General features: G+C 38.6%; 8 protein-coding genes, 2 long non-coding RNA genes and 1 pseudogene across 18 annotated transcripts; 5 read left to right on the forward strand and 6 right to left on the reverse strand.

Moving 5' to 3' along the window:
- Window positions 1–12320: 12320 nt before the first annotated feature.
- On the forward strand, window positions 12321–42327 carry LOC113051456 (PHD finger protein 21A-like). 6 transcript variants are annotated; one of them, XM_026215219.1, is made up of 17 exons: window positions 12321–12594; window positions 24068–24122; window positions 24643–24732; window positions 25903–25935; window positions 26042–26107; window positions 28743–28892; window positions 32028–32273; window positions 32545–32616; window positions 33722–33979; window positions 34351–34509; window positions 34613–34664; window positions 34747–34826; window positions 34936–34993; window positions 36852–36874; window positions 37921–37996; window positions 38779–38882; window positions 39065–42327. In XM_026215219.1, exons 2-17 carry the CDS (start codon window positions 24093–24095, stop codon window positions 39632–39634), a joined length of 2067 nt encoding a protein of 688 aa, XP_026071004.1. In that variant the 5' UTR covers window positions 12321–12594; window positions 24068–24092; the 3' UTR covers window positions 39635–42327. The 6 variants fall into 6 exon arrangements, with proteins under 6 accessions (XP_026071004.1, XP_026071007.1, XP_026071006.1 ...); XM_026215222.1 differs by lacking the exon at window positions 32545–32616; XM_026215221.1 differs by lacking the exon at window positions 26042–26107.
- On the reverse strand, window positions 40826–46057 carry LOC113051463 (ras-related and estrogen-regulated growth inhibitor-like). The gene is made up of 7 exons (XM_026215236.1): window positions 45581–46057; window positions 45263–45340; window positions 45114–45170; window positions 44911–44984; window positions 44068–44215; window positions 43590–43683; window positions 40826–43334 (listed from the first exon to the last, which is right to left on the reverse strand). Coding segments are annotated over exons 1-7 (642 nt in total). The 5' UTR covers window positions 45582–46057; the 3' UTR covers window positions 40826–43144.
- Window positions 46058–46140: 83 nt separating this feature from the next.
- On the reverse strand, window positions 46141–48527 carry LOC113051462 (putative nuclease HARBI1). 2 transcript variants are annotated; one of them, XM_026215234.1, is made up of 3 exons: window positions 48387–48527; window positions 47102–47790; window positions 46141–47005 (listed from the first exon to the last, which is right to left on the reverse strand). In XM_026215234.1, the coding sequence occupies exons 2-3, from the start codon at window positions 47769–47771 to the stop codon at window positions 46629–46631; spliced, it is 1047 nt and encodes a 348-aa protein (XP_026071019.1). In that variant the 5' UTR covers window positions 47772–47790; window positions 48387–48527; the 3' UTR covers window positions 46141–46628. The 2 variants fall into 2 exon arrangements, with proteins under 2 accessions (XP_026071019.1, XP_026071020.1); XM_026215235.1 differs by having other exon boundaries at window positions 48305–48387.
- Window positions 48528–48639: 112 nt separating this feature from the next.
- LOC113051458 (autophagy-related protein 13-like) lies at window positions 48640–58213 on the forward strand. 2 transcript variants are annotated; one of them, XM_026215227.1, is made up of 18 exons: window positions 48640–48844; window positions 49588–49668; window positions 49777–49857; window positions 49960–50079; window positions 50174–50220; window positions 50332–50472; window positions 50596–50636; window positions 50728–50824; window positions 50933–51031; window positions 52497–52590; window positions 53270–53368; window positions 53759–53854; window positions 54047–54186; window positions 54282–54366; window positions 54747–54824; window positions 54959–55072; window positions 56987–57115; window positions 57384–58213. In XM_026215227.1, exons 2-18 carry the CDS (start codon window positions 49600–49602, stop codon window positions 57459–57461), a joined length of 1608 nt encoding a protein of 535 aa, XP_026071012.1. In that variant the 5' UTR covers window positions 48640–48844; window positions 49588–49599; the 3' UTR covers window positions 57462–58213. The 2 variants fall into 2 exon arrangements, with proteins under 2 accessions (XP_026071012.1, XP_026071013.1); XM_026215228.1 differs by lacking the exon at window positions 53270–53368 and having other exon boundaries at window positions 48641–48844.
- A 3903-nt stretch (window positions 58214–62116) lies between these two features.
- On the reverse strand, window positions 62117–71434 carry LOC113051460 (rho GTPase-activating protein 1-like). Its single transcript, XM_026215230.1, has 13 exons — window positions 71293–71434; window positions 68218–68362; window positions 66900–66992; window positions 66728–66815; window positions 65502–65633; window positions 65319–65405; window positions 65086–65184; window positions 64856–64966; window positions 64556–64632; window positions 64265–64342; window positions 64026–64154; window positions 62979–63082; window positions 62117–62633 (listed from the first exon to the last, which is right to left on the reverse strand). The coding sequence occupies exons 2-13, from the start codon at window positions 68351–68353 to the stop codon at window positions 62463–62465; spliced, it is 1305 nt and encodes a 434-aa protein (XP_026071015.1). The 5' UTR covers window positions 68354–68362; window positions 71293–71434; the 3' UTR covers window positions 62117–62462.
- An 815-nt stretch (window positions 71435–72249) lies between these two features.
- Window positions 72250–76798, reverse strand: LOC113051457 (prothrombin-like). Its single transcript, XM_026215226.1, is given in 15 exon segments — window positions 72250–72511; window positions 72623–72693; window positions 72795–72973; window positions 73372–73545; window positions 73702–73869; window positions 73955–74081; window positions 74189–74299; window positions 74660–74974; window positions 75272–75402; window positions 75588–75693; window positions 75805–75876; window positions 76187–76211; window positions 76395–76484; window positions 76486–76553; window positions 76631–76798. Coding segments are annotated over 15 exon segments (1869 nt in total). The 5' UTR covers window positions 76707–76798; the 3' UTR covers window positions 72250–72355.
- Window positions 76799–76902: 104 nt separating this feature from the next.
- Window positions 76903–81500, reverse strand: LOC113051464 (zinc finger protein 408-like; annotated as a pseudogene).
- Window positions 80422–91326, forward strand: LOC113051465 (uncharacterized). Its single transcript, XR_003276897.1, has 3 exons — window positions 80422–80536; window positions 90613–90834; window positions 91202–91326. It is a non-coding gene; the product is annotated as an uncharacterized LOC113051465 (long non-coding RNA).
- Window positions 89303–100691, reverse strand: LOC113051461 (synaptotagmin-13-like). Of its 2 annotated transcripts, none has more exons than XM_026215233.1 (6): window positions 100205–100691; window positions 97597–97801; window positions 96602–96739; window positions 93663–93979; window positions 91186–91309; window positions 89303–90853 (listed from the first exon to the last, which is right to left on the reverse strand). In XM_026215233.1, exons 1-6 carry the CDS (start codon window positions 100376–100378, stop codon window positions 90549–90551), a joined length of 1263 nt encoding a protein of 420 aa, XP_026071018.1. In that variant the 5' UTR covers window positions 100379–100691; the 3' UTR covers window positions 89303–90548. The 2 variants fall into 2 exon arrangements, with proteins under 2 accessions (XP_026071018.1, XP_026071016.1); XM_026215231.1 differs by having other exon boundaries at window positions 91186–91312.
- A 2600-nt stretch (window positions 100692–103291) lies between these two features.
- Window positions 103292–113122, forward strand: LOC113051459 (F-box only protein 3-like). The gene is made up of 11 exons (XM_026215229.1): window positions 103292–103422; window positions 105567–105656; window positions 105812–105975; window positions 106087–106201; window positions 107637–107841; window positions 108868–108913; window positions 108999–109083; window positions 109180–109302; window positions 110874–110989; window positions 111169–111359; window positions 111478–113122. The coding sequence occupies exons 1-11, from the start codon at window positions 103331–103333 to the stop codon at window positions 111604–111606; spliced, it is 1356 nt and encodes a 451-aa protein (XP_026071014.1). The 5' UTR covers window positions 103292–103330; the 3' UTR covers window positions 111607–113122.
- Window positions 113123–114387: 1265 nt separating this feature from the next.
- On the forward strand, window positions 114388–116009 carry LOC113052478 (uncharacterized). The gene is made up of 3 exons (XR_003277036.1): window positions 114388–114474; window positions 115735–115810; window positions 115920–116009. It is a non-coding gene; the product is annotated as an uncharacterized LOC113052478 (long non-coding RNA).
- Window positions 116010–119077: the final 3068 nt, after the last annotated feature.

Here is a 119077-nt window from a genome sequence, read left to right on the forward strand (position 1 = left end):
GAAGAGCGTCAGAAGACAGACGAATGTGGAATCATCAACAGTACAGAATCATCTTTCAAGATTTACAATTTGGTCAATGTGTTCATGTGTTTGTTTGTACATAATGTAGGTGTATTTATAATTAAGCAAAACATTGGAAGAATACAGCAAGATTTCTATTTTGCTTTCAATAGATTGAGAGAAAAATGCATTTGACAGAAAATGCATGCTTGCTGAAATGTCACCATATATTAGTGGTTTTCATAGTGTGCATACATCTGGTTGTCTAATATGATGTCGATTCATGGTGTATGGTGTGGTTTTGTGTGTTTGGTACATATATCATACTGTATATGTCATGTAATATGTAGTGATATATAGTTTTTTTATGGTGTGTGTTTGTGTGTGTGTTCAGTATGATAATTTAAAAGTAGTCATCAGCAGGACAGAACCAGATCAGACTCAGAGGTCACAGGATGCGCTGTAAGGGGTGACCTTTTCATGTGTGTGGATGTGTGTGATCCTGACATTTTCCTATGACGTCTGTGAGAACAGTGAAGTTTGATAAACACACACACCACCTGAGGCAGATCTGAATGATTCTCACATAAACATGAAATATTCTAATGTGACACTGTTATTGAAGGGGGTGGGATGTATCCCAGAAACAAAGGGTCAGGTGACTCATCTTACAGACCTCAGGGACAGAAACATCATATGTTAAAAATATTCTAATCGCCTGATATTCCTTTATTTATTACATTTAAAATTAAACATGTGTACATAAAATGTCATTTCATTTTGTATTTATATTATTTTGCAAGTGACATATATATATATATATATATTATTTTTTTATTATTTTTTTTTGTCAACAAAAATTTAAATTATTCATGTACATATACATATACATACACATATATATATATATATATATATATATATATGTATGTATATGTATATATATATATATATATATGCTTTACCAGGACATGAATAAGTAACATTTTTAGAGAGATAGATTGTCTTCAGTGTATTATGTTTGTGTGCTTTCAGCTGTAGTGAATTCCCTCGTCTGTCCCTATTCTTCTGTCTCAGACGCACACCTTTCATAGCCTCTCCTTCTCTCACTCGCTCTCTGTGTCTTTTATTCTCTGAGGTTTACTGGTTATTTCGGTCAAAATACAAAATGAGACGCTTTGGGCAGCAACCCCAGAAGTAGCCAGCAATAAGAGGGATATTTATATCAATCCATGGGGTCAGCGTGTCTGCTAGTCTGAGAGAAAGAGAGAAGGGTGTGTCTGTTCCCACAGTCCTGTTCAGCAGCAGCACACACTTCTGAGGCTGGAGAGCGGAGCACATGGCTGCATGGTTCTGATGTGGTGATGGTGTGGGGGGGTTGTAATAGCAGAAGACTGGGGGTCTGGTCTGCATGAGGAGGCTGAAACCCCCACTAAAGCAGCAATGCACACTGACCCAGAAGCAGTCCACTACACTCTAACCTCTCTCATCTTCCTGAGTGATTCACGAACCACACTGTCCACCAAACCATGAGAATAATCCATAAAATAATAAAGCTACGGCTACCTTTGCGATCATGGCATTGTGTTCCATTCCTCTTTTAGTTCAATGATAGTTTTTTCCCCTTCATTTCTCAGCGTAAGGAAAGTGATGTCTGGATTCTGGTAACTTAAATTATGTTTCTGTCTAGTTTTACTGGACATGACTTACAGTATGGCATAATATTGACAGAGTTTAACTGCTGTCAAATTATATATTAATCTCTTCCAAAAATGTCTGCAGTAACATAACATTATCTGCACGTGATACAGCATATGAGCGTAACAAACTCAATTACTGGTCATAAGCATAAAAACTAGATTTGGAGTCTTTGTAAATGTGCATAGTTACAAACTGATTATAACTGATGTGATTATTGTAATTACAAGTGTTTTGAGTAACAAGAGTTACAATAAATTTGTTGCCATGACAAAGCCAACATACCACTATTATACAAACTTCAAATCTCTCAATAAAATGTAATAATTATTCAAACCACATAAGACCTAAGTTACTTTCAACATAGATGTATTTTTTTACTTTTATTCAAGGCTGCTTTCCAATTCTTAAAATGGTAAAAAATTGGTTTATACCTCTTTTCCCTGCACACCAAATTGGACCACATAATGACCAGCAGCTAATGCTATTTATCCTTCCGGAAACATTCAGTAGCATGTAAAATTGCAGTGTGCTTTGAGGAAACACTCCAATTTATCAATTCATAATCACAAATAAACTCCTCTGCAAATGGTGTGTGGGGTCTGGAGTTTTTTATTTGAAGTCTGGCGTTGTCTGATCTGGTTTCTTCATCAGTGTGCTACAAACAAATGTAGATGAACTCAGCACGAGTCTATGGAGCCAAAAGAGTCTCAATAAAGATAAATGCACACACTACATTCACATATGCACACATAGGATTCATACATGCACACACATAATTCATAAATACACACACAGGATACACAAATGAGCACAAAATTCACAAATGCACACACAAAATTTAAAAAGCACAGAAGATTCACAAATGCATACAAAATTCAGAAATGCACACACAATTTAAATTTTGTGTGTGCATTTGTAAATTTTGTGCACATTTGTGTATCCTGTGTGTGTATTTATGAATCATGTGTGTGCATGTATGAATCCTGTGTGTGCATATGTGAATTTAGTGTGTGCATTTATCTTTATTGAGACTCTTTTGGCTCCATACGAGTCGGGGCAACATTTAGCAACAGATGGAGAGATGACTAGTAATAAAGCTATCACGCACACACAAACTGCACAGATGTACCTGATCATTCTGCAATGTTATGATTCTGACTTTCCCTCTTCTTTTCAGGACGGTATGCTACAGTGCCATTTGTGTGAGGCTGCATATGATTACTCCCAGGATAGACGAACATCACTCAAAAACTGTGCCTGTAAAGTGCTGTTCAATAACACACATCCTGCACACACAATCTATACCAGCAGCCCCTACTGTATGTTAGCACACACTGACATGATTCAGTGTGTCAACACTGTTAAATGAGTCACAAATGAACCCCACAAGAGAGATCCCTGGCCTTACTGAGGAAGTCAGTATTTTCCTAAGGGATGCCTAGAGCTCTGTCCAAGTCATCAGGACTGCTTCACTGTTCTTATTATGGTCATTTTATTCATAAATTAGAACAACTGGAAACATTCATTATTTCTAGAAATACTGCAAAGCAATTATAGGTTTATTTTCTATTGCAGAATGCATGCAGAAAAGTAAGGATCAACAAAGGCACAGTTTAGGCCGAGACTAGTGCCAAAATATCTGTACTAAGCAAACTACAAACACACACAGACACCTAGACATGAACATACAAGCACAAATGGAAAAAAGAATGGACCTAATAAGTGAATGTGAAGAAGGGATACCATTTGTTCTAGCAGAAACATGCATGTAATGTTTCTGTTTTCATGTAAATTCAAACAACTTAATATTCCTGTGGCTCAGTGGTAGAGCATTGTGTTAGCAGTGAAAAAGGTTGTGGGTTCAATTCCCAGGGAACACACATAATAACAATGTGTAGCCTGAATGCACTGTAAGTTGCTTTGGATAAAAGTGTCTGCTAAATGCATAAATGTAAATATTGTGGGGGTTTTGTGTGTTTTATTAAAAAAACACTTCACAGCAGCCTTTTCTATTCGAGTTTCAAACATACAGCTTGTGAAGTGTTCTGTTATTGGGATATTTACTCTTCATCAAGTCTGCTGCAAACATTGAAAATGAAATATGAGCAATTTAATTCTGCTCTAATTCACACAATTTACACTGGAAAGCCTCTGGGGAATTGCTGGCACCTGCGCTGCTAAGAATCCTGTCAGCTACAGTTTTAAAACTGTTCTGTGGGAGGCAAATTCATGCATTGGCATAGAAGAGTTTATGCAGAACTATTTCCATTGTCCAACCATTTAGTGTAATAATCTACAGGCTAGTCTACTGTAAAAAAAAAAAAAAAAAAAAAAAAATATATATATATATATATATATATACGTAGATATATATTTTTGGGGTGAAATCTGTTAAAAATATAACAAAAGGTTTACTTAATTAGTATAGTTCTTCTATTCAGAAGTAGTTTTATTTATTAAACAGCACACACTTCAGTCTCCATGTATATTTTTAAAGAAAAGGTGGCGAAGCGCATCATGAGTCATTAAAACTACACGAGTAATAAAAGTAAGTTGTATAAAATTCTTGACAACTTAAAATATTTTGAGCTTTCTGTATAACATTTATGGTTTATGAAAAATAAATTATACTTAATAATAATAATAATAATAATAATAATAATAATAATAATAATTAATAAAGTTAATAAGAATATTTAAGTACAGTTATTATAGAAAAGAATCACCCCCAATAAAAAAATTATAATCACATTTTGTCGCTTTGCAGCCGGAAAATGACTTGTAAACTCAGTCAGGTGAGGCTTATCACTTTCTCAATGGCACACAAGGCCATTTGATTTTCATTTGTGTTAAGATGTGGCCATTTTGATCAGCTCAGCATGAATGGAGCTTTCCTGGAGCATTTCAGTCCTTGGTAGTGCAACTGAAGCAAACAATCAGTGAATGGAAAGGCACTGTGAAAAGATCTCCAGGATAAAGTTGTGTATGGACAACAAATCAAAAAAATTCAAAGGTTTTATCAATGCCTAGAAGCACAGTGAAGTCTATTGTTAAGATTGGAAGGTATCTGGCACAACACAGACCCTCCCTGGATCAGGACGTCGCTCCTAACTGGATGAAAGAGTCAGAAGGAAACTGATCAGAGAGGCGACCAAGAGGCCTACAGCAACTCTGAAGCAGCTGCAGGAATTTATGACAAAGAGTGGTGATTGTGTGCATATTACAACAATATCACAAATTCTCCACAGATGTGGCTTGTGTATGGGAAGGTTGGAAGAAAAAAGCCCCTCCTCAAAAAAAAGGCCACATGCAGTCACGAGTCACGGCTGAGCTTTGCAAAACACAACTTGAAGATTCTGAGGCAGATGAGACTAAAATGGGATTATTTGGCCTCAACAAAATATATTTCTGGCAGAAATCCAATATAGCTCACCATCCAAATATCAGCATTCCTCCAGTAAAGTATGGAGGTGGTAATGTCCTGTTATGAGGGTGTTTCTCTGCAGCAGGGACTGGAGAACTTGTCAGGATAGAAGGAAGAATGGATGGGGCAAAACACCATCAAGTTTTTGAGGACGTTTTGCTGCCCTCTGCCAGAAAGTTATCAATGGGAAGAAGGTTTACCTTCCAACATGACAATGACCCAAAACACACAGCAAAACTGAGCACACAGTGGCTGAAGGAGAACAATGTATTACATTGAATGCACACAGACTGAAGTAGTTTAAGACTTTGGTTCTGTTAATTGTGATGATTTTGGCTCATATTTAACAAAAACCCACCAATTCACAACAATCTCAACAAATTAAAATACTTCATAATATATATATATATATATATATATATATATATATATATATTTATATATTTTAGTCAAATGTTGGCCTTCTGGAAAGTATGTTAATTTACTGTACATTCAATTCAATTCAAGTTCACTTTTTTCGATACAAATCATTGCAAAGCAAAGCAAGTACATGTACTCAATACTTGGTAGGGGCTCCTTTTGCTTTAATTACTTCCTCACTTCGGTGTGGCGTCAATGTGATCAGTTTGTGGCACTGCTGAGGTGGTCTGGAAGCCCAGGTTTCTTTGACAGTTGCCTTCAGCTCATCTGCATTTTTTGGTCTCTTGTTTCTCTTTTTCCTCTTGAAAATAGTCCACAGATTCTCTATGGGGTTCAGGTCTGGTGAGTTTGCTTGCCAGACAAGCACACCAACACCATGGTTATTTAAAGGGATAGTTCACATTCGAATTAATTTTTGGTATGTTTTAGCTTACCCCAAGGACATCCAAGATGAAGGTGTCTTTGTTTCTGCAGTAGTTTCCATTTTGATATTTTTAGGTCAAACTGTTCTTGTCTGTGACTCATAAAATGGAGGTCTATGGTCACCACCTCAAAGAGCATGCACAGAGGAGTCCAAATTAAACAATTCCCCATCGTAAGTACACATTGATGACCTAAGACACGAAACGAGCGGTCTTTGTAAGAAAACGAACAGTATTTATACTGTTTTCACCTCTTGTACACAACCACGTCCAACTAATCTGAAGGCGTGCGCTCAAAAACACAATTTGAGTTGAATTACTGAAATAAATGAACTTTTCCACATTTATTGAGATGCGCCTGTACATCCCAAGACTGAAAGCTGAAATTAAAGCAAAAGGTGGTTCAACAAAATACTGACATAAGTGTTTTTCTTTTTTTCAACCTTCAGTTCTGTTTTTTTTTCTGTTTTTCAGACGTTTCAGACATCTTTCATGTTATAAGTTGCACTGAGTAAATAAAGCTGGCAAAAACAAAACCTCTGTCCATCTTCATTTCAGACGGCAAAGCAAACACAGCAAACACATCCCTTTATTTTAAAGAGGGGCATTTATTTTCTATACCCATTGTAGATTACTGTAATTCAACTCTATAAAGCTATGCAAGCTGTTTCCTTAATATTTTACAGTGTAACAGTGAAAACATTCATTCTTTTCTCTTTTTTTTTACTTTCTTAACTGTTACAGCTTTATTTCTTATCCAACAATCATGACAGAACTTCAACATACTTCAATTAAAAAAGAGAGCATATAAAAGCAGGCAAACAGGCAGACAGTGATTACTGGGTATATAAAAGGCAGAAACATACAGTATGCAAAAAGGGCTCTGTGGTAAGGAAGATGGAAGGAAACCATCTCTTTTCCTAATTCTATCTCTCCTTTTCATCTGTGTGTAGTAAGGTCAGAAGGTTTGTGTCAGCGAGTGGAGTTCAGAGTGAAGGATGTGGTCATCCTGATGAGAGGTTTAAGGCAGCAGTGGTTCAGCTATAGCTTCAGCATAGATGTCAGATCACAGCACCCTCAGCAGCTGAACATAGTTTGCTTACTCTGTGCCACTCAAACTAACACCACACACAGTGGTAGTGGTAAAGCATAGCTTTATTGAGTTTGCCTGTCATGATGTTGTGTTTATTGAGTTGAATTAACAATAGGGCCCATCTGTAGCGCCAATCATTAAGGCCCCACCACGTCAAGTCATTAGTGGACCTTTTCTGTAAATTCCATGCATTACCATTAGAAATTGAAATGTCACTTTTGAATCTGCATTTTGAATTTTAGTCATTCAGCTTAAGTGGACTGGGCACATGGAGCAAATAAAAACACAGCGTCATCATCCCCACAGATTTTTGGGTTAGTTTAGTTTGATTATTAACTTGATGGATGTATATTGCTTTTTTTTGTGTGTGATTGAATAAACTATATAATCGCTTAAGGGTTGGGACGTAGCCCAGTAGAAATATGTCAATCTTTTTGCGCGTCATGATGTATGCTTATCATTTAAACGCGTTCTAAGCATTGTGGTTTAAAATAAACAAATGTAAATGTTCAGGAACATAAAGCAGTGGGACAGAATTCATTTTGGTAAATCATAGCTAGCGTTACCGTTTCAGCCTGATATGCGCGGCATGCACCTGCACATACAGCGCCTAAGTAAACTTGAGTTCTTTAAAGTCATCTGTGTTTTACATGAATGTTAATATTTAAAAGATAAAACAGTAGTAGGCTTCTGCTATATGAGATCCTGGCATTATGATGATTTCTTGAAAGGATAGTTCACCCAAACGTTTTAATACTGTCATCATTTATACTCAGCCTCAAGTTGTTCTAAACCTGTATGAATTTCTTCGTTTTCCTTAACATACAAAAAAACATTTTGAGGAATGCTCGTAAGCAGAAAGTTTCTGGTCCCCATTGACTCCAATAGTGTATGTTTTTCATTTTTTCCATTTATTTTACTTTTATTTCTTTCATACTATGCATTCTTTCATGCTAAGTCGTGGAGGCCCAAAAACTGTTTGGTTACCAGTATTGTTCCGACTATGTTCTTTTGCATTCAACAGCAGAATGAATCTCATGCGGGTTTAGTACAACAACAGAATTTTCATTTTTGTGTGAACTATTCCTATATGGTAACCATAAAGTTTACTACTTTAGTTAACATGAACTAAGCATGAACCACACTTCTACAGCATTTATATATATATATATACACTGTATATATATAAACTATTGTGATGGGTGGGCCCTTCAATAAGCTATAGCCTCGGGCCCAGTGACATTATATCTCACTATTGCAGTTCAGCTGTCAGAGGAAAATATGTATCTGCTTGCTAAGTCAAATGTTGAATACTGTTGCTCTGTTTCAAGTGAGAATACTATCTCAAGAGCCATTTATGAGCACTATTCATTTACAGCAAAGCTTTAAGCTAATAAGTGTACACTATCTCCAGGCTCACAGTGTCTTAGACACAAATATTTTAACAATTATGGAAAGATGAACCTCTGTCTGACCAACTGAGATCTGCTGTGTGCTTTTTTGTTGTATTACAGCACACAGTGTATAGAGCACTGTTTATATGAGCACTGTTTTCTGTTTGCTTTTCGGCTCTAGAAATGGTGACACTACATGAGACCTAAGTCAGATAAATAGAAATGAAGAAAATAAAATAAAATAGAACAGAAAAAGGAGAATATATATTGTTTTAGAAGAAGTCTCTTATGCTCACCGAGGTTGCTTTTTTAAAATTTAAGAATACAAATTAAAAACAATCATATTTTGAGATGAAATTAATAATAATTTAATCATTATAACCATTTTCCATTTGAATATGATTTATTCCTGTGATAACAAAGATGAACTTTTAGCAGCTACACATTGTAAAAAATGTTTTGTTGACACAACTTGACTTGGTCAAGTCATCTTAGTTAAGTTTAGCCAACATTAGGAGTTAAGTTCACTCAACTTATTTGTATTTGTTGAAATAACTTGCAGTAAATTGAGCCAAAGTACTGTATCAATTTTATTCGTAATGGTAAACACAAATATGGACTGGCAGCGGTGCTTCAGATATTAATGTCATTCTGTGTTGCTAACGATAATGAGATCACACTAAAAAGTAACTTATATGTACACTTTTTTTTAAATCTATTTACCAACATTAACTTATCTTTCTGCTCACGTCTCGACAGCTCGGTGTCTAACACACTGTATAGTTAGCAAAAATGTGCCTGGCAGTGCGTGTGGCTCCTGATTACTAATCAAGTTTGTCAAATTTGATAGCCTGAAATCAATATGCCGTTGGTGAGCGCAAACGAAACAATCCTAATTTTTACATGAAAGAAAGCACAAATCAGGGTATACTTATTATTTGCGGTCCATAAAAATCCACCTTTAGTCATTCAAATAAGAGCTCCTTTGTCTTTTTCCTCGCATCAGAAACTCGTTTGTCTGTGTTTTTGGGTGCAATGCATCTGTTAAAAAAAAAAAAATGCTGAGAGTTTCAATTTTGCAGTTGTGTTGATTTCATAAAAAAATCTGGTTCCAGGTACATCTCTTCTTGTCAAAGCAAGCAATCGAGTCTAGGAAACTCAAAAAGTTAAGTTGTGATGTTGAGGAAAAATTACTTTCTTATGTCAATTGGACTTGATTAATGGTTGTGAAAACATGAAAATTTTAGTTTAACCACTATGTTTTAAAGTTGACTTAACAAAAAAAACGTATTATTTTTTGCTTATTAATTGATTAGATTAGATTAAATTAGATTAGATTCAAATTTATTGTCACTGCACCGAAATGCAGTTAGCATCTAACCAAAAGTGCAATAAGCAGTAAGTACAGAATATACAAGGTCTACAATATTTACAATAACTAAATCATGACGTAGAGTTTCTGGCACATGCACATTATGCAGAAAATTTATAGAAACTATGTTTTGTAGTTATATGTACAGATATGGTGCTCAAGTAACATTTCTTATTATTATCACTGTTAAAAACAGTTTTTGTGGAAACTTTATTTTTTTTTGGATTCTTTGATTACTATAAATATAAATCCTTTGTAACATTATAAATGTCTTCACTGTTACTTTTGATCTGTTTAATGCACCTTTGCTGAAGAAAGGAACTAATTAAATCTTTCTGACCTCAAACGTTTCACTGGTAAAGCGTTTTATACTGTACAACGCAATACAAAATACTCTACAATTTTAATACTCTGTATAAAACAGCAAACTATAGCTATAGATATAGATTATAGATAGATGCAACATGACAGCTGTTAGAAAGAAGCTGGTTGTGACTGACCTTTACTGATCATGTGTTTCAGTATTTTGTTTGTTAGGGTGTCATGCATCTACTACATAATGACAGTGTAAATTACACTGTCTGTGAATGAGATGCTAAGCACCTTATCATGTGTCCTTTCATTAACTCTGAGAGTCTCCTTTGCTCTTTACTTTATGTAAACACATGTTGACAAAAAGAATGTCTGACTCAGTCTCTGGCAGCGTGGGACTTCTGGACAAATGAAGTCTTGATTAGTTCAGTCACCCCGGATTAGTCTGGAGTGCAGAAATCCATTTTTATACTATATCAATGTTTTTTTCACAAAGATCTCAGACGCAGCAGCCAATCACAATCAGCAATGAGGTCCAATGACACAAGAGCTGAAGAGGATGAGTCACTGACTTCCAGCTGATATTTCATTGTGTTGGATGAAATAAAAAAAGATAAACAGCAGAAGCTACTGAGGATTCTGAAGGCTGCCATCATGCACTGCTGTGCGATGGATAGTAGGGTCGAGGACCTTAGCAAGCATTGCGTATTCCTAGCTACTTGTGCACTTTGGTAAGAAAGAGTCTCCTAGGAATGTCTATGTTAAGTAAATGCAATCAAACAGTAGATATTCATGCATATCCCAAAACTGAAAACAACTAATTTCACTGACCTCACTCCCGGAAATGTTGTATTGTATATAAGACCGATTGCACACAGGCCTCCTCAACTCACTGGGCCTCCAAACAAAGAGTGCAAATAAAATGAACAGGGAAACATCAGATAATGCCTCTGAAATTAAACACAAATAAAGAGCTGATACAGTTCTATTCATTAGAACATCAATAGCTTGTTTTCCATTATTGGCTGGTCTTTTTGTTTACATTTACAACCATAAAAAAAAACGTAATTTCATCTGGTATATACATTTCAATTGCTTTAGCATGTTATGCGTGTAGTGAATCGACAGTGATGTCATTCTCCTGTTCTGTATTTCATTATTAAATGGATTTAAAAATGTTGAGGCTTGTACTTCTTGATCTTTTCATGCGGAGTGATAATTCAAAGCGAACTGCGATGACTCAGTGGTGCTGAAGACAGAGAGTGTGGACCAGTTTAGGAGGCAAAGGCCTAGAAAAGAGAACGGTGTTGAGAGAGCAGGCTCGACCGCTCACAAACACAGCGCTCTGTCTCCCCCCACCGTTCACTGCACGCGACGGGTGCCACTTAAAAAATACAAAAAATGGTCACAACATATCTGGCAGTGTTGACAAATAAATAAATAAAAGTAACTGTGGGTAAATTGGTTTGCATTCACTAAACACTGATTATATAAGATTACAGCATACAGAACTATTTCACAATATACAGGAAAAGTATTACCTGAAGGAAGTAACTTTAATGCATATCAGAGCATTTGTACAAGACGTCACTTAAGCTACATCAACCAGGAAAATACATGACGTACATGCAAAATTATTAGAAATTAAAATGCTTTTGAAATAAATGATTAAAACACTTTTGTGTTTATTGCAATGTGAAAGCTGTGTTTGAATATGTCTTAACAACTCGGTTTACCTAAATTATCATGGATACGACATAACAAATAAAAATAGCGTAAAGTACCGTCATATTACTGAATACTTCAGTGATCTCTTTTCTGTTGTGCTAACAATATCTCTGGCACACACTGGATGCACATTATGGTAACTTCACTCAACATGAGTTTCGCTGAGTTTACATCCGGGACTTTTCCCTAGGCAATGGGGGGCGCACTACAACCGTTCCTTAGGCAAAGTGAAATAAATTCGCCGCACCGTTACATAAACTAGTTCTCTTCTCCTGAGTGTTCTTTCGCGCTTGCCAATCATTCTTTCGCCCCGGTTTGCGACAATATTAAATTAATTTCCAACGTGACGAATAATGTGCTCTGTTTGACGAGTTATTTTGTGCGTTATACGGCCTGGTTTTGCTGTCCCATTATCTCTCCCCGGCGCGCATTGATACACCGAGCGCACAAGCAGGGGGGTGAATGGGATGGAAGAAGAGTTCTTGTTTTGTATATCAGTTTCTGTCTTTTTATGTATTTTTGGTTAAAAAATCAAGCGAACAAAGCGAAGATTCCTTCTTTTATACTGTTCAAAACTTTAAGGCGCTAAAGGGGGCAAATTCATCCGCGGGATAGGGTTGTAGTGGTGAAATGCTCGGCTGTTTGTAGATATATATTTAAATAATTGGTGAGTGTGTGTGTAAGTGTTTGAAGATCGGGGTTTGACTGCTGGAGGAGTGTGTACAAGGGTAAGTGCCCCTCGGTTTTTCCATCTTTATTTTGTGAACTTTTGGGAGCGGTATCTTTGAACTGTTTTCGTGTTCTTTTTGTGATTGTGTTGGTAGTGATTTGAGTGGATGTGAAAGCGCAGAACCAGCGCAGGGGGGTTTTGTTCATTTCTCTTTATTGTAGGAGTTGCGGGAGAGAGAGAGAGAGTGCGGCTGCAGTCAACGAAACCTTATAACTTACACCCGTTACACAATGCCGCGAAACGCCATATAAACGACACTTGGTCAGCAGAACTGCGCTAATATGGATGAAAATGTGATTCCAGCGCGTGCTGTAGTTTTCACACCATGCCGTGAAACACTCATAGGATGCCATTATAAATGCACTTTCCGGTTATATCTCCATTCACGAGAGCAAGGGACGAGATCTCGAGCAATAAACCTGATAAAGTGTGTGTGTCTGTGTAGTGTTGATGTGTTGATCTCGAGCAGCTTGTGCAGTGTTGAGCTAACGTTACTGTTATTGTTAAGAGCCGCTAGGCGTCAAGACGTGTGATTAGGAAAGATCTTCTTCCCCAGTTCTTGTTCTCGGCACCACGCCTTGACATATCGGCACAAACGCGAGCTCGCTGCAATAAAGTCTCCTTAAATCAATTCTCTGATCAGGTGGAGGAAGTTGTAGGCCCTGTGTAGTGAGTTTGATGTGTGATTGTGTGAGTATATAAAGTAATGGAGCTGTTTCCGGTGTGGATGCGCTGGAACGCTAATGATGCTGATGCTGATGATGCTGATGACCTTTCTCAAGCTTTCAGATGGAGAGCAGGCCGTCAAGAGCTCCTGTCTCACTCTCTCAGTGTGTTTCACAAGGCTGTGTGTCTTTTTTTTTTTTTTTTTTTTTTTTTTGTATTAGTACTGTTTTGCTTATTGGGCCTGGTGCTGTATAGCCGTCAAACAGTTTGGTTGTTCCTCATCACAATATAACCCTTTTTTTTTTTACGCTTGAAATTGCTACATGTGACACGATATTAAAGAACTCTTTTCGGTTATGTCATGTTTTATTCATGTGTAGCTATGCTCTTTCATTATCAACTATGTTGACTTAAGCCATTTCTTCTCTCCACCTGCTTTTGCGATATTTTTTTTCCACCCATATTCAACCGGTTCAACTTGTGTTAATTAACGTTTCGGTCTATGATGTGTAATGAATTCATTGAGTTATATTTTCCCAATGCGTTATCTAATAATTCAATTTCATAATTTTGTTTGAAATAATACTTTTAGTTTTACAGTTATTTGTACACAGTTGTATTGTATGTAAATAAAATGTAAAAGATTTCCGTGTTCACCTCGAGGTCAGTGCTGTTCTCTAGTGGTCGACCGATATGTGTTTTTTTGACAGCAGATGCCAATATCGTGGAAAGAATGGGGGTCGATAGCCGATATAAAGCTAATATGATTTGTAAAAAAATTATTAATATTTAAGAAACTTCAAATCATTTGACAATGGATTAAAAAATAAATGTGTAAAATAAACATACTTAGACTTTAGATGACAGTATTTTTCACAAATAAATAAATATTTAATAAAAAAAATATAATAAAAAGGAAGTAAACATTTTAATCAACAGGGCACTCATTGGGGAATGCATTGAGAACATTGCATTGACAACGCAATCACGTTGGAAACACACTTCACAAGATCTCACAGCTGAACTGGACTAAGTTTGCAAGGTTTCTAAAATTACATTTTCATTTTGTAAATTATATAAATTCATATTCGGTTAATGCTGACGGCAAACGAGAAAGTATTTTAATGTTTGCCTTTCTATTACTAATAATATAAAAGCAATCGTTATAATACTTTTTGTATACATGAATTCCTTTGTTTAACCATTCTATCTGATTATCAGACAGACTTCTATCCGTATTTGACAGAACAATTAACAACGTCAGTAAACAAGAGAGAGAGTGTGAGCACTGTGTGCGCTCAGGCACTGCTGCTCTCAGCGCGGCCAAAATAAAAGTCCCACCTCCAACACATCAGCCAAGCAGAAAAACGTATCGGCCGATGCCGATATTTGAAATATTCCAAATATCGTACCAATACTGTTCTCACTGTACCAATACTGTTCACGCTGCCATCGTGTTACTTTAACATAAAGATGGTGAGTGGATGTGGTGGATGAGTTTTATTTTTTATTCCAAGTCACTTGACCTGGGTGGTTTCAGGGCCCCCTTTTCAGTGTTTTTCTGAGACATTAGGCCCACATATTTACAGCCCTTCCTCCAACCTCTCAAATGTCTGTTTCCCCCAGGAAACAAAAACCATTTAAGGTTTACACATGTTATAGATACTCAGAAGGTGTGTTCATATGCATGAAATCTGTTCATGCTCTTAGCAATGAGGTGACCATGTCCAATATAGTACAAATATGACTTTTTTTTCTCAGCTAAAATGATGCCTTAAGTTTGTTATTAATAACTGTCTCAAGACGCTGGGATAGGCTCCAGCAAACATGGACAGTGGAGCTTCTGAAGAGTTGGCTTATAAACAGATAGACTAATTGATGAAGTGATGCATTGCTAAGGGAACAAAGAATTCATTAAAATGAGTCCTGAATGAAAGTTGAGGAGGAGCATGTTCTTCTAAACCTGTACGACGTGAGGCATCTGAGAAGCCATTTACCTGTCAATTTGGTGAATCCAGCATCCCTCTTTTTGCCCCATCTAGATTTTGATTCTAATATTTCTTCCCTATATTGATAGAGTCCTGCAGTGATAATGTATTTTTGAAGGCCAATAGGATTTTTCCACTGGCTTCTGGGTTATTGCAGAAAATTTTGTTTTTGTTTAAAACATTTTGTTTATCATGATAATCATCACAAATGAAGGCTGAAGTAGCTAAACATAGGCTATAAACTAGGGGTGCACGATCTTATACTCTGTATCGGTATCGCTCCTATTCTGGCGTTTTAATCCGCATCAGAAAGCGGTCAGACGAGACAGATCCAAACCGATATATTCTGTGTATAATATTTCCTGTTATTGTTAAGCACCACAAAAAGCACAAACACATTATAAAGCATCATACATTTTTCGTGAATATTCCAAGTGAATACCAAGCTGTTTAATAGTTTAATGTCAGTTGTTAAATTCAGGTTCACGTAAACTCTTCTCTCCACTGTGGCGGTTCAAAACTGAGGTTACAACAGTCAAGATGATGACACTCTTTTCAAGATAATTCAATGTTCCTATTATTATAATTGATCTGTAGATAAAGATCAAATGTTTAGCATAAAAGGACTTTATCCTGCTGGAGTTTAGTGCTATTTCTAAAGCATTTTACTCTCTCCTGGGTGTCTGTTAGATCACTATACTGGAGTAGAGAGCACTATGAATTGTTCTTTATGTGTGCAGTAACTGAAATTTAAAACTGTTAAAAGGATAGGGTCACTAAACTATTGCACATATAATACATTCCACATCAGTATCTCTTCCCTTTGTGCTTTGAACTTTTCTATGCGGAGAACTGTGCAGTGTGACTAGTGGTCGAACGATGTTGTTGTTTTTTTTTTACATGGAAAGCAGGGTGGCCAAAATAAAGCCGATATTATTTAAATTGAATGTTTAATAAATTTGAAATAATTTGACAATGGATTAAAACAAATTAATGTGTAAAATAAATATACTTTATCCATATCAGACAGAACTGTTAACAACGAACAAGAGTGAGAGTGTGAGCACTGTGCTCTGCTTTCAGCACCGTCAAAATAAAGGCCTCGAACGCATCGGCCAAACAGAAAAACTTATCGGCAGATGCTGATATTTGAAAAATGCTCATTAATAAGTATATTAATGAATATATAAATTCATGTATTTTACATCAATAGAAAGAGCAACATGAAAAGTCTGAGTTATAGTACAGTTATAATTTATCGGCTTTATATACCAACATATGATCTTATGTAATGAAACATATAAAGAGTTTGGTTTCAAAACGCAATAAATCCATTTTGATTAATTTGAGTAAAAATGTGTTTTCTTTAATTCTATGAATTACAGCAATAAAATAAAATTTCATCATGAACAATAACATGAACAACAATATTAAATTAGACCACAGAAATTCCAAAAATGACATTTTACTTCCAAACTTCCAAAAGTGCATTAATCTTTGTCATGTTACTTTCATTTAGTTGATTAGTGCTATGTGCGTTATTAACACAAATAAATGTATACCCTTTGCAGTTACGAATGATGTATTACTCTTATGATCAAAAATGTTGGCATATCCACTGAAAAAAAAAATGCAAGTGATCACGCTGTTGCCTTAATGTCCTGAGGCGTTTTATGCTTGAATTGTTTTATATCTATAGATTTTATTTTAGGCAAGTGGTGATGATTTGAGAAGGCTAAATTGATCAAACATAGGCTCATTGTCTGCTGCGGGCAGCTTGGTCGTTACAAAAAAAAAACTAAAAATAATATTTAACAAACGAAAAAATGCTCCAAATGTTTTTCTAAATTAACTTAATAATGAACTATTTTAATAGCTGAAACAGTGGTATAAGCTGTTTAGGGACTGTTTAGCTGTTCAAATCAGACACTAGCAGCCCTTCCTTCAGACACTGTCAAGATCTGATCAGAATCAGTTTAGAGGGACCAAGTCTGGAAGATTGTGAAGCTAGAGAGAGTCCAGCTGCTTTAGCCAAGGCCAAAGATCAAAAAGGCCAAACTACAGGAGTTGGCCATCCGAGGGGCATGTGATTGCAATTGAGGATAAGACATAAAGCCATGATATATTCAATTTGAAGCCCTTAAAACACTTAATTTAGATATTGTTAATCTTGAGATGTTTTAAGTTTAAATTTCAGCTCATTTTAAGCACCAACACTTTTTCAGTAAGTTACCTTTCTTGTAGAATTGTGCTTCAAATAAATAACTTTTTGTTGAGCAGATTGTTAGTTAATAATTTACAAGTCAATATTGCCTATATGGATAGTAATAAAAAAAAGAAAAGAAAAAAGGAGTGAACTTGCAAAACTGCAGTGTAAAATGTGATGTGAAAAAAAGTTAGGCGCAACAAGCGCAAAAAGTTAATCTAGAGCCCTGGTGGAGTCAACCACGCCCTCCTAAAAAGGCTCGTTCTAACACACCCACATGTCTACGTCACAATGTGGGAAGATTTGCATAATGCCACCCAAATGTTCATGCAAAGAAAGAAGGCGCAATTTTTATTCTCGCTGTTGCCGCCACTGCCATGTTATGTAGAAGCACTGTGTTTTGTTGTGAAAGCAAACTACTTTGTTTTCACTATGATACGCGATGCGCAACTCATAAAAACACAGTACAAGTCATTGTAATCAACAATTATGTCCCCACTGGATGCAACAAATGGCTCGTTTCTAATGTTTTTTTTTTTTGGTTTTGTCTCCTCGTGCAGAGACATGGCATCACAGTATGTTAAGGGACATAACATTTCTGTCACACGCTTGAGGCATTCGGTCAATCACATCGCACTGGATAGCTGGCCAATCACAGGACACCTCGCTTTACAGAACGATGAACTTTGTAAAAATCGACGCATTTCAGTAAGGCGGGAATTAGGGAATCAACAATAATGTACATTATGTGAAAAAGAGTGTGTTTTTTTAATCTTAAACCACATAAACCTATTCCATTACACCAAATACACAAAATAATGTTCATTTTAGCAATGTCATATGACCCCTTTAAAGAATGTTTACTTAGAGTTTACTCCTGCGTCCACTTCTCAGATGTGTGACAATCATATGTTCCTTTTCTCTAAAGAGTAGATCTGAATTAATTTTGCTTCAGACTGTTTACTGAGCCAACAGGTGAGGGTTTTGCATGCCAGTCTGATCAGGCAGGTGTAGTGTGTTTGTGATGATCACTTTGGCTGTTTGCCCTTACTGAATACAGAAGTCCCAGAAAATTCCCCATTTTCTCTACTGTGGGCAATAATAATGCAGGATTTGATGTTTTTAATAGGCAAAAGTTAATCTGCTTCCTGTAGGTTTGTAAATATAAAAATATATATATATATATATATATTCCTTTGGCTACCGTATTTTTCGGACTATAAGTTGCACCTGAGTATAAGTCGCATCAGACCAAAAATACATCATGACGAGGAAAAAAACATATATAAGTCGCACTGGACTATAAGTCGCATTAATTTAGAAGCAAGAACCAAGACGAAACATTACTGTCTGTACTGCTCAGTGCTCCTGTAGCCTCTCACTGAAAACATAGAGCACCCTCTCGCGTCTGGAGATGGTAATGTTTTCTCGGTTCATTTCTCTTGGTTCTTGTCAAATTAATTTTGATAAATTCGCACCTGACTATAAGTCGCAGGACCAGCCAAACTATGAAAAAAAGTGTGACTTATAGTCCGGAAAATACGGTAAATACTTTCCTGAGGCAGATACATCACAGTGACTGGTGCAACTACAGACAGAGGACGCCACTCTGTAGATGAGTGAGAAGCTCTTAGTGTATGGAGTGCCCATCTGGCAGTCTCTGCTTTCATTCCGATGAGAAGAAAGGGATGATCTATGGCAGAGACAGAGACTGATACTATGGCACAAGTACAGAGAACAGCTTAAACAAACTAGACAAAGCAGGGACTGAATTTGCGCTGACATCATCTAATACAACTCTGAAGACATATAAGATAGAGACAGTCCACTTGTAACAGTATGTTACACAGGGTTTTAACTCATAGCAGGTGAGGGCTTTTTCAAACGTGTCTGGCCAAACAATGTATAATTACATCATGGGTAGTTCCAGTTGTGCTGGTTAGACCCTATTCCGGTGTAGGAGCTAATTTGGTTCTCAAAAAAGGCAGTCCAGTACTAAAATCGCACCTAGTTCCTGTGTTGGGAAGACGCCATAAAGTGGGTAGTTCCACAATTAGTTCAGGTACTATGAAAATGTCCCTGCAGTGCGAAAGGCCCTGTAGTGCCTGGCTATAGTCCCACCTTACAATTTTTGATGGAGGCATTGCAACTCTCAACATGGTGGTTATTAAATGAGGTAATTGCTGTTTGTTTAGTGTAGAATGTGCTTGTTATTAGCCTGGATAGGTCTGAAAAATACCCTTTTGTGTGAGTTGACCTTAAAGGGGGGGTGAAATGCTATTTCATGCATACTTGTCACGATAGGTATTGGGGAAAAACACAAAGAGAGGGTAGATCCAAATGCAGGTAAGGGTTTTATTTAAACAGAGGGGTAAATACAAAATAAACAGTCATGAGAGACAAATCAAACAAAAAGGGAACCGGATGAAACGGGGAACTCGGAAGAACGGAAAGGTAGAGGAAGTCAGGTGGAACGAGAGAATGAGACACATAGGGTAAGACAAAGCAAGACTGATGGACCTGAAACACAATGACATCAGACAAGGACTCCGTGACATAGACTAAGACAGACTGGGTATTTATACACAGAAGGATAATTGGGAAACAGGAGACAGGTGGGGTGAACAATCAATCAGGTAACAAGGAGGAAGGTGACCATATAAGGGAACAGGAAGTGATCTGGGACAGGCACCGTGAGAAGGAGGACATCTAGTGGAACCCCGGGGAACAACAACCCAGACACTGTGACAGTACCCCCCCTCTACGGAGCGGCTACCAGACGCTTAAAGACAAAACATGACACAGAGACCAGGAGGGAGGCGGACAGGTGGAGGCTCAGGGGGAGGGACGGAGGGCCAGAAAAGGAACACATGGGGGACAAACACCAGAAATGATACATAAAACCGGGAGATCAGGAGGGAGGAGGACCGGAGGAGGTACAGGGGGAGGGACGGAGGGCCAGACTAAACTAAAGAGAACAGACAGAAACAGAACTCAAAAAACACAAAACATAAGTCCATGAAGGACATGTTGAGGCGTCCACTAGGACGGAGCAGATGACCACCACAGCCGTGTGGTCAAGGCCAGAGCCCTCCAGGGCGGAGCGGAAGACCACCACGTCTCTGTGGTCGAGGCCGGAGTCCACCAGGTCGGAGCAGAAGACCCCCACGTCCTCATGGTCATCACCAGAGTCCCCCAGGGTGGAGCGGACGACCACCACGTCCTCGTGGTCACCGCCAGAGTCCCCCAGGGCGGAGCAGATGACCACCACGTCCTCGTGGTCACCGCCAGAGTCTCCCAGGGCGGAGCCGAAGACCACCACGGCCTTGTGGTCACCGCCTCGGGAACTGTAACGGACACCGCCTCGGGAACAACATCGGGCACCGCCTCGGGAACAACCTCGGGCACCGCCTCGGGAACAGCATCGGGCACCGCCTCGGGAACAGCATCGGGCTCCGCCTCGGGAACAGCATCGGGCTCCGCCTCGGGAACGACCTCGGCCTCGGGAACAGCATCGGGCACCGCCTCGGGAACTGCATCGGGCACCGCCTCGGGAACTGCATCGGGCTCCGCCTCGGGAACAGCATCGGGCTCCGCCTCGGGAACAGCATCGGGCTCCGCCTCGGGAACTGCATCGAGCACCGCCTCGGGAACTGCATCGGGCTCCGCCTCGGGAACTGCATCGGGCTCCGCCTCGGAAACAGCATCGGGCTCCGCCTCGGAAACAGCATCGGGCTCCGCCTCGGGAACTGCATCGGGCACCGCCTCGGAAACAGCATCGGGCACCGCCTCGGGAACTGCATCGGGCTCCGCCTCGGGAACTGCATCGGGCTCCGCCTCGGGAACTGCATCGGGCTCCGCCTCGGAAACAGCATCGGGCACCGCCTCGGGAACAGCATCGGGCACCGCCTCGGGAACAGCATCGGGCACCGCCTCGGGAACAGCATCGGGCTCCGCCTCGGGAACAGCATCGGGCTCCGCCTCGGGAACAGCATCGGGCTCCGCCTCGGGCACCGCCTCGGGAACTGCATCGGGCACCGCCTCGGGAACTGCATCGGGCACCGCCTCGGGAACTGCATCGGGCACCGCCTCGGGAACTGCATCGAGCACCGCCTCGGGAACTGCATCGGGCTCCGCCTCGGGAACTGCATCGGGCTCCGCCTCGGGAACTGCATAGGGCACCGCCTCGGAAACAGCATCGGGCACCGCCTCGGGAACTGCATCGGGAACTGCATCAGGCTTCGCCTCGGGAACTGCATCGGGCTTCGCCTCGGGAACAGCATCGGGCTCCGCCTCGGGAACAGCATCGGGCTCCGCCTCGGGAACAGCATCGGGCACCGCCTCGGAAACTGCATCGGGCACCGCCTCGGAAACTGCATCGAGCACCGCCTCGGGAACTGCATCGAGCACCGCCTCGGGAACTGCATCGGGCTCCGCCTCGGGAACTGCATAGGGCACCGCCTCGGAAACAGCATCGGGCACCGCCTCGGGAACTGCATCGGGAACTGCATCGGGCTTCGCCTCGGGAACTGCATCGGGATTCGCCTCGGGAACTGCATCGGGCACCGCCTCGGGAACAGCCTCGGGTACCGCCTCGGGAACTGCCTCGGGCTCCGCCTCGGGAACAGCAGCTGCCTGTCTCCTCCTCCGCCCTCTACGATGGGGAGTCGGTGGCGTTGAGTCGGCCATCTTGTGCTGTGGTGCTGGGCTGGCGGCCATCTTGGGCTGTGACGCTAGGTTGGCGGCCATCTTGGGCTGTGGGGCTGGGCTGGTGGCCATCTTGGGTTGTGGGGCTGGGTTGGCGGCCATCCTGTGCTGTGGGGTTGGGCTGGCGCCCATCTTGTGCTGTGGGGCTGAGCTGGCAGCCTTGTCTGGACACTCTGGTGTGGTTGTTGCATCCCACTGGGCACGATGGTGCAGGTAATTGGTAAACCCCCAAAAGTCCAGTATCTCTAACCCCTTCATCTCCCATGAAGGTAAAGGATCATCCAGGCAATTATTAAATAAATCCTTTAGTGCTGCATCATTGTAACCTAGCCCGACTGCCATAGTCCAAAACAATTGCGCCAGGCCACCCACCTCACTTCCCTCTTGATGAAGGGTGATTAAGTTCTGGTATCTCCCCCTCCGTTCCTCCATGGTGGCTGGGGAACCGATTCGAAATCCCACACCGCTGGATCTAGGCATGACGGAGTCCTTCTGTCACGATAGGTATTGGGGAAAAACACAAAGAGAGGGTAGATCCAAATGCAGGTAAGGGTTTTATTTAAACAGAGGGGTAAATACAAAATAAACAGTCATGAGAGACAAATCAAACAAAAAGGGAACCGGATGAAACGGGGAACTCGGAAGAACGGAAAGGTAGAGGAAGTCAGGTGGAACGAGAGAATGAGACACATAGGGTAAGACAAAGCAAGACTGATGGACCTGAAACACAATGACATCAGACAAGGACTCCGTGACATAGACTAAGACAGACTGGGTATTTATACACAGAAGGATAATTGGGAAACAGGAGACAGGTGGGGTGAACAATCAATCAGGTAACAAGGAGGAAGGTGACCATATAAGGGAACAGGAAGTGATCTGGGACAGGCACCGTGAGAAGGAGGACATCTAGTGGAACCCCGGGGAACAACAACCCAGACACTGTGACAATACTGAGTTTTTTACACTGTTAAAGAGTTGGATTCCCATGCTAAACATGGACAAAGTTTTAAAAATGAAGTTGTAAGTTTGAAGGAGTATTTCTGTTCCAAAAATACTCCACCGGTTTGTCACAAGTTTCGGAAAGTTTTTTTCGAGTATGGCTCTGTGTGACGTTAGATGGAGCGGAATGTCCTTATATGGGTCCTAAGGGCACGTCTGCCGGAAGAGTTTTATTATGAATATAATAAAACTAAAGACTTTTTGGAGTTATGAAGGATGCAGTACTACTCTATAGGTACTCAAGATTAACAGGATATTGAGTGAAAACGAGCATTTCACCCCCCCCCCCCCTTTAATGAGCACAATTTATGATTTTCTTTCCTGATTTATGTCATTGTAAAATAGATTTCAGTCTTTCCCAATACAAGGGAAAAGAGCTGGATATAGCTGTTAAGGGCCAATATGGCCACCAAGTGAACTAACTTGTCTGCAATCTGTCTCTGTAAATGATGTTCCAGGACATTGTACTAGCTACTTAGATTCACACTGTTTTGGAGACAGTTTTTCAGAGAAGCAATTTGTAGTTCTTCCATTCCAGGAACTTTGATCGTAAAGAATAGTTCACCCAAAAGTAAAAACTCAGTACAAAAAAAAAAAATGTAACACAGGTTTTGGAACAACATGAAGGTAGTGATGACAGAATTTAAATAATTTTTTGGGCTGAACTATCCTTTTAAGTAACTTCACCAAATAAAGAAGAATTGTTTTCTTTTCCAGTAAGCCTCCAGTTTCTGTGTCCTCTAAATTTGAGATTAAATCAGCGACCTTTGCATGCAGCCCAAATCTGTTTTTCACAAAGCTTCTACTTTCTTCTATGTTGTCTGATGTAGATTTGTCAGTCACCGGAGCGCTGCTGTGTGTAAATGTGTGTGCTCCTTACCATCCTCTCTTGTCTATTCCAGCTCCACCCCCCACTCTGCCAGTTGGATGGTGTTCAAGACGGCAGACGCTGGGAAGGTATAGAATAAACCATTGTCCTAAGTGGGGTGCACACATTCTGACACAACCGTAATGGTCACAACTTTATGGTGTTTCATTGGATAGCTAATTAATTGAAGGGTTTTTTTGGACTACAAAGTTTTAGTTTGAAGACGTTTCTTTACAAAAGACTCTCAGAGGCTGGGAAAATAGGAAATGGTTAATGCATGCATCAGCATCATTTGCCCCCAAAGAAGAGTGACAGAGGGAAAAGAACAGGAATGTGTATGTGCAAAAGAGTGCTGTTCAGTTTGATCCATGGTGTTGAGGCAGGATTTGATGAGAGTAGTTCTGATTGAATCAGTACACAGAGATATATCCTACTCACACTGAGCAGATTTACATACACACTTCTACTAGAACACTAACAGATCTGTCATGGCATAGTAATGCACAGTGTGAGACCTCAAAAAGCTCTCTTCTTTTTTTAAAATTTGTAGTTATTCAATAACATCACAATTAATGAAAGAATATCTGCTCTCTTCCTCTTATTCTCCAGGCAGCTGTGTTGGGTTTTGGGAAGAAGAGATCGATGATGGAATTGCAGAATTTACAGGAAGCACTCAAAGTGGAAATCCAGATCCATCAGGTATCCTCTCCACCCTCCCCGCACACCAGATGGATGGAGTGTTTAAAGGGGTCATATTATGCTTTTGTAAAGATCATTATTTGGTGTAACAGACTATGTTGACATGCTTTAATGTTAAAAAAAAAACACATTATTTTTCAAATACTGTACATTATTGTAGGTTCTCTATGCCCCGCCTCTCTCAAATTCATCAATTTCTACAAAGTCCCTCCTTCAGACAAGCACAGTCGGCTCTGATTGGCCAACTGACCCAGTGCATTGTGATTGGCCGAACACCGCAAGCACTCGTCAGAAATGTAACACCCCTTTCCATCATTTCTAAATAAATGTAAAGACAGTTAATAATCTCCTGAGTTTTACCATCAGTTCAAGCCTGAAAGGGGAACAGAGTCACATGACAGACACAGTGATGAAGCTTGTATGTGTTTGCAGTAAACAAGCCACAGACTGTTAAAACAGATGACTCCACTGTGATCATCTCTCTCTCTCTCTCTCTCTCTTTTTCTCTCACACACACGCAACGTGCAAAACTCCGCATTTGAACAGTCAATAGCAAATACTTAAACTAATAACAAAAAATACTTACAGCTGATTCAGAAGCGGCATATTATCGTAGCAAAGTCAGACTGACCTCCTCTCCTAGTGTCCAAAACAGTTGTCCATAAAATGTGTTGCTGTTCTGTTGTAAGTAATCTTATAGATTCCTAAATGTGTGCCTTCTGGAAGGCCAAATAAAGTGCTTTTGCCTAGATACACACATCATCTCCCTGACATGACTGCTTCAACACTAACTGCAGTTACTGAAACCACGCCTTCTTTCTTTGCATGAAAATTTAGGTGGCATTACGCAAATATTTCCACATAGTGACATAGATATGTGGGGTGTGTTTGAACGAGCTGTTTTAGGGGGGCGTGGCGGAGTCTTAACTTTGTTAAAGAATATCTCTTTGGATTTGAGACTTCAGTATTTGCAACTTTGCAACTTTACAGATCTTCTTCATGCACCAAGAGCTTGTAACACTCCAAAGAGAAAGGAAAACTTGAAATCGCATCAAATGACCCCTTTAATTGTTGCAGCTGTAGTACCTTCTTTGTCCTCTAGATGTCACTGCATCGGGCTGTTTTTTTCTACTCATGACAATGCTAAAACTTGCTCTCTCTTTCTTGCAGAAACTCGTGAGCCAGATGAAGCAAGATCCACAGGTGCGTCTCCCTCACTGAATGTGTCTGTTACTGTTTGATCGATACGCTCTCATATACCGGCCGCTGGACTAGTGTATCAGGGAGGAGTGTGTGTGTTTTTGTACAGAATGCAGATCTGAAGCTGCAGCTCCGTGACCTGCAGGCCAAGATCACAGCGCTGAGTGAGCGGCAGGTGAGAGCTGCTCTCTGAGAGAACCCCTGCTGCCGTATCAGTGTTCTCTACGAGCTACACGTGTGTCTTGATCAGTTCAATTACCTGGGGTCTGAAAGTCTTTATCCCGTCGTGTGTCTCAAGAAAACGAGCCGATCTTCTTAGGTTCTGCATCATGCCGTTGTTCTGTGTTGTATTGTGCTGAACATTTGTGGTGTGATTTGTGTGCTGTGGTTTTGTGTTGCCAAATGAACAATTTGCCAACACACACACACGCTCAAATCTATTCTCTCCCCTTTCATTTGACATTTCAATAACTGATGATTAATGTCTGGGGATGATTACATGGCGTACTGTCCTTCGCCTGAGCTTACTGTACAGAACCCGAAGTTCTGTGGAGGAGATGGAGAAAAGATGCGTTGTAGACTGCAAGCGGCAATTTTAATTAGTGTCTCAAAGCTTTTTAAAGGAACAGAGCAGCTGCCATCAATAGGAGAAAAACACACACCTGAGGTCTTTCTGCAGAAAAACACAAGGTCAGCCCTATAATCGCTGTGACCGTCTTAAAGCTTCAGCATTCAGAAATGTACCAACCAGCAGACTTATTTTAACAAAATGCGCTGCCTTCCTCGCTCGCACACATTCTGTGTCAGGTGGAGTTCTCTCAGATCTAAGAGCGTGTGAGTTTAACAGATGGTGGAGGAAGCCTATTAAAGCTGTAATCAGTGAGAGGACTGTGCTGGGCTTGTGTTCATATTCATTAATGTAACTGTCACTCTGTCTTCACTGGTTACAGAATCAGCTCACACTCAGCTGAACACAAACAAGGAAGCTGCATTGAGTAAAGCCAGGCACTCTTACAGCCATCTGAAACTTTTGATATCTCCGTCCTTCTGTCCTCTATTTATGAGTGTTATGGATCCATACTTTTTTAATGTTGCTTTGTGTACACATGCTCATGTGTGTGAATGTATGTGCAAGTTTTTTGAAGCCTGTAACAAGGACAGTGAATGGCTTCAAATAAATTGCATTCGAGGTATGTGAGGAATGATCGTGTCCGCCATTTAGAATCACAGTCTTTTTTCTCAGAAGAGGTTCTTATTTGCACAGTTATAAGGGACTTCAATAAGTGTGCAATATGCAAATTGTTTGTTTATTTTTCATTCCTCTACAAGCAACTTCCATTTCTGTCCCATTCATCTTAATATGATTGTTAATTTGTAAAGAAGCTACTACACGTCATTAAAACATGTCTGTTTTGAAAATGTTTTTCATAACTCTTTTGAGCTTATTATGCAAATTTAAGTGTGTTCTTGTAAATGCTAATGGTCTAGTTCTTTTGTGGGAACCTTTCTAAAATAGAAAATACATTTTGATTGTATTGTAAATGGGAACAGATGAACATTTTAACCGTAGGTGAATTACTGTGCTACTGGCAGCACCAAATAGAATTGTATAATTAATGGTGTTTCCTCACGACTTATCCATCTGCCATTGACTCTTAAAGGGAAAGCGCACCAAAAAATAAAAATTCATATAAATATTTGATATATTGAACAAGATATATTGGAAGAATGCTTAACTGTTTTCGTTCATACAATTAATAGATTCAAACAGACACAAAACACTGAAACAATCTAAATAAGATTTGATTGGGGATGTAACGATTAACCGTGAGCCAGTTGAAAATCGATTCAAATATGTGACGATTCAAATCGGTTGAGTTGACAAACACGGTTCATTTAAGGGTAGGTGTTTATATGAATGCATGTCTGAGGGGAACTGTCTTTATAAAAGTTTAGATGGTTGTTTTTTCTTTTCATCTTGCCTCTGTATAATGCATATTAAAGTTCATAAGTGCAGCGCTGCTTTGTTTACAGCGAAACAAGGAAACGCTTTAAGCGCCACCTGCTGTCAGAGAGTGAATCTGCATCTCATTCAGCTCGTCTGCTGTTGCATGCAAATATTTTTATGTATAGTTTTTTAAAAAGTCAAACCATTCTGTTTTTGCTTCAAATTTCTTAATTATACAACCTAATTTAGATTAAAAACTGCTCATGTTGAATGTATACAGCATCTTTGTTTGGATCTTCATTAAAATGCAGTGGTTGTCTCTCATTTTAAATGGAAAGAGAAATGGAGATTTATTTTATTTGTGTTATTTATTTATTTGATTTGGGGCTTGTTTTAAATTTAGTTTTATTTACATTTAAATTCTATTCTGGCAATTTTATTAATTTTGTTAATTACTGAGGATACGCTTGATTTGAAGAAGCAAACGTAGTGACATACCTTTCCTTTCAGTAGTAACAAACATTGTTCATAGTCACAGCTGATGCTAATGGTAATATATTACTGATAAATGTTCCTGTTATGCCATAATGCTTTTTTTTGACACTTAAGATGTTTTAGAAAGCAGGATACTGTCGGCCCCCTGCCTGAGACAGAAAGTGACAAAGACAGAGTGATGTTCAGCTGTAAGGGACTCCATGTTCCCTCTTGCTGTCAGTGCAAATGAGGCCAAATCCAACATCACAAACTCGCTTATCAACAGCAGACAGAAAGAGAGGGTGTGAGTTAGGGAGATTTCATTGCAGGTTCAAGTGACAGAACACACAATAAATGAACATGCCTTTGTTCTCTCTCTCTCCCTCAGAAAAAGGTGGTGGAGCAGTTAAGGAGAGATCTACTGGTCAAACAGGAAGATATGAAGCTGCAGACACTACAAGCCGATGGGCAAACATCTACCTTGCTCATCACGCAGACACAGACGCCTCTGCCTGCTGCCAGCCTCACTGCTCCACAGGTACACACACAACACACAAGAAGCAGTACAGCAGGACTTCACACAGGACCTCTCTAAAAAGTCATTACCTTGTTTTTGCTGAACATTTAAAGGTTTACTTCACACAAAACTAAAAATAGCTTGTTTGCAGTAATGTGTTTCTGATGACTCAGATGGAGGGCAGGAAGTGAAAAGCACAACTGATGTAATGGAGGTCCGTACTGTACTGGTTTAGACACTATTACAAGACAAAGGTATAAACAGAAAATCACAACATATGTTGGATATGATCCTTAGACATGATCCAACTAACCTTGATTGCAAACAACTATTTCGAAAGTGAATCCTAATTTATATGCTTCTATATAATCACTAAAAAGCTGTCACTCACTCAGTTTTTCACAATCTCCCAATGTTCTGTTCTTATCAACGGAGCTCTCTAAACTGCACAATGAAACTCTTATTTACATTGTGTCTGTGGCATTTAGCAGTGAGTGAATGAGTGAGTGACAGTTGGCAGAGTTAATGTATAGATTTAAATATATCTTTATTATATCTTAATATTTTATTAATAGCTTAACCATTTTCACAAATGAGCATTATCTCACTCTGCTCCCGATTGCAGACGCAGGTTTACAAGCCACTTTTCCTGCGTTTTTTTCCTACTTGTGAACAACACCTTTTGGTACACTATAAAAGCTCCTTGTGGTTTCTCTGTTTGATCGATTTGAGCAACCATAAACGACACAAAACATGCATTTTGAGTTTGTGATTGTGCTTCCTATGTAGAAAATCACTTGCTGCCCTCCATCTGCACAGCAACGCAGTGACGTCAAGCTATGTTGTTCCACACCCGTTTGACAGACTTTCTTTCTGGGATCACAAAAGGAATGAAGACCTGGGCTGTCAAGCTCCAAAATGATAAGCACACACTAAAAGTCTAATAAAAATGGTTCATAGAAATATTATGAGAAATTTTGGAATATCGTTTTGGTTATGCTTTTCTATGTAGTTAGGCTAAGCATGGAAGCTTTCAAGCTTCAAACAGGGGCACCATAAAAGTGGTCCATATGACTCCTGAAGCCATATTATACATTGTGTGAAGAAGTTTAATTTTTGTTATCCACTTGAGATCTACCCTAACTCTCTTTGGCATATTCATGAAAGTCAATGAGAGAAGTCGTTTTTTGAATTGGCTGTTTTGAGTCAGCGGTCTGAATTATTCATTTATGAATCAAACTGATCTTGTGAGACTTGATAGCTACATTTACACACATCCGAGAAATCAAATTGATTTGGCTTAATTGGACTGAAAAACCTTTATGTAAACATCCGAACTCCATCCAAATAACCCAAATCCAAATTAAATTGGAGTGGTGTAGACTTAAAATAATTCAATCAATAGTCAGACATCAGATTCAAAAATACTTTGTGCACATGCACAGTTTACATCTTAGGGATGTGTATATGCTTATTTACGTCTTACTAAATGGTAACTAGAGGAGACTGAGTATTTATGTATTTAAGTATTTGCTAAAAAATACTGAAAGTTCTGACATATGTCAACTTTCTTTTTAGATACAGTGTCATGCGAAAGTTTGGAAACCCCTTGCGGAATCTGTGAAAATGTGAATAATTTTAACAAAATAACAGAGATCATACTAAATGCATGTTATTTTTGATTTAGTACTGTCCTGAGTTAGATGTTTACATTTAGTCCACAAGACCCTTTTTCTTAATACTGTGTGTGGTTACCTGGATGATCCACGACTGGTTGTTTGTTTTGGTCATGAGTCCCTTGTTTGTTCTGAAGTTAAACTGAGCACTGTTCTTCAGAAAAATCTGCAGTCCTGCAGAATCTTCAGTTTTCCAGCATCTTTTGGATATTTGCACTCTTTCTAGCAGTGACTTTATGATGTTGAGATCCATCTTTTCACACAGAGGACAACTGAGGGACTCAAACACAAATGTTAAAAAAGGTTCAAACATTCACTAATGCTCCAGAAGGAAACAAGATGCATTAAAGCTGCGGTAGGGAACTTTTGACGCTTTAGCGGTTAATAAACAGAACTGCTTGCGTCTTGCGGAAGAACATTGTAGCCGGAACTACTTCTCTCTGTTTATGTCTATGAAGAATCACAAAGGTACTGGGTTACTCCACCGCGGTACCCCCGAAGCAATCTAAAATAGTCCGAATATAAACATTTATTATAGGTGCACCCTAGTGATTCAGGACAAGCTAAAAACACGGTTTGGAAAATTGATTCATTGTGTACTCTCTTATTATATATATTTTTCTACATTTTGAACACAAACAAAGTTGGAGTTTGTGCAAATGGCAATAGGACCATTGGGAGGAGCCAGAGGAGCTTGATTTTTTCACAGATTATCTGTCTCATATTCTACTGTCAGGACATAATGACAGGTTTAATAAATATGTAAAAAATATTTTTTTTACAAAAGTTCCCTACAGCACCTTTAAGAACCGGGGGTGAAAACTTTTGGAAATTAAAAATCAAGGTAAATTGTACTTTATTTGTGTTTGTATTTGCTGGAAACATACAAGTATCTTCTGTTGCTTCTGAAGGGCAGTACTAAATGGGAAAAATATATATTTCAACAAAATAAGAAAAATGGCCATCTTCATCCTGTTCAAAAGTTTTCACCCCCCAGCTCTTAATGCATCTTGTTTCCTTCTGGAGCATCAGTGAATGTTTAAACGTTTTTTAATATTTGTGTTTGAATCCCCCAATTGTCCTCCGTGTGGAAAGATGTATCTCAAAATCATACAGTCACTGCTGGAAAGGGTTCAAATATGCAAAAGAAGATGGAAAACGGAACAATCTGCAGGACCTGAAGGATTTTTCTGAAGAACAGTGTTCAGTTTAACTGTTCAGAACAAACAAGGGTTCCCAAACTTTTGAATGTTTTTTTTTTTTTTTTTTTTTTTTTCTTGTGTATCATTAAGTCAAAATAGAGCAGTTATACTCATGGTAGCTTCAGTGACATTATCTCAGTGGCTTTTTTTTTTTTGTCTTTCATTATAAGAAGAGTGGCCAGAATAGTCTGCAGAGCCTTAGGTTCAGTAAGAAGACCTAACCTATAAAAGAAAGAAGAAACCTCTTTACAGCAGTGTATGTGTTTGTGACCCTGTAGAGCTCTGTGGCTCCTGTCATTGCTTCAAAGACTCTACCTCTGGTGCTGAGAGCTGCCACACACACCTCACCTATCATCATGACACCAGCACCTACTTTCACCGTGGTCACAACCCTCGGCAGCACACTCCTGGCAAGCCCTCCTAGCTCAGACCCTCAGAAGTCCCCAGTAAACTTCCAGCCGGTCATCCAAACGACCAATCAGGGAGCAGAGCCACTGCGAGTCATACCCAACAGCACTGTTGTTGTAAGTATTTCTCAAGCTGTTTTGGCCCTCTTGTTGTAGAACAAGAAGAGATTTGTTTTCTAATTCCCACTTGTTTTGCAAACGGCATGTGAATTGGGAGGCAAAATCGGTTTTAATATAGATCCCAAGAGCTCACGGCTGCTTCCTTTAGATTTTAGATTGCATTGCATCTTTCTCTATTTGTGGTTAAATAGCTAAAGGTCTTTGTTGTAGGATGTGTGTTGGACAGGTTAGTGAAGTAAGGGTGTCTAAATGGGCGGTCTTGTCACAGGTGCAAGCTGCCTCCCAACCAATCAAAGTCCCTCAGTTTGTTCCTCCAGCCAGACAGACAACTCTACCACAGGTTTGTTTCCACACAAACCCTTCACACCCTACTGCCTGGCTGGACTAGTCAAAACCCCTCACTGCTGAGTGTTAGTGTGTGCATCTATGTGTCTTATGTTTTTTTTTTTTTTCAGCTGCAGGTGTTACTTTTCTGTGTGATATTTTCTTCATGCTCCACCCTGTCTTCTTGCTCTGCAATTAATTTCTTTGTGCTTACATAGTGGTGATGTTTGCAATCCTTGCTTTGGCTGTTGCTTTTGACCCTACAGTAAACTGAACCTTAACCCTGATCTCTCTCCAGCAGTATTCTGTGCTGTTGTGTGCATGCATATATGCAAGGGTTGGATGATATAAATCGTGCATCACATAGTAATTTTTAAAGTCTGGGGTTGATAAGATTTTTAACAAATGTTTTTTAAATTGTTTTCTACATATTACAATTTAGTTTTTTCTTTCAATGGTAAAGCTGAATTCTCAGCAGCCATTACTCCAGTCTTCAGTGTCACATTAGTCCATTTAGTTTATTTTATAAATGGTTCAAAAGAACAGTGTTTATTTAAAATGAGAATCGTTTTAACATTCTAAATATCTTTAAAAGTATTTTTTTTTTATCTTACTGACCTCAAACTTTAGTGTATATCACATAAAAACCATAGTCACATAGTAATTTATATAATATTATAATTTTAGTTGGAAATTTATTGAAAAATGTTTCATATATTAAATGATGCAAAGTGTTTTTATTTTATTTTTTATAATTTAATAAATTACATACTTAAAGTACTTCATGTTTTATTTTCTATCTTTATTCAGAACTTGATGGATGCAAACTAAAAGATAAGGTTATCCATAACAAATAATTAAACATTTTATTGAAATATTTATAATATAAAATAATAGTTAATACATAGGCAACTTTATATTGGAGTGGAGCTGGTGTTAGTAGTAATGTGTCGTAGTAATGTAGGGAACCTCTTTCTGTGCTGCTGTGTTAAACTGCTGGGTAAAGCATCACTTTTCTGATACAGTACCTCAGTCATTTTTTCACTGCTCAGGTCCACCTTTTAATTTCTCCAGTCATTCCACAAATAATTCTTCTCTTTTTCCTGTGTATATGTGAGCAGGTCAGACCAAAACCTCCAGCGTCTTTGTCTCCTGCTGCTGGTCAGGTTTCTGTGCACACCTTACAGTCACCGGTGTTACTGAGCACTGCCCTCCCTTCCTCTGGTCACGTCCAGCAGATGCGGATCCTCAATGGCCTGCCCTGCCCCAACAGCTCTAACAACACAAGCGTCCCGATCTCCCCATCTACACAAACACAGCCATCTGCACAGAGACACACACAGCACTTACCTCACAACAGCCCCAGCTCTGACAACACGGTGAGGGGAATTCACATGAAATGTGTTTAGGTTTACTCTAAAACATTCATTAGCTCATAAAACATTTCTTTAAGGAAAGTCGGTTCACTCAGCAGCCACCTTTGTCCATCTCCTTCTAATATTGCCTCCTTCTAATTCAGCATGGACACGTTAAATTAAAATGTGACCTTAAAGACAAACTATTTCTATTTTATTATTTCTAAAAATATATCATGGTTTCCATAAAAATATTAAGCACCATTGATTTCGATAATTGATGATAATATGAGATGTTTCTTGTGCACCAAATCAGAATATTAGACTGATTTCTGAAGTGTTATGTCCACAAACTTGAATTTATGTGTATTAAAACATCTTTGTTTCTGCTTCAGATACCCGCAGTGGAATATGGGACAGAGCCAAAGACTTCATTGCTCATCTCTCCAGACACTCCTACACACACTTCACCTCCACAGTCTTTAGATACGCCATCTTCACCTGCCCCCTCCAACACACACACTCCTGCCTCCAAACATCAGGAGAGCCCTCTGGTAAAATACATTTACGTTTATATCACAGTTTATAATGACGATAATGATAAGTGTGGTAATGTAGATTATGTTGATTAGATAATAGCATGCATTCTTTCCACAGAAACTGGCCTTCATGTTGTCTCTGGGACTGGTCACCCGCGACTATTTAGAAGGTCAGGAGAAAGAAATGTGTCTGTGTGTGGGTTTGTTTGTGTGCATGCATGTCTATTGACCTTTCCCGCTTTGCTTGGGTAGAGATTCAAAGCAGGCGTCAGGAACGCAAGAGACGAACAACAGCAAATCCAATATACAGTGGAGCCATGTTTGAACCAGAGGTAACAAACATACACACCCATCAATCAAGAGCAGTTCAGTGCAGACAGATTGAAAATATCCAAAGGAATGAGCCATGCTTACATGTACATGCATGCTTCTGTGTTTCAGCGGAAGAAGAGCTCAGTGTCGTATCTGAGTTCAATAAACCAGTCCAGCAGGAAGAGAGGTGAGTTTTATATTAGATACTCTAGTGGAAAAAATACAAGCATTGATATAACAGGTTGTTAAAGGTTTTTGCTTAAGCAAGCATCATCACTGTTGCTTTCGTTCTTCAGGGAATTTAACTTGTCCTCCACCATTTCTCCTACTGACATTAATGTTGTGATGTAACTGATGTAGCGACAGATAGATCTTTTCCTGCCAATTGTAACACATATCCGAGTGTAATAGATTATCAAAATAAAAACAATCTAAATAGGGGGGAGACTTGGTTCATGCATTGGTTGTTGTTTGGAGTCAGATCTGAATGGGAGTTTGCAGTGGATTGCATGAAAGGGACGGGGTTATAGTGAAAGAAGTCTTGTTGTTTCACTGAAATTATGGCATTTTGCTTGAATTTTTCAAGGTAACAAAAATAAACATTTTGTTATTTTGACAATGAGTTGTCTAGTTTTATTGCTCTAAAAATCACAAGCCAGTTATCATTCAGTTCTCTAAGCCCTGTTTTTTACACCTCTCCTCGTGAACTGGTCCACTCTGCTTTATTTCCATCAGTCAGTCTCCCTCTGTCTCACACAAGCACACATTCAGCAGTAATGACTGTTTGATTATGTAATGTGCTTACAGGCTCTCTGGAGTGCATGTGTGAGGCAGAAAGAAATGACCCTGCAGTGTGTTAAGTGGGATAATGACTGTCTTCAGGCTGCTGTAAAAGTGTGTACATTAGTAAAAGACTCAGACAATGTACACAGCCTGCTTTATAGATTTACCATCAGGCGAGTTGTGCACATCCTAAAGGTGCGACAATACAGCATCAATAGTGTGCCACTAATACTTGTATTGACTTAATTACACACCCTAATGTTATTCCAAACTTTATAACTGACTGACTTTCTATAAGATATTTCGTTTTTATTGTTCTTGTCTGTATAATAAAAACCTAGAGTATTAACACTGACTTCCATAAGGGTGAGCAAATTAGTTTTCATCTTACAGTAAACTATCCCTGCAAGTTAAATCCTGAAAGAACTGAAGCTGTGTGCACAAAAGTTAAAGATGTGGCTTGCTTGAGTCAATTATCTGTCGTAGAGTAAAGTGAGTATCAATTTGAATGAGGACAGAATCAGAATAACTTGCAGTATAGCCAAAATTAAGCTTTTTGATTAAAATTCAAAATTATGCTTTTTGATATTTTTGGATTCAGAAGTCCCCGTCTCATTTAAAACCTGTTGTTAATATATTTGTTTGAAGGCTGATTAAAAGCCTCCTTCACCAGTAGTAGTGTTTGTTGAGAAGCTATTTCTTAAATAGATCTGTAACACATTTAGGACCAGGTCATGTTTATTGCCTATATTGTTTAGTTGAATTTAGCTCTTGACTTGGCTCTATGTGTAAAATGAATAGAGCTCATTTAAAACAATAACACATTATTTATTTGTTTTATTTGACATTGAAACAAAGATAATGTAATGTAACAGTGCTATGAGTAGTTGATGATAAAGGACTTGTTCTGTTAATGCTCAGTGCACACATGAACGTGACATTTCTGTTGATATGTGATGCTGCATATTCACTTACAGACTCGTCGTAACATTTGACAGCATCTGTGTTAGCTGTGGATGAAATAAGCTTCTTGATGCCTGATAAGCTTCTTTGAATCATTGCCCTCTGATCGTTGTTTGTTATTGGCATTTCTTATCCCCATCTGCCTAAAAATAATGCCTTCTGCCTTTATCAACTGATCTGAGGCCAGCTTTTGCAGAATGTGTTGTTACCCAGCATGCAATGCTTCCTTTTGTGATCTAACGTTGCTCTCTCCCTCCCAACCACCATCACACCACCCCCGCCTGCTCCTGCTACTCTAGCCAATGAGGACAGCTTGTCAGAGGTACGCTACACCAAAGTTTCGTCTTCCTTTTCCTTTTCTTTTCTTTTTCTTTCCTTTTGTGTTTTGTTTGTCCTTTGTTTCATCTCACCCAGGTCGCCTTTCTAAAAACTGCAGTATTGTGGAGCGGGGGCCCCTCCCCCCAACCACCAGCAGCCATCATTCTGCCTCCCCAGACCTCCAGCGGCCCACCGCGGGCAGCCCATTCTCCCCTGCCCTTTCACTCACCCTTCCATCTCATTCACCCTCACCCAGCCCCAGCTCAGCAGGGGATGTAAGTAGCTGTGATGGTCCACTACAGTTACTAAGATAAATTCAGACTTCCCTATCCCAGTGTTCGCCGTGCTCACCAGCGACATCTAGTGGTAGAAGAGGTGCATTAAGACTTTCATTGTCGTTCACTCTCACTGTCATTCATTTCATTTTTCGTACCATGCCATGTCACATTTCACTTTTGTCACTAGTCTTACTTAACTTATGTTCATTCAATATAGACTTTTAATATGAATAGCATTGTTATTTCAGGGCATCATTTGATGAAATTGAAGACAAAGATGCCGCTATTTTACTCAAACCAACCAAAAACGTTCTATTTACATATAAGCTAAGTTTAGATGGAATGGAGACTACAAGCATGAGGTTTTGACTGAGGAGTCAGATTTAGTGGCTGCAGTGGGCAGCGTCTCGTGTGTGATGCTTGCTAATAATCTGGGCGTCATGCAGCTCTGCCTAAAACGCCAAAGCCAGAGGCGTGAGCCCACAGTTCTGCTGCTTAAGACCCCTCAAGTTGGAAGAAATTGATGCAGGACCTAATATTTATTCCAAATATTAATAGCCAGAAATTTCCATCAAGATTTTTTGCAAGTTTAGCTAGCCTCATTTCTTTCCACTTCATTTAATTTCACTATTATAAATTAATTTCCACATTAAAGTTTATGTTTTTGTGTGTTTATGTACGTTTATGTTTTTGTGTGTTTAACTTTGAATGCAATGCAGACTGTGACGAATTGTGTATTTCAGTATCATTGAGTTGTTCTCGTTTTCTTCAGATTCTGCAGAAGGAAGATGCCATTGAGTGGCCAGGGACTCTGGCTATTGTCCATTCCTACATCTCCTATAAAGCAGGTAAGGAGTTTCACATATAACTAATGATGCTGTCTAGAGGTCTCTTGTTATGAGTTTCTTATGAAGTGCATCAGTAAATCTCTGATCTTTGGAAAAACTTAACTCTTGCCATGAACCAAACCAACCAGCTCTGAGATGAACCACGACATTGCACACTTTAAGAACAGCAGAGAAGTATATGAAAATCAGGAGAAAAGATGCAAGTTGTAGCCTGTGCACTTAACATCTCTTTATGAACTACACCAGCTACAGCTTTCAAAGTGTTGCAAATGATGTAATCAAATAAATAATGGTAGTACAATGTACTTTTCTGAAATACAGTACAACAAGACACACAAGGACAGAAGTATAATATGCTATTTGCTTATCAAGATGATAATGTTATTAGATTTTATTAATATTATTATATTTGTCTCGTGATTTGCTTCGACTTTCACAACTACCTTTAATGATATTCAAAATGTTGGAATAAAAACTCAAATAAGGCTCCGTAGAAAGCAGCCTACTTTTAAATATGAAGAGATTGAAGCACTTGAAGTAAATATGCTATAAAACCTAGCTCTTTCAAGAACATGTATCTTAAATGTGTCAAAAGTTCCTCAAACAAAAGCCTCCACAATTGATTAATAACCTCGGCTCTCATGCTAGATCTGTTTCAAAAGGGTTCTACAGAATTATTAAAAATCGATTTCTCTGTGGGGGAAAAATGAATGAGATTTTGACTTCCAGAGCACAACCTGTTCTTTCTGTAGTTATTTAAACATACACTCGTTTCCCTGCAGCTAAAGAGGGAGAGAAAGATCGCCTGAAGACATGGAGCACCGAGCTGCGGCAGGAGAGAGAGACGCTGGAGCACAGAATCGGACAACTCAGCAACTCTATAACAGTGAGAGAACTCTTACATTCATATCCACTTTTGTCTGCGCGATGATGAGTCATACCACTGAAATTACAAATCCAACTGATGCATTCATTTCTTGTTCCGTACCTCCAGAAGGCCACTAACTATATAGTGATGAGATTTTGGTTGCATGAGTCAGCAGCACTGTGTCCTCTCTCCCTGCACAGAGCTGCGCGGACAGCAAGACCAGCGTACTGGCCCAGCAGAGAGAGATGGAGGCTTCGCTTGAGAAGATGAGAGGGCTGGTGCATCTGATCAGAGGGATCCAGTTGTCTCCCTTCATCTGTCCCGGGGTCATGGCGAATGGAGAAACCTCCCACAACGGAGCTTCCAAACCCAGCAGCTTCAGCGCGGTCACCACAGACACAAACAACAACACAAATACCCTAACAAGCTCCTCAGAAGCGACGGTGATCGTTAACACCCTCACAAACACGAGCGATACCTTTAAGCAGATCGCCACGAATAACAACCCAGAGGCTGCAGGTGCGAATAGCGATGAGGGCAGCGAGGAGAGCGCACAAATCAACAGCACGTCCAGAATCAAGAGCCAACCCAACAATATAAACGCCACAGCCTTCAGCAATAACAGCAGCGACCAGACGCTTCTCAGTACCAACGGAGCCGTGGCCACAGGGGAGGAGAATACGAAAAAACACAACGAGCTCAGCGTCATCCCGCAGGTTCTCCTCGGCTCAATCCTACCCCTTACAGAAGTGTCAGAGGGGGTGAAATAGCATCGACTACTCCGCCGCAGTTGGGGCCCAAAGCGTGCCAGTTAACAGTGTTGTTGTTTCGTGTTCTCGTTTCATCTCTTGTATCTATGAGGGACAGAAAATCCATAGTGCCATTTACTACATGCAGGAAGGAGGTTCCTAAAGTACCAGCAATGTGTATGCTCACGTGTGCACACCCAAAAGATTTCTACAAAGAATAATGATATAGAAAAGAGTAATAAAATGTAAAGATATCACACCATTGTGTGCCTGATACAGTTGCCATAGCACCTCTGAGTGGGAACGCTCCTGAAGGCTGGATCGGGGTGAAGGTCTCGTCCTGCTAGATGAGTAGTGCAGCTTCCTATCAGGTCCTGTAGCTCTGATCCAAGACATAAGATACGACGTGTTGGGGAGTTCAGCATCCGTTTTGTCTGTGAAACGTAACCGAGGTGCAGTTGTTTCGTCTAGTTTTCAGTTGTTGTGTCTCCAGGACCGAACTCGGAGCGCAAACACAGGTTCTTTGTCACACACTGACAGAAATACAGGTCTTCCAGGCGTTCTTCTGGAGGTTTAACTAGTATCATTTGCATTGTTTTAAAAAAACCGAAACCCTTCTGTAAATACGTTTTGCTATTTTTTACCTTATTTATCATTTTGTTCTTTCGTACAAAAATATTCCGTAATTCTGTTCTGCCAAATAATGGATGCCACAGGGAACTGTTCTTTTACATTACTCTGAACACTAAATAGATATTTAAGAGTAGTAGAGTAGTATTTGTAGTGTCAGTCCTGATATGTCTGAGGTAAATTCTGACCATGCCTTATCTACTGAACAGATGTGATTTATTGAGAGCGTGGTTCAGGCGCAGTCACAGAAGGGAATGATTTGAGACGTTTTTCACATTACTTTTCACTCCATTTCTACATTTAGAGGATTTTTTATTTACCCAGACTGTAGCAGGGGTCTCATGCCTTGTCCGATGGCTTGCAGTCAGAAATATCCCATAAAACCGCTATGCCAGTAACGTTATACTTATAGGCCAATTCAAGGGCTTCTGTTCTGTATCGTTTTAACTTTACTACACTGTTCTGTAAACCTCTCCAAAAGCACAGCACAGCAGGCGTATGTTATACAGGCCTAGCTCAACTCTTTCACTATCATCTCTTCGGGGCTCTTCTGTTATCACTTTATTTACCTTGTTGCATTTCTCTAACCGTATCGGAGCTCTCGACGCTCTCTCACCGCTGTGCATTTCACAGTGTGTGACTGCACATGAACGAGCACAGACAAACACACCAGACCAGTTCTAACACCTGAGAGACAGCCGCCGTAGCTTGAACACCGCATCATGTGCCAAGATGACACTTCCACAGTGTTTTTCCTTTAAAAAACAAAACAAGCACAAGAGATAATTCCAGAAACACGGTGGTGTCAGACACTCTTTTGATAAAAGACAGAAATGTTTTGCGTTTATATCTTCATTTCAGGTTTGTGAGTGTTTTCCGTGCTGAACATGAAGCTCTGGTCTGCTGTAGCCTCTGTGTATTAGTTGCCTTAAGTTCTATAGACTATGTTAGGCTGTTTCATCGTAGTGTTATGACCTGTCGGTGTCTTAGAGTCAGTTGTCAGCGAAACGTGTGCATATTCAGGTTGTGTTAGTGAGGACAGAGTCTGACCGCTCCTCAGAAGAACTCTTAAGGTTACGTCTTATATCAAAACATAAAATAATTTGCCGGTATGTTTATGAAAAACTTTACTTTTGAGTGAAACCATTCCACCCCAGTCTGATGATCTGGGTATCCGCCTCTTATTTTATATCAGCATTTTCAAGAGTTTTCAACAATCGCAGAAGTATTCAACACATTTTTTATGATAGACGTTAATACTTAAACATATTTCATCACTATTGTTAAAATTCCAAAGTGACGTAGAGAAGCTGCGTTCTGTTTGGTGGTTTAATGGTATCGAAGTGCATTGAAAAAATAAAGAAAAGGGAAAACAGCCCTTACATAAATGCTCATCTGATTTGACTTTTGCAAATGTCATCTCCTGTCCTTTAGGGGCCAAGAGTCCTGAGACCAGACGTGGTTAGTAGGACTGACTGTGCTTCTGTGACAGATGTTCCCTGAAGAGATAGATGCGTCTCCTCATTCATGTTCCTTACACATGAGAATTGGGTATTGTGTCCCGAAGTGTATGAAGTCTGATCTCCTCAGATATTAATAGCGTTTTCCGAGAGCTCAGGCTTTCGTTCATGTTTTTAAGATTCGCATAGTAATGCTTTTGAAGATTCACGTTCTTACACCTCATGCTGTTACCTCATTCAGGTTGATGAAACCCTCAAGAAAATCAAGGATAGATTATTGCAACGTGAAGATATCAAGAACTCAATTTACTTCAATTTGTTGTAAAAAAAAAAAAAAAAAAAAAGAGAAAAATGTCTAGATTCTTTCATAATAGTTTTTAAAAGGGATGTGTATTGCTCTTTTCTTTCATTTTACTTTTTTTACATTTTTGTATGTTTTGTTTCTTAATCTTGTGTGTTGCCTGATGTCTGTTTACCTTTTCTCATAGAAGTCCATGTGTAAGTTATTTGAATATATAACTTCATGAATTCTTTCTGTTGAGGAGGCTGGATATTACTGGAGCATTTGATCAATTTGTATTTATTTATTTTTACCATTTTTGCTAAATAAAATTGTAAATTAAACAGTCGTTTGTTCTCTCTAAGATCTGTTTTACATTAAAGCAGCAAATATTAACGCTGTGAACATTTAAACAATACATGCACAATTACAACATTTAGCAGTATGATACACTCTCCTGTAACCCATTTTGGAAACTATTTACTCCACAGATTGTATTCTGCACACGGCCAGGATGTAGTAAGTCTAAATACAGCTGTGTGAAATTGAAAAAAAAACTGTATAATTGGTTCTGTTCCCTCATGACATTTCAGTCTAATGGAGGCACATAAGAACAGGATCATCTGCCACATGGTGCGTCATCTGCCATTTTAAGCTCGACTTAATATTAGACAAGCTCAGTCTATCAGAATGAATTCAGTTCCTATAAATAAGCATTTGTGACTTCTCACACATTAAATTCAATTTAAATACAAAATGAATCTTGCATTGGAATGACATCATTTACAGTATTTTGATGCAAAGGAAGAGGTCAACTGAGTGGTCAATAGGATCCATTTGAAATGTTAAAGTACTTTCTCTTAAACTGGTTTAACTCAATCAGTTGCAAGTGTGAGGGGAGACTGCCTGTTTGTCCAAACAATGGGCAGGGAGTGTTTTAAGACATTATTATATATATTTAAGTGACCCATAAATTGCACGCTGCACCTTTAAAAAAAACCCCACTGCTTTTTGGTGTTTTATCCTGTCTGTCATAAACACACAAAGATCACAACGTTCGTGACACTATTTGGAAATCCAAAAGGCACTTGTTGTTCTCTGAAAGGTTACTGATTCCAGCACTACGGTTGTCATGTCTTTAACTGCGTTTAGTCTTTCTGGTCACCACTGCATGGTTTTACTCCGTGTGAGCTTGTTTTTGAGTGCGTGTCTCATCTGCAGCATCCGTGAGCGCTTGTCCATAGCCAGCAGGTGACGCTGAAACTCCTGACGCACTTCACGCACCAGCTGCGCGCACGCGGCCTCCACTGCTGAAGCGTCCTCTGCCACAGACAGCTCAAAGAAACTGCACCTACACCACCAGTGAAACCCTACCTTTAACACACACAGCAAAACCTTCTCATTCAAATATTAAATGATTTAATGGAGGCATTTCAATCAAACTGAAGATCATCTAAGTGTGTTCAAACTTTTGACTGGTAGTCATAAAATCATACTTTTTTTTTTTATTAGGATGGATAATGGAGTTCAAATAACCTTTATTTGTATGTACTTCATACTATCACTCACACCTGTGCAGTTAATAGTAGGGATAAAGCATGCTGACCTCAGGTCTGAGGCTAATGCCTGTCCCTCATCTGTCCTCACCACTCGGCCATTCTCCATGTCGCATTTGTTGGCAACGATGACTGTTGGAATACCTGGAAGACACACACACACACACACGCGCACACACAGAATGATGTAATGGATAGCTCTGACGAAGAACAGACTGCCATTAAAATGACAGTACCTGAAGATGAATGGTGTAATAAAATACTGCAGAGCTGTAATCAATCTGTAATTTACAAACTTACACTCACATGCTGCAGTTTACTATATTAAGAGTTCATGCCTGAGGTGAAATCTCTGAACTGAGACCAATTAAGGCAGGCTGAGTCACACTGATGGATAACAGCACTATTTGCTAGTTGAAGGGACCATATAAATAAACAAGACTGCTCGCAGTAGTGCTAATAGCAGAATAGTGTCACTATTTCTCCTTAGTTTGTGATCATTCACATTCTGAATCTGAATGGTCTTACCAAGCGTTTGTTTAACGTGGTCAATCAGTCTCTTCAGGCGCGATACAGCCTCAAAACTGCCACGATCCGTCACAGAGTACATAATGAGGAACCCATCGCCCCATTTAATGGAACTCTCCAGAGACGACGCAGCAGGTCCCACACATTCCTGAAAACAAACACTTCTCAATCCTGGACTTAGAGTCGAAGCGCTGCACATTTTGGATGTCTCCATTATTTAAAAGGATAGTTATTCCAAAAATGAAACCCCGCTGACTTTCACTTTATAGATAAAGCAACCATTCAGTGTAATTGACAGAAACGTTCTTTTGTGTTCTAAAAAGGAAAGAAAGTCATACAGGGCTGGATCGGCATGGTGGTGAGTACATGACGACATTTTCATTTTTGGATAAACTATCCCTTTACCCACACCTGATTTATATCATCAGCTCATTCAAAGACCTAAAATAGGTGTATCAAAGTCCTTCAAAATACCAGAACCGCTACTCTACTGCATTTACACAGACGGTGAAGCTACAGCCTTATCCTATGAATGAACAAGTGCTGCTCTACTGAGTAACACGATCAATGGCAGGCGGGCTGTTAAAGCTGCTCCGGCAGCCTGAGATTCAGCACAGCACACATGAAAGGAAAGGAATGGTTCAGAGAGTCCTGTGTCTCATCAGTGGTTTGACAAGGCAAGATCACCCTGCAGACTTTCTCTGTGTCTATGGAAAAATAGGCCTGTAAAACAGCACAGCGGCAGATGCACAGTGACAAAGAGATGCTCCCTTCATTTTTTAGGTAAGAGCCAAAACACAACACCACAACATACTGTAAGATCAAATCTCAGGCACTCTGTACCTTATTAACAGTGTCCAAAATCTCCAGCTCAATCGCCTCCTTGTCCACGATTTTCTGACACCTGTAGGTGACCTCTAAGAGACACAAATAGTATATGGCATGTCATATGATGCAGATTACTTGAATACAATGCAGATACACAAATGTTTAGAGCATGAAAACAGCTTTATAGCATCAGTGAGTTTGTATTTCACTTGTCTTACCTCTTTTATGTTCATACTCTCCAATGAAACGTCTGGTGATGAATCTGACACACAGAGCTGGAGTTCAAAAGAGAATACAGATCTATTAGTCATCAAGACCAACCAATAGTCATTAACCTCGAGAAGAAACACAAAAACAGCATTGTTACCTGTCTTCCCACAGTTATCTCTTCCCAGCACCACGAGCTTCGCCCTCAACATCTTCCGTACAGATTCTGACATGATCACTGTGGATAATATTATATCTGAATATAATAATAACAACACTTTTAGAGGCAGGCCAAATAAATGACCGCGGCTGCTGTTAGTAACAGGTGCTCTTTCTCGGGTTGAGCTTGACTGCACTTCCGCTACGCTAAAGATGATAGATAAATGCGGCAGAGCAGATGCAAATTTGAGTTTAATACAAAGTTAGAATACAAAGCACCGTGTTGAAGAATGAAACAAAGTTCCCCAGAAATACTTACTTTGCTCTCGAAAGTTGTTAAAAGTGTGAGCATCTATATCACTGTGTTCCAGTGGAGACTCTTGTGGAGCTCATATGCTGCAGTCTCTGCTGCTCCTGCGCTCTCCGTCTGTCTGCTATTAGTAATTACATTAGAAATAGCGCGCGCACACACACACTGCGGACAGCACGTCATTGTTCAGCGTGGTCTCTCTTCTTATTCCACACATTCATCACCGGACTCGACTGAGAGACTCATTAAACAACCCGCTGATTTATCGCCTTTGACAGTCGAGCCTCCGGAGCAGCAGAGACAGAACCATTCATTAACTCAGGCTAAAATTAAAGCTTTTTATTTTTGCCCTTATATATCTTTTACTCAGATTACAGAGCATCAGTGGGGATCTTTGAGGAAGATATACTTAGTAGGTAAGTGCTTCTGATGATATGGACAAAAACATTTACAATGTGGAAGAGTTCATGAATAACTAGCAAGAGGTTTGCCTTGTTTGGAAAGTCATTTGTTCTGTGGAACCTAAGTTTTGAAACATAATGCACTTGACAGATATAAACGGACAAAACTACTGTTGATGTGTTATTTATTGATGTCAACATTTTACAGGTCTATGAGTTTTGAGTAAAATATATATACTTTTTTATTAGAATTACAATAACTTGTAATAAAATACACTATTTTCATTTATCATTGCTAAATACTTGTAATTACATTAAGTGTACATTGCTTAATACTATTTTTTTTAAACTCCAGCTTTGCACTTTTTTGTGTTCACATGACCAATAGAGTGATAAACAGCACACTCATAAAGGGATAATTCACCCAAAAATGCCATAATCATTCACTTTGTCATTCTAAAACTTTATGACTTTTCTCTTTTCATGTTGAAAATTAAGACAATATATTGAGAAACATCCCAGTGTTTTTATTTATTTGTTTACTTACCATACAATGAAATAAATTGAACTTTGAAATATCATCTTTTGTTTTCCACAGAAGAAAGAGGTGTCTCGAACAAGTAAAATGTTAAATTATGATTAAATGACATATTTTCCTAACTGAAATGATTCTGGATGAGTTCCTGTCGAACTCTGAGAGCTTCTGGGTCGACGGGGTCATTGAGATCGATATTCTCCCCTGATTGGTCCGTGGCCTCAGTCCTCTCAAAAGTCCAGGCATCAAGGCCAGACTGCAGGGAAATGTTATGTAGCACACAGCAGGCCTGGATTATATGGGAGCATTTTTCCGGGGAATACTGCAGGTAACCTTTAGCCCCATCCAGACACCGGAAACGTGTCTGAATGGCTCTGAATGTGCGGTCCACAATCTCATGCGTCGTCGTGTGGGCCAGATTATAGCGGTACTCAGCAGGGGACTCTGGACTCTGCACTGGAGTCATCAGCCACTTCTTCAAAGGGTAACGGTTGTCACCTGGAGACAAGAGACAGAAAATACACTGACATTTTCACAGGATACTTTGGCAACGTCAAGAAAAAGTAACTACAGCAACCAAACTATGTGTCTCACCTAAAAGCCAACCTTCATCATTGTCTTGCTCTTCAAACAGCTTTGCCACACTGGATTGCTTAAAGACCGCTCTATCTGTCAGACTACCTGGCCAATGTGTCTCAGCGCTCAGCAGCAGTCCTCTGGCATCACATACTAATTGGCAATTGATTGAGTGAAATCCTTTTTTATTTACATAGGAAGAGTCATCTGCATTGGGAGCTTTAATGGCTATATGTGCACAGTCCACTACTCCCATGACATTAGGAATTCCTGCTATTCGGTAAAACTCCTCTTTAGACTGCTGCCTGGTGGCCTCATCCCTAGTGAAGCCAATAAACTCGGGTGCTTTCTCAATCAGAGCTTTAGTGACGTTAGAAACACAACGGCTCATGGAGGCCTGGCTGATGCCGATCGCGTCTCCCATCTTGCTCTGGAAAGACCCGGTGGTGTAGAATCCCAGGGCAGCGAGTATCTGGACATCTGGGCTGATGGCTCTGGATCTCTGTGTCCGTCTCAACAAGCTGTCCTTTAGCAGTTCCACTAGGTAATAAATGAACTCACGTGGGAAGCCGAATGTTGTCATCAGAAATTCATCGGACACCGTCTCGATATCGAATCGATCAAGTGTTTTGTGCCCCCGGCCATGCAGCAGCAGGTCACAGTCTAGGATCGCAATAGAGATTGCCATTCCACACACTCAGGAGGACCTGTGGACAGATGACATTTGTGAAGGTCTGCTAGTGTCACGTTACGCCATGTCAATAACTAAAAGATGATACATCCAAATGTTCACATTTCTGGGCTTCTCAGAAGTGGAAATTGTCATAGTTGGGTAAACATCTATAGTGGTGGATGAAAACCACAACAAATATAATTTTTGTCATCCTATAAAATCCACAATAGCATTTCTGGGACTTTCCAGAAGAGGGAAAGAAATTTAGAGAAACGTCAAAATTGCTCTCATGCCCATTGTAGTATGAACTCATCAGCGTTTCTTAGTTTCTGTCATTAAAGGCAAATGAATACACCACAAAATGATAAATGATTCTGCATGCAGCGCTGCACTGATTTTGCCAATGTGTGACTGCTTACAACACAATCTTAAAGCCTATCTTGACCTAATCACGTATTTTTATTACAGTTACAGTTTATTACAGTTACTTATCGCTATTAAACTGAGCTAGTTTGTCGGCTCAGCACAGTATTTTACACAGAACCGACCGTGATCTCATAGTGAACAGATGTGATGGACGCAACGGCAGTGGAAAACATTCAGATTGACTGAAAATGAGTTGATCGTTACCTGCTGCACTGGAGATTGTTTGTGTGCGCCGACATCGAGGTGTGACGTCACTCGCCGTACATATTTCCTGTTCGAGGGCTACACTTTCGATATTTGTATTGGTTGTTTTAAATAATAAACTAAGAGCAGGTCCATTCATATCATAATATAACCTACATGGGCATATAACTTTATTATATCTAAATTCCGTAGTCATTTGACTATATTTAAAAAAACAACGAAAGTGGCGATGTTGAATCGGTACATGCTACACGTCATTCCTGACCTACCCAAACAAGAAAAATAAACAAAAACGGGGAGCTTGTCAGCGTGTGACGCTGTGGTGCTACGATGTGATTAATTAAAAATACAGGATCGTCAAGGCTGTATTTGATCATTTCACGCAGTCAGTCACGCTGTTTTGCTGTTATCGTCACACTCTGCTTGTTAACATTTGAATCTCCGCTCGGTGATGAGCTGTAAGTATCTGCGCATGTTTTGCTAAGGGGTTAGCACTGGCTGCACAGACAGACAGATGACTAAACTATTTGAGATGTTTTGCTGTGAGAAACAAATGAACTAGCAGCTGTCGGGTCACACTGATTCTTATGAAGGTGTTTTAGTGTTGTGTTTTTTTTATTGAGTAAAGTCAGAGGCGAGCTGCCGTGGAGATGCGACAGTATTCATGAAGACACCAGTACTTTCGTTAATTATTACTATTATTAGAGTCGGTGGCGCAAGATGACCCCCACCTTATTTTTCCTCTTGATCATAGAAGCACATAAGTCCCTAGTGGCATGTTATTGTTATTGTACTATAATAATGTAATATGTTTTAACAGTGGGTACTGAACAATAATATGCTAAATCCTGCTTTGTCTGTTGTTTGTCTGTTGTTTGTCTGTCATCAGTCTTTCAGATATTCAACTATATTGTCAAAGTAAAATTTTTAATAGAATAGAACCAGATGATGCAGTATTTTATATACATGACACTCATCTTTTACATGTTGTATCTAAATATGGTACGATTTTAAAATATGTTAAATCAAAATGTGCATTATTATTATTATTATTATTAATGGGGCTTTTTCCTTCATCGTATCCTACTAATAGTCCTGACCTTCAGTTATGTGTATTATGTTCATTTTTTATTATTGTGTTATTTATATCAGCTTTTTTCACTCTTCACTGAGGAAAGTGTCTTTAATTTGTATGTCTTAGGCTTGAGTGACAATGGATAGTGAACTGAGCTCACAGGACAGGAAAGACTTGGATAAATTCATCAAATTCTTTGCCTTGAAGGTGATTGCATTAATTGCTTCAATGCTAAGGGTATTGTTTCATTCATGAAATCTGTTACCCCGTGCAACAGGGTGATGATACCCTTTGCTTTATGTGTGTGTCTTTCAGACAGTGCAAGTTATAGTTCAAGCTCGGCTTGGAGAGAAGATCAGCACTTGCTCATCTTCATCACCGACAGGGTCAGACTGGGTAAGACACCTCCAGGAGGCTTCAATTACAGATCTCCTGTTTTTTCTTCATCATAACTAACGTGAGATCTGCCTGTCTGGTTGTTTTCATGTTTTTATCAAGTTTAATCTGGCAATAAAAGACATCCCAGAGGTGACCCATGAGGCAAAAAAAGCTCTTGCTGGACAGCTGCCTGGCATCGGCCGATCCATGTGTGTGGAGATCTCCCTCAAAACCTCAGAGGTCTAGTCTTTCTTTTAGTTCACCATGACAAAGATATAAATCTTAATAAAAAAATGTTTACTTGAGTATTAACAAATTGTGTTTTCCCATGCAGGGAGACACCATGGAGCTGGAGACGTGGTGTTTGGAAATGAATGAAAAGTAAGCAAGCACACACAGTTCCCCTTCATAGACCGGAGATTGATACATTATTGATACAGCCAGTCAATATTTACTAAAGCAGGGCATAACTAGGGTTTGCATTTTTTCCAGGTGTGATAAGGACATTAAAGTGTCCTATACAGTTTATAACCGCCTGTCTCTGCTGCTCAAGTCTTTGCTGGCCATCACAAGGGTGACTCCTGCTTACAAGCTTTCACGTAAACAAGGGCATGATTATGTCATACTCTACAGGTAATCAACACACTTTCTTCTTGCACCACAAAGCTCTATATTGCATGATACATGAGTTCATACAGAGGAGAAAAAACAGGATGTCATATATACAATCCGGTCTTATTAATATCTCTATGGTAGGATCTATTTTGGAGAAGTCCAGCTGACAGGTCTCGGGGAAGGTAATATTACAAAGAATTCTCTTCAGAATACTAATAAAGGACTTGTAGATGTTCTGTAGTATTTGTTTATCCTCTTCACTGCTCTCTGCAGGCTTCCAGTCCGTGCGGGTGGGTGTTGTAGGCACTCCTATAGGCACCATCACTTTGTCCTGTGCATATCGCACTAATTTGGCCCTCATGTCTTCAAGGTATATGTTATAGCTTCCTGTATTCAACACATTCAAGTATTTGGATATTCTGGTTATTGTAGTTTTGTTGTGTTGTTGTGCAAGAAATTGTCCTTGTGTGCCTCACAGGCAATTTGAGAGGACAGGCCCTATCATGGGTATCATCATTGATCATTTTGTGGAGCGTCCCTTCACTAATATGGCACACATGCATCCCTGCACTTACAGGTGCGTAAAAATCATAGATATGGTATAGGAATTCATACTTTTTATTAATGCTTTTATTCAGCATGACATTAGTTGATCAAAAGTGGCAACGGATACTTTTACATTGTTACAAAACTAGGGATGGAATGATGCCAAGCTGGTTGAAAATCGATACAAATATGCAATGATTCAAGTCGCTTGAGAAGTTAAATGAATCACAAAACAATTTGTGGTGGGGGTTTATATTAGTATATCTCTGAGGGGAACTGACTGTCTTCAGAAAATTCAATGGTATTTTCTTTTCATCGTGGCCCTGCAAAATGCGTATTAAAAACTACTGTGTTAACAGCGATAACCTGCGATAAAGGAAATGCTGTATCGCTGCTGTTCCATAAGCGCCACCTGCTGTCAGAGAGTGAATCTGCATCTCATTCAGTGCATCTGCTGATATTGTTTGTAGCATAATTTCACAAAGCTAAAGTCAGACCTTTCTGTTTTTGCTTTAAATTTTAAAATTATACAATCAAATTTAGATCACAAACTGCTCATGCTGCATGTATTGTTTGGATTGTGATTATAATGCAGTGTTTGCCTATACTTTTAAATGGAAAGAGCACAGACAAAGCCTAAGTTTGTTTATATGAGGAGATTTATTTTATTTTTATTATTAATTTTTTTGATTTAGGATTTGTTTAAAAATACAGTTTACTTTTGTTATCAATTATTTGACATGAAAGGTTTAGAATTTTATTCTAAGTAATTATAAAAGGTAGCTTTTCATTTATAATGTGTCATAAATGTAATTTTGTTAAAGAAAATCGTAGTGTGAAATCAGTATTGTGAATCATATTGCATCATGAGATGAGTGAATCATTAACATCCCTATACAAAACATTTCTCTTTCCAATAAATGCTGTTCTTTCTATTCATCAAAGAATTATGGAAAACAATATATCATAGTTCCTACTTATTACAGAAAAGAAAATGCTAAACTTTTCAAAATTGATAATAATAAGAAATGTTTCATTAGCACCAAATCGGCATATTAGAATGATTTCTGAAGGATCATATGACACTGGAGTAATGGAACTTCAGCTTTGCCATCACAGGAATAAATGTAATCATAAAATAGAAAAGTTATTTTAAATTGTAAAGATATTTCACATTCTTACTGTATTTTGATCAAATAAATGTGGCCTTGGTGAGCATAAGAGACTTCTTTCCAAAACATTTAAAAAATCTTACCAACCCCCAAACTGTTGCATATATTGCAGTGTAGAATATCACCTGAATTGTTATTTATAGTCAAATTTATATTTCAATTTTTTTTACTATAAAGTAGAAAGTAGTTTTTTTTTCAGTGTTCAAAATGATTTGGAATTAAACCATTAATACCAGAAGTTACCCTTTACATACTGATAGTACAAGGATTCAAACTGATAACTCTGCTTTCTTGTCCTTTGGCCTGTTCTTTTTTCTCTCTTAGAGCACCTGGAGAAGATGAGGGAGGGACTTATGCAGGAATAGAAGACTCTCAGGAGGTGTGCACCACGTCCTTTTCCACCTCCCCACCATCACAGGTAATGGCATCGCTATCAGCGATCCATCTATCCCATTACAAATAACCCTTCACCACCTTCCTTGTACAGGTCAGGCTTCAGTACAGGTGCAGTGCAGCCTGCCATAAGAGATTAACTGTTAACCTTGGATAAGCTGTTTTCATTCATGAGTCTCTTTCAACTCTTCCCTGATGTACAAGTCTCATTCTTTATATGGGGTTATGGGAGATTGCTGCTTAGTACAGTACATATCTTTCCTATTCTTAGGTGTTTTCTTTTCATTATTTTTCTCAGCTTTTGGTTAGTCTGCTGTCTCGATCAGTGTCGTTTGAACTTAGATATATATATATATATATATATATACTTAAAACTAAAAAGTAGCACACAGCTACTAAACTACTAAAATTTAAAACTAATTTAGGAATAAATGCTGTTTTAAAATAATACTAAAATAGTATAAAAATAATACTAAAATAGCATTGGTCTTGGTGTACTTGTCTTAGTATTTACCTTTCCACATAATGCTTGTGTATTGGAGGTTGCAGAAGACTAGCATTAAAGTAATTTATGTGACTATGGAATCAGATTCTCGCTCCCCGTTATCTCTTTCTGTGGTAGCGCTTTCATTTCTATTATTGCTTTTGTTTTCTTTCTTTCTCTTTCTTTCTTTCTTTTTTTTTCTTTCTGTGTATGTGTGTAGTGTGTGTGTACTGTAAGTCAGGCACATTTTAAGACACCTAAGCCGGCTCTGATGGCCACACTGAAGGTTCCCCTCATGGGGCTTGGCATCTCACAGCAAGTGAGTCCAGTATGTGTTTGTGAGAGAAGTGTGTGTACACGCATGCAGCTGGTAGATTAAGTACAAAGTGTGTGTGTGTGGCCTGCCCCAGTAACCTATACTCCACTGCTTACCCTTCATAACTTTGTATAACCTTTTAATGAAGAGGGTTATACAGTACCACTCACAAAAGAGATTGTTTGAGCACTGCTCTGACAAAAGCACACAAATCACTGCTGCCTTCTCCTTAAACTGAAATGCCTGCTGAAGCATTTGTGTGTTTGCTCTGACAACTTCTGATCCTTCTTGCACTCTGCTCTGCAGTGAGGTTTTAACAGGACCAGATTTAAAAAGCTGACCTCTTAATCTGACATTTGACTCTTATTTGTGACATGAATCTCTCTGTCTCAGCTGTACAGCTCTCGTCTGTCATATCAGACTCCGGCTCTGGGAACTGTGGATTTGTGCCATCCTACGGCTTGTACTGCTGCTGCACATCCTCACCAGGTACAGCACACAGTGCACCAGCGCATACACACATGCAGGAGCCCCACCCTCGCTGTCATGACTTCATTCCCTTGATCCCTTCCGATTTAGAACAGCTGCTTGGAATTACTTGCACGTGTCTACAGAAATGAGTTTACATGTGTCATCCTGAGCTGACTGTGGTGGCCATGTTATGTGTCTCTTCCAAATCAGATGGTTGTGCCGGGTAAAGAAGGTGGAGTCCCACAGGTGCCAGCTCAGCCTAATCATGGCACTGCAGCTGAGCATGGTCGTATCCCATCATGCCCCAATGGACAGTCCCCTCAGCCGGCACAGCCCACATCCTGTAGTAGGTAAGAGTGTGAAGAGATTAAAACATTTTCAATACTGATTTTTCATTGATCAATTCAACAACATTTGATTCTGTGTGTGTGTGTGTGTGTGGTAGCGAGGTGAAGACTGTGTGCTGTGATGCTCTAGAGACCACCTTCACCAGGAAAGTTGGTGCTTTTGTCAACAAAGCCACCACTCAGGTTAGAATATACTTCTAATTTATAATAACCTACTGAACAAAAATGACCTTATTGTATATTGAAGTAGTTCTCATAAAAATCAACATCAATCAGACATCAAACATTTCTTCTACTTCTTGTAATTATTGTCCATGTTGAGCAAAATTGTGCTCCTTAACATTTTTTGTAGAAACTGTGAACTTTTCAGAATTTTTTGTTGCATAGAACGATCAAAATAACACCATTTATTTGAAATAGAAATCTTTTTAAATGTCATAACTGTGACTTTGGATCAATTTAATTCATTTTTATGAATAAAATGATGAACATTGAAAAGTGATGAACACTGTCATGTTCAGGGAGAAATGCATTCTGATGTGTTGTGTATGTGTGGAACTCAGGTGACAACAACCAGCCTGGATCTTCCTTTTGCTGCATTCGCTCCAAGAGCCTATGACCTGGAGGTGAACGACCCAATGGTATTAAAACCGAAAAACACACATGCATACTATGTATTTCAAATTAAGAAAACCCACTTGGACTCTACGTGTCCTTAGTGTGCAGCTGCATCATCCACTGTCTCCTATTGAGAGGTGTTGTTCTCTGTTTGCAGGTACACCCTCCTCCATCCCCAGCTCCTTCGTCTCCCTTGCAAGGCAGCCTGCACTCAAACAGCTCAAGCCAAAGCGGGGGGCAGCCACAAGATGACTTTGTCATGGTTGACTTCGTAAGTACACCAACATATAATAAACATTCACTTCTCAAGATCTGCTGAACAATTGAGAGCTATGTAACAGAGAACACACTGAAAGGCACTGCAACAGTACAATGAGTGAATCTGAACTGATAAGTATCATTAGAGAGATGGGTTCTGGTAGACATTTTGTTGTTTTTGATTCCTCTTGTGAGCGGTTTGATTTAGGGCTGCACGATTACGACAAAAATCATAATTGTCGATTATTCCCTTGAAATTGTAATTGTGATTATTAATTATGATTAGCACAATTTACATTGAATGATATTTATACCATTGTTTGATGCAACTACATGCCATATTTTAATATGAAAATAAACAAGCTGAAAACACTTTTAGTGCTTTTCTATAGTATTAAGCCTGAAATGTCAACTATACATCAAATTGGTTTCTTCTTTAAATGATAAAAAAGTACAAATATGAATGGTATTATAATGTTATACTCAAACTAAAATTAAAACAATGGAAAAACCCTTAAGATAACTTGGAAAGAAATAAATGCACCTTGAGCACGCTGAATAATTTAAGTGGATTATGAACGATAAATAGCCGCTTTGGACAAATACATAATTGTGGCATCCATAATTGTAATCGCGATTAGAAATTTGATTAATCGTGCAGTCTTAGTTTGACAGCAAAAGGGAGTTTTATCATGCACTTGACAGTGCATCTAGTGATCCAGACAAGTCAAAAAAAGAAACTTAGACTCTGGACCTGAGAGAAAGCTACATATGATTGCTGTTTAATAAATCTAAAGACTTCACTCTATTTTTATTTCATAAATACAGTGTTGAATGATGCAGTATCCCTCAGTTAGAAGTCTTTGAAGCTAGTGAGTTGATGTTGCTGAAGAGAGGCCCAAAGTGACCTGCTCGATCATGTTATTTCTTTAAGTCTGTTTCTGCATGGCAGAGCAGCACTGTTTCGGTGTTGATCAAAGCTCTATAGCGTCGGGGTAAATCAATACAAATTCTAGAGGATTAAAAACAAGAAAAGACCATCTTGCTTTGTGTGGGCAGCTGGGACATGAGAATTGGACTGTGAAACCAGTTCTGTAAACAAGCAAGAATTGATTATCTTGTTCAGTCAAAACTTCTAAGTCAGGGATGGTTAACTCCGGTCCTGGGTGTCTACTGGCCTGCAGAGTTTAGCTCCATTCCTGAACAAACACGCATGAAGAATCTAACTTAAGCAAAGACACTGGAAGGCAAGCCTGCAACCTTTAGCCAAAAAAGTGTAACGGCTAATGCTAACTTTGGCTTTGGTGTTACAAAGGAAAGGAGACAGAGGCTTTTGTATGATTGGCCGTTACGCTTTTTCCAATGGTAAGTACTACAGACCCTTGCATCTCCCAAAAATAAGACAATCTTTGACTTCAGAATTGCTTAAAAATTACAGACAGGTGTGTTTGATTAAGGTTGCCCATCCCTGGCCTGTTCTAAGTGTGTGGTAAAAGCCAGATATGGTTCATATTAAGACTGCACAATTTAATCACACTTCTAATCGCAATTACAATTATGGATGCCACAATTACGTAATCGTTCAAAGCAGAAATGAATCGTTCAAAGTCCACTTAAGTTATTCTGCGTGCTTAAAATGATTTTTTTTCTTTCCACATTTCCATCGTTTTAATTTTAGTTTTAGTATAACATTTTAGGCTTAATACTATAGAAAAGCACTAAAGGTTTTTTCAGTTGGAGTGTTTTCAGCTTGTTTATTTTCATATAAATATACAGCATGTAGTTGCATCAAACAATGGTATAAACATCATATTACAAAAATTGTAATAACTGGAGTATAATCGACAATTATGATTTTTGTCGTAATCGTGCAGCCCTAGTTCATATTATGTTTTAAAGACCAGTTCTGTGTTTGTGTGCCAAGCAGAAACCAGCTTTCTCTAAGGATGACCTTTTGCCAATGGATCTGGGGACTTTCTATAAAGAGTTTCAAAACCCTCCTCAACTTGCAAGCCTGTCCATCGATGTCAGCGCTCAGTCTATGGCTGAGGATTTGGTGAGAAACAAACACACTTTCATCACGGCACATACTGAACATTTTAGCAATCTATATGGGACAGGTTGACCTTTAAAGCAAGAAAAGCATGAGAATATACACTAGAGTAGAAACAATGATAGTATTCATATAGGTATTGCAAGTATTGTTTAGGTGTAGTACTTAGGGTGATTTATTCACATTCATGCCGTAGTATGATGTTAAAACTTCTGTAACATTGTAATGTGTTCATTATTAGTTGTTTGGTAACATGAACATATTTTTGCAGGATTCTCTTCCAGAGAAGCTGGCTATTTATGAGAAGAACATTGATGAGTTTGATGCATTTGTGGACACGCTACAATAGAACAGAACAGAGATTGCATCCTTCACAACTTCTTTACTCTTCTTGCTTCCTTCACTGAAGCATCCCTCATTGGATGTCTTCATTAACCCTGTTTTGTGTCAGTTTTTCCTTGTCCAATGAGCTATGAAGAGAATCATCATTCAAGAAAAAAGTGAACTGAGGTATAAAGAGAACAGCATCTGTTAAAGAAACTGAGCATCATAAAATTTCCAACACTTGTATTTATTAAAATAGCAGAACTGCGTAAGTAAAGCTCACTGTAATGAATGTATAAACTTGTACCAGCCTTTATTTTTGTTTTTCTCATCACGACAACACGTGTAGTTCACTGATTTCTGTCATTGTACTGCTGACTCCATACTAATTCTCTACAGCTTAAATGTGAGGGGAAAACTTGAAAAATCTAAGAGTATGTCCACTTTTGCTTTAGAGTTAAACATGAATGACACTACAGTGAATATTGACAACAGTGAATTGTGAGTCTGTGTCTGCTTATCTGGTTCTTGTAAATGCATCCTACCATAACTTTTCATCCTTTTTTTATTTTATTAATTAGGGACAGTTTATCAGTACATCTTGTCAGTTTTTTAGATGGTGAGGAATGCCCTTTTCCCCTTTTTTTCTTTTAAAGCTTATGTTTGGCAAGTCATTAGGAGCTGGACCGTCTTTTATTATTTTAAGTCTATTCTTTCTCTCCTCACTCGGTTAATATGGCATGTAAATGTTGGGGTAATAAACTGATTTATTTCGGACGGGCCTGTGCTTGTTTTCCCTGTATGCTGAACTCGTCAAAAAACATACGCAAACCTTGGAGTTGCACTAGCTAATGAATATTCATTAGCTTGACTTGGCTTATAAATATTAATTAGGCTGCGTTATTGGAAGGCTACCAAGCAACGTCAGCGTTGGCTATTTTCATAAAATTCATGAACACGCCTACTTCCAAATTGGGGTGAAAACGGTTGTTTTGACAGCAGTTGTGAAATGTTTATCTCTCTTCCAGCTATCGTAACACCTATATGTAAATTTGACTGCAGTCTTTATTCCTTTTTAAAAGCGGATTTTAAGTGCTCAAAAGAAAGTTTTACGTAAGTAACGTTAAGCGTACATTTGGTAAGTCCTGTATGTACAGTAGATGTGTACCCTTCTGAGTTGTCTCCGCGTTTTGAAAGATGAAAGATTGAAAAATAGTAGGCATGGTACACTCGTCGTCTATAATATGTAACTTCGGACTATCAATTGATGGCACCCACCCCATCATTGCCTGTAGCAATGGGGACATTGGATAGCTAAACCTTTTTTTTTTTTTTTACTGTACAGTCATTGATATGCTGTGTGCTGTAGAGAGCAAATGTTGGTCACACCTGTGAGAGTTGGGAGTGGGATCCGGACAGTAAATCTCCTGATGCTCATCTGTCTCTAGTCTGTGCCGACAAGCTGTGTATTTCCCCACCCTCTGCTGGACAGTCAGGGTACTGCAGGGGTCAGAGGCACCAAAGGTGAGATCTCAAGTCCGCTAGTTTTATTATTCAAGTACAATCTCACATTTAATGAAGCTGATACTGTTTTAGGAGTATAGACGTTCAGTAATAATAAGTTGGACATGAAGTGCTAGTTTCCTTTGCAACACGCCTGATTCAAGTAAATTTGTAGCAATTATAATGTCAGTAAGGCTTTAATAATGCTCCAGTAGAGTATTGCTTTTAGGATAACTATCATGTGTTGTGGTGTAATTTTCTGATAATAATTGATTCATAACTACAGAATAACACATATTTGTGTGCAAGGTTTCTCTCATGGTGAGCATTACTGAGAGATTGAGTTCCTGGAGCCTCCATATGGAAGCTCTGTAATGGTGAGCACAGTCATGTTCCTCTTATAAATACTCCTATTCATCTCTCAAATCAGCCCAGCCCAGCTCAGCACAGACCATGTGGATCTTACTTGACAATGACTACCTAAAAATGAAATAACATCATCTAATTCTCAAACAGGAATTTGAATTATCAACACCACATGGATTAACCAGGGAGGAAGCGCACAGAACAAGCAGACCATATGAAAGCACACAATGCTTTTCTTTGAATCATTTTAACGGTGTTTATTGTATTGTTATTGTTTATCAAAGGCATCGACAGCGAGAGTTGGGAGCTGTCATACAAAGGCTTCATCTGGCATAACAGAGGGAGGCACAAATACACAGAGCCTTCTTATGAAAGAAATACAGTCCTTGGGGTTTTGCTGGACTTGAGCGCTGGAACACTGACGTTCTTCTGGCCTGGAGCAGGTGCTGTAAATATCACTGCATTGAGGATGTGGAAGTACTGGATGTTAGTTATATGTGGGGATTTATAATGCTCTTGTAACTTTTGTGTTCCTTTCAGGCCAGTGAGGCTCTGTATCCTCTAGTTTCAGCTGGGTGTGAGGAGCCAGGGAATCTCCTGCCTACAGGACCCACATTATAGACACGCACACGAATTACCATTACCCACAGCTCTGCTCTGTCAAATACACACACATGTGCATTTATAAAGGAGGTATGACTTGTTTTTGATTTATTTAGAACATGCCAACCACAAATACCAACACAAAAATGTCTTGTGCAGCAGATCCATTTTATAAGCAGCCTACCTCAAAAATTATGTTTATTACTTCAGCTGAACAAAAAAACACGTGTGACCCTAATGTAATCATATTACTGTTTGTATTCTTAATTTATATCCCATTTCTGCATTTTATACATGATGTTGTTGCCAGTGATTGTGTACCAAAATAAGATGTAATTACCTGTATTTATAATTATTTGTAACTTTTTGGGACCAAATATGTAAAAGCCAATTAAATATAACTGCCTGCTTTAATATGTATTGAGAAAACTGGTAAAAGTGTTTCTATTTGCTCACCAAAACCTGTGGATGTTAAAAAAAAAAAAAAAAAAAAAAAAAGGCAAATCCAGAGAGGGAAAAAATATCACACCATCTCAAACGATTTATTACTCTGAAATCACAACATGATACAAAAGTAAAGATTTCAAAAGCACAGAATACACTTTAACAGCCAAAGTGGAAGAAAAGAACCTTGACAAAAGAAGTAATGAGTTCCACCTGGAAACCAGATATACACGTCTACAGTACGGGGAACAGGGAGGTGTTTGGATACAGATACAACAAAATGGCACAAAGTTCACAGATCTGTCCAGAGAAAGGGACTTTAACAGCTAATATCATCGCCAGTTCACTCCATTAAGGCACACATACAATTGGGTTTGAGGGCGCTTGTCTAAAACTATTTAAGCCACTGGTTCACATGTCAATGCTCGGATGGATTGACATGAACTGGACGTTTACATGACACGGTAAACAATTACAATTTTATATCAAGGCAAATGACACTTAACTCATTAGTGCTAAATAATTCGTACCCAAGTACCTGCTTTATGGTTCTCTTGGATTTCAGACCCATGAAATAATACCCTATTGTGCGCAATCTGGACGATTCACTTCACGTACAGAGCCCTGGGACACAACTAAAATATCGCTGTACTTTTATGTACTCCAGTACACCAGTGATAACTCATCCCACTGTGATATGTTTCCTCAAAGATAAAACCACAATTTGACTGAGAGGACAAAATGACATCAAACAGTTTTTTGCTATTTCTATCTTGATTTGGGCTCTTGCTGCACCCAAATGCACCTATGTTTAATGGCACTGTCCTCGACAGGCAGTACGTCTTCCAAGTTACAAATAAATTTGATCACACAAATATTTTAACCATATAATCTTTGGCCAAAAAAAATATGTCTAGGGTAGAATAATACAACAGCATTACTGAACGAACCACACACAACTCCACACATACAGAGAGAAAAAGTGGACTGTTGGCTGACATACAGCATGTATATATGCGTGTGCGTGTGGAATCTGAGGGTGCAAAAAAAATACAAATACTGAGGAAATCACCTTTAAATTTGTGCAATTAAAGTCCTTAGCACTGCAGATTACTAATAAAAACATTTAAATAAAAGAAGTTTTAATATATTTACGGTTGGAAATTTACAAAATATCTTCATAGAACATGATCTTTACTTAATATCCTAATGATTCTTGACATAAAAGAAAAATCAATAATTTTGACCCATACAATGTTTTTTTGGCTATTGTTACAAATATACTCCAGTGACTTAAGACTGTTTGTTTTTTTTTTGCTCCAGGGTCACACACACACGCATATATAAATGTATACACACACATACAGGTTTTGATCATAAAAATGACTTTTCTGTTTCAGCATCAGGAAATTTGTGCTGGCCATAAAGCATCTGCCCTGTTCCTGGAACCACTGAGACACCAAAAAAGATGAAACAGATTATAGAAATAATAAAAATATAATAATATGAGAATATAAATGAAGACTGAAAGTTCTTTGAGACAATACATAATATCATATATTTTATGTAAAAAGCAATAATCATGTTTAAAATAAGTGTTTCGAGTTTGAGTAGTAGTGTTTTATACTTGTGCCAACTATGGCTTACAAAAATGTGCCCGTGTGCATTTAGTCTAATTTTACTTGGAAAATGAACTGAAACGAGTCTAACAAACAATATATGAAGTATTGCAGATGAGCTACCAAAAATAAAAATAAAAGCAGCTACTTGTACACTTGGTTTATTGATCTAGGCCTCTGCTAACAGGCCGTAAAAAAATCTAGTGCCTGAGCCAGTACCATTATGTCTGACAGTACCCACATGACTTCAGCAAGAAAAGAAAAGGAGACGATTGTCAGAATTTGATCACAGCCTAAACGTTTGCAACAGCTTGACCACTCTGCACCCTCCAGTATCCTTTTTTTCGTAACTTCACAGAGTTAAAATACTCATGCATTTGGCAATACTGAGGGAGACATGAAGGACGGGACACAGCCACAGAGGAGCAAAGCTATGAAACTAGGAGGGACGATAACCAGAGAGGAGTCATCGTGAAAAGTTCTCCGGCTCCTCACTGGGTAAAGACCTCCTGATGTAGGTCGAGCAGGATGCGGGTGAAGTTGTTGATTGGTCCGATCGCGCTGAGTGTCATGGAAGCATCCTGCCCCCACAGCAAGTTGGGCCCAAACACCACAGCCAGGTTGGCATTGGTCATCTTATTGACTTCACTCTCAGCAGACACCTGCACATCAATAACACACACATATATATATCTATATATATCTATATAAATTCTAAATGCAATATAAAAAATAAGTATAATAATAATAATAATAATAATATGTGCATGTATATTATTGTTATATATTTACACACACACACACACACACACACACACACACACACACACACACACACATATATATATATATATATATATATATATATATATATATATATATATATATATATATATATATATATATATATAATATAATTATAGAATATGTAAATATATAATTAATATAAACTTTAAATAAATGTTAAATTAAACTTTTAAATTACAATTATTTTTGCTGAGCATTACCTGTGCAAGAAACTGTACAAGGAAGCGCAGTGATGCATAGTTCTCCTCAGGAAGTGACATCAGCATGTTCCGAATCCTCTCTGGCTGAGACTCTGTGTCAACATCTGATAACACAACACACGTGGAATGCAAATCAAGTTTGTGTGAATGTGTGTGCGGTGTGGTCAAGTCACTTTCAAGGCTCATTGTAAATAGTCTACATGCAAAAGCTGTGGTTTTAACAATCAGTAAACAAGTGTCAGTATAGTAGGTGTACAGATTAGGGATGTAACGATTAACAAACAAATCGCGATACAATTGGAGTAGGAGTTCATATAAATGTTTCTCTGAGGGGAACTGACCCCTCTGATTTCTTTAGAAATGTTTACGTGGTATTTTTATTTTCATCTTGCATCTAAACAATGCTTTTTAAAGTAGTGTTCATAAGCGCTGCGCTGCTTTGTTTACAGAAATAACTGAGCAAACACTGTATCATTGCTGTTCGTAAGCGCCGCCTGCTGTCAGAGAGTGAACCTGCGTCTCATTCAGCTCATCTGTGGTTTCATTCAGATGTTTTATGTGGTATAGTTTCACAAAACTAAATTCAGACCATACTGTTTCTGCTTCTAATTGTTAAATTATACAATCTAATTTAGATTAAAAACTGCAACATGTATGTAAAAACATGTATGCAGCATCTTCGTTTGGAACATGATTAAAATGCAGTGGTTGCCTCTCATTTTAAATGGAAAGGGCTCAGACAAAGCCTTAATTTGTTCATAATAAGATATGTATTTTACTTGTGAAACTTACTTCCTTGAGTTGGGGTTTGTTTTAACATTTAAATTTAGTTTTGTTATATTTCGATTTCACAAAGAAACAATGCAGGAATAGCCTAATAAAACAACTCCTTTTCAATTACTGTATGTCTTCAATCTCATTTTGCAAAAATCGTGAATCGCATGGAACCGTGAGGTGAGTAAATCATTTCATCCCTTGTACAGATGTGTGTGTTTTCTGGAAGCTGCTGGTGTTGATGTGTGAGTGCGTTGTGTTTTGTCTTCTCACTGTGGAAGTTGACAATGTCGTTGTAGAGCTGATAGGTGAGCAGCGGCTCTGGCAGTTCTCTGAGGAACATCTTTAAGATCACAGCCGCCAAGTGGACATCGTCCAGCTGAGACAAACTCACTTCCTCTCCTACAGACACGCACACACACACACAAGATTTAAAGACCTGATGACAATCATTCTTGTGAACAGGAAATGTGTGAGGATTCTTCTGCATTCAGAGCATCACATGAATTTACCGGTGTTATATTTCAGCTTAACATCCTTAACCAAAGAAACATTAGCAGAACGCCGGAATATTCCCTCTGTCTTGAGACCTACAAAGAAGATGGGAATAAAATTCACATTCTCAATTTAAGAAAGTAAATAAATAAAGTTTAAACTATTCTATAATAAACAGAATAGCCCCCCGCCCCCCCAGGCTAAACAAAAAGACTACTATTAGTATATCCAACCTTACATGGATGCATACAGTACACTTACATTATGTAAAAGTTTGATTATAAATCTGACTTGACTGAAAGACCTACCGTTCTCTTGCAGGAATCCAATGGTGTCACGCATGACTCGTGGAACTCCCTCCGAGTCTGCAGCCCTGTGTCTCAACCTGATTACAAGCAACGACACAAAACATCATCTAAACAAGCTCCTCCAAAAAAGAATTTCTCATAGTGCACAATCAAAGAGTAAAAATATTTCTATTAAACTCTGTAGTATAAATGAGACTGTCATCTTCAACTACATCTGGTCAAAACATTCAGCCAAGAATGATATCTTTAACAGTAGCTGTGTGAGATATGAGAGGAACTGTAAGGGTTAGTGTTACTTACACTGACAGTGGAACCCCAAACTGCTGGAAAGGAAGAGGAGGACTACGAGGTGGAGAGATCGGTCCGGGGACGACAGACGGCTTCAGGGACAGACGGATCTTATCATCATACCTACACAAAGAAACTCCTGAATGCACCTCAAAAGAACTTATAATCCGGCCTCAGATGTGACAGTGTGATTCGAACACATGAATAACTGCGTATATAAAAGCATATGTAGAATTTCTTACTCTCTGACTCTGTTGGGGATCACCAGCTGATCACACTTCACAATCTCCTCCAGTTCACTCAAATAATTGATGTAATTTATCTTGCGGCCGAATTTAAAGCTGTGAACAGAACATAAGCACATGATGTATTACGAACTATTATGCATTCAGGCTGTAAGATGCAGATTACAGTACAGATCACACTCGATAATCAAAGTGAGAATGAAGTAAATTGAGTGTAGTGTGTCACGGACCTGATGATGGGTTTGAAGATAATAAGGATGGTTCTGATAAACATGGTGGGGTGGACAATGTACAGCGCCTTGATATTTTTCTTATACCTGCAACAGCCACAGAAAACTGAAGCTTGAGGTTTGCTCTCGTGTGCCGCAGTTAAAAGCACTCAAGAGCCTCTCCCTAACAACAGCATCACTCACTTCCTGTCAAACTCTCGATAGGCATCCCGAAGCCAGCTTGCAGAGGGCTTGTTCTCGCTGGTCAGACCATGATGGAAGTAGATGAGGGTATAATCACTCTCCACATACTTATCAAGAGTCTGCTTCAAATACCTGCACACAAACATCAATAAATGCATACACCAAATCAAGACACTAAACCCAACAGAAGGAACATCTGCACTTATTGTTATATTTATGAATCAGCTTCCAATTACTGAAACTTCAGGTTTTATTTATACACCTCAGCGTCTGTAACATATATGCTATAGATTCCATCACAGAAACCCTTCTGTTCTCAGACAACTCCTGACGTTCCCAATAGGGAACTAAACTAAGTCTTGATTTCACTTCATTAAAAACTTCATTGTCTTAGGGTGCTTTGACCCACCGAACACATGATTCATTTAGAACTCAGCATACGAGTGGTTGACATTTAACCCCAAAAATGAAGAAAGGAAAGCCTCAAGAATCGTCCTAAATATATTTCTCACGGGAATAAACATTTTGGCATTTTAAGATAACTAGTTTAAATTAAGAATGGACAGTTAATCCCTGAAATCATCAAATGATGTGGCATATAGTGTATAATTCATTTATATAATAATAAAATGACATATTTATTTTCAATAATCAGTCCACTGAAATAAAGTTTCAGATTTAAGTACCAATTTGGTGAAAAAAAAAAAAGTCACACCAGCATAAAAAATTTGCATATTAAAATTATTATAAATAAACTGCACAAACAAGCAGAGAACATCAGTTTATATGTCAAAAGCGCTGCTTATATCTCCCAGAACAGTACAACCCAAATATTCAAGTGTGTCCAGCACATTTTATGGAGGAAAGTTTCCTGAACCTGGTGAGGGGTGTAAAATTTCCAAAATGTTTGAGGTATTCGGCCAATCACAATGTACAGGATAACTGGCCAATCAGAGCACACTGCGCTTTTCAGAACGATGAGCTTTGTAAAAATCGATGCGTTTCGGAAAGGCGGGGCATAGAAAAGAAACAATAGAGTATGTGGAAAATTAATGTGTTTTTGAACCTTAAACCGCATAAACGCATTGCATTACATCAAATACAAAGAACAATGGCTTTTTTTAGCAACATCATATGACCCCTTTAATAAGAGGCGACACAGTGTATTGAGCCAGGCATGATACATCTAATGAAGCACATAAATGAAGCAGAGCAGCGATGCCTACATGAGAAGTTTATGATGATCCAGCTGATGTTGGGGAGGCATGCGGCAAGCATTAAAAACAATGACCTTCCGACCAAAGTTATCATCACCTAAAAAGAAAGAGAAAGATCAGGAGATTTTAGAATTAGAATTAACCCTCGCTGGTGACGCTTGTGCACTTCATAACACCTCACCTGCAACCTCCACAATCTGATGTCTGGCAATGTCATAGAAGGGGTCGTCCCAGGACAGATGTGATGGGCTGCCAAGGCTTTTAATATCTGAAGCTACAGAAAAGACTATAATGAATGCTACATTTAAAAAAAAAAAAAAAAAAAAAAACATTCAGCACTTTGCTAGCTTAAACAGATGATCAGGATTTGAAATGAATAACCACCAACCCAACAAATGCAAGTAAAATCAGCCATAGAAACACATATCATGTCCTCCAACCAGAAGCCTTCAACATCAAAACAAAAGGCATAAAGAGGGCCACACATTGGACAAGAACTGTTCCCTGAACCTCCTAGGAAACAAAGCCACTTCTTCTGAACTGTTCTCACCTTTCTTTTTTTATGGATATATATGTGTGTGTGTGTTTGTGTGTGTAGCTCAAGTGGTAGAGCATTGCATTAGCAGCGCAACATTGTGGGTTCAATTCCCAGGGAACATGTTAACTAAAAAATGTTAGTCTGAATGCACTGTAAGTCGCTTTGGATAAAAGTGTCTGCTAAATGCATAAATTTAATTTAATATAAATTGTCAGCATGCTGATCTTCAACATAATGAAAATTAATCGTTAATTTTAGGGTGACCTATATTTGGAATTACAACAAAAAATAAACAAGAATTTGCTTTTTTTTTTTATTGTATTTGTATTAATAAAAAAAAAAAATTTACGAATACATTTTTAAGGTATTGGTAAACAATGGTTGACTGTCATAAAATTAAAGGCCATTCAATGATTCAGAATCAGGTCTAATAAAAAATATTTTCAAATTTAAGCAGTGATTTTGACCATCAAGTTTATTTCTAATATTTTTGTTCCAGCTAGAAGAAATTCTGAAACACTAGAAACTTAATTTAGTAGCCAAATTGTCCACCAAGTAAATACTTTGTTTTCAAACTCTGAATTACACTGGACTTCACGAAGCCCGCCCTGTAAGAGGGGTAAAGTGTGCCTCTGGGTATACGCCTGTGTAAGCGTGCATGTAAGTGTGTGTGAGTGTGTACTGTATGAGTAATGCTGTATGACTCCTTCAGTTCTCTGCTGCCTCTTAAAAAGGCAGTGACAATTATGTCAACCGGAAGGTTTCCGCTTCACTTGCCTCTAAAAATAAAGCAAGCATATGATTGGTATTCATGATAAGATGGTAAAGTACTTGACAATAACTTCCTTTTTCTTACACGGCTTTATTCTTTGAAAAGATCAGTAAAATTCTGCAAAATTAAACAATGTTAAAATTATTATAATCCTGTATGCCACATAAACTCCCCCCACCATGTACTCACCGGATTTGCTCAGGCTAACAGGGTCATCTGGTGGCCACTGTTTGTCCTGAACCAGTTTGAGCTGGTCCAGGGCAGCACTAGGAGAGTCATCTCCTCCCAGATCATCGTGAAGGTCCACCAGCAGGTCAGAGGACATGATGGTCCTCTTAGACAACACAATCCACACACAAAGGTTAGACACAGAACAGCACGTTACAGTCCCACACAATGTAACTCTGAGATCTGTGAAGGCTCAGCTGCCGTCACACTAGGTTCCTGTCTGTCCAGCATAAGCCTGGGTAACTGCAGCATTTTCACACGGGCACACTTGCATGTTTAGTGACTTCCTGACGCACATGACTGACCACGATGTCAAATGCTGAACAGGTCGTTTGAGTTTGTTCCCTAACTCTCCCTTACCCCCCCTTAAAGTGAAAATGAATCTCGTGCATACTGGCATTTCAGAAAAGATCAGGGTAATCATGATATCGGTTCTGAATTCTAACGATTCCCTTCCCTTCTCACAAAACTAAAAAAAAAAAAACACCTTAACTTCTTCATTGCAACAATATCACATTCAAAAGAACAGGTAAATGGTTGCATTAAATTTGATTGTTAAATGAGCTACAGTAATTGCGTCTATTTAAAAAAAAAAAAGCATGATTAAAAATGATTCATTTCCAGATCACATAATCACTAATTGCTCTGCTCTGCCTTTGCACTCCATCGTAAGCAAACTACCCCCAACAATTAATACCTAATGTTCTTTCTGAGACAGTACACAGTGCATTCATTTAACAGCTCGCCCGTTGTTTGAATGTTTTTATTTGCCACAACCATAATGATCACAATCAATCTTCTCATCGCGCATGTCAGAAACGTCAAGATTTGTGGAACTAAATTCTTAATAATATTATAATTTCTTATGTTATGATCACATTCTGTGATTGTGCTATCTTTTTGAATCTGTGTGTAGCTATAGGGCTCCCAGAGCAGGCGTCAGTAGAGCTCAGACAGTGATCTGCTGTGACAGTCCTTCTGCAATGAGGCGTCAGCCGTACTGACAACAATTCTCTGTTTTACCCTTTGCTCCTATTTATGTCCTCAACCCTAGAAGAGCCAGTTTCACATTTACGATCATCTGTGACAGCCTTTGTTCTGCTATCTCTAAATAAAGTGGTAGCATTAGAGCAGTCTTCAGGTGATGTAACCCGGGCCATTAATCTGTCGCTCTGATTAAAGATCATCTCAGTTATCTAGCCTTGTTGTAAATACTGGCAGCACTCTTACTATAGATTGCTTATAGTCAAAGAAACCGTATAAAGAAGCGTTCACAATTCTTAGGTTACTAGTTGGACTATCATTGATGTCGATACTTTATACATCTCTTGGTTCTTACCAATCAGCACCTGTCCAAAATCAATCGTGTCCCTCTCTACAGTGCCATCTCATTCATGGCCATTTCAAAAAGATCATCAGCAAAAACAATGAGCCTCATTCACACTTGTGCTTCAAGGCTGCACTCAGTGAATCAACCAGCACTTCAGACACAAACAAAGACCCTAAAGAGAGCATACAACAAGAGACCTAAAGAAACCCCGAAAAACCTCCAACACCTCAGAAATCAACTACACTTTCTAAACTATAAAGAGCACAACATAAAGCAATATCTGCCTGAATAAAATCAATAGTTAGTGCTTTTCTCATGTACTAATGAGCTTATTACAATTATTAACAAAATACATACAATCAAGATTTCACTCTAAATTATAATATTAAGAGCAAAAAAAATAAAAAAATAAAAAAAATACAGAAGAAAAAATTCTGTACTTGACTTCTGCCATTCACGTTAGTTCATCTGTGGCTGGTCAGTGGCTGAGAGCCAGACATAGCTAAAACCAGCTCCATATTCCTGTAACGTTCCTCAATCATAAGTTACTAAACATCTGCTAAAAAAAATGCAAATGTGATAATTATCAGTTCCATTTCAAGTACAGCCAGATGGTTTATACGTGCTCGGCTGACAAACACAGTGAGATACCACAGAATAATCAGCAGAAAGGAGCAGACGAAAGCAAAACTGAGTGTGAGGTCTAGATCTTAACAACATCATGTGATTCTGTCACCATCCACACGTGGATCCAAGGAAGAGAAACACAGAACAAATGATCTCCGCGCGTCTCTGACGAACCCATCAGATAACTGCTGGATTAACTGTGATAAAGTCATTTGCGATAAGGAAGAAATTTATTAAGAAATTGAAGGATTTTCTTCACTAGTCATTTTTAAAAGGCCCTGCGGTGAGATAAAATTTTTTCAGAAAGAATAAAGGTTAAATGTAAGTCTCTCAATTAATGTGAGGTCATAAAAATTGCATTCACAATAATAATAAAATAATAACGAATGGTTGTTTAAAATAGTTTCGGATGAAGCAGACCATGTTGCACTGCAGTGCATGTCAATAACCCAAAACCCCTTTTTTGTTAAACAGGTACCTCCATGTACTACAAATAGCCACGGTAGAGCCAATATTTTACTATTTCTTACCTCATGAACAATATTACAGGGGAAACGATCGACATTCGGGATCAGGGCTTATAGCGCTTGGTAACGTTAGTCTATGTGCGATTTCTCTGTGGCAGTAACATCACCGATCATGCTCTTCCAGCTTTCAGAGTGTTTTAGTAAAATGACAAACGTTTGCTCTCTTTTTGGTCGTCTGATGTAGATACACGTCTATCAGGACAGATAGTGTCTGATTCCCAGCGTTTCTAGGGAAACGCAACATCTGCACGCGCAGCCGCGCGAACAGAGTCAACATGTAGACATGTGGTTTCATAAATAATACACAATAGTTAAGGGCTCAGTGATGGAGAAAAAAGCCAGCAAAAAGCCAGATGCCGCACATATTTGCTTGTTATCATCATTCGACAGTCTGCTAAGCTAACTAGCTGCAAATCTGTTTAACATTGACTCACGAAAACGGAGATTATAACAAGTGTCGCCCTGCCGAGTGACTAGAGGCTTGTGCAGAACAGAGAGCAAAACAACTAACCTTACAGATGTTATGAATCGAATATGGAGAAATTAATTTACCTAATTGTCAGCGCTCCCTATCGAAGTCTTCACCAAATTTCATGCGGCACTTCCTGTTTGCGATCCGTGTAGTTGAGGGTAAACGGCCCGGATGCGGGAGGAGGGCGCATGACCACACCTCCGAGAATGTGGTGTGTTGTTATAATCGTCGGACAACGGGGAAAATTGGCCACATATTAATATCTAATTGTCTAAAGCAAACGCACCAATGTACACGTTTGATACTGCTCTTTGTGGGTTCAGTCGGGTGTATTTTATCATAATGTGTTGAACACAATGATCTGTAAATATGCTCTCTATTATGGATCAGTGGTTGAACAGGACAAGAGCCATAGATGTCAGAAGCCTGCCTGTGTCAACACTCCTTCATTCTGGGACCATTAAATCAGGGCGACACCATAAGTGAATTACAGATACATTATAACCTTCTAAGAAATGTATTAGTTTATGTCTGTTTAACCGAGGTGATTGCCCTGAAACTGCCTTACATTTATTTTAGCATTGGATGACATTTTAGTGTGAAATACATAAATTCAGAAATTAGAGCATTCAGTGATCAGTTGCAAGACATCCTAAATGATCTGGGAAGATTATTTTGTTTTATTGAATTACTCTTAATAATTTTGTCTGCATTCCCATTTTTTGCAAATTTACTAACAGGAAACTTTATGGCCTTTAAATTGCTATTTTTTAATCTTCTTTCAAAGCATCACAGCAAAATACAGTGCATTTGATAGCTGTGAAAAATAAGAGCATCTTTGGTGTGTGTTGTAATCTCCCTCAAAACTGTTATCATTCAAAGTCACAGTTCCTTCTCTATTTCTGTATGGGTGGAACCTGGCATTTAATTTAATTTAATAAAAGCAGAATTACACTACACGTGTTTCATTATAAATAAGACACCTGCCCATTCTCACCTTCAAAACACAGAAGGAACTCCAGGATCACAGACATGTATCAACATACAAAGATTTCAGATTTATTCATCCATTTGAAGGTTTAATCACATTTGACCAAAGTGTTCATTTATTGTGTGGCAAAGGTGTTCTTTCATCTTGGAAGATCACTCGTCATCCGCTGAGCTTGTTTTCTCGATGACTTTTTTCATCCAGCGACGCATACGGAATAAGTGTGTGTAGAATCCATATTTGCCATCGCGGTCACAGCCCTCGCCCCACGACACAATGCCAATCTGATACCAGCGACTATCTGTAGGACTCTGTGGGCAGTAATGGGTTTCAAAAATAGAGGTGTGAATTCAGCAAACAGAGCTTTATAGGTCACTGACAAGTCAAACTCGTTTGAGGAGAGAAAAGCATAAACACTGTACCTTCATCACAAAAGGTCCGCCACTGTCTCCTTCACAAGCGTCACCTCTTTTTGCATCATCTGGCTGGTAACCTATAAAACAAAAGATGACCTTGTGGTGACACCTGAGTGCAAAAAAAATGCAAATGAATTGTCTAGGGTCTAAAAGCCATGAAGAATATGAAGTATATTACCGGCACAGAACATGTTGTCCGTGATGATGACCGAGGTGGAATCACGACAGGTGCTCTGATCCGCAATGGGCAAGTGAATCTGTTGCAGCACTGATGGAAGATTGGTTGGGTTTGAGGTCCACGATTCCCTCAGGTTCCCCCAGCCAGTCACACGGCCCTTGAAACCTGCAAACATCAAACTTCAGAGAGAAAATCTGTCAGTCACAGCTATATGCATACTTTCAGTTTGTTCTGAAGTTATGCTAAAATGCTTTTTCTGTACACATAGTCATTCCCCAAGAAAATGTGTCCTTGGTAAGTTTCAACATAAATAAAGATAACCAAATGCGTGTTATTCATCTTATTGTGACTGATTCATTCATGATTCATCAAATTGTTTAGTCTGCTGACACTCTACCTGTTTCTTACAATTGACTGCTAACTTGCATTCATCTACCTCCATCCAATCAACAACCCATGAGTAGCACCAAGTCCCTGTCCTACATGAACTTGTCAATAAAGTATTGAACAATATATCTGATGCAACATCTGTCTGATTGTAAATATATATAGATATAAAACTACTGTGTTTTCTTACTTCTTTGCAATGCTTTTGGTGGGCAGACAAACAGGGTGGATCTCATTGGTAAAGGCTACAGGCTTCTTCATGTGCAAAAGAGCAATGTCTCGGTTCAGGTTTTCCTTCCAGTTATATTTCGGGTGGACAATGATTTCATCAATGGCCACAATCTTCTCAGTGCCCCTCTCATACCTGACTCAGAGAGAAACAGGAAAGGGTTTAAAACACCTCAACCTTCAGTAAACGGATGTTTCTCAATTACTTGGTGTAAATAAAGTATGTATTTGTGAAAACTCCAGTGCAAAGAACTGTATACGGGTTTTTAATAGAATTTTTGGAAAGCCTCACTTGGTACGCGAATGTTTTCCGAGGCGCACGATGATATCATCGATGGTGAAGTTCTTGTTCCACGGTGGATAGAGAATGCAGTGGGCGGCAGTGAGGATCCATTCTTCACTGATCAGACTGGCTCCACACAGCAGCTCCTGAGGACTGCGCTTATACAGCATCACCTGCCTGCATTAACAACAAACACATCATTAGCTGTCGAGATGATCGATAATGTCAAGATGTTTAAAAACAGCCTCGGTGTTGTATTTACCATGGGGCACTGCCCACTTCAGCCTCGTCTCCTCCCACTATTCTGCTTCCAGAGTATGACGCTAGCAGCTCCTTCTCGTTCTTGTCTTCTTTGTGGATCTTCTCAAACAAGGGGCGCACTCCACACTCTGACAAAAGACAGTTTAATCATCTTAATTATCAGCTGATTTTAGAACAACTCAAACTTCTAGTGATAACATCCACAAAACAGATGGGCAAGGTATCAGACTCTTACCTTGCTCTCCCTTGCCAAAGCTACGGGGATTAAAGAAAGCTTTCCTTTTGTCTCCGAGAGTTGTTCTCTCTCTACCATCTGATTCCTCGACAAACTTGTCCAAAGGGGCATCTGAGAGTAAATGACAAAGACCAAATGAATGATGGTCAGTGTTGGCTTAGAGGTGTGTTTATAATTGATGTCTAATGCACTAAGGCTTTGAAAATGACATTTAATCCTAATTTAAACACTTTGGTTGCAGATGTCCCTTTCAATGAAGGTTCAAGGGAAGAAATTCATATTTTTGTTGCTGAAGATAGTTCACCCAAAAATGAAAATTCAGTTGTAAAGGTCCAAAGAAGAAGATATTTTGAATAGAAGACATTCATACAGGTTTCTAACAACCAGAGTAAATGACAAAATGTACATTTTTGAATGAACTATCCCTTTAATGTATGTGTGTTTTTGCAGAAGGCATTACTGTTCACTTACCGCACATCTCCAAGTCACAGTAATCAATGGTAATGTTTCCGCCTGCTCCCTTTACATAGCACCAGGGACCCTCCATATCTCCATCTGGGTTTCTGCAGTGGTTCTTCACCAGCTGAACTTGAGCTAGCAACTCTTTCCCCTTTATTAAAGCCTGCACTTCTGCTGCACTCCACTGCAGGCATGTGCGACCCCCCAGAGTAACTGATAAATCCCCCGTGTAGCTCTCCCCAGATCCATCCAGACAGTCTTCAGTCTTCAGGTAACGCTCTTCAGGTTTCACACTAGGTAGTGGAGGAGGGGGAAGAACAGTCTCACCTGAGGAGGACAGAGTGTGATGATGAGGCCAGGTGGAAAAGCATAAATGATGCAATGGACATGTAGAAACTTTTTTTCTTTTTTAACGTATTTACACTGAAGCATTAAATGTGCCATAAACACAGGGAACACATATGTGTCAGTTGCTATTAAAAATATGCATGTTTTAGTAATTCAGCAGTCATTTAGCAACCATTTCCTCTGAGCAACCTGGTTCAACAACACAATGCCGATGGCTCAACTTTCAGGTTGCCGGCACACTGCTTTAGTTATTGCACCACAGGACATTTTCTCTACCGCATTTTGGCACGCTGCAGGACTCCCTCCTGACTGTTGGGTCTCTTGTAAAACACCAAGGGCCTTGATCGCTCTTATCTGGGTTTCTGCAAAAGTTCTCCGGTAGCTTCAGCTGTGTCGCATTAACTTCGCTAGGGGGGGACAAGACGGTCATAAGACAGGAGAGCTGCTTCAACATCACAGAAGGCTTTTTAAGCTAAATACATGAAAACAAAACAAGCGTTTCTTTACTGAGAGCATTTGTGTTTTCTAATCTATCAACATAAAAAGATTAAAATTGGTCCAACACAAGAACAACAAAAACAGGAGTACATACTGAATCCTGTGGGGGAAGTTGCTTGTCCAGTACTGGCATATCTTTCCAGACTTCGTGACAGACACAGTACCACCGTAGCTTTCACCCTTGTCAGTGTAACAGTCTCCTGTCAATCACACATCCAACTTATAGGGTTATTTTGCAACATAGAAACTAATGTATTTGTGTTACGAAAAAGACTCATATTCTTTGTTATGAAAGTATGCATCACCCTTACCCTCTGTTTCCACACATACTCTCAAACTGTTTATATTACTTGGTGTTCTGGATAATTTTGTTCCTTCACATCCTGGCAAAAATAACAGAGGCAGCATCAGAACAATTTCATAAAGTTGTAAAACAGTAAATATAAAAAAATAGCTCAAAATTAAAGGATTGCCACTTTTATAAATGATATTTGTTCACAAGCTGTCATTCTTAAGGTAGGTTTATTATTGCTATTATTGTTTTAACCTGATACTAATCTCTTTCATTTGTAAATTGAACAGGGAAAGGTTAGTGAAAATGCACTTTGTCCCTGGTTCAATAGAAACTGTTTACACAATATGTTGTCACTGTTTACACTGAAACTTTCCGTAATGTGATATATACATTCTTACCCAAATATTTTGCCCAAAAAATCTCCTGTGAGGCAATGGAAGAAAAAAGTGAATAATTTAATATACAATATTAGATTAAAAAAAATATATACCACACTTAAAATATATTAAATTCCATAAAGACATACTATTTGAAAAAAAGTTATACATTTAAGCGCTTCCATGTATTTTCCACTGCAGCTAATCTGTCCACAAGGGCACTGCTCACCGTTTTATCAGTCATCTCGAATACTTCTCGAGCTTCCTCATGGTCACAGATCTCTTCCACACACTCTCTCTCCAGATTCCCAGGTTTTAACCTCCTCAAGAAAAGAGTTAGCCCTCTTTGCCCGAATGATCTGAGAGGCTCCCTTATTGTCGATGAACACTAAGGTACAAAAGTCAATCTTTTTTCCAAAAAATCATCACAAAATAATGTTTTTGTTCTTAGCCTTAATCTCTTACCATTACGACACAAGGCGAGTTGGAGGACTTGTCCAAGAAGTAGGGATAGTAGGAGAGTTGCTGGTTTTGCTCCCATTCTTGAGTAGCTGAGCCTGTAATCCTGAAAAAAACTTGGAGCATCTCATTGAATCCCTTCGCCCACTCAGTCAGAAAGCCCACAGCTAGAGTTACCAGAGTCACCAAGTTAATATTGAACTACCAAAGTTCAAAGAGAACAAACTGTCTGAACTGTTCATACTCTTCACTCAAAATAAAAAAGCCACTCTTCAGTATCAGAGATCACCCTTATATCAAAGTGGAACATTCTTTGCTTTCCGGGGAACATGAATCACAGATATTATGAAAACATGATGATACGCTTCATATCTCCAAAGCTATGTGAATTCATGCGTAAGGACATATTATACAAGTTCTAACATTCAAACAAAAAAAAATTTACAAGTCTGTTTAAATATTTCACACAGTGCTTTTTGTTGTTGTTTAAATATATTTTATTTAAATGTAAATGCATTTTTGTTACATGCCACCAGAATCAGCGTTCCTCATGTTAGTGCTCTGCTTATCCACTCATTTATCAGTATGTACTTCATGTAAAAAGTACAAACATAGCATTTCAATTTTCCTGTTAAGGTATAAATGACGTGCTCATTTTTAACTCCAATACAACAGATATATCATGAACTAATTTGCCAACCCAACTGTGTTTTGCCGATGTACTTGTACAATGTCTGTATAAACAGTGATGAAACAAGGTCCACTGCGCACAGGAGTCAATATTTACTGATACGTGCCACAAACGCTCCTAAAAAAAAAAAAAAATCAAAGAACAGCAAGACTTAAATTCAACAGAGCTTATACATTTTCACAAAGGTTTTTCGAGACATAATATGAAGAAAGTTCAGTGTCACAGCCCTGTCTCTATTTCTACAGTCTCTGCCACTGAACCTAGACCGTCCTGGCCTTGTAAAATGACCAAGCAATTATTAGCAACATGTTCTGGAACTACAATACAGTCACTGCTGGCATCGTCTTCCTGCACAACTAGGCATTTAGCATTAGCTTCATGTTCCTGAAGCTCTATAGACTTAGAAGGCTGTTCTTGCACTACTATACACTTGGTATTGTCATCGGAGACAATAATCTCAATGATATCCTCACTGATCTCAATGCGTTCAAGCCCCTTTTCTGCTCCTTTTTCCAAAACAATTGTGCCACGGTGGTAGACTCCAGAGTCCAAAATGACACCTTCTGGGTGAGACACCATAGTGAAATCCTCTGAGGCTTGAACATACGCCACAGCCTGTCCCTCCTCCAAACCACTGCAGTCTGTCCCCTCCTGCTCACCTTCTGCTTTCTGGCCTGACCTTTTGGGTCGACCTCGAGTCGGTAACGCATGACCAGAGTCTGAGTGATGTTGGTGCGACTGCAGATGCCGCTGTAGACTCTGCATCATTGTGTATTTGGCTCCGCACACCTGGCAAACATGTGGCTTCTCCTCTAGGTGAGACTTCATGTGGCGCCGTAGCTTGGTTGCCATCGTGTACCCTTTCCCACATTGTTCGCATTTATAGGGTCTGTCTCCCGTATGCAGGCGTTCGTGGGCCCGCAGTGTGTGAGGGTCCCGTAGAGCCTTACCACACACAGGACACAAATACACCTCACCCGTGTGTGAAATCAGATGCCGGCGCAGTTCAGGCACTTGGGAAAAGCGCATCTCGCAGTGGTCGCACTGGTAGGGTTTCTCACCCGTGTGGATGCGCATGTGTCCCAGGAGATTGCCACGTTGACGAAAGCTCTTGTTGCAGTGCTGGCAGACGTACGGCCGCTCTCCGGTGTGTAGACGCATGTGGTTCCTCAAAGAACCAGAATTGGCCAGTTCTTTATTGCACTCTGGACACTTGACTTTGGGAGCCTGGTAGTCGGGCTCTTTCGTCCGGTGGACTTCCCTGTGGACGCGCAGCGAGGGCCGGCGAGCAAAAGCTTTTCCACAGATGTCACAGACGAACGGTTTCTCGCCGGAGTGAAGAACCTGGTGCTCCTTGAGGTCCCGTTTCAAGCCGTAGCTTTTGTCACAGTGCTGGCACTGAAAGGGCCTCTGACCGCGATGCATCAGTAAGTGGGCTTGGAAGCTCTCCTGCGAACTGTATGCTTTCCCACACTCAGTGCACGCGTACGGCTTTTGATTCTGATGTGTGAATTTGTGTTTCTTCAGATGGCACAGCTGGAAGAAGCTCTTGTCACACTCCTCGCATTTGTACTTCCTCTCTCTGATAATAAAGTGAGGAAAATCCTGCTCAGTTTGCTCTGCTTTGGAATCCTCATTAGTACACAACGTCTGCATTGTGTTGTCTTTGTTATCCGAGAGCTTCTTCTTGCTGCTTAGGCCTGACCTGTTTTTTGATTCTTGTCGTTTGTAGATATGCGTGGTTGACGAGTGCACTTTTCGAGGTTTAGCGGCAAGGCGAGAGCTGGCTCTCAGGTTTCTTTCTAGATTCAAATGTTCTGATGATGTCTGGGCTTGTGATGCACTCATACTAATGCTTGGACTCTCTTCTCTAGCAGGACGCTCCTCGCTCTGCTCAGCTTCACTGTCCCCGTGTGCCTCGTCCACCCCATCCTGCTCCAAGACACTGGAATCACAGGCTTTAGACTCCTGCACAAGATTTTTCTCCTTGATTGGAGCTTACCTTGTGTGACACTTTGAACAGGATCTGTCAGAATACAAAAGTTTCCACATTTACTAAGAAAAACATTATATCATGGCCCTTATACACAGTGTAGATATTATGTATAAACTCACCTGCACAGCCTGAGAGGTGATCTAAAGCAATGGCCTCTAAAGCATCATCTTGTTCTCTGTTTGGTGTACTACTAATTTCACAGGCTTTTACTTGCAGTACTTCCTTTTCAAGAGGGGCTTTTTGTTGATCTTTCCAGAGGAGCAGTTCTGTCCCTGGCTGAATGTCCCGACAGACCCTGAGGCCTAATTTTCCATCCACCTCAAGCACACTGACATTGCTCTCTACCTCATTTTGAGTGCTGCATGCAAACCTGTGGAGGCAGTTAAACAAGTCTGATTCTGTGTTGTCTTGATATGCAACTTAGTCATTGTATTAAATATAATACTAAATGAGTTCTGGGTAAACTTACCTCATCCAGTAGATTTTATCTGAGATTTCGCATCTGAACTCATTATGGCATGCATGTTGCAAACCCTGGATAATAACAAGATTTACTTCTTATGTTTTTGCTTCCTACTTTCACTACTCACTTAAACAGTTAAAAACAGCAACAACTTATGTAATGCTAAAACTGCTCTTGTTGAGCCAATTGAACGTAGCTATGACATACAGGTGAGAAGAAATTGTAAAGGCTGCTATTATCTAGAAGCACATATGCTGTAGTGGTACTAAACCAGGGGTCACCAAACTCGGTCCTGGAGGTCAGGTGTCCTGCAGAGTTCAGCTCTAACTTGCCTCAACACACCTACCTGTGAGTTTCAAGTATACCTAGTAAGAGCTTGATTAGATCAGGTGTGTTTGATTAGGGCTGGAGCTAAACTCTGCAGGACACCAGCTCTCCAGGACCGAGTTTGGTGACCCCTGGACTAAACGAACAAACCTTTGTCTCAGCTGTATGGTGCAGAATGAAATCTGAAACACACTGCTATGCATACCTCAGCCTTTTCCTTCCTGATTATTCTGTCAGGTTCCTCCAGACCTAGCAGAGTGCCTCTCTCCAGCACGCGCCCAACACACCACAGACCCAGCTGCCCATCTTGGGCCAGAGAAGGACCCAGGGTCAGCCCTCGTGGTACTGATCTCAGCACGCTGTGGATGGAGTCTCTCATGTTCCCGCAGTCTTCATCCCTTCCAGTCTCTGTAGCCACTAGATAAACACATGACAGTAAGACAAGCTGCTACTCTTTCATTTTGAAAACTGTCTGTCGCTCAGAGAATGAAGTGATAAAAATGAGACATCACTTACAAAAAAAAACAAAACATTTCTGATTCTAAATAAATCTATATTCGGCTGTTAATTTTTCATTAAACCATTTTTCCTTCTTATATTTTTATAAGGTATTTTATTACACTATTTATTTATTTTTCAGATTTATCAAAAAGATTTCCCTCGTCTTAAGATTTCTCATATTTTTACTGTTTGAAGGAAAGTTTATATTAATCTATTATGGTTTTACAGTTATAACCACAATGGAAGTAACTGCTAGTCATTTTTGTACTATACGAATTAATGCAGTTGCTAAATTGTAAATGCAGTTTTTATAACAGTGTGGTAAATTCAAGACTTTGGTACCCTTTTATGTGATAATACTGTTTGTAAGTTTTAAGCCATGTGCAGTTGTAAACTAGAGAGTATAATGGGAGAGCAGCGCTAGCTGATGACAATATATGTATGTACGAAGTTCAATATTACTGTCCAATGCATTCCATCTTTCATAAGTGAAATAAAATGTTATACAGTAACGCGCAATGTCCTATAACTCTCCAGCAAATATTGTTTTTGTTGTATATCTATAATAAACCTTCTTCACAGAAACAGATTGTGCCAAAAACCAGCGTTCGTCTAGAAAGTATTAGAATCTGAAAACATAAGCATGAGCATAAACATGTTCAACCAACTCAGGGTTATATTTCCTCTGCGGATTGGCCACTCGAAGGTGTTTATTCATCCAAAACTCCGGGAAAACTATCGTTCTCCAGCCAACGGAGCACCGAGCGGAAGTCAGGTAGCTGACTGTCCCAAAGAAACGGTTCCCTCTAGAAACAGCTACCGCTGCTCTCATCCTCACCAGAGAAAGATCAAAGTAACTTGGTTTGGAATTTGAGTTAAAAGAAATTTCATGATATTATAAAGCCTTTTAGCAGATGCTGACAAAAGTGTCGTATATACGTTACAGGTATATAGATGTTCCTCGGCTTGTCGTTTATGTATTTGAACCGCTGAACTAGGAGAACCAACACTTACTTCAGATCATTAAGGAGGTTTTGATGAGCTACGGTTTAATCTTTAATTTTAAATAACGTTTAATGTCTTAATCTTTTAAAATTTAAAGAGACTTAGAAACAATCTAAATGCAGACAAACTTTCCAGCACTAGGTGGCGCTAGAGACACAGCTCTGCTTTACATACAGAGGAACACAGCTAGAGCACTAGACAAAGTCCTTCTGGACGTTTTGACAAAAAGACCAGCCCCCGGTTTCACAGACTAAAACGCATGTTTGAGCTGTCTCAACCTAAAATATTTTGCTCTGACATATCTTTAAATATGTCATTGTTCTGTGTCAAGATGCTCACCTAAGGCATTTTTGTAATAAGTCGCTTAAATATAATTTTACTGAGGCCTAGTGCTGGTTTAAGCTAAGCCCCGTTTGTGAAACCAGGTCTAGAGGTTAATAAGTATACTTTAAAGTATAAAAGAGCATGACATTCTGACGTAGTGTTTGTATTTTAACGTTTTCATGTTGGCTATTCACACTTTGCCCACAGTGTCAGTACAAATGCAAAACCTAGCAGATTACTTCGATCTACTGCTTCATCATTCAACATGTTTTAAATTCTACAAGCTCTGACATAACATTAATTTCCTTAGAAATACACAATACACCAGCACAATCACTTTTCCATGCCACTAAAGCCTATCAGAATCTATACTATATCTTTTTGCAATGCCATTAGAGAGCCTTTAAAATAATAAATAAATGCATACATATATGAAGTCTTTTTCATTTTAATCAAAAGCACAGGTGTTGTCCTTCATCTACTCACCAGTATTTCAGTCTAGCTGAGGTAACAGTGTTAGTTTAGACCACTGCTACATCAATTTCAGATTATTTAGCTATTTGCTATTTTTGTATCAAGAGTTTCAAACATATGCTAAATGCATTTTAAAGATTTCAAGAAATTGAACTGATAGTAATACACTTTGAGATTTTGTGAGCTGTCCCTGATTGTTATGTAATTCTGTAATAGCGAGACCGGAGCAGAAGATGCAAGAAATATATTTTGCAGAAAGATATGTTACAGTAGTCTAATATGCCTGAACAAGTGTGTGCCAAGGGCAAAATTTCCTTTTGTTATGCTATGCTGGTAGCATAACAGTGATTCGTAAAGGCTAGCTGGATGTCCAGTATGCATAGGTGATCATGACTGCTGTAATGGCTGGCTTTAATCACAGCAGCTAGCAGTGCCACTTATATGGCACTTACAATGGAAATGGATGATTTGTATAAATAAATGTTTTTGTCAGGAAGAAAAACCTGTATTAGATCTCTTGATATATGTGCAGTTCAAGGACTGCCTTAATTCTTTGTGGCATAGATTCAACAAGGTGTTTTAAACATTCCTCAGAGATTTTGGTCCATGTTGACATGATTTGTCGGCTGCACATCAATGATGCAAATCTCCTGTTCCACCACATCCCAAAAATTGCTCCATTGGGTTGAGATCTGGTGACTGTGGAGGCCATCTGAGTACAGTGAACTCATTGTCATGTTCAAGAAACCAGTCGGAGATGATCTGAGCTTTGTGACATGGTGCATTATCCTGCTGGAAGTAGCCATCAGAGGATGGGTACATGGTGGTCATAAAGGGATGGAGATAGTCAGCAACAATACTCAGGCTGTGGCATTTAAACGATGCTCAATTGGTACTTAGGGGCCCAGAGTGTGCCAAGAAAATATCCCCCACTCCACAATCTCCAGCTGACCTCTGACATCAACGAGTCATTTTCGTCTTGCCGCTCACTGGATATTTTCTCTTTTTCGGGCCATTCTCTGTAAACCCTAGAGATGGTTGTGTGTGAAAATCCCAGTAGATCAGTAGTTTTTTAAATACTCAGACCATCCCGTCTGGCGCCAACAACGAATCCATGTTCAAAGTCATTTAAATCCTCTTTCTTCCCCATTCTGATGCTCAGTTTGAACATCAGAAAGTCATCGTCAAATTGATTCAGATATTACTCTTAGTGGCAAGAAAAATGATTACTTGGTCCTGGCTCAAGGTCCAACCCCCTACACTTGAACAATGGCAGAAGGGGTTGAAGGAGATATCACAAAATCACACCCCAACTTCACTTGAAAATTGATCAGTTTAAGGATCTTTGGGACCCAGTTATTCAATATTTGGGCTGGACACAATAAAATGTGAGTGAAGGGGGGATATTCTTTTTGCATTTATCTTGCTTTTTTTTTTTTCAAAGCAGTAAAATGCAGATAAAGAATATTGCACTATAATTGTATGCTATGGGAATATCTAACCGAAAAAATGTAACTGTTATTTTGGATACAAATTGATATTTTACTATGACCTTATTCTTATTTTTTGTGTGTGTAGGACACTGCCGCATTTGCCGTTGTTCTTCTGTGTTTGTAAAAAAAAGAAAGAAAGAAAAGCCAAGTAAGATGTGCATCTGCTTAAATAAAAAATTTCAACAAAAAAAAAGAAAGTCGTCGTCACCACATCTAGATGCCTAAATGCATGAGTTGCTGCCATGCTTGGCTGATTAGCAATCTGTGTTACCAAGCAATTGAACAGGTGTACCTAATAAAAGTGTCCAGTGAATGTGTGTGTATATATATGTATATTTATATATACATGTATATATTTAAGATATAAATGTGATATATGTGTGTGTGTGTGTGTGTGTGTGTGTGTGTGTGTGTATTCATATATATAAATATACACAGTACAACCACATATATTATGTAAACACAAACTTTTATTTTGGATGCGATTAATCATGATTAACCGATTTGACAGCATTAACACATACACATATATACATATAATTAATTTGTTGTTGTTGTTTTACTTTTATATGCATTTGACCCTAATATACATCACAGTAGAGCAGCTTATAGTGTCAGAAGACACATCCAGTCACAGTGAATGTGTCAAGCAGCTAATTCTTTAATCGCTTACTTGCCTCTGCATTGAAATTCTATCCGTTTGTTTTCTTGAAGATCGATCAGTTTCAGTTTTTTCCCTCTTCATTAGCTCTGTTACTTTCCCCATATCCTCTTATCTCTGTCTCCTTGTACCAGTTATTGACCTCTCTACTCTGGTAGAATTGATTATTGAATTGTTACTGTTGAGGACCTGCACATTTAGTCTGTTAGTTTTGAATCGATTGTTGAGGATGAGGAGATGGTCTGAACTGATGTTTCTAAGCCTTGATGTTGTTCAGCAGTCCTTCCTGTTAATGACCAGCCAGCCCACTTGATGAATGCAGAAAAGATCTCGATCACTCAGCCTTCCCACGTCACCGTGGCAACATGATCAGTCTAACTAACCCAGGAGAGGCTCAGAGGGCAGACTGGATGCAACACACACACACACACACACACACACACACACACACACACACATGACCCGCTCGCTTCAAGCTGTGATATGTAAAACATGTAGCAACTAGCAACCTTCATTCACAGGTTTTATGGTGGCTTGAATGAGCAGAGACCACATTCTCATATAACATCACATCTTTCTGAACATTTAAGAAGGACCAAAAAGGTTTGCATAGGACCTGATTTTGTTAATCAGTTCATTATCATCTGAATGGAGCTGCAATCGTGTTGTGAATCAAGACTGTGTCCATGCATGCTTGTGTGATGGACACAACATTAAAGGAATAGCTCAGCTCAAAATCAACATTTTCTTACCCTCAGGCCATTCAAGATGTAGATGTTTCTTCAAAGAAGCAGATTTGAAGACATGTATCAATACATCACTTGCTCACCAGTGGATCCTCTGCAGTGAATGAGTGTTGCTCGCCAGAATGAGATGAAAACATAACAGTAATCCACAAGTACCACTTCATCAATTAACATCTTGTGAAGCAAAAAGCTGCAAGTTTGTAAAAACATATCCAATATTAAAGCTTAACTTCTGGCCAAAATACCAGTCCATAATCCATAACACTTCACCCAGTGAAAAAGTCCATACCTTGTTGTCATCTCATTAAAATCCACTTACATTTGTTTAACTGTTTTGATCTGAGCATTTTTTTTTTCTTGATATAGACAAGACTAGGACACTTATTTTCATTTCAGACTTAGATTTTTGAATCCATAAATGACTTTTAGGTCTCACTGTACATGGTAGTGACTTAAGAGTGTTTGTGTGTGTTCAAGATGTTCTGCTCATCTCCCTCTGTTTCTGTTTGAGGCAGCTGATACCACAAAAATTCAGCAATATTAAACATGCCACAAAAAAGAGAGGAAGAGACAGAAGAGCTGATACAAAGCAGTACAGGTTGCTTCATGCAGTGTCTTTTTTTTCTCCCTGATTCATCTGAGAGCCAAATTTCATTCAGCTCAGCATCAGAATCGTTTTCTAGAGCAGCTTTTCCCTCCATCTATATTTCATGTGTTGTTTCTTCAGGAAGAATATGGTCTTGTTCAAAGCAGTGTTGTGGTCAATGTGAATGAGGACAGTGCTTTTAATGCTGTCCATGCTGGGCAAAGGAAGGAATGAGCTGTAATTTTGCGGTTTTCAAACAGTAAACCATAATGAGAGCTTTAATGAGCTCTCTCTCTCTCTCTCTCTCTCAACTCAATTCATGTGAGCTTTATTGGCATGACTTGCACAGTTTTGCCAAAGCATTAGCATATAATACATAAACAAAGCAAGAATAGATTTATAAATCAGTACATAAATAATTAAATTAATAAAAACCTTTTTATAAACAAGACATATGAAAATAGTTAAGATATTGTCTTAACTAAAAAAAACAAAAACAAAAAAAAAAACAACGTACTACCATGTACTACACCATGTGTAGATGCAAAAAAATAAAATTGCTTTAGTTTTGTCCAAGGGCTGACTCTCTTCATTTGTGGCATGTTGATAGGTATTTTTCTGCCATTGCAATCGTGCTGAAATTTTCTCCTAAAATATTACTTAATTTTTCTGCCTTTGGTAATGCCATAAAATGTGGTTGTATTTCTTGGAATGTAGTGAAATCTGCAGCTCTAATGTTGTGATGTTCTCGTGGCTGCCATCTCTGTCTGTGTCGTCCTCGCTCTACACCAGTGATCTCTCAGTCTGTACTTTGTTAGTGTCTATCTCAATTTGTGCTCTTTTACACAGCTCATGTATTCTGCTGGTTTATAGATAGAGCACAATCTTCTTTTGTATTCTAGTGGCATCTTTCACATTTTTTAGGCAATGTGATTGTGTTTTTGTAACTGTGTGATTCGGTGGGGCCGGATTGTGCCGTGCTGGTTTGGGTGTAGTTTGAGCACCAGTTGTCCTCTACAGCTTCTGCTCCTGCCTCTGCAGGGCTTGAGTCTGGGATGAGCTTGGCTCACTGCATTTGAGGTGCTTTTTGAATACTAATTAATAATGGGTATTGTCCTAATTCAGCTCTGCACGAGTTCTTTGGGGTTGCTCTGTTTACTTTTAAGATGCTTTTATAAATTTGTATATGTATAGTTTCGATTTCTTCTTTTTCCCATTTAGAGAAATCTTGGGATTTTAAGGCTCCCCACATATCGCTGCCATAAAGAGCAATTAGTTTGACTGACTTCTGTTGAATTGTATCTTTGATCATGTAGAAGACCCCCTCTTTCCCTTTCCTTTTAGTTCATGCACAGCCAGATTGACGTTCCCTGTTGAACAGATTTTTGTTCCCAGGTGTATTCGTGGGTGTGTTTTTGGTTGATTTTAAGAGCCCATGTTTGACTGAACAAACTCTCACTCAGTACATTTAAATGAACGTTTGCACAGTTTTATTCTCCATTAAAACATCTGAATGAACTTTAGATATGTGTCGTGTATAACTAGGAAAGAGTGGTGAAAATCCTTTCCACGTGTCATTCTCTCCACTGTTTCACATGATCAGAAACATATTTATGTGAATTTACTTGCGAGTTTTGAAGAGCACAACCCTGATCAATAAGGCTGTTGTCAGTGATCAGCCATAATTTTTCCCTCAGTCCTTCTGAAATAAGGACAGTAACAGACAAAAGACATTTGTCATGTGACTTGTAGTGTGTTCTCTCATTCATTCATTCACACACAGCTCCTCTGGGAAGAGCGAGCCAGCAAAATCATTTTTAGCTCTGGCAGGGCAATATCAAGCAGGTGGGAGTTTGTTTTTTTATCAGTGGAGTTATGTAAGAAGCTCATGGGTGATGCATTGCAGTTGCCGCTGGTATCCTGTGTCATTTTCAATGCAGCCGAGCAGACAGACAGTGGACTCGTCCATTCTGATTACACAGGCTATAATAAAACCAGGTACCGTGCTCGGTCGTGCCCACCACTAACCACACAGAACACATTACTGTCACCTGTTATATCAACAAGACACTATTTATATGTAAAATGAGAGGGAGAAATAAAAGGCAAAAGAAAGATTACTTTAATATTCTGTGATCCATTTAGTTTCCCATTCTTGCTCTCTTGCAGTCTTTCTCTGATATACAGTATTTCTCAGCGTGTGTTCATTTGCCGCTGATTGTGGGAAGTGCTGCTGTTGGTCTGGATATCTGTCACTTCCTGATATTGCTCCTCTGCATGTCATCTATCAAGTATAACCAATTCTGTAAATAGATCATTCAAATCTCTGACATTAAGCAAACACGTGCGAAATAGCACATTCTGAGAAAGGAATATTTATTTCACACCAACACGTGGCTATTTGATTCAAGCATATCTGTAGATTAAAAATACAGTTCTGTCAGTAAGAAATCGAGAGTGTTATGCAGTAAGTCATGTAGATAGACCAGACTGCAGTGATTAACATTGCATTGGTCATCCCTCTGTGGGAACGTATCAAGCACAGCAATGATGTAATTCAATAATCATTACACTGTTAATATTCAATCATAACTGTAGGACAAATAGAGATTAAAAATTGTTATCTAATGTTTTTACACATAAGATGGGGGATTTCATTGCTTTTTACTGCTACAAGGAAACTCTACAAATAGATTTAAAGCTTAAATTGATCAAAATAGCTAAACATATCTGACATAAACATGATGAATAATTTATGACCTAACTGGAGATTTTATTGTAATCAGGTCACACAATACAGATTAACACTAAAATAAACAACAAATACTTCAGCAAATATTTTGTGTGACTTAGCTGAATGTTCACTTACAGCTGATTGATTTAATTTGTCATTTGGTTGAATCACTGCTTTGTTGATTATAGCACAAAATATACATTTCTTCCAAGACAAATGCACAATATTTGATTTTAGTGGTATTTGGCATGTCACCTCTAGAATGTGCACTCATGGTGAAACACAATCCCGTTTTTGGAAAGAATCAGGGTTGGTTGTGTTTGGCAACAATTTGACTTGGATTTGGAAAGAAGGAAGCATTTTTAATGGGACAAAATTTCAGCATTTTACAACATTGAGCTATATAGATCTGTAACTTGATGTGTGAAGCATGTTTTCCCCACAAAATAAATTATTTTAATAAATAAATGATTTCCTACAATCTGTTATACAATTTTATAACTGAATTGCAAGAAAAAAAGATCAGAACTGATGTTACCTTACAATTGCAAGTTCCCAGAATTGCATGTTTATATGAGAGAGATCTAATAAAAACTCAGAATAGAAAAAGCAACTTGTTCAAAATTGCTTCTCAGAATTGTGTGTTTATTTCTCACAATTCTGTTTATACATTTTTGTTTTTTTTCACAATTTAGATTTTGTTTCTCGCAGTTCTGGGGAACAAATTGTCCGTCTAATTGTCTAAGTGAAATAAAATGAGCAATTACCTTTTTTAATTTTATCTATTTTTTTAACAGACTTTCATAGGTCTCCAAACTGAGTAATTTTCATTACAGTTATGAGTTTAATTTTGTCATCTAAAATGTCCTAAAGTACAATAATGGCAGAGAACACCATCTTCTATTACACTCAAGAGTATAAAGTAACTTTCCTGGAGCCTGGCAGAACCTGTTGAGATACTTTATCCTAATACACATATGGTATATAGTATACATATCCTGCTGTTTATATATATTTACATTTTTGAAATTAAAAGACAGTGGTCCATTTAAACTTTTTTTCTGTATTCATGCATCTTGAGGAGACTAAAGCTGCACTATTGAGACCCTGTATATTAATTTAGTGTGTTACTGCTGTAAAGGTACCAGCCACAATCTACAGTCAGTGCAGGGCTCCATCTTTCCAGCTGTGACAGTGTGACTAAGCGGATCCATAAGCTTTCATAGGAGGGAAACCACACTGCTTGCTATTAAACTTAAAAATGAATTATATTCAAATGTTTTTCTAAGTGTTCCCGACCACAATAGACTGATTTCTGTATTCTGATGCGCTCAGAAAAACCCTGCCTGTGGATCATATAAGGGCTTCATCTGACAAACAATGCTTTAACCTAATATTTGTTGTGATTGTTTATTCAGGATGAGTTATGAGGGACATCTGTTCTGCCAAACCTGGTTAGATACAGTAGTATAACCTTTCTCCTGATCTAATCCAGCCAGGCTTTACACATCAGACCTGAGCCGTTGCTTCTCTCTCCCATCGGTCACTATGATATTGACTGAGTGGGCTGTTCAGTCATATTTATATCTGACAAGTGTTAGGAGATGAGGATGGCACCAAGTCGGACCAGTTTAAAATAGCAGTGAGTAATTTAAAGACTCATTAACAACAGCAAAGCTAAATGCAGCACTGCTTACATTAAAATACTCTAAACTACTGTGTAACAATATTAGTACTGCAGAGAAAATGGTTTCATATTACAAAATTATAACAACTGGGTTCACGCATTATATCTAGTTAAATATTTATTATATTGGAGTACTATGTTTTTACACAGCAATAGAGTAGTGTCCTAAAAATCCAACCACACATTTAACCAATCATTGTGTGCAGGTGAAGTTTTGCAGAATATGAACCTGTATTCTAGGTGTATAGAGGGTGCCACATAGCAATTTGCTTGCGTGGATTATCTAACATCTGTTTCCAGTGCTGCAGGCCGGTCCCAGAGGTGCGGAGACCCAGCACGCAGCGGCCCAGCGGGAGAAGGGTCCCGGGACTGGCCAGGTTCAGTACCTCCAATTCAACGCTGGATTTAGCCAGTAACTCACTGGGCAGCTCCAACATCATCATCTCGTTCCAGACCGGATTCATCTTGTGCTTCACTCGCCGCGTCTGCTTCTTCTTCAGCTTGGCATTTAGATGTTTCAAGGTCAGCTTTACCGATAGATCTATCAGAAAACATACAGGGTACAGTGTTCTCTTTATTACACCTAAAACATTGACATTAATAATGAATGTACTGACTTTATTTAGAACCTTGGGTGAGCATAAGAGACATCTTTCAAAAAATCAAAAACAAACTATTATTCCCTCTGTTTTAAATGGTAGTGTATTTAATTTTATTGTTAAATGCATTGAATTGAGCTGATGAATGTTTAGTTCACTTCCATTTTAGAACAGAGATAATCCAGACGGTTATGTAACTAATAGTTGATTTGGGATGATTTGTAATGTTCATATTAATTTAAGTGTCGTTATGGTCATATGTTGGGGTAAATACCTATGTTATCTTTCAGTTTGTCTGACTGTAGTCCTCTTGCCTTCATTACCACCACCCCAAGTCTATTGGCTGCTGGCAGATAACTGAGTGACAATAGAAGCTCTCCAGATGATGATGCCACTTCCTGCTGAAAAAGACTGGGTTACTTCTTGTGTCAATTTTTTATTATTATTATTAAAAGCATTGACTTGAAAAAAACCATTTTGTGTCAGGATATTATACTTAACTCTGTCTTCCCATAAATATGGATTTTAGTATTTGCATATTCATAAAGGTCTCTTTGCAGGGTTAATGAACTTGGCTTTTGACTGCATAAGGAATCATTTCATGCAAATGTTCTGGTAATCTGCTGATTTGAAATTGTCAGATTGTCAGCACAGTCCTCACATTAAACACTCTGAATGATAGGATTTCATTAGCATCATGACCTTTTCCAAACCTTCCCTGTCTTTAGTCCGCCCCACATAATCAGCTGCACGAGCAAAACATGACATTTTCTTTTCACAAATTTTCTGAAATATAATCTGGTGCTTTTGAATTATCTCGGAATAAACTGGATTTATCAGATGATACGGAAAGCTTTAGGGTAATGCAATCATTATTTTGATGAACATTCTTGTAATTGAGTCAAATTAGCGTAATATTATTATAACTGATCAAGTCTGGATTTGAACTGAAATCACATTCAATGCATGCAGATATATCTGCCCATATACACATTCATCAAAGAAACCTAGCAGCAAGAATGGAATTAGAAAGCAGGAAATAATACAGTCCAAGGTCTGCCATTCACAAGCCAAAGTCCTATCCTGAATATTCATACACGAATCATGTGAAAAATCAGAGCACAAAAGGATAAAGAGTGTGTGAACATTTTGTTTTATATGAACAAATAATACATTTATAATGATGCTTATATAACCCAGGTCAACATCCTTTTTATCACAGGCCTGGACCGAAACATATAGTACATTCAAAATACACACACAGACACAAAATCTCTCTCTCTCTCTCTCTCTGTCTCTCTCTCTCTGACTCTCTCTGTCTCTCTCTCTCTCTCTCTCTCTCTGTCTCTCTCTTCTCTTGTCCAATGGTAGTTAGTAATTCCAGGCATGTCTTTGTGTGTGTGTCTGTAAGAACCGGATCTCCTCTGGGAGGTGCGATGACGCAGATAAAGATCTCTAGCTCTGGAGGTCTATGACATCATCAACAGATCACACAATAGTGGGGGTGGACTGCATGCGCAGATATGTGTGTGTGTGTGTGTATAGCTTGGGACCCAAGAGATTGATTTAAAACAAACAAGGTGAGGAGGGAGTTCAGTATCTTCAGATGAAGTCTCAGATCTATTCTGGGATGTCCAAAAGAAATGTCTGAGGCACTTTGCACTTGTGGAGACTGAGGAACAAATAAACACAGCATCCTACGCTAAAATATTAATCTGGAACCAAGTTTGTGACCACGACAACCTCTTATTGTGAAAAGTGTGTGAAGAATATCACCTACTGCTGTACTTCATATGTTTTTAATGTTTAGAATGTTTCAATATGTTTTTACTTTTTATTCAGGTCTATGTTTCAGTTTTATTTCATTTTATTCAGGCCTGTGTTTTAATATGTTTTTATTTATTCATTCATTTATTTATTTTTACTTTGTTCAGTTTTCTTATACAACAAACTAGATCAAAAAGTGTGGTCCAAAAAAGAACAACAACAGTTCGGTGCAAACAGATAAAAAAGTAACCGGAAAAAGTCTTAATTGTCAGGGATAAATATCTCTCATACAATGAAAAACATCGATCCAATCAAAAGATCACAATTATTACATCTTGAGGGAATAAAGAAAAATAACAAATAATGTTTCTACTTTTATTTAGGAACAGGTCTATTCATATTCTAACATTCATAGCAAGGCATTGCTCATATAGTGTGTGTGTTTTATCCACTAATTTAAATTCCTATTTATTACATGACTTACTGGAACACTCTGTTCTGATATTTGGGTCATTGTTCATTTGTGGTGGTTTGTGTCGTCTCTCTATTTTCTAACAGTTTATAAATCTTTAAATACTAAGAAATCATAAAATGTTTGCATATTTGTATTATGTAGGCTGAAAATTTTGTGCAAGAGTTAAGAGTTACATTTATTATTTCAAATTCATATTTACCTGAGTTTGAGAGATTTCATGTGTAACAATATCTGCATGTAAGCAGCCATACCTCAAACCCCGTCCTGGGATGTAAAAATAGCTGTTTAATCACACATGAAGTGTTTATATTGAGAATACAAATTGTATATAATGATTTAATATTTTTCCATTCAAACAGTCAGCACTCGATAAACGCCAGAAGAAATAATGATGAAGATCATCACAGTGATGAAGTAAGGACCAGCTGACAAAGTTTGTATTAACTGCATCACTCAACTAAATGTAATAGTGCAAAATGTGCAAATGAATTTTAAGCAATGTTCCTCACCTGTTTAGGTGGCTGTAAGTCAACCCAGCAATCAGCATCCAGCATCATGCTTATATCAGCCAGCTTAAAGCGCATCGTGCCCAGAGTGGAATTATGGGAGAATCGATCACAGCAGTGAAGTGAGAGGGCCACTTCTCCATCTAGACTGTCTGTGTCTTCTGTGCCCTCCACGGGGAGAGCAAACACCAGCTCCTCTCCCCACTGCACATGTGCGGCTAGCTTGTGGATGGCTGTCTGAGCGTGCCTCTGCTCTTCAGAGACGCTCACACACCCTGATATATATCCCTCACATCCAGCCTCCACTGATATATTCTCCGCTGCAAAAAAAAAAAGAAGAGAATATGAGTCATATTATAACAAGGAGCAGGATGACAAATTGGGCCACATGAAGCTGCTCCAAGCTGCAGAGGCACCAAATGTTTTTTTTTTTTTGACTCCTCACTTTTCATTCCTTGCTAAATCTCAGCCGGCATGACTGATCCTCTCCCCTTTTCCTGTCGGGATGTGCAGAATAGAGGTTTTGAGTTTAAAGCAGATTTACTCTCATTACCGATAATGATGCGTATCAATCACGGCTGCTACTATTGAAATGGAAATTCTGTGATTAAGAGGCTTTAAGCTGCCTGAAAGAGGCTTTTATTTCTCTCAAACATTGGTTTAATCACAGAGAGTTTTGAATATCAAAACCACCCTCTGTTCCAGCCTTGAAAGCAGAGCAGAACCATTGTACAGTGACACCTCTATCCCATAAACACAACACACCTGGCTAAAGATATAAGATTTAAAGATATATTTGCTCATGCTATGTGACCTTCAGATGACCTGTGCACATACTGAAAAATGCTCCTACAGCTTCACTGGAGCTAAGTGCAGAACTGTTTGTGTCTGTCGTCTGAGTTGATGTGTTTGTAAGGCCTTTGCACAGATATTTCCCCCTGTTTTGCAATAGAGCTGTCTAAAGTCAGAGCCAGTCTGCAAATTTTGGGAGTTGACAGAGACTACATTTTTTTTAGCTTAAGGATATGATTCTATCCAGTATCCAAAGGATAATCAAAAATGTTCTATATTTTGAATCTGATTCAGTTGTTATTTTTACAGAATTTACAGAATCAATGATTTGGCTGCAGCAACCAAATGATCAGTACATAATAACTTAAATTTGTGTTATTTTAGTATTATGTATGGTATATAATGGTATAGCGTATAGTTTTGTATTTTATGTTTTAATTTTAGTTTAAGTTTTAGAAACTTTATTATGCTCTTAATTAGGGGTGTAACGATACGCGTATTCGTATTGAACCGTTCGGTACGACGCTTTCGGTTCGGTACGCGGTACGCATTATGTATACCGAACGGTTCGTTGGAGTAATTAATTATATTTGAAAAAAAAAAAAAAAGAGAGAGAGAAATATAATGATATGCGTTCAACAAGGTAGCCCAATAACCCAAACAACGTAACAGGCAACGCCCCTGACACTCCCGAAGAAGAAAAAAACACCATCTTATATGTTTATGTTAGGCTACTCAGCAGGCACTCGCTCACTCAGTACGCGCTGAAGGCTCGTTGCAAAATAGCCAATGCGTTTAACAGACTAGAAATGAGAAGATCCCCCAATAACCAACAGGTCTGGTGTTTGGGTGCACTTTGGATTCCCTTTAAGCTATAATGGTGATGGCAAGAGAGTGGTGGATAAAAAAACAACGGTATGTCGCATCTGCAACATGACAGGGTACACCAGCGGGATTACAAAAAAAAAAAAAAAACCAGCGGGAATATCTGGGATATATGCGTCAGTACTATCTGGGAAAAGACGAAAAAAAGGAGAAACATGCACGCAGCAAACTATCCCTGCAGCATTTAGACACTATAGCTTACAGGGAATCCAACCCAAACACCAGACCTGTTGGTTATTTTAGGATCTTATATTTCTGGTCTGTTAAATGCATTAGACATTTTGCAACGAGCCTTCAGCGCGTGCTGAGTGAGCGAGCGCCTTAGGGGCCGTTCACATATCGTGCCTAAAAACGCATGGAAAACGCTAAGCGCGTCTTTCTCCTGAGGCGTCTGTCTTTGCAAAGCAACAATGACGTGCTCTCTCCATGAGACGCGGAAATTTCAGCGAAGGATAAATGGATTTGCAGCTCTAAAAATCGCTTGCAGTAGCTCTGCTACTGAATTTATTTCAAAATTGCAATCCATATACAACTATGATCAGCTGTTCCTTCATCTTGGCTGAGCTCTCAACGTTGTTACGGGAAAGGATGAAGCTGATTGGTTGGTTCTTGTCACATGACCCGCGGTGCGCTTGCGGCATTCTGAAAAGTTGAGATGTTTTTACATTTTGCTGTATCTAAAACGTATCGAACCGAACCGAACCGAACCGTGACATCAGTGTATCGTATCGAACCGAACCGTGACATCAGTGTATCGTATCGAACCGAACCGTGAATTTTGTGAACCGTTACACCCCTACTCTTAATAGTTTTATTGGTAACAAATCTTTATTTTGGAGTTTAACATAAAAACCAACTTTAAAAAGTTTTTTTTTTTTAAAGCGACTGCATATTTCTTCTTTTTTTCACAATCATTCAGATGGTACACTTGATTGAAAATACTTTCTGACTTGTAAAACAGTGAATGGCAAATGTTTATTCAAAGTTATATTGTGCATTTCTGTGTTTGGGTCTGTAAACACCTTTCTGTAGATTGAAAAGATGAAACTGAATTTGTGATTGGAGACAGTGTGAAGTGTTGCTAATGAGTCTTCTTATAACATGACAGCATTTCCACAGGAATCCAGATTGTATGTATCCTTTGAAACACCTGTTGGTAAATTATCACCAAAAGGATGCTACACAACACAGTCTGAGATTCACCTGCAATTCACAGGTGCCCCACTTCCTTTCTAGAAACATCAGAGTAGATGAATGTGTGTTACCTTCTACAATGCTGATGTGTAGCTCTTCATTTTCTTTGTGCAGGCTGATGGAGAAATGTAGTTTAGGATATAGGATAGAGCTACTTTTCGTCATGGCACCAGTTTGCTCAGATGTGCAGGGCGTTTCATCTGTGGAAGCTGATATGAAGAAAATAAATATAAAGGAGATTCAGCTCTGGTTAAATTTTAGGAGCAAACTTTCTCATTTAAAACCAATGTATTCTCTAGGACCAGAAAAACATTACATACTAGTTAGTTCTGGTTCTCCTGGGACTTTTCACTTTTTCATGGCGACAAGTTACTGTCTTTTTAAAGTGAGTCATGGAATCACTTACATAACCGATTCAGTCAATAACATTGATTCATTCAGTATTCATTCATTCATGAGTGCTGCTCGAAGACATACAGTACAATATCAAAAATAGACAATGTAAGCAACAATAATGCATACAAAATATTCCTATGTAACCCATCACATGCCATCGCTCTGTTAGTGTGACTCTCAGCTGACAGCATGACATTGAAGTAAAACACGTGCTGTTGAATTCTTCAAAAAGGTAGCACTTCTTATCTTTCTTTCTCTGCATCTACTAGTGGGTGGATAAACCTCAAACCTTGCTCAGAAAGGAAGGTCTTGAACATGAATTATTATATTGTGTGCAACCTTTACTTGACATGATAGAAGCTGTGAGCTATGAGTCAGATCAATGTATGTCAACCACCGGGCATAATTATAGTAGCAGGTTTCACTGCTTTAATATGAGAGGTTGACAATTGCCTCTGGGCCACAGCTGCAACAGCAAATGCCATTTCGTGTCTAACATGCTAATGGTGTTTAATGGGCGAAATTGTAATTTCCAAGTTGGTTCCAATTTTCCAAGCTCCAAGTGGTCTGGAATGCATAAGGAAGCCGCACACACACACACACACACACACACACATGAACACAGCCTCCCCCATCGAGTTCCATTAGATTTTAGCTGTCATATCCTTACCTTGCCGCGGGAGGGAGAAGACATCCTCGCGATCGGTTGCCTGGTTACAGGTGTCGAGCGCTGCAGCAGACGTGTCATTGGCAGCTCCATGTTCTTTGTAGTTTATTACCTCTTGAGAAGTGACACAAGGTTTGGGGCAGTAGATTTCAGGAAACTTCAAAGATGCTTGAGGCTGGATGGGCTTTGTGGACTTCTGCACACTGAACTAAGACATGTACATAAATAATACAATTATGAAATAATATGATTGGTTTGAGAATAGATAGGTAAAACAAAAGTAGTAGGTTACTCCACTCAAACTATTAGGTGTTCTGCACACAAAGTTCTTAAAAATGATGATGGAATATTCAGAACACATTGATTATGCCAAGTAATACCATTCCAGTAATACTTGATCTTGACCAAAGGCTAATCCTAATCAACCAAAAGGAATATAAAAAATGAATACAGTCTCAGTATGAATGAATCATTTCCATTCCTTCAAAGCTTACACAGACATACTCAGCACTGATTTTAGAAAGCTTGGCTTCACTTGAGACAGGGGCATTCCACTAAGGGGCTTTCTGATGACTGAATTTAATGTCTCATTGAGGTTTTGATGTGTAGTGTCTGAATAAAACAGGAAATCATGAATGAAAAAATCAATACCAGAACACTCCATTTCCCCCAGGTGGGCAGTTATCATGCTGAAATAGAGCGCACAGAGAAAGGAGCGAGAGAGGATATTCTTATACACCTCTCATCTTCCTCCAAACTCATCTTCATTATTAATAAATACTGGTGCAATGAAACAGATATGAGACTGACCTTATCTCTAAATATATATACTGATACACATGCACATACAATCCTCTAGATACAGACAGGCCAGTAACACACAGCTCTGTCTTCACTCTGGTGCTTTTTAGACAACATCAGCAAATGAACTATAATCAGTTTTTGCTCATGTCTGCCTCAGATTACATTTTAATTGGGCATATCAAAAGAGGCTGAAAGATTTAAGAGGGAAATGAACACTCTCACAATCAGCACCATCTCTTTCATAAACGGAGAGAATGATTGGAGGGATTGTTGATTTCGCAGATTCAAGTCATAAAAATGTAATTTACTGTGTTACCCAGAATGTCACAGATTTTGGTAAAATTTGGATCTATAAATCAAATGGCAGTGTTGTGCACTTAATCACATTGTGATATGGACAAGTGTCTGTGAATATTAAACCACAAAAAGACTACTATTTTAATGTGCCTGTATGTTCTGTGTGTCTCATTATTTTAAATAGCCCAGTTTCATGTACTATACACATACTGTAAGCATGTGTGATGCTCGTGGTGATTTCAGCATTCATATTCTGTAATGATGCTTTGAATCTATATGCATTAAAAGGGGGAAGCAATTGTGGGAAAAAAAGAAGAAAATTTCAAAGGGCTCTAGAACAATGGATAAATGTCCCTATAGATCTAGTGTCACTTTTTTTACTTACTTTACCTTCAGCATACAGCCACACACATATTATGGTATTATAGGAAGTGTGTGGGGAGGGGTCAGTTGTTGCCAACATCATGATGACCAAATGTCCTCAAAAGGAACAAATCTGAAATTTTGTACATTATGAGCACCAGCCAATGGCTCCCATGAGAAAAACAACTTAAAAAAAAAAGAGAAAGAAGAACAATTGTGTGTGTGTGTGTGTGTGTGTGTGTGCGCGGCTATGTGAGTCGTGACTCAGTTTCAGGACTGTTTCAGGGAAAGCTCAGCAGATGCTGAACAACATCAGTGTGAGAGTGTGTGTACAAGAGCATGTTCGTCTGTGTTTTTAAGTTCACAGACAGACAAATCATTTCTAAACTAATTATCTCTTATAAAAGTACTCTGGACACACTTGTCCTTCACCATTCTTAACTTGTTAAGCCTGTTACTGGATGAACTCAATGTTCTTTGAATTAGTTCAAAACGGCGGTTTCGTTTGAATTCATATGATAAACATATAGTTTTTAGGAAAAAAGTAAGCATGAAGGCCCAATCCTAAACATAATGGTCACTGGAGAGGGAGCAAATTATATGAAAACCTATGAATGAGACCATACAAATTCATACGAATTAGCCACCAGTTTGCCAAAATATTTTGTCATAAGAATGTGTTGGCTTTTCTCCCCCTGCAACACCAAGCACTAGTAACAGCAGCAATTTAAAATAAGGTGATATGTAGACAGCTACACTGCATTACCTTTCGCAGCCATTACATTTGATTTACAATGTATTTACTATATAATCATAGAGCAGAACACAAATTGTAAGTACATTATATTACATTATAATTAGGCATGTAGATTATTCAATAATGACACAGTCATCTACCAAAGACCTTTCAAAAACATGCAAATAAATCATTTTTAGTAGAGCATCATTGTTTCTGCCTCAGTGTGCTAACCTGTGTTATGTAAGTGCCACTTCCCTCCTTCCTCTCAGGTCAGAACATTTCACTCGTGGCAGATCCCAGTCTTTGTTCTCATATCTGTTTGTTGTTTTATAAGCTGTTCTGTGTCTGTATTTAAAATCAGATCTGGTTGCTGGTCCATGGCTGTGTGTGAGGGAGTATTGGTCTTACCTGTGTCAGAGTATGCAGGATACTGGGTTTGGCTTTCTCTGGGTCTGCCTCGTCCCCTCTTTCAAGTTTCCCCTTTTTGCAGCTCTTGCACAGCAGCGAGAGACCACACAGCGTCAACAGTCCAGACACGGTTCCCAGTGTAGCCCCCAACAGTGCGGTCGCTGACACGAGCATTCCCACCTTGAAACAGACACCCAAACACACCAAATCAAGTGAAGAGGAGAGAAGAGGAAAAACGGGGATAATCCACTCTTTAGTGATGTGACTCCATGGTGAGTGAGGAGAAGGAGGAGGAGAGAGCAGATGAGTGGAGAGCTGCTAGAGACATAGAGTGGCACGTGTATGTGTGTGTGCGTGTGTGTTTGTGATGCACTGTCTGAAACCAACTCAGCCTGGCAGACAGAGCAAAAAGGAGAGAGAGTAGGAATGAGAGACAGGCATAGACAGAAGCGAGGTAATCAAAGGGGAGGGGTTTGGATGGCTGGCAACTCCTCCTCAATAAGGAGAAGTCTGTCACGGTAGCCCACCCCCTTCTTCACCAAAGTGGCTGTACGTCAGCCTTTACGTCAGAGCTGCATGAACTCACCTTCACACACTGGGTGTGTTGTAGCAGAGCTTTATATATACACTCACAGTAAAGATTCTTGAAATAATTAGGTTTGAAGGGTGTCATTAATTTATTTATGCATGGCATATATTTTCTATCCATTATACATTGCAATTTATCAGTTCATGCTGAGAATCCATGACTTTGCCTTTGCTAACACCATGATGCATGCACTGCTGTTGGAGTTAAAAAGTTAAACAACATTAAAGGCATTATAGGGTTTGGTTTTATAAATTTAATAATAATAATGTTCATGCTGATTAAATTTACATTTCTGATAGGCCTATATTATCATGTGGTTTTGCTCTATTTGCTATATATATATAAAATAAACGAATCTCACATTATTATTTTGTGTGTGTGTGTGTGGGTGTCTTAATAACACAATACAACTTTTGACTGATGCTTTCACAAGAACAAATTTGAACTGATGCCTAAAGGTATAAAAGTGAGATTAAGATTTTTTTTAATATAATGTTTTGATAATATATTTAAGGTTCGGAATTCATTTCTTTAAAAAGGTGGATCTGTCTTTGATTCAAAGACATGAAGCGGTAATCTTTGTTCGCTTTGACCTTGAGAACGGCAGAAAGAACATGGATCTATGACGCCATCTTGAGGTGATAAACAAAGCATTTCAGCCTAATACATTACCTGAATAAATGTCAAAGTTGTACTATATAATACTTACAACCCTTGCTATTATTTAAAGGCCATATATCTCATTCTATGGCTGTATGTATTCTGTGGGTCCTTATTAAGAAGAGGTTCCGTTAAAAATACCAGGACTGAATTCAGTTCCGTTATCGCTTGTAGTTGAACAACTCTAGCAATATTTCACAAATTAGCAACATGGCTTCTGAATACAGCGAGTGTAGTGTAGTCCGATACCCATGAGTCGGTCCAGCTTTTTGGGAATGACTTATGAATCAGTCGAAGCTGTTAAGGACTTTCACGCAGTTTACATTCACTAGCTATATTTTGTTCTAGATTAAAGTGACAGTTTTTTTTCATACGATACTGTGTAGTTAAATATATAAGATTATTCGTTTGAATCTGTGATTTATGGCTATATAAAGAAGACTGTTTTGTATTATTATTTTTATTTAGTCCTTGGCTAGGGACAATTTTTTTTACATAAAATGTTTACATAAATTTGTATTTATTACTGTGCGGTTGATCTCATCATTTGCTTTTGGCAAGATTGTATTTCTTTAAAAAAAAAAAAATCTCAATAAATTAGAATGTCATGGAAAAATGCATTTATTTTTCGATAATCCAAAATTTCCAAATTGTGAAACTCATGTATTAATACAAATTTTGTGCACACAGAATGAAGAAGTTTAAGCCTTTGGTTCTTTTAATTGTGATGATTTTGGCTCACATTTAACAAAAACCCACCAATTAACAAATGATTAATATCTAAACCAATTAGAATATGGTGACATGCCAATCAACTGATGAACTCACAACACCTGCAAAGGTTTCCTGAGCCTTCAAAAGTGTGGAAGGAAAAGATGCACCAACAGAGAGAATCACAGCCTTATGAGGAGTGTCAAGCAAAAAAATTATTCAAGAATTTGAGTGAACTTCACAAGGAATGGCCTGAGGCTGGGGTCAAGAGACACCACACAAATGGCTACAGTTGTCATATTCCTCTCGTTAAGCCACCCCTGAACCACAGACAACGTCAAAGGCGTCTTACCTGGGCTAAGAAGAAGAACTATATTGCCCAGTGGTCCAAAGTCCTCTTTTCAGATGAGAGCAAGATTTGTATTTCATTTCTCTTTGCCTAAAGCACCAAACGTTGGTTAGATGACCATGATGTTGGTGTGCTTGACTGGTCAGCAAACTCACCAGACCTAAACCTCATAGAGGATCTCTGGGGTATTGTTAAGAGGAAAATGAGAAACAAGAGACCAAAAAATGCAGATGAGCTGAAGTCTACTGTCAAAGAAACCTGAGCTTTTAGACCACCTCAGCAGCGCCACAAACTGATCACCTCCATGCCACGCCGAAGTGAGGCAGTAATTAAAGCAGAAGGAGCCCCTACCAAGTATTGAATACATGTACAGTAAATGAACATATACTTCCCATAAGGCCAACAATTCACTAAAAATGTTTTTTTTTTTTTGGTCTTATGAATTATTCTAATTAGTTGATATAGTGAATTGGTTGATTTTTGTTAAATGTAAGCCAAAATCATCACGATTAAAAGAACCAAAGACTTAAACTACTTCATTCTGTGTGCATTGAATTTTTTGAATTCACGAGTTTCACAATTTTAGTGGAATTACTGAAATAAATTAAATTTACCACGACATTCCAATTTATTTAAATACACCTGTATATATGTTGTATCGCAAAAAAAAGAGGGAAATCGAAAACAGAACCTTTAAATTTGGTGAATGTTAGCGCGGCGACGTGTGCACTATATTTGATAACAGAGCAGCGTGCGGACACGCCCTCTTGTCATCGCAGTGAAGGGGCGGGGTTTCGGTTCTGCAGTCGCTAAAAACATGGCAACGTCCATAGCGCTCAGCCTGGATAACTTACCGTCTGATCCCTTACTGCTGGTGCTGTCATTTCTGGACTTCCGAGATCTGATAAGGTAGACATTCAACTTGAGCCTTTCTGTCAGTCCGTGCGGTAATAAACACGCTGGTTTGTTTCTCGAATGAGCTTGAAGAGCTGTACAGTAAACGTTAGCTGGCAATGCTAACAGCATAGTTTATGATGTTACTTAGGCAGGTTCTGCTGATAGACAAATGCGATAATACGGCGATAATGTTGGTTTTCAGTCACTATGAAAAGCCACGCATCTGATAACTGTAACGTTACACCAGATCATCTCATGAATCTTATGTTTGAAGACATAATGCATGAGCTACTGTAATGACAGAAGCTTTACTTCTTGTCATCAGGTTAAAAAATAACTTACATACATCTACGTTTGGTAGATACTTTTATCCAAAGTGAATTACGTTGCACTCAAGGTCTCCTACCCATAGTAAATTTTAAAGTGCCATGAACCTCCCCTGTTTTAACACTGGTCATCCACACCTCAGATTTGAAAAAAAAAATGGGGGTGTAGAGGCTGGGAAGAGGGGAGTAAACAACAAATAAAACACAGACAGAACTAAAATAAAATCTTATCATTAGAGACTACTAAAACATGAACAAGTCAAATACGTTTAAATTAACTTTTTTTAAATGTAAACAAATCCGCAATATAACTTTGCAGAGTATGGTGTAGTAAAATAAAGGACATTTAAAAGGTCTCTAATATTTTCACTTTGTTGACCAGCACTACAGTGTTTCAAAAAATGACATCAATTTAACACGGAAAGAATAAAGACATGGTTCCTTTTTTGTCCACTCTTCTTTGTATTTTGGGTCTAATGTCATTGTTTGCCGTGTATCACAATAATCGTTCGTGTCATCGCGTTCATGATCATGTGTACCACTCTATCAGTCCTTATTTTGCACATATTTCGTTTGACCAAGATATAATGAAATAGATGCACATTATTTAATTTAATCTTCAACAGCTTTGTTTTTGTGAAATGCTACTTTATAATTTTCATTTTTTTCAATCATATAATTATTATATCACTTAAAATACGTTGTGTGTAAAAATGGCTTTTTTTCAGCCAGTGTGCACATGATCAGGATGGTGCCACCTCCACCTCATTCTGAGCCAAGTGTGATCAGAATGATTACAATATAGAGAATTTTGCAGCTGTGCATATCGATTGTAGCAATATTTTGAAATCAATATGGAACTCAATGGGTAACCAGTGTGTAGAGATAATAAAATTGGGGCTAGTAGTGCATCACAGTAATCTAGCAGAGAGGTCATAAATGCATGAACTAGCTTTCTGTGTCAGAAACCGATAACATGTTTTGCAGCTTAGCAATTTTTCTGAGGTGGAAGAAAACTGTTCTTACTCTCCAGCCACAGCAGCCAGTCACCACTCTCAGTTAAGACATATACATCACTTCATGACATTAGTTCAACTTAGCTTTTTAGACTGGAAGAACGAATTAACTTCAAAAAAAAAAAAAATAGGCACTTTTCAAATGACCACAAATGATCATTTTAGTGTTTCATGACCCTTTAAAGTAGTTAAAGGTTTACAAATTTTGAACACAGAAATGATTACCTGTTTTCTTTAATCTCCATTTCCAGCATCTGCCTTTCTTTCAAGTATTGGGTAGATACATATGCATATTTTTATTTACACATCTGTACAGTAAATAATGCACAAATCTGTACATAAATATTCTGTTCCAGATTTTACCACATTATTATTATTTATTTATTCTTTTTCTTTTATTCTTTTTTTTAATCGTTCTTTCTTTTTTCATGTCACATACATGTACAAAGAGCTCCTAAAAAACCACAACAAATTCCTTGTGTGTTTGCTAAGCTAATTCTGATTCATTTATTCTTCCATAATGGTTTGAGAATAGCTGTCATTACCAAACTTTTTTGAGAAAAAAAAAACAGATTTGTTATTTATTCAACAGTTAAAAGCCTCCAAGTTAATTTTAGTTGCGTTTTTCTTCATATGTAATTAGACATCATCAAAAGTTGGTCACAATTACACTTTGTACCGAATTATGTAAAAATTCTCTCGTGAAGGTTGACCAAGGATGTTTTAATAGATTAAGCATTGAATAAGGTCACCTTTTTTTAACAACTCAAGTTGTCTAAAGTGTTTGCGTTGATCTGGTTTGTTCTTTTCTCAGCTGCAGTTTTGTAAGTCGTCGACTCAATGAGCTGACAGGCCATAACCCTCTGTGGAAGAGACTTTGTCAGAAGCACTGGCTCCTTACAGAGTAAGCTCACTCCTCATGCCCTCAGAAGCTTTTGATTTATTCATGGCATGTGCGTTTTTCTGTCTTAATCCTTTTTTTTTTTGGTTACATTTCTTGATTTGCTGTAATGAAAATATATTGTTGCTGACAAATGATTTTTTTTCTTCCCTTTTCAGGGCAGACAAAAGCCACAGAGGCCTGGCATGGAAGGAGCTGTTTCGGGAGTATTATGCTGATCTGGGCCGTTATATTGACTATTACGGCACTCTCAAGAAAGCCTGGGATGATCTGAAGAACTACCTGAATCAGAAATGTCCACGAATGATAGCTTCACTTAAAGGTCTGTCCACACTGTTTCTCATCCAGCCATATTTTGAAAACCTATGGGTGTTTTTTGTATTTTATCTCGTGAGAGGTGTCCACTAAAGGTTTTGCTTCCTTTTCTCTGAAGAGGGTGTAAGGGAGGAAGAGCTAGACACTATTGAGCTCCAGATTGGCTGCAAACTCCCTAATGACTACCGTTGCTCCTATAGGATACACAATGGACAGAAACTTGTGGTCCCTGGGTAAGACTTCTGATAATATCCTTGATCCTTTCTTCTACTTTAGAAAAAGAAAGTATTTATTTAAATGCTTGAAACTGATTCGTGGCCTAATGGTTAGAGAGTCAGACTTGTAACCTGCAGGTCACAGGTTCGAGTCCCAGTACTGGCAGGAGTTGTAGGTGGGGGGAGTGAATGAACAGTGCTCTCTTCCACTTTCAATACCCACCAATGAGGTGCTCTTGACCATCTCCTCTTCATCTGTTCTTCATCATTTTTTTTCTGTCCTTGCTGTGGGCTGAGTAGACGTCAAATGTTCATTTAATTTACTCTAAATAATAAATTAGAGTAAATGAAATTACATAAATTTGAAGGATTAAATGGATTAGAGAACACTTAATTATGTGAGAAGAGCATTAGACTGTGGAAAGTGGTGCTGCGCTCTGAAATAGACACTGAATGTAAATGTGAAGTCATGTATACACTCATGAACCTTTATCGCTTCAAGCTTTACCTTGATTGAATTATGTTTTTATATTTCATCTTTAGCTGCTTTTTTCTTTTCTTCTTTTCTTTTGGCTGTAGGATACCATGAAAATTTATATAACTTCAATAATTTACAGTTCTGACACCCATTACCTTTTGATATTATAACAGTGATTAAGAATTAAATTACCTATTGACTCGGAAGTATGCGGACGTCTTTTTGTTGGGTGCTTTTGCCATGGTGAATCATAATTTCAGAGCTCCATTGATCATGGCTTTTCATAGTCATGGTGTACGCGCTAAATACAGCAGTTCTGAACCCGAAAACTCAAAGTTTCCATCTGAGGTTAGGTCAACTTAGAGTTTGTTGAACCTCCTTTATATATATGTTGAACCAGATTATATATATATATGGAATCGTGTGTGTGTGTGTGTGTGTGTGTGTGTATATATATATATATATATATATATATATATATATATGTGTGTGTGTGTGTGTGTGTGTGTGTGTGTGTGTGTGTGTGTGTGTGTGTGTGTATATATATATATATATAAACACACACACACACACACACACATGATAGCAAATAGGACATTCCAGAATCACACAAGTTGGATCAAATGAAGATCCACCAATGTGCTCCTCACACCGGAGTTCAATATAATTTTCAATATCATAATATTTAGTTTTATCAATATGTGTCTTCGGCTTGAAGAGGCGCTGCGCAGACCGATTGGTGTATGACATCAAAGTACCGCGAAAGCATAAGGAGACGTCTTTCTTAAATGAGAAAATGTTGTATCTGAACTGTAAATCATGTTTGTTTTTTTTATAGTTTAATATGTTATCATTAGACATTTAGTTATTTAAAAGTCTTAAATTTAAGCTTAGAAATCCTGCAGATAACCTGTAAAATGGCAATCAAGCTTTCACATGATGATAAGTGATCTTTGCACTGCCTCCCCTCCACAGGCTGATGGGCAGCATGGCTCTGTCCAATCACTATCGCTCAGAGGACCTGTTGGATATTGAGACCGCAGCGGGGGGATTTCAGCAGAGGAAGGGGATGCGGCAGTGTCTTCCACTCACATTTTGCTTCCACACTGGCCTCAGCCAGTACATGGCCTTGGAGAGCACAGAGGGACGAACACGCAGTGAAATCTTCTATCAGTGCCCGGTTAGATCACCACGCTCAGACCACAACAGTCTACCATGTATAAACATGCATTCATCTAGGGCTGACGAACTGTTATGAAAAGTGAATCTGATGCAAACCACAGGAAGCAGGTTTTATAATAGCTGGAGGCTAGATAGTAAATGTTATAGACATAGTTTACCCAAAAATGAAAAATGTGCTGAACAGTTTCTGACCCTCAGGTCATCTATGATGTAGATGAATTTGTTTCCTCATCAGAATGGGCATTATATCCACTTGCTCATCAATGAGTCTGCAGTTAATGGGTGCCATCAGAATGAGAGTTTAAACCGATGTTAAAAACACTGCAATAATCACAGAGGTCCATCAGTTAATGTCATGTGAACATCATTAAGACATTTTTAACTTTGAACCGTTGCTTCATTAAAATATGAGCCCCATTTGTAATACGGGGTTTCTCCAGCAAAAAAAGTTTTCTCATCTGAATCAGGAGAGAAATATTCACAGATCAAACTCCGCTTAAAAGTCCAAAACGGTTCAAAACAATTAATTTTTTTTCCCACTGGAGTAAGTATTATTATTGATTATGACCCGAAAGCAATGGTTATGGATTTGTTTTTTACAAACGCATTTATTTTTTGAGTGGATTACTTGTGGAATTTTGTGACGTTTATATCAGCTGTTTGGTCTCTCATTCTGACGGCACCCATTGACTGCAGAGAATCTTTTGGTGAGGGAAATTATGCTAAAGAGTGATGCTAAATTACTCCAAATCTGTTCTGATGAGGAAACAAATTCATCTACTTGGATGGCCTGAAGGCAGGAGTACATTTTCAACAAATTTCATTTTTTGGTGACCTACTCCTTTAAAAGGCTTCCCAATCCCAACTGCATTGTAGCTGACAGGAGGTGTAGCCATTTACTGCATCAGGTACATACAGTTCTCCAGCACTAAATACAATAGAGGAACTCTGACCAGTAGGAGGTGCTCTTGTCTTCTTGTGTATTATAGCCGTTCTTGCTATCTCTTATATCTTTTCTTCACAGGATCAACTGGCACAAGATCCCTCTGCGATTGACATGTTCATTACGGGTAACAAAGTGCAAAAGGCTCCATTAATGCAATGCAGTTTTATCATATCATATGAACCCTTCTCTCCCCTCTTTTCTTTTTTCAGGTCCCAACTTTACTGAGTGGTTCACTTCCTTTGTTGACAATGTTGTAACAGGAGAATACCCCATCATTCGGGACCAGATCTTCAGGTGGTCCATCTTTCATTGTCTTACACTTAGTAATGCATATCAGCATTTGAAATCACAAATCCCACATTAAAGTTGATCCCCTTTATGTTTGTTCAGGTATGTTCATGACAAGCGCTGCGTGGCAACCACTGGTGACATCACAGTGTCAGTCTCTACCTCCTTCCTGCCAGAGCTCAGTTCAGTCCATCCGCCACACTTTTTCTTCACCTATAGAATCAGGTACTGCATAGATCCACATCCATGTAAAAACAAAAGCTTCATATACAAGCCAGAAACTAAGCCTTTTTTGCACAGGCCTATCCAAAGGGTTAATGGTCCCACCTAGTGATCAACTGTAAAAATAACAAATGTTACCTCTTCCTAACAGGGAAAACCACCAACAATCAAGAATCTCACACACACACAAACACTATAATTTGCTGTTATACTCCATATAACTCCATATACAAGCCAGAAACTAAGCCTTATTTGCACAGGCCTATCTAAAGGGTTAATGGTCCCACCTAGTGATCAACTGTAAAAATAAATAAATTTACCTCTTCCCAAAAGGGAAAACCACAAACAATCAAGAATGCATGATTATATGGTGTCATGGCTTTGCAATCAAAAAATGCCGTTATAATGGAAGTCAATGGGATTACTAATTAGGGAGAAAAAAATTTAATGTAATGCTGCACAAAAACTAAAAATGCATCAAAGCCAATGTTGCTACTAATCTTTGACATGCCCAGGACTGTTATAAAAAGTAAAAAAAAATCCAGCCACAATTACTTTTATATTGAAAGTAAGTTATTTTGTGTGTTTTTTCCCCCCAAATCAGTGACATCATTTATGAACTTGGCAATTAAAGAGTTAAATTCTTGGATTTTAAAAAAATAATTAGTAGTTTTGATCAGGACTGAAGTTGATTAACAGATTTATGCAAAAACAATTGAACAAAATATGAATCTGATACATTTTTACAGCAGTTTAATTGAGTGGATGTTTTCATCCACGAACAACTCGAAAGGGTAGTGAATTTGAACAATCCACAAGGGTTAAAAAAAAATCAAGTCACTGTCTTAATGAGTTGATTCGTTCAGTAATTCATTCAAGTGGTTTATTCAAATGGCTAATTAATTTAGTAATTGAATCATTCATTAAACTGATTTGTTCAAACTGCAGATTCATTTGGTTATTGAATTACTGAAACTGATCATTCAAAATGTCGATTAATTCAATAATAAAGCACTGATATGTGTTACTCTGTAAAGCAAAAGTTCTGCTCTTGTTTCAATTTAATCATGTCTTGTAACTGACAATGTTAACTTGTTTGTTCCACTGTCTTATAAACTCATTATAACATTTGAAATTGTGCTTTAATTTGGTAGACAACAGCACTGTTGCTCATGTGATATTGCTTAACTATATCTTTTGGTATACAAGACAAAAACTCACAAATAAATATCACATAGTGAAAGCATGCTCTCAAGGCAAGTTTGGTTTGATTTCTGCTAAATGAGTGACATACTCAATCTCATCTTGCACATTGTTGAATAAATAATTCCATTATTATCGTAGATTAGACATATTGCATACCCCTGTGGCATGCTTCCTCTATTTCCCAGTGTCTTTCCAATAGGTAGAGATCATCCCAGTGCTTGATTCATAAACAAGGTTCTTACTAAAATGATCAAGCTGCTTTCTGTTGTAACTTGCTGTAATGCAACACAGCTGTACTAAGACTTGACATATGACGATACATTGAGCTTGAACCTATGACCTCTGAGCTGTGCCATCTTCTGCATCAGGATTGAGATGGCAAAGTCTGCCCTGCCAGAGAATGCATGCCAGCTAGACAGTCGCTACTGGAAGATCACAAATGCAAACGGAAATGTGGAGGAGGTCCGTGGCCCTGGTGTTGTGGGTAAGAGTATACCCCTGTAAGTTTAGAGTAAATCAGAACAGTTCGCGGATATGTTGAGTTATCAAGCTGAGACATTCTGACAGTATCTTTCAGTCCATATAATTCACAGTGACAATTGCTCTACTTTCTAAAGAATGTCCTGCATCTGTGTTTTGCATATGATGTCCATGCGAGTGCAGGCGAGTTTCCAGTGATGACACCTGGTAAAGTTCACGAGTACGCCAGCTGCACCACGTTTTCCACCACCTCTGAGTTCATGGAAGGCCACTACACATTCCACCGGCTCAACAACAAAGAGGAAGTGTTTGACGTGTCAATCCCACGCTTCCACATGGTGTGCCCACCTTTCCGTGAATCAATGGTGCGGTCGGTAAGTTGCTATTTATATCTTTGTGTTATGTCCAAGAAAAAAATGTATATCCAAAATGCTAATGTGTGTACATTTGTCATTCTAAATCCCTCACTCTGTGTTTGTCTCTCTGATTTAGAGCTCAGTCAGTGAGGTGTCTGCTCCTTATAATGATGAGAATTCATCAGACACCGATGACTACGAGCGTGGAGAGATGCGTGGCATGAACATGGCTGACCCAGGAGGACGCTGCCCTCGGCTTGTCTGATGCACTTTTACATGCCCTCGCCCACAGATACTGATGCACAACACACTCACACAAACGGGACAGCAGGAGGACAAACAGAGCTTTTAGGCATCCATTGTTTATTGTACAGCGCTCTTGTGCCTGTCACTTCTTGAGCGTTTTCTCCAGTTTCTGTGGCCATGGGTCTGGTTGTGGCATATCTGTGCGTGTGCACGTCTGTGGACGTGTGAGATTTTTGTACGTGAGTTTGAGTATGCAAGTGTGGTTTGTGATTGAGTGAGAGAGTTAATTGAATTTCTGTGAGATTGGCTCGTTTTGCCTGGGTTTCACAATTACCTGACTAAACTTACCCGAAGGACTGTTTCAGCCAGAACTGATAATTAGAGTTTACTCACCCTCACGTTGTTCCAAACCTGTATGTCTTTCAGTCTCCTGTGGGACACAAAAGAATATATGAGTATATTTTGTCCATGAAGTGAAAGTGGAGTCCATTGTTGTGTTGGACCGACTGCCTTTAGATTTATGGGCCAAAACACTTTCTCTTCAAAATATGTTTGACAGGACATGTTTGGGAGAAGTAAGACAGTCATACAGGTTCGGGACGACATGGGGATGAGTTAATAATGAAAAAAATTGACATTTTTGCCTGAACTATCCCTTTAAAAACTTACACTTACAGAGCACGAGTAGAAATGATGACACTACTATTAGCAGAAATGTACACACACACTGAATTGGGAATACTGTATATATATATTGAATACTTAACAGAAAGGCTCAATTGATTTCTTCCACAAGGCCTCAGGTATGGTGTAGCATGTATGTGCTCGTGTGTATATGTTTGTTTTGTGTGGTTTGCACTGAGGGTTTCGGGGGCAGGCTGAGGTTCAGACAACAGCTAACCTGTGCAAGCAGCTTGACGTGCTACTAGTTCTCCACTAGTTCTCCGTTCAGAGGTGCTTCTGCCCTGTTCTCAGAAACGCTGGATGGATGTAAACACAAAGGTCAGCCAGGACACATTGGTGTACTGTAAAGGATCTTTTTAGCTCGGATTATCTCAAGGGCTGGAGGTTACACCGACTGGTGTGAATAACAAAAGATAATTTTATGAGAAGTCTATGGCATTATTTTGACTTTCCACCTTTATCTCCTTAAAAAAAAAACCTGTGCAAGAGGTAAATGATCAGAAAATGTTTTTGTTGTACAGTTCAGTTTCTCAGAATGAAATCTAGGCAGACTTAAAAATGTTTTTGCTAATTTCTTCCCCTTTCCTTCCTAATGGCAATGTGAGCTAAGCTTGCCTAGACATATGTATAATTTTGATATTCTTGGTTTGAATATTGTTATAATCTTGGATCATAATGGATATTATGTTATCATCTTTGTAAAATGCCGTGCAGTGAGATTTTTCAACCGTTTGCTATTATGTTCTCTGTTTAGCTCTATTGAACCTCTCAGATTACTCCTTTTTTATTTTGTAAGTGTGAGGGATTTATTATAATTTCTTTGAGTAAATAAACAGGTCGTGGTGTATCAATACCGTGTTTCAGGATCACATTATTTGTTTACATTACTGTTGTGACCAGGATGCTTTCTACTATCGAGGCACAAAGAGGCCATTGCTCTGTTTTTCACCAGCCAGTCTCAGCTCTATTGTCTCATGCTCTGGAATATCTCTGAATACAACTGTTGTTCTCACAACACAAAACTCACTCATTTTTGTTACTCTGACCCTAACCCTAACCCACCCTGATCGTCTCTGTTGTCATGGCAACGAGTTGAAGAGGCCTTGTTGTAGTCAGACTAATGTTTCTTTGTGAAGCCGTTTTGTTTTTTTGACCCACATCTCCTCCCATCTCTTTACTCATTAATTTCAACCATTCTGAAAGAGAGAAAATGCTTCATTTCTGTAACGTATCTTAAGTACTTTGACAATTCATTGCTTCAATTGCACACACACTAGGGCCAATAATACACCAGACATGTAAGCTTTCCAGGGCATATCACTTTAAATCACAATGTGCTGCACACCAGTGTATGTTTAATGGCCCTTCATGCCGACATGTGATTTTGATCGTATGTTTCTCTCCATTCCTCACTGAAAACCTCACGTAGTTTAGCTATTCTTGTGCTACAGCAGTTGACCCCCTGTCCTGTAATGAGCCGTTCAGAAAGCCAATGTCTGCTGAAGCCTGTCCCAGACGTGTGGTCAAAGGCCTGTGAAATAATTCTTTGTAAATTTATAATTGATTGTAAAAAAAAAAGAAAGAAAATAAAAGAAGTGTAAATCTTATGCTGATTCAGCATTTTATAAGAGGGAAAAATAATGTTATAATGTTATAAAGACATAAATGAGCTAATGAGAGACTTTGTGTCTTGTTTATGCAAGTAAGAGTATAAACATTGTAGATATATGTTGAACGGTGGGATTTTCACTAATGGAAAACTTTTAATATTCAGCTTTTAACCACAGGATGTTGAAGAAAGATTATAGAGAAGGTTTCTCTGATTGCAGGTTAATTCCTAAAAACAGAATAATGCTGGAATTCAACAGCTGCAGAAATCCCAATGCTAAACTCTCAATACTATACTATAGAATAGCTCAGTTTCAGTACATTACTTGGGATTCATCTGTTCATATAGTGATGAATTGTTAGGGAAATGATTTCCTCTTTTTTTATTTCTTAAATTAAAATTAACACAACACCTGATAATATTTAATATTAATTTAAATATTTTAGTACCCTCAGAATGGTATACATTTTAAAGCACAAACGATTAATTGAAGAGCATTGTGGGCGTGTTTTTAAGAAGCGTGAGTAGCTCAATCTCTTCAGTTTTCAGACTGGTTTGGATGTGTCTGTGGTTGGATTCCTTCTTCACGCTGGGGTAAGACTACAGAAGAGTAACTGATAGAGTTAGTTTTTAAAAACTATTAAGCATTAACATTGACTTTTTTACAAAGACACTGTTTTCTGAGGTCTTGGTAGAAAATTATTATAAAGGTAGTCTACTGGTTTTTGTTTTTACAAATACTATAGATTCTGAAAATCAATCGATAAAATCCTTAATTTAATAAAATGGAGACAAGCTATCGGCTGGGTCACAAAAAAATCTTGTTTTTAGTTGGTTGACCATCAAAACATTTATTTTTATTTTTTGTGAATCCTATCCAAATTTAAATTTTTATGAAATTGTTAGTTAAACAATAATACGCTGGCATTAAGAGCAAAATTCATTTTTAAAGTAAAGTATAGTTTTAACTATATAAGGTTGAACCTTGTTCTCAGAAAAAGCATTTTTGTTGTTTTTTATATATCATTTTATATATTATATTATTATATGTATTGTATATATGTGATTCAGAAGAGTTACCCTGGAATGTTGATAAAAGTCTCACATGTTCAGAATTGTAGAATTCTGTATGAAGTTCAAAAGACAAATAAGAATATATTCAATAATGTCTAAAGCTTAATGATTTCCATACAAAATAACAAGCGAAAAACAATAATACTTTTGGTGCTAGATGCAGTAATAACAGTAGTAGCTATAATACAGACCAGATCATCGGCCAAAACTGGATCTCAGTAAAACTATGTAGTCCTTAGATGAACCACAATTCTTTCTTTTATGATTATGTTAGTAATCTTTAAAAAAAAATTGAAGATTTTTTTTTTTTAATCATTTGCTCATCCTCATGTTGTTCTAAACCTGTGTGACTTTGTCATTTCTGTGAAACACACAAAAAATATATTTTGAAGAATAATGGTAACCAAACAGTTTTGGTGACTGTTGATTCACCAAACACCAGACAGACATTTCTCAAAATATCTTAATTTATGTTCCAGAGAAAATAGAAAGTCGACACGGGTTTAGAACAAAATGATGGTGAGAAAGTGAATTACCGAAGCAATTAGAGACATGGTGTTTATGCATGAACCTGTAACAAGTTTAAACATTACCACTGATCAACTTTATTTCTTTAGGGTCTACTCTGAATGTGAGGGATTGAGACCAGTGTACAAGTTTAAAAAAGACTTGTAGAAAAAATGTGACTTTGAAATCTGCATTTAGAACGAACATATGCAGTCACATTCAGACAAATCCAAACCGTACACTCCTCAGATTCCTGTCTTTCTCTCTGATTAGACTGGTAAACTGAAGGCATTATGAAAGCATCTGTTGGAGTGTGTGTGGTGTTCGTTCTGGCTCTGGTGGGGGCTTGGTATGTCATGTCAATGATCCTGTTTTCACCATGCATAAGATGTGTTTTTGTTTATATTTTGAATTACTATTCTTGTAAAAATATGATCTCTGCCATGTGTCTTTCAAAGGCTCTGCCATTAAATGTTACAGTTGTAGAGACTACACGGGCAACATGCTCTAAAATTCGAGACTGCTACTATGATGATGCCTGTGTGACCGTCCATGAGAGAGGTGACAGCTCACTCACTCTTAGATAAGAGTGTCTTTCTGTATTCTTACAAATTGTCAAAATGGCACAACCATTCCTATGACCCTTTGACTTTGCATGACATATCTTTCCATTCTGCCTTTTTTTTCTAGGTGGTGACACATACAGGCAGTGCATAAAGTACTCTGAGTGTGAGCACAGCACACTCGCCGAGAAGTTTCCCAAAGTTTCCAGCTTCAAGTTCTCCTGCTGTGCCACTGACCTGTGTAACACAGCACCTGTGTCCGTGTCCAGCCGCTCTGTGGTGGGAATACTGCTCTCACTAGCACTCTTCTGGTGGGGTGTTCTCTAAAATGCTTTGGCAAGCTTCCTCGTAAAGCTGGTAGTGGTATCTTGCAGTGAGAATGCAGAGATTCTTCTATATCTTGATTTAATTGGTCAAAGAAGCATTCACATCTTAAATCACAGCTGTATGTTAAAACGGTGTGTGCTCACTGATAAAGCTTCTATTTTTTAGTCTTGCACTTAATAGTGAAAGAGAAACCATCTGACTATAATGTATTGTATTCAGTGTTGCTTTGTGTATGTGTACTATTTCGCGGCTAATCCTGTTTCCCAGAAAAGTGTTACAACTGAGCAGTGGCGTGCACAAGAGGGCCCGGGGCCCATTGAGATCCGACGCTAAAGTGCCCTTGCGGTCCGGTCTGCGATTTCTGCCAAGGGTAGGGGTGTGCGATATGAAGATTTTTGATCGTGCCTGATAAAAATGTCTCCCTGATCTGGTTTTGAAAGATATTGTTGTATTGTGCTGAAGCGCACATTGTACCAGATGCAGTTTCTGGCGCCGTGGAATTAATATACTGCTACATACATTAACATCAGTGTTAACTCAGCCACAGAGGCACTCTCACGGACACCACACTTTCCTTTTTTTTTTTTTCTTTTTTTTTTTGTGCATTGCTTTAAAGCCTTAAAGGGTAAGTTCACCCAGATAGCAATTTATGTAATTAATAACTTACCCTCAAGTTGTTTCACCCGTAAGACCTCTGTTTCTTTGAACACAGTTTAAGATATTTTAGATTTAGTCCGAGAGCTCTCAGTCCCTCCACTGAAGCTGTGTGTACGGTATACTGTCCATGTCCAAAAGGTAAGAAACATCATCAAAGTAGTCCATGTGACAAGAGGGTCAGTTAGAATTTGTTGAAGCATCGAAAATAGATTTTGTTTCAAAAATACAAAATGACGACTTTATTCAGCATGCATGTCTGTATCTTAGATGAGTGCAGGTCTTAGGGACAGTACTGAACATGCTGCCGACTGTATTAAAGGATAGTTCCCTTAAAAATGTAATTTCTGTCATTGTTTATTGACTCACATGTTGTCCAAACCTATATTCATTTCTTTCTTGTGCTGCACACAAAAGAAGATATTTTAAGAAAATCGATAACCAAACAGTTGCTGGTCCACAATGGCTTTGATAGTAGGAGAAAACTCTGGAAGTTACTGTGACCAGCAACTGTTTGGTTTTCCACCTTCTTCAAATAGAGTAAGCAGAAGAATGAACTTTTGAGTGGGTACATGAAGGTATAAAAAACAGAACACTAACATATTTACATTTTGTGGGTGAATTATTCCTTTCATATTAATAAAACACCAAACACAAAGAGAAAAATCACACAATATTCTTGACTAAAAAACATTAATACAGTTGCTTTAATAGGAATCAATATATAGAGAGTTTTATTTTTATTTGTTCATTCAATTTTTGAATGCTCCTGCTAAATACTGTTGTACCTGAAAAAATAAAACATTGTTTATTTTTATTTGTATACTATGTGTATTTTTAAAGTGTATCTTTGTTCTAATCTTTTTTTTAATAACAAAGATAAAATAATGACAGATTTTTATCTTCTCCCATTTTGGCCTAAATATCTGCCATTCTTTTTTATATTTTGTTACCTTAAAGTAACAAGCTTTGTCTTTATTATAGGGTAATCAGTTTGGCTGTACTGCTCAAACAGCTTTACAAAGAATGACAAAGAATCATGATAAAATCATTTAAAAAAAAAAAGGATATTATTGCTATAACGCCCACATGAACAAACCAATACACCCTACAATTCACCCCCAACCATCCCCGGACCGCAGTTATGCCCTTGTAAAGCCATTTGCCCCTGCCCCTCCAGAGGTCTGTGCACGCCACTGCAACTGAGTGGGTTGTGAGGGTTCTGATGCTGACATGTTCAAAGGTTTTAAAAATATTAATTTTCATAAAAATACTTTATGCCTGCTTTTCCTCTGCCTTGTTTACGAATTTCTCTTTTAAAACTTCAAATCTCTTGAAAAACACTGTGTGCAATATAAAGATGTAGTCTTTTCAGTGTACTGATTAGCTTCCTGTTCCCACTATAGCCAGCGAAACTTACTGAACCTTTCTGTGACCAATAAAAGGAACATGCTGTTTTATGCAAATTGAGACAGTGCATCTACATCTGTATCTTGCATCTCATTGCTTCTAATAACCTGCAGTGCTATAAAGAATAAAAATATATTGGGAACCTTAGCAGTTTATCAGTGTGGAGGAGATTAATTTCTAAAGGAAATATTAATATAATTATTAGTATCATTTGCTTCACTGTACTAAAGGGTGTTGTTTAGACTATCTCTGAGTGCTTCTCAGTTTGAGTTTTCAATGAGCTGAGATAACAGGAAATCTATTTAATGTGTGTGTGTGTAGACTGGAAATGTTATTTTAGCTTAGTCCTCCTGGCTTTTAGAAATGCATCTGGAGGACATAGTTGGACACCTTAAATGGAAAAAAAATAATAAAAAATAATAATATGTATATGTATATACTACTTTTCACATTCAGATTTAGGCAAATTTCTTTTCTTAAGAGATTTTATTAAGCTATCAATATCTCATGGAATATGCTGCGATTTCAAAAATTTCCATTTTGAATTTTTCTGCAAGCCGCCATGAAAGTTTTTTGTAAGTCTCTTGTCCAGACCAATACCGGAAGAAGAAGTCAGACAAGACTTGACAGAAAATTATAAAGTCTAGCAAGTCCCTCAGTGT

This window comes from Carassius auratus, chromosome 32 (assembly GCF_003368295.1).
Source record: "Carassius auratus strain Wakin chromosome 32, ASM336829v1, whole genome shotgun sequence".
NCBI lineage: Eukaryota > Metazoa > Chordata > Actinopteri > Cypriniformes > Cyprinidae > Carassius > Carassius auratus.

Coding starts and splice junctions, on each gene's coding strand:
- LOC113051456 (XM_026215219.1), top strand. CDS start 24,093: ATGGTGTTCAAGACGGCAGACGCTGGGAAG. Junction 32,274..32,544: donor TACCCAACAGCACTGTTGTT/GTAAGTATTTCT, acceptor GTCTTGTCACAG/GTGCAAGCTGCCTCCCAACC. Junction 38,883..39,064: donor AACTCAGCAACTCTATAACA/GTGAGAGAACTC, acceptor CTCCCTGCACAG/AGCTGCGCGGACAGCAAGAC.
- LOC113051463 (XM_026215236.1), bottom strand. Junction 44,985..45,113: donor AGAGTATGAACATAAAAGAG/GTAAGACAAGTG, acceptor TGTGTCTCTTAG/AGGTCACCTACAGGTGTCAG. Junction 43,684..44,067: donor CCACGTTAAACAAACGCTTG/GTAAGACCATTC, acceptor TGTGTCTTCCAG/GTATTCCAACAGTCATCGTT.
- LOC113051462 (XM_026215234.1), bottom strand. CDS start 47,771: ATGGCAATCTCTATTGCGATCCTAGACTGTGACCTGCTGCTGCATGGC. Junction 47,006..47,101: donor TGATGAAGGTTGGCTTTTAG/GTGAGACACATA, acceptor TCTTGTCTCCAG/GTGACAACCGTTACCCTTTG.
- LOC113051458 (XM_026215227.1), top strand. CDS start 49,600: ATGGATAGTGAACTGAGCTCACAGGACAGGAAAGACTTGGATAAATTC. Junction 49,669..49,776: donor TCAAATTCTTTGCCTTGAAG/GTGATTGCATTA, acceptor TGTGTCTTTCAG/ACAGTGCAAGTTATAGTTCA. Junction 51,032..52,496: donor ATGCATCCCTGCACTTACAG/GTGCGTAAAAAT, acceptor TTTCTCTCTTAG/AGCACCTGGAGAAGATGAGG.
- LOC113051460 (XM_026215230.1), bottom strand. CDS start 68,353: ATGTCCTCTGACCTGCTGGTGGACCTTCACGATGATCTGGGAGGAGAT. Junction 66,993..68,217: donor TGTTAGCCTGAGCAAATCCG/GTGAGTACATGG, acceptor TCTTTTCTGTAG/CTTCAGATATTAAAAGCCTT. Junction 66,816..66,899: donor TCAGATTGTGGAGGTTGCAG/GTGAGGTGTTAT, acceptor CTTTCTTTTTAG/GTGATGATAACTTTGGTCGG.
- LOC113051461 (XM_026215231.1), bottom strand. CDS start 100,378: ATGCTCGTGTCAGCGACCGCACTGTTGGGGGCTACACTGGGAACCGTG. Junction 96,740..97,596: donor CTTCTCCCTCCCGCGGCAAG/GTAAGGATATGA, acceptor TCTTCATATCAG/CTTCCACAGATGAAACGCCC. Junction 93,980..96,601: donor ACACATCAGCATTGTAGAAG/GTAACACACATT, acceptor TTTTTTTTGCAG/CGGAGAATATATCAGTGGAG.
- LOC113051459 (XM_026215229.1), top strand. CDS start 103,331: ATGGCAACGTCCATAGCGCTCAGCCTGGATAACTTACCGTCTGATCCC. Junction 107,842..108,867: donor AAATCTTCTATCAGTGCCCG/GTTAGATCACCA, acceptor TTTTCTTCACAG/GATCAACTGGCACAAGATCC. Junction 109,084..109,179: donor ATTCGGGACCAGATCTTCAG/GTGGTCCATCTT, acceptor ATGTTTGTTCAG/GTATGTTCATGACAAGCGCT.